General features: G+C 39.6%; 9 protein-coding genes across 17 annotated transcripts; 4 read left to right on the forward strand and 5 right to left on the reverse strand.

Moving 5' to 3' along the window:
• Nucleotides 1-264: 264 nt before the first annotated feature.
• LOC122660496 (lipase-like) lies at nucleotides 265-6,369 on the forward strand. Of its 3 annotated transcripts, XM_043855826.1 has the most exons (11): nucleotides 268-434; nucleotides 770-839; nucleotides 1,523-1,602; nucleotides 1,829-1,894; nucleotides 2,016-2,063; nucleotides 2,154-2,221; nucleotides 3,773-3,845; nucleotides 3,944-4,105; nucleotides 5,512-5,706; nucleotides 5,906-5,994; nucleotides 6,073-6,369. In XM_043855826.1, exons 2-11 carry the CDS (start codon nucleotides 773-775, stop codon nucleotides 6,272-6,274), a joined length of 1,050 nt encoding a protein of 349 aa, XP_043711761.1. In that variant the 5' UTR covers nucleotides 268-434; nucleotides 770-772; the 3' UTR covers nucleotides 6,275-6,369. The 3 variants fall into 3 exon arrangements, with proteins under 3 accessions (XP_043711763.1, XP_043711761.1, XP_043711762.1); XM_043855828.1 differs by lacking the exon at nucleotides 5,512-5,706 and having other exon boundaries at nucleotides 265-434; XM_043855827.1 differs by lacking the exons at nucleotides 268-434; nucleotides 770-839 and having other exon boundaries at nucleotides 1,809-1,894.
• A 14,860-nt stretch (nucleotides 6,370-21,229) lies between these two features.
• On the forward strand, nucleotides 21,230-26,122 carry LOC122657979 (E3 ubiquitin-protein ligase MIEL1-like). 2 transcript variants are annotated; one of them, XM_043852801.1, is made up of 12 exons: nucleotides 21,230-21,350; nucleotides 21,464-21,551; nucleotides 21,650-21,709; nucleotides 21,839-21,871; nucleotides 21,974-22,051; nucleotides 22,189-22,232; nucleotides 22,330-22,370; nucleotides 24,302-24,384; nucleotides 24,470-24,561; nucleotides 24,668-24,737; nucleotides 25,378-25,419; nucleotides 25,782-26,122. In XM_043852801.1, the coding sequence occupies exons 1-12, from the start codon at nucleotides 21,301-21,303 to the stop codon at nucleotides 25,902-25,904; spliced, it is 804 nt and encodes a 267-aa protein (XP_043708736.1). In that variant the 5' UTR covers nucleotides 21,230-21,300; the 3' UTR covers nucleotides 25,905-26,122. The 2 variants fall into 2 exon arrangements, with proteins under 2 accessions (XP_043708736.1, XP_043708737.1); XM_043852802.1 differs by having other exon boundaries at nucleotides 21,653-21,709.
• Nucleotides 26,123-27,176: 1,054 nt separating this feature from the next.
• LOC122657978 (probable serine/threonine-protein kinase At1g54610) lies at nucleotides 27,177-38,627 on the reverse strand. 5 transcript variants are annotated; one of them, XM_043852798.1, is made up of 8 exons: nucleotides 38,612-38,627; nucleotides 37,898-38,433; nucleotides 37,508-37,792; nucleotides 37,118-37,435; nucleotides 36,315-36,542; nucleotides 33,899-33,999; nucleotides 32,867-32,984; nucleotides 27,177-27,938 (listed from the first exon to the last, which is right to left on the reverse strand). In XM_043852798.1, exons 2-8 carry the CDS (start codon nucleotides 38,273-38,275, stop codon nucleotides 27,618-27,620), a joined length of 1,749 nt encoding a protein of 582 aa, XP_043708733.1. In that variant the 5' UTR covers nucleotides 38,276-38,433; nucleotides 38,612-38,627; the 3' UTR covers nucleotides 27,177-27,617. The 5 variants fall into 5 exon arrangements, with proteins under 5 accessions (XP_043708733.1, XP_043708732.1, XP_043708734.1 ...); XM_043852797.1 differs by lacking the exon at nucleotides 38,612-38,627 and having other exon boundaries at nucleotides 27,177-27,564; nucleotides 27,596-27,938; nucleotides 37,898-38,572; XM_043852799.1 differs by lacking the exon at nucleotides 38,612-38,627 and having other exon boundaries at nucleotides 27,177-27,557; nucleotides 27,588-27,938; nucleotides 37,898-38,572.
• Nucleotides 38,628-44,073: 5,446 nt separating this feature from the next.
• On the reverse strand, nucleotides 44,074-56,851 carry LOC122658874 (double-stranded RNA-binding protein 2-like). Of its 2 annotated transcripts, XM_043854015.1 has the most exons (5): nucleotides 56,652-56,851; nucleotides 55,526-55,773; nucleotides 45,951-46,170; nucleotides 44,257-45,558; nucleotides 44,074-44,098 (listed from the first exon to the last, which is right to left on the reverse strand). In XM_043854015.1, the coding sequence occupies exons 2-5, from the start codon at nucleotides 55,769-55,771 to the stop codon at nucleotides 44,091-44,093; spliced, it is 1,776 nt and encodes a 591-aa protein (XP_043709950.1). In that variant the 5' UTR covers nucleotides 55,772-55,773; nucleotides 56,652-56,851; the 3' UTR covers nucleotides 44,074-44,090. The 2 variants fall into 2 exon arrangements, with proteins under 2 accessions (XP_043709950.1, XP_043709949.1); XM_043854014.1 differs by lacking the exon at nucleotides 44,074-44,098 and having other exon boundaries at nucleotides 44,145-45,558; nucleotides 56,652-56,850.
• Nucleotides 56,852-63,492: 6,641 nt separating this feature from the next.
• On the forward strand, nucleotides 63,493-81,484 carry LOC122659526 (serine/threonine-protein phosphatase 4 regulatory subunit 2-like). The gene is made up of 8 exons (XM_043854631.1): nucleotides 63,493-63,644; nucleotides 64,128-64,247; nucleotides 66,463-66,540; nucleotides 78,099-78,147; nucleotides 78,284-78,380; nucleotides 79,513-79,565; nucleotides 79,878-79,940; nucleotides 81,152-81,484. Exons 1-8 carry the CDS (start codon nucleotides 63,493-63,495, stop codon nucleotides 81,482-81,484), a joined length of 945 nt encoding a protein of 314 aa, XP_043710566.1.
• Nucleotides 81,485-83,003: 1,519 nt separating this feature from the next.
• Nucleotides 83,004-85,616, reverse strand: LOC122657479 (rRNA-processing protein FYV7). Its single transcript, XM_043852190.1, has 3 exons — nucleotides 85,399-85,616; nucleotides 83,711-83,823; nucleotides 83,004-83,379 (listed from the first exon to the last, which is right to left on the reverse strand). The coding sequence occupies exons 1-3, from the start codon at nucleotides 85,583-85,585 to the stop codon at nucleotides 83,095-83,097; spliced, it is 585 nt and encodes a 194-aa protein (XP_043708125.1). The 5' UTR covers nucleotides 85,586-85,616; the 3' UTR covers nucleotides 83,004-83,094.
• Nucleotides 85,617-87,632: 2,016 nt separating this feature from the next.
• On the reverse strand, nucleotides 87,633-89,043 carry LOC122659527 (bidirectional sugar transporter SWEET14-like). The gene is made up of 6 exons (XM_043854632.1): nucleotides 88,891-89,043; nucleotides 88,758-88,794; nucleotides 88,449-88,659; nucleotides 88,170-88,331; nucleotides 87,956-88,075; nucleotides 87,633-87,848 (listed from the first exon to the last, which is right to left on the reverse strand). The coding sequence occupies exons 1-6, from the start codon at nucleotides 88,940-88,942 to the stop codon at nucleotides 87,633-87,635; spliced, it is 798 nt and encodes a 265-aa protein (XP_043710567.1). The 5' UTR covers nucleotides 88,943-89,043.
• Nucleotides 89,044-104,263: 15,220 nt separating this feature from the next.
• On the reverse strand, nucleotides 104,264-107,196 carry LOC122657474 (pentatricopeptide repeat-containing protein At3g24000, mitochondrial-like). The gene has a single exon (XM_043852184.1). The coding sequence runs from the start codon at nucleotides 107,062-107,064 to the stop codon at nucleotides 104,560-104,562; it is 2,505 nt and encodes an 834-aa protein (XP_043708119.1). The 5' UTR covers nucleotides 107,065-107,196; the 3' UTR covers nucleotides 104,264-104,559.
• Nucleotides 107,197-114,521: 7,325 nt separating this feature from the next.
• LOC122659967 (FT-interacting protein 1-like) lies at nucleotides 114,522-118,212 on the forward strand. Its single transcript, XM_043855133.1, is given in 3 exon segments — nucleotides 114,522-115,365; nucleotides 115,368-115,674; nucleotides 115,676-118,212. Coding segments are annotated over 3 exon segments (3,123 nt in total). The 5' UTR covers nucleotides 114,522-114,953; the 3' UTR covers nucleotides 118,080-118,212.
• Nucleotides 118,213-122,184: the final 3,972 nt, after the last annotated feature.

The raw sequence follows: 122,184 nt of genomic DNA on the forward strand, positions 1-122,184 counted from the left end.
CTCGGTCGGAGTTGGTTCCTTTTTTCCAACATAATTGAGGGCCTAAACAGCTAAACTTTCCCGGGAATTTAACAGGAAGGGTCAAAGTCAAAACAAAAGGTACGGGGTAATTTCGTCAACTAAAAAGTATCAAAACGAGAATATTTGGTTTGGAGTGTATGGTGATTCCGGTCAGAAACTCGCTTTCGTCTCTTTCTCTTCTTCTTCAAGTTTATCCTTCAACTCCACCTCTTTCCTTCCGTCTGAAGAACAATTAGAAGGAAAAAAAAAGGGGGAAGGAAGAATTTTCGTTCTTTCTTCTGCATGTTATAAGGAGTAAGGAGGAAATTTAGAAACCAGCGAAAGTGTTTTTGAGGGCGGTGACATTGTATGCTCGCTGGGATTTTACTGGGGAGTTTGAGATTTCGAACTGTTGCGGTATAGTTTGACGCCCAGTTTGTTTCTTCTGCAACTCTTATCACTTCTACCCTTTTCCCCTATTTTGTTATCACCAATTAGATGTTTTCGAACTGTGTGGCAGAAATTTTGAGTGATGTTTCAGTAAATTTATAGTTGAGATTTAATGGGTCACCAAATTTCATTTGAAAATCACTCCATCCGCCAGCCTCATTTTTTATTTGGGGTGGGCGTTGGGGGGGGGGGGGAATTTTGATGTTGGGATTCTGAAGCTATTGAATAATAGAAGAACTTAAGAAGGAAGGAACTGGAGATGGGTTCAGACTTGATCTTATTTTTTATGAGTGGTTCATTATTATGCAACTTTTTGCAGGTCATGAGTCGATTCCAGTGGTTAAAGGTGGCAATTTTATTCTCTTTACTTGCAGTTTCTGGAGGGAGAGGTAATACCTTGTCTTGTTTTTATTAAGATTTTTTTAATTTCACAATAGAATTCGTTTAATGTGTTGTAATTGGGGGGTGGAGGGGGTGTGGGTGTGCTGATTTGCAGTCTTGCTTCTCTTTGTTAAACTGAGAATGCTATTTTTGAAATAATTGTTAAACAGCTTCTTCAAAAGTATCTTTTACTGAATTTTGTTAGAGTTTTCTTTTTGAATAAGATATTTCTTATGAAGAGTTGTTTTATATTTTTACATAGACAGTAATTGGACTTGCACACTTTTCAATTTTCAGTAGGTCTTGTAGTCTTTTTAATTCTTTGTCTCTGCATATAATGTCTTCAAGTGTGCTTTAATCATGCCTAAGTTTCAACTTTAGGACATAATGGATTCTAGCATCTGATTTGCAAAGATGTATCTTTTTATTAGCAATATGGGATGTGCACCCCTTTTATTGATTGGAATGTTCCATTTGTAGATGGTTAGTCCAGCCTGTGAATTTGTACTTGACTTTGTCCAAGCTGTTAGGCCTTCCAGTGTTTGTGCATTTGACAGAATTCCTACATTCTAAGTTTTGCCATGTTGAAAACCTCTTACTGACAAGTGAAGCCATGAAAAGTATTATATTGGACATTGCTGTCTTGTTTGATATTCTTGGATATCTCCTAATTATATTTTGATCGTTATAGAACTTCAAGCCAAGCACAAGGACCATGCGTCTGTCTACAATCACACTCTTGCCAAGATATTAGTGGAGTATGCTTCTGCGGTAAGCTTTTGAGAGGCACTCGAAACTAGTAGTTGTATTTAGTTCTTCCTCTTTTGATTAAAATAGGTCACTATCCTTTGTTGAGCTGCATTTGTTTATTGATGAATTGTAATGCCATTTTTTATTTTATTAGCCCACTTAGTTGGTTCTAGATATCGCACTCTTAAGCCATTCAGGACATTCTCTAACCTGTAGGTAGTGAACAGATTCATGCTTTGTTTTGTAGGTGTACATGTCGGACTTGACTGAACTTTTTACATGGACATGCTCAAGGTGTAATGATATGACAAAGGTACTTAGATATATGCTCTTGGGAGCTTACTTTTGATTTCTTGATTAGACTGTTGAGGGAGTTTGGTGGTACATTCCTCAATGTTTGGGCAAAGTTTAAGTCTACTTTTGTGTGGAAGCAGGGATTTGAAATTATAGAGCTGATTGTTGACGTCCAACACTGCTTACAGGTGCATTCATTATGCCATAGTATTATCTTATTAGGTGGCTTTTCTTCTGCTCTCTCTAAGTTCTGATATCAAGTTAAACCTTTTACACAGGCATTTGTTGGGGTGGCACGGGATCTTAAAGCTATTGTAATTGCATTTAGGGGCACACAGGAACACAGGTATTTTTGGTGTCTAGCTGTCTTATTTTTGTTAATTTTGACTGAGGACTTCTCCTTGAACATTATCAATGAATTTAGTAGATGCCTATATAATTAGGTGGCATTGCTGCTATAAAAACTATGTAATGTATTGACTATTATTGGCTTGTCCCTTCTCTCATCTGAAAGGAGGTTGAGCATTTGGAAAGGTGGTTTGGCATCATATTATGGTGCCTCCACCTCTAGTTATTTTCTTTGCCTTGGTTGGATCTGTTTGGGCATGTCCATAGCTAATGACATAAGGGTAAAAGACAATGCAAATTAACTGATTGTTTTGGCCCCATGTCCAGGTTGCATTAGGAAAACATGCAGATCAATATTGAGTTGAGGCACATATGTAATGTGTTTTTTTTTTTTTTTTTTTTTGGGGGGGGGGGGGATAAGAGTCTCTTGTAGTCATATTTTCTTTGCTTAGTTAGGTGTAGTTATCAAAGACAAAGATTTCATTTGGGGAGGCAGGTTGAGAGAGATCTGTACATTTGCTTCTATATCTATATTTATTAATGGACAATTATATTGATACCCTGGGTATATTTTTGAAAGAATAGCCAGTTTGCAAGGAAAAGGAATGGAAAATAGATATATTTGTAAAGATTTTTTGCCCAACCTTGCAATAGCCAATGACTTCATTTTAACCTTTATCTCTTCACATATGACAAGTTCTATTTTTCCTGTGAAAGATGTTCAACGTGTGGGGTATAAACCTGTGAATTTGTTTGTAACATAAGTCATAACCAATGAAACATGCATTATTGTAATTGGATCTGTTGAATCTTGTCAAGAGAGTGGGATGTTTTATTTGTACATACATGCATTTATATTTATAGACATTTACATTACTAGGAAGAGTATGGTTTAATGAAAGAATAAATACAAGCAGAAACAAATCGGTTAGCAAGGTATAGTTGTAAAGAATCTTTTGTATGAGATTACAACAATCAATGGTTAACATTAGGCTTGATCACTTCCCACAAGATATTTCACCATCTGGCACATTTTAATGTTTTAACCAATGAAATGTCTATTAAAATAGTCAGAGGAGGAGGACTTCATAGAAATGGAGTCCCTATTTCAAATTTCCAGAACTTTAGGCCTGCCATATTGTTCGGAACTTAAAACTCATTCAAATTCATTTGTTATTATTACTTTATTAGTTGTCAGAGAGGTGGTGAGAAAAGAAATTCATGGGTTAGGGTTTAAAACAAGTAGGGCTTGGAACGAAGTTGAACGGTGAAAGTGAAACAGGATCCATGTAGCCAACCCCATTTAGTTGGGAAAGACTTAGTTGAGTTGAGTTGTTGATACAGGCAAATAATAACTAGTGCACACTAACTGCTATACACTAGGTAGAAATTTGGGGGAAGAGGGGATAGGGTTGGTTGATATTCTAAAAACTGTTTAGGGTGTTGGAAGTAGTTCAGTTGATTTTGTTATGAAACTCATCTTTTCCAATGCCTGCTTATTTTGTTCTTTTTTCCAAAGTAAAGAATTTTCTGTACTACATTTCTGCAGCATACAGAATTGGATTGAGGACCTATTCTGGAAGCAGCTTGATCTAAACTACCCAGACTTGCCTGGTGCAATGGTTTGTGGTGTAACGAGAGTTTTGGATTAAATCTATTAAAGATAAGTTCTTGTGAGGGAGTGAAGCACTTAATTTCATGCTCTAATTGTTGGATTCAGGTGCACCATGGATTTTATTCTGCATATCATAACACAACTATGCGCCCAGGGGTTCTTGACGCTGTTAAAAGGGCAAAGCAGTTGTATGGGGACATTGGAATCATGGTGACAGGGCATTCAATGGGAGGAGCTATGGCTTCCTTCTGCGCACTTGATCTTGCAGTAAGTATAGTTTAACTTTTATTTAGTGCCCAAAAAATTCATTTAGAAATATTCTTTCATTCTTTATGGCTTTCTTTCATCATAATGTGCCAACTTCGAATCTCTTTTGCAATTTCTTTGTTTCTGTTTTTAATCACAAAATCCCACATATATACTCTTATAATGTATAAGCCGTGTAAGATGCCCATTAAGGAAACATCATAATCTGGAAGGAGAGATAAAGTTGCCACATTAGTAAAATAGTTTTAGGAGATACGGTTTGTAAGGGAGATTAAAAGGAATTACATACATTGAGTGAGAACTAGAGTCAGTGAAGGGTGTGGTGAGCAATTCCACATGCCAAGGAAAGGAGGAAAAGAAAAACTATTGGAAGCAGTAGAGAGGGTTCAGATAAATTTGATTCTTTCGGTATAGTTTGATACAATTTAAGGAAAGATAATCTTGGAGAGAAAAGAGATTTAAAGAGGATAAGGAAATAGAGAAGGATAATATGTAGTGTGTGACGCTGCTCACACGTGTAGAGGTTAAAAATAAAAAACAAAACCATTAGTCTCTCGGATTCCCACATCTTCATTCTTTGTTAACCTGTTTTATATATTAGATGATATTTAAGACAGGGGAAAGAAAATCTAAAGTGAGAGATACTCTGTGTGCACCTGCGAGAAGGAGAGAGTCTAACACATGCAAACTAAAAAATTAATGGCAAATAGAGGATAGAAATATGGTTGTGCCCGATTAACATGTACACATGGAGATGTTGGTCACATATTCTCGAATTCATTGTATGTTTATTGCTGAATGCGCTGGAAGCCTCCCCCCCCAAAGCAAACATCCACATCAGCTAATGCAGCTAATGAATTCTAATTGTAACCCTCCCTAATGATCACTTTGTGTGTTGCATGAGTTTGACTGTCGCATACTGTTCAATGCTGAATTGATTTTTGTGCTTTTGCTTTTATTTTTTCATCTTTTCTGAGGTATGACTAGTTGTGAGTCTTTTGAGAATCTTCAATCTCAAATCTGTAGGACTTCCATTTTGTGGTAATGAAAGCAATACAAGAGTGCATGAAGTGTTCCATGTGTTAGTAGATCAAATTGTGGTGGGAGTGTTGCATTAATTTGGGAAACCTTATTTGCCCATTTCTTTCTTAATTTCTAATTTGTGAACGCAAATTAAATTCACTGGCTGTTGCATGTTGAGTTTCAAATTTTCCTAGAAAAGTTTACTCCTTGACTAGTTAAACCTCCCTTTGGTTGGAATCATTTCATCCCTCCTTTTGGGGGCTTATTTTTTGATGAACCTTTTTTTCTTTGACGTTCATCATGATGCATTTCTGTACTCCTGATTCAAGTATTATGTTGAATGATTTTTTTTCTTTTCTATTTTCCTTTTAACTGCTTGCCAGGTTAATCATGGAGCCCACATTGTTCAATTTATGACATTTGGACAGCCCCGTGTTGGCAATGCAGTGTTTGCATCCTACTTTAGCAAACATGTACAGAATACAATTCGCGTCACACATGAGCATGATGTTATCCCACATTTGCCTCCATACTATTCTTATTTCCCACAGAAGACATACAAACACTTCCCTACAGAGGTACAGTCTACAACTACAAATTATGTCTATATTTTGGAGGCTGCAATCACCTTCTGCTGATGAAACTAGAATGAACCATTTAGACCTATCAGTATAGTTATTTCTGTGGGATTTATTTCTATTGTCAAATCTGGAACTTGAATTCCTTCTTGAAACTTATAAACATGTTTTCAATGTCCGAAATTTCCTCCAATTATAGGTGTGGCTCTACAACGTTGGATTTGGAAGTCTAGTTTACAAGGTGGAGAAGGTCTGTGATGGTTCTGGAGAAGATCCGACTTGTAGCAGGTATCATTCCTTTCCAATATACTTAATGTTTATTAGAAAAAACTCGTGTTCATCTCTGAACTTTTTGGTCTTGTGCAGATCTGTAACAGGCAACAGCATCTCAGACCACACGATGTACTTTGGTATTGAATTAGAGGCTGAGACGTGGGGTTCATGCAAAATTATTACGGAGCCTCATATGTTGAGCTATGCTAAAACGGATCCGAATGGGAACATAGTATTGTCGAGGGATCCTACCACGTCAATTTTAAAACTGAATACACAAACAGCTGTTTTCTAAATTGGCAACAGGAGGGTGAATTGCCTTAGATAATGGCTGAGACCTTTCAGGCTTGGATTTCATCATGGGTTGAGAGGAGATCCTTGTCGACGGGGTCCCTGTATATATGTGTTAAATTATGTACATCTTCATCATTAGTTAACTAATACAGGCTTATGGAGCTTTAATGGGATGATGGTCTAATTGTGGACTTCAGTTATTTGTCTCAGTGAAGCTTCAATTTAATTTTCCAGATTGTTAACATTTATTTTGTTACTTTTGTAATTTATTTATTTACTGTGTATATATTGATATCTGTAAATCAGTTTCGGATGTTAGAATGTTGAGTGTATGAGATGATTGTGGTTTTTAAGATTTAAGTTTTCCTTCATTCATGGTAAAGAGATTTTCTCTTCACCTTTGGTGATGTGATGCTGTGATTGGACTTTGGGTTCATCATGAAAGTATATGAGGTCAAAAATACCCTTCCTTTCGTCCAATCTGAGTGTCAGATTCCATGATTGAAAGAGATTCTCTCTTCACCATAGGTGAGGAGAAACTATAAAACACTTAATTTGAAATACAGAGGATATCAAGTGAGAACCACCAATTCACCAAATATTCTCCAAAGAAATAAGGGAAAATGGGAAAGAGAAAAAAAAAAAAAAAAAAAAAGGAAATAGTTTAGGCAACAAGAAAATGAAAATGGAAATAGTGGAATACTACAAATATTCACAGAGAAATCTACAAGTAATTGACACTATGTAGTCATTTTCTTCTTTTCCAAATGTTGCATTTAAAATGAACAAACTATAAGAAAGAGATATCAGTTTCTAAGCTTCTACTTCTACCATATGTGTATAGGTAAATCTGAAAATAATCATCAATATTGGAACCGTAGCTTGCTTCATTGCATCCCAATTATCCCTTCAATTCATCTTTGGTGTATCACTTGAATGCTCCTGCCACCCACAAATGAAACCCCCCACCCTCCCTACCACCCAAAGAAATAAAGACAAATTCAAATTCACCTTAAGTTAATAAAGAACAAACCAATCAGGATTAATCAATCCCTTAAAAGATATTTTTTTTAAGAGAAAAGTATGATTAAGAAATAATATTAGGAAAGTACCTTAACTACATCAAGAACCTTTCCTCCCATTCTCAATAGTGGACACGACTAGTTTTTCTTCAATTTTTGTCATTCGTTTTTGCTTTCCTGTAAATAGAGATAAATTTAGGGTCTTAGATGCAAAGATGTTTAATAAGAGAGAGAGAGAGAGGGGGGGGGGGGCATGACTTTAACCAGGTTGGGAAGGGCCATGCAAACCCTGAACCCATCGAGGGTTTGGGAGGGCTATAATATACGCAGCTTTACCCCCACTTCGTGAAGAGGCTGTTTTTTATGGATAATGGCAAAAGGACTTTTGCATGGTCAAGGAGGAAGACTTCTTGTATGGCCCCATCTACGGCCACGGTATCATTTGAACAATATTATAGTAATGGGACAATCTCAACAGTTAGATAGAACTTACATAGTTTGAATAAACTAAATATTTTAAATTTCAGAGCCTAATCCAATCAAGTATGTTCATGCTTCCCTACATTTTCAGGTTCTTCTTAGTATATGTCTTAATTTACGCCAATTGTTTATTAAAAAAAAATTTAACGCCAATTTGGTGGTCTTATTTTTAAAGCATTATTTTACCACATGGCCAGGTTTGCTTGGTTTGAAATTTGACATGTGAGTAGGGGATTTTAGGGTTTATTTGTCCAAACAATTGAGATCTCATTTCAACTGTCATGTGGCAGATACTTAGTTATGCAGGAAGCCTTTTTTAGGTGACTAGTAAGATCCAACAAATCCATATAAAAATACGGGAAGCAGTTTTCTGTCTGGAAGTGTGGCCTACGCCAGCACTCCCATTTGTCTATCTCTCTCCTCCTTAAAACAAGGGGGCAAAATTGTCTTTTCATATGGGGAGGAGAGAGATAGACTTATGGGAGTGCTGGCATAGGCCACACTCCCGGGCAGAGTTCTTTTTCCCCCAAACACCTAGTTCAAAAGCGAATTGGCATATAAATTTTGGAGAATTTTTTGATGCCCTATAGGTCCTATGTCTTTCCATAGAAATTAGTACTTTCATGTACTACTATTAAAAGAGCACCTAGGAGTGTCAATATTGGTGGGTTTTAGATTGCTCTAACTATAACTCTTAGCACATATTGGTCGACCAATAAGTTAATATTAGGTGGAAATGTAGCAACTTTACTGTTGCATTCGCCCACCCTTTTTGATTAAATATATAATTAATGGGGAAAAATGTTGCCTGGTCGCGAGGCTCACGTGGCTCTTGTGCCTAGACATAGAAGCGTATGAAAGTATCGTGTTGCCCCTATGAAAAAGTGGAAATCCAGCCCAAGGCGATGCTTGCATGCATGTTTCCATTGGCCGGCGCGCGTATGCAGGCTCTGAGGTCTAGGCAACGATCTCTTTCCCTTAATAAATAAAGGAAGAAAAAACACTACCTGGGCGTATTAGGGGTGTTGCTGTTGCACCCAGATATATAGGCACGTGAAATGACCACTGCATCTCATGGAAAAATGGAATTTTCCAAGGGCACGACGGTTATTTCAAGCGCTTGTGTCTGGGCTAGGGGTAGTTGTTATGTGCCTAATGGGACCCACTCTAGTGTATGGGAACTACATTGGGCCAACCTAGTATGGGATATGTTAAAGGACTTGATTTAACGCGTTCCATCAGCTTCGGAGCTTTTAGCGTATTGGTCAAGTACCTAACATTTGGTATCAGAGCTGGGCACCACGTCACGGGTTCAAGTCACGAAAAAGGCTACCTAGGAGAGGACTACCTGGAATAGAGTGAAAGTCGTCAAGAAAGGGCTACCTACAAGCTCTAGAGGTCTAGGCAACGATCTCTTTTCCTTAATAAGGAAGAAAGAACACTACCTGGGCGTATTAGGGGTGCTGCCGTTGCACCCAGACAGATAGGCACGTGAAATGACCGTCGCATCCCATGAAAAAATAGAATTTCCCAAGTCCACGATGGTCATTTAACGTGCCTGTGTCTGGGCTAGGGGTAGTTATTATGTGCCTAATGGGACCCACTCTAGTGTATGAGCACTAGATTGGGCTAGTCTAGTATGGGATAGGTTAAAGGACTTGATTTAATGCGTTCCATCAGCTTCAGAGCTTTTAGCGTATTGGTCAAGTACCTAACATTTGGTATCAGAGCTGGGCACCACGTCACGAGTTCGAGTCACGGAATGGGCTACCTAGGAGAGGACTACCTGGAGTAGAGTGAAAGCCGTCAAGAAATGGCTACCTGCAGGCTCTAGAGGTCTAGGCAACGATCTTTTTCCCTTAATAAGTAAAGGAAGAAAGAACACTACCTAAGCGTATTAGGGGTGCTGTTGTTGCACCTAGACAGATAGGCACATGAAATGACCGCCGCATCCCATGAAAAAATAGAATTTCCCAAGGGTACGATGGTCATTTCACGGGCATGTGTTTGAGCTAGGGGTAGTTGTTATGTGCCTAATGGGACCCACTCTAGTGTATGGGCACTAGATTGGGCCAGCCTAGTATGGGTTAGGTTAAAGGACTTGATTTAATGCGTTCCATCAGCTTCGAAACTTTTTGGTGTATTGGTCAAGTACCTAACGTTTGATATCAAAGATGGGCACCACGTCACGGGTTCGAGTCACAGAAAGGACTACCTAGGAGAGGACTACCTGGAGTAGAGTGAAAGTCGTCAAGAAAGGGGTACCTGCCGCCATGCAAAAACCCTGCAGCAGAGTGGAGCCCCTTGGAAAGGGCTACCTACTGCCAGAGTGAAAGCCGTCGAGGACGATGGCTGCGAAAACGTGGTGGTCTGTTATGTGTCTAATGGGACCCACTCTAGTGTATGAGCACTAGATTGGGCTAGCCTAGTATGGGATAGGTTAAAGGACTTGATTTAACGCGTTCCATTAGCTTCAGAGCTTTTGACGTATTGGTCAAGTACCTAACAGTAGTACTACACTACAAGTACCCAAGTAGCGTTCTCTTTCCCATGAGTAAATAAAAAGTATTTATTTTGGGTAAATTACACATCACCCCCTGATTTTCAAACGAAACTCAGATCACCCCTTGATTTTTGAAAAAACTCAAATCACCCCCTCTATAGTAACGGTGTTAGTCTGCTGTTAGTTACTAGTGTGAAAGGACTATTTTACCCTTGTACTAAAACATTGGAATTAAATTTATAATACTACCCTTTAAAATCTATGTTTGGATGTCAAGGGTAGTTTAGAGATTTAAATTTATTTAACTGACTGACATCATCACTTAACAGCATAAATCTAACAGTAGGGACTAATTTGTCATATTGGGGTCTAAATCAGAGGGTGATTTGAGTATTTTCAAAAATCAGGAGGTAATCTGAGTTTCGTTTGAAAACCAAGGGGTGACGTGTAATTTACCCATTTATTTTTTGATCATTTTTATCGAGTTTATTGGGTTTTGCAATTTGATTGATTTCGGTCTATCTTATGAATCCAATGGTGGCAGAATAAAACAGATCAACATTTAAGATTTGGGGGTGGGAACCTTGCCAGGCTGCATGGCCCAATACGCATAGGAGCATTCAATAAGGTTGGGATTTTTCATTTAATGAAGGATGAAACGATCAATTCACCCTTCCTTTGGATGCCCCGCCGGCGCAATCTCACTGGCCCAGCCTAGAATCGTTATCGTCTACGGTTCCTTGACTGGTGCGATTCCTTAGTGTCTCTCACAAGAGGGGGGTGGGACCCACCCGAGGCACCTGACCCAACACTCTGCCAGGGTGGGGTCCACCCTCCTCTTGTGAGAGGCACTAGGGAACCGCACCGGTCAGAAACCGCATAGGAAAAAAATTCGCCCAGCCTGGCAGCTTTCTTTCCCTAAAGCTTTTTTTCTAAAACCAAAAAGCCCGGGTTTATCATTGCCTAATGGTCCATCAGGTCGGGTAGATTGATATGAAGATGACAAAAAGCAAAGTTTCTTTACGTACCTTCTTCGTCTTCGTCGTTAGCATCATCGAAGAAATCATCGTTGTCGGGTTCGGATTCGGAATCGGGTTCGTGACGTGGGGTGCAATAACCGGACCCTGTCTCTGCCGCTGCCTCCACAATGGCTTTGATCGCATCTTCGTCTTTCCTTGACGAGAAATACCTGTCCGGCGAATCTCCACATACCAAATTCTCATCCAACTCCTCAACCGCCATTCCCTCTTTATCTTCCTTCTTCTTATTCACTTCTGTATTTACGATAATGTCCTTCACATCCGCCGCCGCAGAAGTAGCCACCACCACCACCACCTCGCTATCGGACTCCTTATTGCTGCTAGCCTCACCGTCGGCCTCAGGGATTGTCTCTAGATCTTTGTGATTCTTCATGTTGAAATTGGGCTTTCTCCGGTGAGTCACGGTGGTATTGCCGGTGGCGACGGCGTCATGTTTCGATTCACCGCAGCCCATTGAATGGAATGTGAGGGATAATAGATGGAACTTGGAAGGAATGGAGGAGAGGAGGGGTAGGGTTTCTCTTCTCTCTCTTTCTCTCTCTCTCAAAAAAAACAGAAAGAGCAAATCTACCTTCTGTTCTTGGGAGGTTGAGGAGAGTCTTGGGCCTTAGGCAATCAATTAGCCAGCTCAGAGTGATTCATGCAAGCGGGGAGCGTTTTTAGAGTGGTAACTCCATTCTCTACGGTGTCTCTCACATATACAAGCCTTCCTACGCCAGCTAATAAAAAGGCAGGGATACGAATGATATTCAATATATTGAGGGTCTGGGTCCCAGATAAACAAATCTGGAGTTCTGGATTACTAGAATTAAACTAAAGGGGCGCTGTTTTCTGTACCGCAGCGTAGCCTGCGCCGGACACATGGGGGTGGGCACAATGACCACCCTGCCCCCCCTGCATAGGCTGTCCATGTGCCTGATCGCAGGCTGCACTGCGGCACAGAGAGCATTCTCCCTAAACTAAATTACTAAATTATATATGAAGATCGGGGGATTTGGATCCTCTACTGCCTAGCTGCCCGGCAGGACCGTGCTGCCCAGACATGGTGTTGTGCGCAATGTCTGCCTTACCCCTGCCCAAACGCCTTGCCCGAGTGGGGGTAAGGTGGTCTTTGCACACAGCACCGTGTCTGGGCAGCACGGTCCTACTGGGCAGCTCGATAGTAGAGGATCCAAATCCAAGATCGGGTCTGGCATGCACGTAGTAGTTGCGAGGGGAACTTTTTGGCTGCGACCCTGCTACCTGGGTTTGTAGTCAAAGAAAAGAAATAATTCACTTCTTTTTTGGGTTCATAAATACCTTTCTAGGTTCTTATTTTTTCCCAAATATCCTTCTAGATTCTGTTTCTTTGGTTGTGAACTGGGTTGCAGGGACATTCCTACAACCCAGGTAGTAACAAAATTTTGTCCGTTGCAAGGAGATAGATTGATATATTGCTTAGATAGATGATGGGGGTACAGTAGGATACGGCCGCAGAGGAGGCGGAACCACGTTTTGAAAGGATAAAACTATGGGGGTGTCAAATGGGATAATTCTGGGTAATTAGAACGGTTCTCAAAATTAGGATCCCATCCCGTTTAATCTTGGGAAGATCTTAAACAATCAAATATGTGCAAAATTCCTAACTATACTAAAAAATTTCCCAAGCAAATAAATAATTAAATATATTAAACATAAAATAATTAAACATCAATTCTTAAGAATACAACCACTCAACTAAGCCCAAAATAATTGTAAGCTTTTGGATCTTTTGTAATTATAATATAACTCTTAAGTATTAACTAATCTTAAATAAGTAGCTTATGCATTTTAAACAAGTCCTAGTGGTTTCGGTTCTAGTCGATTCCTCATTAGGCTTTTCAATTCTGGACCTGTTGGAAACCTATCCCAGAACCATCCCATCCCATTTAATAATCGGTCCCAAAATTAGTTCCCAAAGCCATACCATTTAGTAATGGGACGGATCGGTGTCGATTTTGGGTTTTAGCAAGGACGATTATGGTTTCGAACCCAACTAAACACCCTTATATAAAACACAAATGAATGTCAACCCGTCTAGCCAAATTGGTTCACATTAATTTGAGGTCATGCACCGTTACCAACTGTTTAGGTAATCAGGCCTCGTACCCTAGGGTATGGACAAACTTCTACTCAGTCAATCGATCACCAATCCATAATCGGACTCATGGTAATCGGGGCTTTAAACGGGTTACTTGGTTATTCGATCTATAATTAGACTATAAAGGGGCCTTAATTAGGCTATAACCAGGTTATAATCAAGCTAAATAGTCTTAAATGGACTAATCGAGCTGTAAATGTTTGGTTAACTGTCGGTTAATGGTGTTGGTCGGTCTTAGTCAGACGCCCGTCAGACTACAATCAAATACCATTACCAACCCTTTCCATAATCGGGCTAGGCTCGGCATCGGGCAGTTTACTAACCTATCAATCCAGGCTCGAACTTTAACCGATCAAGCATATCAGTGCAGGCTAGCAATTGACCCCCTACTGCAAGCCACCTAAGCAAAGAGGTTGTTAGCTATTGGATGGGACTTTGGGAGAGGCTCCCAAGGGGGACATTTTAAAATCGTATAGACTAAGAAGTAGATACTTTTGTTGGAAATATTTAAAAAATGAGATTTTTTAATTGACGCCTCTTAGGGTGTCAAATAAATTTATTTTTTGGTAAATAGAAATTCATTCAGATAAGAGGCGTGAGATACACAAGGTTTGAATACGAAGTACCCAAAACCAAGGAACGAAGTATGAGCATGCTGTCTTACATACCATTGACAGGGTCTTCTAGGTTAGGGCGTGGGCAAAACCATTAGAATCCCTAAAAATAAAGTTGTAGACACAACTTACAAGACCAAAGGCTACATAAAATATATCCTTAGGAGAATTAAAAAACTACTGGTGGAGGGGGCATGCTATATAATGCCCCATGCTTGTCCATTCCGGTTTGGACGTTGGAAGCAGGGCCTATTTTCGCTCCATACTCTGTGCCTGCCTTCCATAGTGCCAACTGTCTCATCAATGGTTTCAAAACTCCAAAAAGGTTGTCTTCTCCAGCAATGGCTATCACAACGATGCTATTCAACACCGGCGTGAACAACTTGTACAGCGCTAGTACAAAAGAAGCTCTGGTCTTGTTTTACCATTCATGCTCCGGCAGTGAAGGCATGAGATGCTTGGTAAAAGGAAAAGTCCATAGGCCCAAAAAGAGGGGAAGAGTTTATTAGAGGAAACCCAAAGTGATTGTCGCTTCTCACCATGTTAGAGATAGGAGAGTCAAACCTCTAGCGCTACTACTGCAGCACTAGAGCTGATGACTCTGAAACTTGTTGTAGTGAGGAATGGTCATAGGGGCAGACTAGTCTATGGTCGAAGGTGGCTTCAAATCTGGTGTAGATTTTGGCAACAAAGGAGCACTAGCAAGTCTTAGCTGTGCAAGAGTAGCAATAGTGCAATGCACAGGAGGTAGGGGTGCAGTGGTGATGCAAGCCCAGCCTGCATCTTGTAGACCTCAGCCCAACTCCACCGTGTGGGTTGACATCAACTCATTCAAGGTCATAAAGCCTAAAATTATTTCAAGGTTCAGCACCAACTCTTGGTCCAAAATGAACCAAAGACCAAGGCCAAAAAAGTGATCACTCAAAGTTGACCAATGAATAATCCAAAATTATGACTTTGCACATGTCTCCACTTTAAGTGAAATTTGGGATTATTTTCATTAGAAATTTGAAAAAAATTAAAACATAAAAGTTATATATCTTTGAGTCGTAGTTCAAATGGCTTTGAAATGAGCTCAATATGATTTAAAATGAATGAGTTATTGTCATTTTACTGATAGGGTGTGAATCTGTCCTGTTTAACCTTTTTGTAATTATTTGTTCTATCACTCTCCCGATCCGTTGTTCAAATAGCGTAGGTGAGGCTTTATCATTTGGTATCAGAGTCTAGGAGGAAAGGATCACTCATCAAGGCTCCCAAGTGTAGAGATAGCCTTTTAGCCCAATTGGAAGACATGCGCATTCAACAACAACTCGCTAATTCGTCTCTTCAAGTGCAGCTTCAACATCAAATCGTTGATTTAATTCGTAAGATAAATAGAGTGCAAATAGTGTCACTCAACCCATTCCCAATTCGCATTTCACATTGTCCATAGATTAAGTTTGCATACAATAAATTTTTTTTATTCAAATCATTATTGATTAATGATGCGGTCTATCCCTAGTTTTCAAGAGAGACCTCTTCTGTATCTTCCAAGGAAGATGAATACTTTAAATCCCAACAAACCACCATTTTTTGATAACTATCAAGATGACAACTTTAAAGAGTGCAATTTGTTTGAGGCGTTTGAATCAGACATTGATTCGAAAGCACCACAAGAATGCGATTAATTGGAGGAAGTTGAATCAGATTCACCTTCGACACCCTTCCTTTGTGCTTTCAATAGTTTTGTAGGTTTCTAAGATGAGAGGAAGCCCACTTTATATGATGTTGGATTTATCGTCAAAGAATGCTTGACTGAGGAAAGATTAGAAGTATTAGATCTGTTTTTCCATTTGACCACTCCACCTTCTTTGTCACCCGGATATGTTCTTCAGTTCATGGCCAATATTTCTAATATTATCTCCAAGCTCTCCATCACCACTGAATTTTTTATGTCACACCTTACGTGGCATGTTTTGCTTTTCTTCCTATGTTAGAGCATTAAACATGTTGTACACAAGATGTTCTTAGTAAATATCCATTTGATCCCGGTAGAGCTCAAGTATTTTGGGTGGAACAAGAATTCGATGATGAATTCTTTTGAAGAAGAAAAGAATGATGGAGGCCACACCCGCACCCATGTGGCTGACCCTAATCAGTGCTTCACTCAAATGGACCATAGTGTAGACACCTCATTTTGTCTTTTCCCTTTGGAGGTTTCTCGTGAGGATAATGAGCACCCTCCAAGGTGTAGAACCATTGTATTTGTGGATTTAACAACAGTGTGCACTGTCCGAATCCGTTTATCGATCATCGATTCTCCTTGTCGAAGCCTAAATCAGAGCCTCTGAACCCTCCAAGATCCCCTGGAAAGGCTAGCCTTGTCCCAGACCCCTTGGAACCAGTCTGGCCTAGCACAGAACCTGGTCCAAGTAGCCCAAATCATCCTTGTTGACACCGAAGTTCAGGTCGACACTCAGAGACCTTGAGTCGGCATCGACCTAACCTTCCATCGACATCGAGCCCTCTCCACTCACTATCGAGCAGAGCATTCCTATTGTCTAACTTACCTCAACATTCAAAACATTCACACTGACACCTAAAAACACCGTCCTCGATGTCAAGAATTGTTCAACGATAGCCACTCGATGTCGACCTAATCCCTCCTCGATGTTGACTCGACCCCAGTTCAATGTCGACCCTGTGCAATTTCGAGAATCCCAAACTTGCCATGTTTAGCTCTGATTTCACTTCCTTTTGAGACCAAGTCTAATTTTGACAACTTGGATGCGTATTTTAGCCTCCTTAGGCCCCCCTAGAAACTCATCTTTTGACAATTAATCACATGCCCACATCCCCATTGACCATTAACTTGACCAAACACCCACCGTCGATGCAAAGACAACTCTTTTCGATGATCCGGATCAAACCCAACATCTTTACACGAATTTGGGATTGCACACACCCCTCTACATCTATAAATACATCCCCTTTCATGTTGAGGGGGATCTCTTGCAAGACCTTTGATCTTTGGAATTCTAAAACCCTTGTAGAACTCTCTCTAAGTCCTCCATTGGCAAGTTCTACTCATATTGAGTGATCCTCGAGTACGAACGACAAAGTGCTATCCGAATGAGTGATAAAGAAGCCTGGCAAGCGGCGATATTGTCTCTATAAACTACTCCCCTGAGTCACAAAAGGGAAACCTCCAACACTCTTTGAGTTTAACTAGGTAAATTCTCTCTTTCTCGCTATTAATCCGTTGTTTTATCGTTTTCTTCTTCATACTTATTTTGCATCTCTTAGGAAGCGTATGATCCCATCTCCTTAGTTGGTGATCATACAAGATCTTCTCAAACATGATCCTCATCCCCTGTAGTTTAAGACTCCCCTATTTCTGTTTACCATTTATGCTTAATGATTTTTCAATGTGATTGAGTTTTTTTTTTTTTATATATGTACTTTCTCATACATCTTTTAGCCTAGATCTCATGTCTCCATTTTTCTTTTAACTAGTGTTTCAAGGTTGTCTAATACATCTTTCTTACGTCGTATTTCATGCATTGTGTTACACCCTCACAACATCTTTTTCATGTTTTAACTCTTCGCTTACATGCACCCAGATAAGGTTTTTCTCGTCATTTCTTTGAATTTTCGTCATGCTTTGTATCCTTATTTCATCCTTTTTTGTTCTTAAACATGTTATTTCTTTATTTTTGTCTCTTTCGTTATTCGTTTTTACTTTCATGTATACTAATCTTTACCGTGCAGCCAAACCTCTAGGTGTGTCTCATAACCTTCCTTTGCACTAAGGGTGTAAAATCCTAACCCGAACCGTTAAGATCGATCGAAACGAACCGAAAAACCTGAGGCCGAACCAAACCAAACCGATCCTTATTGGATTGGTTTTGGACTGGGGTATGACGGGACCGGATGAAAATCGGACCGATCGATAACAAACCGAAAATCGAACCAAATGGAACCGATAAAAAAATACTGAGTATAAGGTTATGAATAATTGAATTGATTTCAATATTAGTAAGGAAATTTATGGTTGTAAGGGAAATTGTTACAAAACAATGAGTATGAGGTTATGAAAATAGGAAAATTGATTTGTAATAATGCTTGTTCCATTGATCTCCTTTTTAAGTGTGGGGCTAATGAAATATTTTATGTAGTTGAAAAGAGAAAGAGGAGAAAATAGGCACAAACCGAACTCAACTTGTTTAAAAAACACCTGGTATCGAACCGAATCCAAACCACTATAAACCCGTTATCATAAACTGAAACTAACATGAAACCAAACCGCACCGACACTGAAACCGAGCCGAAATCGAAAAGTCCTTATTGGTTCGGTTTCAGTTTTCCCTAAAAGCCATATCGAAATTGAAAAAACTGGACCGAATCGGCCGATTGACACTCCTACTTTGTACATTACCCTTTATTTCTACTCCTTGTACCGTACATTCCCTCCCAAAAACATGTTATAACCCTACCTAGCCAAGTAATAGAAAGATCGACAAGTCCGGAAGGACTGGGATGCCTAATACCTTCTCCAGATCATAACTTGACCCGTACCCAGACCAACAAACCATTTGTCTCCAGAAGGGTATAATCATGAGAGTCATACATTTCAAAATCAATTGAAAAGTAGTCAATGGCTACGTAAATTGTTCAAATAATTGAAGGCAAAAGTTTCCCTGATAGATAGGCTAAATAAAAATGTATTTATCTCAAAGATGACCTGGATAAACCATATGTGAAATTTTAGACTAAAGTTTAACATTTAACTACATGTATTGACATGCATTCTTATGTATATCCATGGTGCCTATTGCCCTAGTGGTAATTCTATCACCATCGAATCTCTTCTAAATTTTCAATGATTTGTTTTACCATTATTTTAACTAGAACTTGATAGAATGAGCAGGGGCTGGGGTTTACTTACCCACAAAATTTAACTTTATTCGATCGATCACATGGCAAAAGTAGGCTCTCAACCAAGGTTTTGACTACGTGTCAATTAGAAAATTGTTTCCCATAAACAAACATGGAGATTAAAAGAAAGAGTTCTCCACAATGCCATTGTGGGGAAACAATCAGCACCGCCATACCAATGGCAGTGTGAAGAATAATGTCATCTATATGGGACCAAGATGGGTGGATGAGAGAGAGTAAGTGTGGGCCTAGGGCTCATTATGTGAAAGAACATATAATGGAATCTACACTTTGGCATCCATATAATTCCCTCACCCTTTTATTCCACAACAACTCAGCCTTATCCAAACTTAATAGAATCAGCTACATGCATAATTACCTTCCAATCAGCTTTATTCGAGATCATACTTGATACAAGAGCTTAAGCTAGACATTTTTTTTCTCACTTCTCTTGGGGCCAGTTTGGACCTGCCCCTAACTCTTCTAATTTCTTCAATCTGAATCAAATCCTTCCTCCGTAATAGAACATTCAAAAACTTCCTTTGAATTCTACCCAAAAAAAAAAAAAATTTCCTTTGAACATGGTTATGCCACTTCAAACGATTTTTTCAAAACTATTTCCAAATCAGCTCTAATACGATCATGCTTTACTTAATCCTTCCCAATCCTGATTACTTTCACCCCCATTAAATTACGACAAACGGATAGGACCCAAAGGAAAAGAATTGTGCAGATTTATTCCTGGGCAATTTTTCTCATGTCTCACTTATCTTCATTAAAACCCATCCCTATGGAGGATTCGATTTTCCATCCTCTTAGGGCGCATTTGGTAATGATCTCGGGAGCTGTTTTTCAAGCTCGGGAGTGTCTTGGGACCAGAAAAATGGAATCTAATGTTTGGCAAAACTGATTCTGATTTTCACTCCCAAGAACGAACCGGGTACCAAAACTGGTCTGGAGATTGGTTTGGAGAAACATGGTTACCCATGTTTCTCACTCCCAAGATCAATTTTAGGGTAACTTGGTAGGTGAAATCCCGATAAAATCTTAAAATCTTTAGGCTTCTCCACGATAAAAAAAACTAAGGCCGCTGGACATCTTGACGGCAAGACGCAAGACTCAAGAGCATCTCAGGTATTCTTCTTCTTCGGTCTTCTTCTTCTTCTTCTTCGTTCTTCTTCTTCTTCTTCTTCTGCTTCTGCTTCTTCTTCTTCTTCTTCTTCTGCTTCTTCTTCTTCTGCTTCTGCTTCTTCTTCTTCTTCTTCTGTAAATTCGTTTTTTTTCCCTTCATTCTTGTTTTAAAATTTGTATTTGTATGCTTCTTTTTTTCTTCTTTAAATTTGTATTTGTATGCTTCATCTTATGTAGTTTTAGAAAATCTGCAGTTTCCATTAGAGGATGTTCTGTGAGAGAGAGAGAGAGATGGAAGCTATACACTATTTCTTTTGTTGGGTACGGTAACCGTCTCTGTGTTCATAGGATAAAAAAAATCAGAATCTTTTATGTGGTAGCTATTGCGTATTCTCAGCTGGATTTGATTAGTGCTCGTTTTTTGGAGAGGTAAATTTCCTGGTTACAAAAAGATTTCTCTAATTCCCTGGTCACGTGTGTGTAAACCAAAAAGCTTCAGTGGTTTGGGTTTACAAGAGCTTTGTGCACAATAAATCTGTTCTTGGAAGACTTGGCTTGAGTTGTGTAGCGTCTAATATGGAAAACTAAAGTGCATCCAAAATTTAGGATTTTTAACTGTTGAATGGTGGAATTACTACTAGGGGGAATCTTACTCGGCTTCTTTATGTTGGGGATACTCATGTATTTTGTTCAAAAGAAAAAGAGACTGGTTGACATTTATTTTTATCATGTCCTTTCTCTAAAGGTTACAGGCAGCAGGGGTATTAGGATTAAGATCAGAATAATGGCAATAGTTTTAAATTTCTATCCCAGACCATGTTTTACCAAACACCATTTGGTTCAGGAATGATTTCGAGAACAGTTTCAGAACAGGTTTACCAAACGCCTAACAGTAGGACAAAAATGATCTTTCGAAAAAAAACAGAAAAGATCATTTTATCGAAGAACACCGTTCTCAGAACGGAATCGTTACCAAACGCGCCCTTATTGGTGGGAAACGAAGCTATCCCTCTCCCAATTAATAACTACCGTATAAATAAGGGTTCTGTTCAACAGATCTTCTCTCCGTTTTTGGGTTGTAGCGACATGTGACGTTCCGTTATTCATCTTTCCAAATCAGGCAATTTTGGCTTCCCTCCTTCCTCCGCTCCCCCCCCCCCCCCCCAAGTTGTCTGTAACTCTTCGTTCCCTTTCAACAATGGAAGGCATTGCCAATGAACGTCTCGATTTCGGAAAGATGGAATATGGGTTCTTCTCTCTCTCTCTCTCTCTCTCTCTCTCTCTCTCTCTCTCTCTAATATTTTCTTGATTCATTTTCTCTGTTTTATTGATGTTGTTGGTATGGTGTTTGGTTCATTCAGATGCAAGCATTATCGGAGGAGATGCAAGATTCGAGCTCCCTGCTGCAACGAGATCTTCCCTTGCCGTCACTGCCACAACGAGGCTATGGTAAGAAACTCTCTAATTACTTTTGTTGTTACCTTATTTAATTTAATTTGTTTTTGGGTTCTTCAAATTCATTAAGTACGTTCTCTCTTTGATTGCACCAGAGCACTCTCAGAAACCCCCTTGATCGCCATGAACTTGTCAGGCAACATGTTCAGAAAGTAATTTAAATCCTCCGATTCCCATTTTTATTCAAATAATACCCCTACGTCTTTGTTTCCTTTGTATGTTTCATTCATGTTTAATTTTAGCTTTAGCTGATGAAGAACGGTGTATAATTTCTTTTTTAGGTTGTTTGTGCAGTTTGTGACACTGAGCAGAAGGTGAGTTGTGCTGGTGCATTTGGGTTTATATTTCATTACCCTGTTTCTGTTCTATTTTTCTCTGACATTAATAGTTGGATTCTGGATATGCTCACGTCTCAGATTGCTCGGGTTTGTTCTAACTGCGGTGTCAATATGGGTGAATACTTCTGTGAAGTCTGCAAATTCTACGATGATGATGTGAGATAGATAGTTCCGTTTTCCTGCTTTCTGAATTTTTTTTAATTGTCTTAGCTCGCTGTTACTTGACCAGGGTTTCAGAACCCTTTGTATTTATATTTTCGGATCTGATCATAACTATTTCCTTTTTGTTGCAGACTAGCAAAAAACAGTTTCATTGCAATGATTGTGGAATTTGCAGGTGAACAAGAAGTCCACCCTTTGGTTTTAAAGTTTTTTATTTGTGTTTTCCTGTGGTCAAGCTGGATACCGATATGTGTCTTTGATGGCTTGATCAGAATTGGTGGCCGCGATAATTTCTTTCACTGCAAGAAGTGTGGTATGCATTATTCGCTCCCCTATCGTTATTTTTTTTCAAGCTTTCTTTGTTACTGTAAATGGAAAGTTAGCATGCTAGAAGGTTTTCATGGATTTTTCCTCAACTCAATCACATTCTATTGAGAAAAAGCAATCTTTAGAGACAAAACAAAGCAACAGTTTCTCATTCTTTAAATTTTCTAAATATTTCAGTGTGTTCTATCAACACTTACTCCTTGAATTGTATTGTTGGACTCAAGAATCAAGACTGCTGAAAGCCAATGAGGCTGTGTTTGGTTGACAGTTCAAGCTTCCTAGAGCTTAGGATGATTGATTAACAAATACTAGCAGATTGAGCTCTTTTGTCTGTTTTCCTGCTGTGCTTTACAAAATGGAGATTACATTTATTGTCTTTCATGGAATTGCAACTAAGTCCTGATGTAGATCGAAGCATGAAGAAGACCAAAGAAAGAAGAAAAGAAAAAAGTTACTGTTCACGTAAACATTACAGTGTGCGACACTGTTCACATGAATAGCGATTTGGGGGCTGATATGGACTGGTGGCTTAGAAGAGTTGATTATTGTTTAGTTTCCTATTTGAGTTGTAATCCTAATTAGGAATCCTAGTTAGACTGTTAGAGTCTAGTTTCTATTTTATAGGTTTGATTAATTAGTTTCTTACTTAGATTAGGATTGGGTTGTTTTATTATAAATACATTTATGTGTCTGAACAGAAAATAGACAGAGATTGAAGAGAAAAGAGCTATTGATGAAGCTGTGAGATGTGGCAATAGTGAGATACCATGAGTGAGAAGCCCTGGGTGAGAGGATGATGGGCTGAGATAGCCGATCCTAACCACCCACCCCCCCTTCTGTATCCCTTTCTTCTTCTTTCCTTATCTTTTATGTTCTCCTTCATATGTAAACAGAAAATTAGCAATAAAAAAAGAGTTTCAGATATTTAATTTTATCCCTTTCATTGTATTTATCCTGCTGCAACCGACCTCCTGCTAGTTTCCCTAGTTCGAGGTCGATTTTGCATCAAGTCCAGATCTATTAGTGTGCTTCCAAACTTTGTTTACGTGTTTAGAATAGATAGAAGTGTCAACCACACGTACCAATTTCATCTTTTTTCTAGATTTAAGACCCAAAATAGCCCAGTCTTCTCCTTCCAATTGAACTAAAAGCTTGCAAAATTACGTTTTCTATGGGCACACATACATTCTTGTGAAGTCAAAAAGTTCATAACATACAATACTCTGTTGTTAGTAGTCAATAGCTGGGTTCAGTCTTTTCTTGGAAAATTAAAGCCATGATTTCCTCATACTGTAAAATACAAGCTGATCCTAAACTGATTTAACAATTTTAATAGCCAATTTTTCCCCTTTATTGATAAATAAAGCATGAGAGTCAAAACCAAAAAAACTGAATTAGGTATTTAACTTAGATCTATGGTCTAGTAGCCTGTCAGGCATGATATACTGACTAGGTTTGGCCAGTTACTTATATTCACTAACTAAATGAAGCAAAAGTTAGTCCACTGGCTAGTGACAACAATCCGAGACTCTCCATGCTCAAGTATATATCAAGCTAGCCCAGCCACTGTTGATCATTGTCAGTACTCCTGGAGACTATTCAGAGATTGAGGGCCAAAATCCAACATTTTCAATTGATGCAGCAGGATGTATCATTTTAATTTTCGTTTAGGATGGAGGAATATTGGGTTTCATTTGATGCGTTCTATTTTTTTTTTAATGTACTGTGGCGTTTGAGGATCTTCCTCGCACCATACCAAACCATTTTAATCAGCTTTTCCTGACCTCGTAACATAATGGTGCTTTGACAAAATTGTATAGAATGCAATAGTGTGTTCGTTGCACTGTACAGTGCACATGTGCTGCTTATTTTTGCATAAACTCAAAAGTAAACTGTTAACATATTTTAAGAGTACAGGTTCTTGCTATGCGGTTAGCCTACGTGATAATCACCTGTGTGTGGAGAACTCCATGGGACATCACTGTCCCATCTGTTATGAGGTTTCACTCCTACCTATTCCTTTTTTTTCTTTGTTACAAATTTTCAAGGGATTTATACTTATAGCTTTAGTGCATTATGTGGCAGTATCTTTTTGACTCACTGAAAGAAACAACAGTTATGAAGTGTGGCCACACGATGCACATGGAATGTTATCGTGAGATGATAAAGCATAATCAGTAAGTTCCAGCAATACCTTGAATTAGTTTCATTTTCGGCCTGTTTAATGGCAACATGATGACTTGTACATTTAGACCCTAAGTAGCTTTGTGATTTGTCAACCAGATATTGTTGTCCCATATGCTCAAAGTCGGTCGTTGACATGTCTAGAGCCTGGAGGAAAATTGATGAAGAGGTATGGGGTTCTTGATTATGTTTGGCCTTTGTAAAAATATTGGAAGGGTAAACATATTTTGTGTATCGATATATGGTCGACAGAGATCATTGATAATCTTCTCCAGACTCAATAATCTTAATTTTAAACTTGTGGTCAGTTAGAACTTGTTTATCAATATATAGTTTTGGCTGTTGCATAGCATTTTAAGAATCAACAGTGATATACTATTGTGTATAACGTCCATGCTGTACTCAGGAAGCAGCTGGGTTGCTTTAACCATCTTAGATTCTTAATAGGCAATGTTGCTGCTTCTGGTAGGTTAACGGGTTGGTTTGTTTTTAGTTTCTTCTTTTGGTGCAGTGTTTGCTAGTTGGGAATTCACTGTAGCCTAGATGTGCTACAGTGGCTAGTGTTTTGAAATCTTTTTTTGGCTTGTGGGGGAGGGGGAGGGGTTTTGGAGTTTAGAACCTTTTAAGCATTTTGTCTGGATCAGGGTTGCTTTATACTTCTCTTTTGGTTTAGTAGATTAATGTCCTTATCTTTATGCTCGTTATCTTTCCAAAATCAACTAACAGTTTCTGTTATAGGGCATTTAATGTTGGATTTGTTTGTCCAATTTATGTGTATATTAACTCTTGTAAAATTGACACCTTTTCAGGTTGAGGCAACCATCATGCCTGAAGATTACCGTTACAAAAAGGTGTTTACTTCATGCTATACTTTTCTCATTTAAACTTGGATGTCAGTTTAGAATACCTCAATACCCTGTGTTCTGTTATAGACATTTGATTCATCAATTCAGAGATGCACTAACACCAATAAAAAGATGGTGTTATAGTAAATGGTGATGCACCAAAGGCATCATCCTTTCTTACAGAAATTTAAAAAATCAGAATCGGATCAATCGAATTGGTCGATTCGGATCAGAGTTGGCACTCACCAATTTGGACGCTTCCCGTCGATTCTGACACTGGATGATTCGATTAGCGATTCCGAGGTTTGAAACTCTGCTTTCTGAGCATTTCAGGTAATAATGCTTTGAGAAGTGATTTTCTGTTGCAGGTGTGGATCCTCTGTAATGATTGCAATAACACTGCTGAAGTCTTCTTTCACATAATTGGGCATAAATGTAGTCACTGCAATTCCTACAATACCCGCAACATTTCCCCTCCGGTTCTCCCTTGACGAGCAGATTATTTGCATTGGAAGATTCAGTTTATTCTTTGAGGGATACATTCTTCATTTGCTAGCCAAAGGTCAAGTCACCTGTTGATAATCTGTTGTAGGCTTCATCCAAACATAAATCAAAATGGTCTTGTTGGTATTTGGCTAGTTTATGTTATTACCTTGTTTTGATAGATTGTGTATTACCATACCTATACCATTTCTTGGCAATCATCTTCGAAGAACTGTAACTAGTTATATCTTCATTGATCATTATTGATTTCACTCAGAAAAGTTTCAAGACTCCTCAATTCTTGTTTGATGTTTATCCAGGTTTTTCTTATGAGACACAAAATTTAATACACCACATGAGGGTTTAAAAAAAATTTGGGTGGGGTTGCAAGAGGAAAGACCTTACAAGTCATACGAGGGGTTTTTTTTTTTTTTTTTTTTTTTTTTTTTTTTAAATATATACTTTTAAACGTGTGGTGTATGGGCCTAGAAATTTGAATTAGCTTCTTATTCAAAGAGGGATATAAGCATTGTTGATTAGCCCTTTGGGTTCCAATTTATTCCATTGTCCAAATTCTCTCTTGACCATGTTTGGATGCACAACCACCATGACCCAACAGGGAGATCCTTGGTCGTTCGGTTGAATGTGGTGAAGATGATTATTATATAAAGCTAAAGCTCCACTAAGGCCCAGATTCTCACTCCTATTTTTCCACATTTCTTCTTTTTGGTTGTCCAGGCAATTTGCCATCTACAGGAACAGAAATAAACTCTCCAAACTTCTTTGGGCATTTGCTGTTTCTTCTGTTACATTATCCAAACTACTTTGGGTTTTACAGTTACTTCTGTTACTCTATCCAAACTGGTTTGGGCTTTTGCTGTTGTCTTTTTCTTCCAGTTTGTCCATAAACTCGGAACACAAATAAATATTCATAATGCTTTTTGGGGTTTTGCGGTTACTTCTGGATAAGGATCATTTTCACTATCATCTCCGAATGGAAACCAATCAAATTTGATGCCCATCCCTTGCAATAACAAGCAGTGCCCCACAAAACATAGATGATGACAGAAATCCCTAGATAACACAATCCTTTCCCCCAAAAAAAATCTGACAATCACAGACCTGCTTTACAATGCATGCACCATTCCCATGCGCTGAGTAATCCTCTTCAAGTCGATCCCATTAGGAGACATTATTTAATACCAATGCAATGCACTGACAGCATCAATAAAATTTCAAGGGAAAAACAAAGATATCAGTAACATCTTTAGGCAACGTCAGAAAGGAAATAGATTACAAGAATTTGTTTTGATGACATATTTATTGGATTTTCACTAACCTAACCAGTAGGTCCAGTACTCGGTTTTTAACACAAGGTATGAATTAATAAAAAAAAATATACATAATTAAGGAAGCTTATCCTCTGACCTGTAGTAAAGCCAGCCGTTTCTCTATCTCTCTCCGCCGGGTCTTTCTCCCCTTCCCCACCCAAAAAATTAGAGAAAAAAAATGGGAAAGAGGAACAAAAATGTAAGATCCTTTACCTCCCCCATCGACCTTAATATCCAGTTTTGTGGCCGGTTTATGATCTGTATCAGAATGTATAAGCATCCTTTCGAGCTATACCAGAACTCAAATGAATCAAGTCTCACGCACATGGACAATCAGACAAATCTTTATGCAATGCTTGGACAGTCAGGCAAATCTTTATGCAATGCTTTCTACGCTTTGACACGAACACCACCACGCTTGTCTTTGTGTGCTTTTGATGGGTGAATTGATGCACGGGCATCAGTAGCACCGTGCTTTTTACGCCTTGGAGCACCAACAGCAGCAGGATCCACCAACGGACCAGACCAAGTCTGGATCGGCCCTTTCGAATATGATAGTGCCGTGGAACTGAATGGAACATCAGGGGGATCGAAGGAAGAATCAATGTGATGTGAAGTACCCAAAGGAAAGCCAAGTGCTCCATCCTGGTGGGGTGGAGGAAACTTCTCACTCTTGCTCTTAGCATTTGCATGTGAAATGAGACGCCGCCTCTGTTTGGAATTAAACACAGTAATCAAATTTAAACAATAAAGTAGCTGCATTGGATCTAATGATGACAGCATGTGAAAATAAAATCACAGAAAAACAACAATCACAAAACACAACCAAACAATACTGAAAATAAAGCTGCATAAGCATCAAAAGAGGCTTGACAGATAATCCTAATTGCATAGAGGGCATAAGCAAAACTTAGTCATCAGAGAGAAAAATTATCACACTGAACTTGTAACAGTAAAATGTGTGTGAGATACAAAATGGACACTTCTCAAATTAGGGGTGTCAAAACCAGACCTGCATCAATAAACCGAATTAGACCGACCGATAAAGAAACTTAACCAACCGTTTAATAAATTATCCGGTCTCAGTTCCAGATAAAAAATCCATCAGTCACCCGACTAATTACAGACCGAGACCGAAAACCTACTTACAATGGCCGAAACCGAACAGTAATATAAACATATAAATAGTTATTATATAATTGTAATTATTTATTATTACTAAGATTGTCCAAAGTCTCTTCACAATTCTTCCTTGACATTTCCCTATTATGTTGTCAACCAAACTTTATCATTAACAAGCAACATATATAACTGGAGCTTGAAGTGGAGTAAAACACAACTGTAGGGCTCCCTCATCCCTGTAAGTTACAGAGGGACATTTGGCTTCTAGGCTCCAGATGAGGAGCCTTTTAGGGTTGGTATCTATGTCATCAGAGTAGATTTTATAATATGTCATCCTTGATTATGTATACAAGACAGCATTCTTTTGAGCGATGTAGTTTTCTCCCCCACCCCCCTCTCCAGATTTGGGATTATTTCTTTCTCAAGTTGATATTCTCTTTTTTTTTTAAATATTAAAAAGGGAATACCCAGTGCACAAGGCTCCTGCCACTGCGGGGTCTTGGGAGGGTCATAATGTACACAGCCTTACCCCTGCTTTCGCAGAGACTGTTTCCAGACTCAAACCCGTGACCACTTGGTCACATTGGAACAACCTCTACCCTTGCACCAAAACCACCCCCCCCCCACCAAAAAAAACACTATTTACAAAAAAAAATTACAAGGGTTTAATTAGTTTTTGAATAATGAACAGACTAGGCATGCAAGCTGGGTGGGGCTAGCCTGAACCCAACCAGGCTTGGCCTGATTTTTAGCCAGACTCAGTGGGCCTTTCCAGCCTGCAGGATGAACTAAGGGTCAAGGCTTCCTGCTTATCTGGCCCAAACTTGATTCTATTTTTCTTTCTTTTTTCATACACCAAATATCATTTATTGGATACATTACAACTTAATAAAACAGAAGGTGATTCAGTAAAAGATATAAAAGATTACATGCTGAAAATTTGTAATTCAGGCTCCGCTTGACTGAATCCACCTGATTTTTTAAACAATGGTTTTGGTGGTGGGAATCGCATAAGAAAGGGGGGGGGGGAGAGAGAGAGAGAGAGAAGACTAGAAGAGTGCACACGCACAGCCACACTGGCTTCAAACCATAACTCAACTATTCCATTCAATTCAATCTGTTCTCACATTGGTTACAATGCAACTATTTAAAGGGGAAAAATAAAGACAAAAACCAAAGACTCAACAACTCCTACTCCTAGTTGGACTCTAAAACTGAAACTGAAATAATTTGCTATCTATCTCCTACGTACCCTACCCAAATGAAAAGATTTCATAATACTTTCCCAAACAAAATAAACTTCCTAAAATCCTACTAAACCAAGACTCAAACTGGACCCAGTTCATCTCCATCTGGATACCCAACTAGGTTTGAGTCGATCCAAGGTAGTGTACCTGCATCAATTCTCCCGGTGTTGAGAAAAACTCACCCTCGAATTTTGTAAAATGAGAGAATCAGCACCACTCGACAACATCCACAGACATCGGCTTTGATGGGACGATGATCCAATGAATATCATGATCAACCATCACGATCGTCAAATGGTCGTTAGCAAAAGACGTATCTACAATAGAAATCTGATCGTGGGGTTTCACAACTGAAATCGGACAATTCTTCAATTGCAACCCAGATCGGACCGTGGACTCCAATTTGATTGTCACTTTTGTTGTCCACATTTTCTTCCACATTTGATCCGCCTTCTAACGATTGTATCATGCTTGACATCTTATCATAGAAGTTGTTGTTAATATTGGCAAGCTCCCGAAAACCTGTTGTCAAATTAGAAAGTTCTATTTGCAATTTACGGAAACCATGGCTAATCGAAAGGAGCAATTCAGATCGATCAACCTCCATGATGTAGTGGGTTTATGATATTAATGGCAGAATTGTAATTTGTTGGACTGCAAACTGAAGAAAAGAAAAGAAGTGTGGAGTAACGTATGGATGGGACTGGGGAGGAGGGAAACTTGGAAGAAAATAAAATAAGAATAGAAGGGCGGGGGCAATTCTGGGAAGAGGAAAAAACAAAGAATAAGAAGTAACTAAGGAATAAGTGGGAGAGGGGGGGTTAATTCTGGAAATAGAGATAATAGACCCTAAATAAGAGAGAATATTTACAAGGGGGTATAACGGAAAGAAGAAGAAAAAAAGCTATGTTAATGATGAAAGACTTATCGTGTTTCACGGGGAGGAGTTGAAGTCGAGTTGGAGTCTTCTTTTACCAGCTCATAGTCAGCAGAGAAAGGAGTTCGACTTCCATTTGGATGCTGGTCTTTGATTTCGACTGGGGTTGAGATCGAACCAGCAATGCACATCTGTCTCTCGTTCTTTCTTCTTCTCTTCTTCTTCTTTTTTTTTTTTTTTTTTTTCTTTTTTTTTTCTTTTTTTTTTTTTTTTGGTTCTCTGATTCTTGTTCTTCCTCCCTTTTTTTCACTGGGTTGAACCCTAGAAGGGGCGATCGAAGTTTCAAAGGGAAAAAAGGGGCGGTGGGAGCTGTCGCTGGGAATAGACAGTGGTTTTTTTTTTGGTTCGCTGTTACAGGCTTTACAGCGATGGGTAATGAAAGGAGAACAGGTACTGTTGGAGTCGGGAGGGAAGATTGGGGAGATGGTGCTGCGGTGGTTTTTTTTTTTTTTTCTAGCTGCTAGTATATACAGCAGAACGGTAATGGGAAAAAAAGGGAGATAAAAATTATCAAAAATGAAGTAAAGTTTATTCATAGAAGACTACGAGGGACATAAGAAAAGAGAGAAATGAAACTCAGATTGGAAGCGACGCCATAGAGTGATGCAGAGCTGAAGCACTACATCCGCAAGAAGAAGAAGAACAAGAAGCTGCTGCCCAAGTAGAAGTATTAATAGTAGTAGTGGTGGTTCTATACTTAAATTTAACCGGCCCAACCTGGTTGAACCTATAGTTCTGAGTGACTTGAATCACCCCCTTTTATATTATGTAATTTTCATTTTTTTTGGGGTCCACACCACACTCCCACGATTTAGAGAGGAGTGTGGATTAGTTTTAGTCGGCTAGGGGTATTTTAGACTCCTAGGCTGAGTAGGTGTAAGGATATAAGCCATTATTTAAATCAATAGAATCGTGGAGCTCATTACTTTCCACTTTTGTAATTAAATTGCTTGTGCAAGCTGCTGCTTCTCTTCCACTGTGAAGATTGCTTTGTGTCTGATCAAAGCAGGTAGGATTGGTGTGTGATCCAATCAACACCTTGCAGTGTGAAGCCCAGGTGATTCGTATAAGCTCTCCTTCAAGTTTTCCTTTCCAAGCTGCAATTTTTATTCAAGTTTCTGCTGCAGCCAGTTGATCTCTGCCACTGTAAGTAAGTGTGGCAGCATCCCCATCCCCTTACTTCTTCTCATCCTCTACAACCCAACCCTAACCTTCCCCTTTTAGTCTTTACTATTTTCCACATTCTAAATTCTGCCCAGACCTAACCCTCCATCAGAATTACATCAAATTCAAACCACAGCATCTCCAGCATACCCCCTCCACTCGATCCAGACCTCTGCCCCCTATCATCCATCCAAACCCTAGATCCTCCATTACCACATTAAACCCCAAAACCCTAATCTTACAGTCCAGCACCTTCCAGCCATCATCAGATCCTCGAACCCTGGCCGAGTGACCCTCTCTACACTTGGAGAACTCGACCTGAAGCCCTTGCCCAAATTCCCCCTCTACACCCTAGATCCCCTCACTTTACACTTCTCAAAAACCCGAAACCCGAATCCCTAACCGACTGCCATTTAAGTTTTCACACTTCCACTTATCAAACCATCACTGGACCTTCACTGATAAACTCCCCTACACGGCTACACCTTCCTAGCATAACCAACACCTCAAACCCTAACCTTAATTTTGACCTAAACCCTTATTCTGCCCCAATCAGACTGCATGTTCATAGCAGATCCTGTAGTACTGGTTCCTAGTTGGTCTCCTATCCACCTAGGACTACAATATAGAGGAAGTGTACGCATCTGCAGAAGGAACTAATTGGAAGAGCTCAAAACTACAATTGCATAATCTCGTCTTGAAGTACTATCAAACATTCAAACCAGGCAAAAAAAAGCAATTTTCCTTCACAAAGAACTCCAACTGGACCTGTTATAGGCAAAATTGAAAAATCACAACAGGAAAGCAACCACCATAATGTACAATTGGACCATCTATGGATGAAAATGAGCAGCAGGAACAAAATAATGAATAAAAGGGATGCCATATGCTATTACATACAAATCAGCATACAGCCATTCATGTATCGACCTAATAGAGAACCACAACTACTAAACATCTGCTTATAGTAATGTAAATCTCATCCAGATGTTCTTATCCCCAATGAAAATTAATAATTAAAACCATCTTCCATGCATTCTTTTTTCCAAAAAAAGAAAATTATAAAGCCTACAGTATGTTGTTCTTCAGCAAAATTTCAGAGATGTTTACCACACCATAACATAAAGATAAAAGAAAATGACAGTTGAAAGAAGCAGCAAATGACATACATCAAGATTGGCTTGAAGCTCAGCATTGGCTTCCGGAGCAGGATATGCTCTTACAGCTCTATCACGTGCACGAGTTTTCTTCACACCATCACCATTGGCTCTGCCAGCAGCTCTCAGCCTAAACAATCACGAATCAGGTCACTCTTCATTAAAAACAAACACATGTAGTGTACATATCGATTCATGCAATCTTAAGAAAGCCTGGAGAATGCAACCCCCAAAGAGAAGCCCTCATTATAGATCCCAAATTGACCATCAGAAATGCATGCCATGCTGCCCCTTAAAGCTCTATAACTCCATATGTAATGATAGACTCCTGTATCCGTGTCATATTTTGCTTATTTGAATAGTGTTTCTATCTCAAAAATGGAACGCAATGGCTAATCCAAGGGGGGGGGGGGGGGGATAGAATCCTTTCATGAGGTACAACTAGTCATTTCTATTTCTATTTCTATTCGTGGTGATTTCTAAACATCAAATTTCATCTTTCACATATAGAACAGAATTAATATACAATAACAAAGAGTATTCACACGAATCACACCCATGAAGTAATTCAACTAGGAAGATATTATATACGCAAAAAGGTTTTTTTTCCCCCCATTCAGCTTCAAGGTACCACTAAGAGGACAAGGGAATGCCAGAAGGCAATGTCATCCTAGAAAAAATACAGAATAAGGAAATCTAAAAGGATTAGATGACTAAGACTGTAATAAAAGAAATAGCCATACATAGAGTAAAATGGTGGATCCAAAATTTTGAAGCTACCCCAAAATAGTGGGGATGAGGGTTTCATGATCCACAGATAGGGACTGACATCAGTGCAGGAAAAGCTAACTGGAATCAAATCTCACAATTCAATAATTGTATCACTCACAGAGATCACAAATGAATTAGAAAGCAATTTGTCGGTTCCAAGGGAAAGCTTCACCCAAAAAATATCATTATATATCAAGAAACAAAATTAACTTTTGAGTTGCATATTAAAAGTTTAGTGTATATGTTGCATGCAGAATTTTGAGGACCACTTACCTTCTTGCTTCTTCATCCCGTAGTTTAGCATCCATCTCCTTGCTTGGAGGATATTTTGGAAGGCTTGAAGGCTCACATGCATAAGGTTTGGTTGTGAAGAACTGCAAAACAAAAACCACGTGGTTCACTGAAGGGATGATATTCTATAGAAAACATAGTATAAAGGGATTTTAAATTCACTCCAACAGGATTTCAAGCATAAATTTCTGGCGACGTAAAGATGGAATTCAACCAGATCAGTGGTTACTATTTTGTGCTGTTTCTGATAAATAGTAACAACCAGATCAGTTGTTACTATTTTATCCAAAAGATTCACACCAGATACTATCAACCCACAAAGAAAAACATCACATGTTAAAACATTTAGTACCGTCACTTGCTTTCTCCTTTCATATTAATGAACAATACAGTGCTATTTTTCCAACATATCTAGTTGTTAGAGACAGCTAACCTATGTTCTAATCCATTTTATAGGCATCAATTTTTTTTTAAGAAAAGCTAGAGAACAGCATACAAATTAATAGGTCTCAGTTCAGTTTTAAAGGATGAAATGACAAGGAATATTCCGATTAAAGTCGTGCATGAATGGATCCCCATTCCTAGTGGATGTGATCAAATTAACTCCGATGGCTACTTGGGTAATGCTGGTCCCAGAGACATAGGTGGGGTTATATATATATATATATCTATGGTGACTCTGTTAGAGCGAAATTACTTTCGCTTTGCACTGCTCTAAAGCTGGTAAGAGAAAATCACAATTACATCATGGCATAAGTGATTCAGCAATTGTGATTGGCTGGTTCCAACAAGATGGTGTATACCACGGAAATTTTTTTCTTTTATCCCCCCCAATGGGTAAATGTATGAAAATAGATAGCGACTCAACCCGGGTGCCATGATGATTTCTCACATTGCACATTAGATTTATCATTTGGTCTCCCCCATTTCAGTTTTATTTGATTGGAAGCTAAGATTAGCTAATTCCGTTGCCGCTGATCTTGATAGGCAAGGTGTCGTTAGGCCAAGATCTGTCGTGGGGGTCGATATTCCTCTGACATTTGTGTTAATATAGCTCTCTTAGTCTCTTTTATGGTTTGAGCTAAGAGGATTCTGATCCCTTTATTGTTGTAGAGTATTCTACCAACATACACACCAGAGTGGGTGATCCAAGACCTCCCATTGCAGGATCAAGAGAGACTACCTGGTACCTCAAATTCAAAACCAAGGAGAATCCAGTGCAAAAGCATCAAATATGGCATCCAAGAGATACAAATATGATAGCTTCCACAACCTTCATTAGTAGCTTGCCTGCCCTACCCCAAGCATCCAAAAATTTATCCCAAAAAAGTAAGATATTCTTAATTGAGCTATGGAGTACAGACAGCACAAGTAAGCCATAAGAGAAGGGGAAGGGAAGAAGAAGAAATCGCATGCTCTGATTGAAAAAAGATATAGCTTCTTGTAAGATACCATGTTCCTCCCCACCACAAGTCCAAGGTATTTGCCAGAGACACATGGTACATTTCCAGTGACAATACTTACCACCCCTGTGAGCAATCACTTGGATAAAAAGAAGGGGAGGGGAAGATGAAGAAATCACATGCACTGCTTGAAAAAAGACATAGCTTCTTGTAAGATACCATGTTCCTCCCCACCACAAGTCCCAGGTGAAGAAATCACCTGTGAGCAATCACTTGGATAAAAAGAAGTATTTCTTCATTTCCAGTGACAATATTTACCACCCCTGTGAACAATCACTTGGATAAAAAGAACGGGAGGGGAAGATGAAGAAATCACATGCACTGCTTGAAAAAAGACATAGCTTCTTGTAAGATACCATGTTTCTCCCCACCACAAGTCCCATGTACTTGCCAGAGACACATGGTACATTTCCAGTGACAATACTACATTACTACCCCCCCTCCCACGGTGAGCAATCACTTCGATAAAAAGAAAAAAACCCTTACAATACAGAGGCTCAAACACAGTCCACTGCACACAGATGATAAGCACATGGATGTATGCACTAATCACTATGCACTTCAGTAACAAGGGAACAAATGCTTCCAGACCATCCTTATCTGTATGATCAAACAAGTTTTTTGCTTGGTATCCAAAAGAAGAAAGGGGGGAAAAGTCTGTAGCATTCACATCATACTAAACTAGACAAATACAAATGCACTCAAGGAATTTTGGAAAACTACAAATGTTCGTTTTTGACTTTCCGATAACTAAAAGACTAATCAAGCAAAACATGCAAATAAACCAAATATATGGGGTTGACCGCCTAGCTTACAGAAAGGGAGACAATATATAACAATTATACATAGTAGATGCTGCATTGCATCACAATTATTGAAAAATAAAACAAAGGAGTAAATATCTGAAAGACAAATGGAACAAAATGAGAACTTACCTCACTATTCAATGCATCCGTAGCAGTCAAACGTTCAACCGGATCAATAGCAAGAAGAGTTTCAATTAATGGCAGCGAAGATGGTGGAAAATCCTTAAAAGTCTCTGCTATGCATCTCTTGTATGGTTGTTGGGGCTTAAATATGGTTGCATGGGGCAACTTTGACTTTTTCCAATACTCCTCAGATGGAGAGCCACATAGCTTGAAAATTTTGTGCAGTTGCTCGACCTAAATATCAGAAGAGAATAAGGTCAGTGGCAATTGAGATATTTTAATAGGATACTACACTTACATACTTAGATTAAGGAAAGAAGCCCATTCACCACAAACTATACAAAAACCCAGTACTGGATGTTAACAGCATTGGGACATCACATTTAAGTCAGTGCAAATGCAGCAGATTGAACATTTCCTAGCAAATATATAAGCATGTGTCATTAAAGATTCCCTGCCAAGGTATAAGAGTACATCTCAAGATACACATGTACACATTTAGTCTCAGTGTCTCACTATATCCAAAAAACGAATACACTAGGTCTTATCATATTATATCCATTTGAAACAGGAATACATTACTCGGCATCTTGACTGATTAACTTGTTTTTACTCATCGACCAAAAAATTTGTTTTGCTTAAAGTTCGGAGTAAAAGTATATGGTACCCTTCAGATGAAACATCTAATACTTCCCAATGAAATTTGAAAGGAACTTCTTTTTTTTTGGGGGAAGGGGGGGGGGGGGGGGGAGGACAAAACTATAAAAACAAACTCAGACAGTTCAAGGCGGTGCAAACACCAAAATTACCTCTGTACGCCCTGGCATTATGGGCTTCCCTGCCAAGAGCTCAGCTAGGATGCAGCCTGCACTCCAGAGATCTATACCTACACCATAATCAGTAGCCCCTAGAAGAAGTTCAGGCGGCCGATACCAAAGCGTGACAACCCGACTAGTCATTGGTTGCTTGCGGTTGGGATCAAAGAACGATGCCAACCCAAAATCAGCAATTTTAAGTGTTCCTTCATTGTCAATAAGGAGATTAGACCCTTTAATGTCACGGTGTAATACACCACCATTGTGACAGTGCTCAAGTCCTGACAGTAGCTGGTGCATATAACATTTCACCTGCCATTCAGGAAAACACAAAGTAAGAAGCAGAGGTTACTTAAAGTATATCGAAACAAAACCAAAGCTAACCTGAGATTCTGTAAACTTGATTCCTGGGCTTGCAGCGAGTCCAGCCAAATCATGCTCCATGTATTCAAATACAAGGTACAAACTACATGACATTCTTGATGTCACCAAACCCTCCAACTTCACAACATTAGGATGATCAAGTCGCCGTAGGATTAGAATTTCTCTAGCCATAAACTTCACACTTTCAGGCTCCAAATTGTCGAACCGGACCTTCTTCAGGGCAACAATTTTCCCGGTCAAAGTATCTCTAGCTTTGTATACATTGCTGTAAGTTCCTTGCCCAATCTAAGAAATATGAGAGTCAGAGCATCATCATCATAAACTAAACTAGATGCTTTTATATCTTTCTTTTCTCTTTTGGGGAAAGGGTGGGGAGAGCAACTGATTTACCTTATCGAGCTTTTCGAAGGTGTCAGCCCGACGAGGAGTCCAACCATTGATCGCCTCACCAGCAACAGCAGAGAGCCAAGAAGGCCACCCAGCAGCGACCTGCTCCCCATGTACATTCTTTGGTGGGTTACTCAGTCTCGGATTCTGCTTCGACCTTCTCCTCTCCCCACGTGATCGTTGACTCCCATCCTGATTCTCCTCTTTCTGATTCTCCCCATTCTGAACCTCAGTGGTCTCGATCGTTGACACTGAGACCTGCAATTTCCTCCCAGATGGAACAGACAAGGTCCTTTCCTTCTCCCTATCAACCTCCTTCTCTTTCTCCCTCACATCCGAACCTACCACGGACGAAACCTCTCTTCCAAGCACACACCCCATCTCTCCTATAACAAAGCCTCATCTCTCAACATATTCTACTCTCGTACTCTCCGTCTAATCCCTCCCGATCATCCGAGAATTCAACAACTAAACCAGCCACCTCCTCATCCAACTCACAACCCTATAGATCTGCTCCGATCATCCAAATCATATAGTATCTAAAAAAGAAAAAGGCGCGAAACATAAACCCTAATTCAGTAACCCAAACTTTTCTCCGACAAATCAAAATTTGTAATCATTTGAAATTGCCACAATTAATGACAGTCAACAACCAACTAAACTCAAAAAAAGAAGAATAAAAGGAAAAGAAAAAAGCAAAACAGTAAAAAAACTTACTTTTCTTGGTGATCCAACTTTAATAGTTGCAGACTAGAGTGAAATAGAGAATGAGAGAAAGAGATAGAGAAAGCTTCGCTTCGCTTCGTTTCGTTCGATCTCACTCTCACCAGATGATATTCATCTCTAAAACTCTGTAGTTGTTGAGAAAGAACTCTTCTAAACTGTCTTTCTCTCTCTTCCCTGGAGAGATCTCCGCTTTTCTGACTCTCCGACAAACGAAAAAACGACGTAAAAGCTTACTGAACCCAACCACTCCTTTATATCTAGTGGCCTGAAATTCCGATCTTCTCCATCCCAAAGTCCTTATAAAGTCAAAAGCAAAGCAAACACACTCGAATTAAACCATGCCATGTCATCCAATACTTTGGTCAATAATTACGGAAATGCCACAACAGAAATTAGCCACGTGGCAAAAAGAAAAATGAAAAGCATTGGAGCTAATCACCTTGAAAAGGACCAAGTGGGGCAGAACTGAGGTGATGTGGATTGTGGAGAACAATTGTTTTTTTTTAATAATGGGCTTTGAATAGCGGCCCAATTGGAGTTGTGGAGTGAGTTTCTAAAGGTAAAAGCCCAATAGATAACAATGCATTTAAAAGCATAAACAAATACATGGGACTGGCTAACAAGTCACTAAGGTCTAAGGGCAAGTTTAGATGCTGATGTCTCAACTACTTCATTTAAAATTGAATTTTATTAATTTGTTAACTGTTTTTTTCAGGGGAAAAATTCTCTACCCCTTTCAGTTTTTTCTTATTGGTTTCTTTCTCCCATGTGGGCTCTATATGGATGATATTATTCTTTCGTGCTACTAGTGTGGCGTGAGAGATTCTTTCCACATTAACATCGTGAGAAACCTTATCTTCTTTTTTAAGATTTTTACTAGTTCATTATTCAATGCAGGGGTGTTAATCGATCGGTTTGAGCAGATTTCAGTTTGGTTTCACCAGTTTCGATATGGTTTCTCTAATCGGTGTGTTATTTGGTTTCACCAGATTTCGATTTGATTTCCTTTTTTTTGTTGTATGACTTTTGAACGGGTATCAGTTAGAGTTCGGTTTTGGTCCGGTTTTCTGAGGTCAGTTTGATGTCTTATCGATTTTTGTGCAATCCGGTTTGAGTTTCGATCATTTTGGTTCAACCGATTTGGTTGATTCAGACTATGGTTTGACACCTCTAGACTTCACTGCTTTCACGCACGAGACTATAAAATGGAAACATATCAATGTGAAAATGAGATAATAGTTTATGCCCTTGATTTTGGGAGCCTTTATAAATTGTTTTGGCTTTTTAAATATAAAACACTATTCATAAAAAAATAGTTTATGCCCTTTTATTTTTTCTTATTAAAAGGGAAAAAATTATGTTTTGGTCCCATCATATCACAAGTTTTGTGTTACGGTTGGACCATTGTCATAACATTGTAGTATGGTTGGACCACTTATTTGGAGATGTGTCTGGACAGTACTGGTGGAAGTAGATCATGAGTTAAGACCTAATCTTATATGGATCCCAAGTTCATAAACTTCTTAGGTCAAAAGTCAACCTGATTGTGTGATCACATACTGTTCCCTATCTTAAAAAATTTGTGGATTTGTTGTGGAAACATCCATAAGGTCTAATATATTAATTTCATATTTAATAAAGCACATATACCTGAGCAATATCATTATTGTATTTCCAAACACATGATATGAGTATTACCTAGGGGTGCAAGTTTGGCCCTGTCGGCTCGAACCTACCCTGGCCCGCCCAGAGCTCAAACAGGGTCTGGGTTGAGATATTTGGTCCTGAGGGCGGGTTAGGACTGAAAATTTTTGGCCCTGAGTCAGGGTCAGGTCAAGTCAGGGTTGAGACCTCGGGCTAAGTTTGGCCCGGTCAGGCCTGATCCAACCCTGTTTTAAGTTAATACTATAAAATATATATTGATATATATATATATATATATATATATATATATATATATATATATATATATAGTCACCCACATTTTGTTATATAATATATTATATATGACGACAATAAGTGATATAATACATTTTATTACAATATTATTTTACGAAAAATTGATAATTTTCTCCCCGGCCCATTCTAGCCCATGCATTTCCTTCCCCCTTCCCATGATCAGGGCCAATCAGGGTCAGCCCAGCCCGACCCTGAGGGCGGGTCAAGGTTGGATTTTTCTGGTCCTAAGTAAGGATTGAGTCGGGCCTGAGCCCAGCTAAGGGGATTTAGGGTTGGGCTAGGGTTCTATAAAGCCCAGCCCAGCCCAACCGACCCTGTTGCAGCCCTAGTATTACCTAGTAGGTTTTTTTTTTTTTTTAGTGAAAATAAAAAGAAAAGAAAAATTAACTAAGAAAAGAGATAATATCGTTTACAGTATTAGAAGTTGAAAGACCTGTCTTGATCCCACATGCCCTTTGAGCTAGCAAATTAAACAAATGACAAAACCAACTATCCCCATCATTACAAAACGTAACAGTTTGAGTATAAAGTTCAAATTGAGAAAAGTGATATATAGAGTTTCAAGGCCATGAAGATATGAAAGACACCTTCATCACTTCCTGCAATTCCTGAGAAACAACCCAAACTTGAGTATTAGTCTATCCTAGACTATGTACAATTTTTACACCCTTTAGGAGGGCTTGAGCTTCAGCCTCAATGAAATTGTTTACCAAAATATTGTCCAACTCAACCAAAACAAAAAGACTTTGAAACAAAATACCAAATGCCCAGCCAAATTTGTTTAGAGAACTGTTAGTATATCCTGCACAAATTAAGATAGGATCAATTAGGTAAGGAATATCAAAAGATAAGAGATGGAAACAGTACCACAATGTTTGGTTAAGTAATTCAATCACTCATCCTTGAATGGGGATAAGTTCAAATCAACAATCCATTGATTGCCATTGTCTAAAATCTGCTTCGGATTCAGGACGATATCCGAGAGAACGACTTGGTGCTTATGCTTCCAAATGAATTAGAAAGTGATTGCAATCACACTAAAAACCCATTTGCGAGTAATCTTGTTTGAAGATAAGGATTCCAAGAGACCTAATAGAAGAGGCTTGATTGAGGAGTAGTTGAGTCTTTCAAAATGTAATCCTAAAGGACCTACAGCCCAGATCCTTTTGGTAAAGTCACATGTGAAAAGAATATGCCAAATAGATTCCTAGTGTGTGCCACAAAAAGGACAACACATATTAGGTTAATCCATTTACTCAGGATTTCTCTAAAAGGATAAAAAAAACCTCCATATTTTAAAAAATCTTGAATTTGGAGTGAATATCCAATTTTCAGAAGAAATTCCACCAATGAGATGTCGGGGTGAGGTTGTGTAATCCAATGATAAGGGGGGATTATTTTTATCTTGAAGAGGTACCTAGCAGCCAGTTTGGTAGTAAACTACCCAGCACCAGATAAATAACACACCATTGATCAAGGCCCTGAGAAAGGGGAATATTGATGATATCGCTAACTAATGGTAGAAGAAATAAGGTGTAAAGAAGACTCACGTTCCAAGAAGAAGAATCGAGTGAAGGCGGTAACTGTTACGATCATAGGCTGATGTTTTATGGTATTTTGGTAGTTTGTTAGGGTAGATGGGTAATTTGCTAGAAATAGGCTTTATATAATCTAAGGGATCGGTTGTAAAGGGCATCAAGAATTAATCAAAACTCTTTTCTCATCCCTGTTCTAGGAGGCCGCTGACCTCGAAGCAGCATTTCCCTTTCCTTTCTCCTTCCTCTACTTAATTTCTTACCTTCCCCTGCAACTAGTTTGTATCAGTAACCTTAATCATGGGGTTAACAGTAGTAGTATGGGAGGCTGTGAGAGAAGACAATAAGCTTTTACCTACTAGTTAATAAATAGCAAATGTGCCTTCAAATCCATCGAGAGAACCGAGTGAAGAAGTCCTTAAGTGCATACTTCCTTGCTCATCTCCTTTGCAAAACAGAGAGGTACTTTCCCACCTTCCAGCTATGGGATCTAAGGTTTATTATTATCAGAGAGAAATATGATTGCGTGTGAAAGCTAACATGATTGGGGTAAACGTTAAGGGAGAAGGTTATCTAAAGCAAGCAGAGGGTATGCTAGCGAATAGCGCCCTCTCTCTCTCTCTCCTCACATTAAATGATTTCTGTATCCTCATTATTACACAAATCCGTTCCATCGCCCCTTATTGATGCACGCCCCCCCCCCCCCCCCTTATTGATGCAGTCCCGTATGCCACTTGCTCAGAGAACCCTCTCCTATACATTACATATGAATTCTGAATGATCTTGTCACCAGTTCTAGGTTAAAAAAACATTAGGCAGAGAGTTTTCTGAGCTAGAGGCACTTAAGGGGCAATTTACAATTTATCAATAGGGGACAAGAGGAGAGAGAGAGTGAGGAGGTGTTGGCATGGGCCCACAGGCAGCTTAGAGATACTTTTCTCAAAAATAATATAGTTAAGAGATCATTATTTGGTCACGTGGCTCTGCACTAGTGAGGGGTCAATAAGAACACACACAGAGACATCAACATGGATGTGATTTTTTTATTTTGCAAGAGCAATGCAGTAATTTAATGCACTCCTGCGTCGTCTGGGTGCAAAAGCAAAGCAACCAGGCAGTGTTCTTTTTTCCAAATTATATTTATATGGGCTAAAAAGATACTTAACCAAATACAATTAATTAGAAGCTGAGGAATTAAACAGTTGTAGAGGCACGGAATCTTCTACAAATTTGCAAATGTTGATATAAATTAGGTTAGAGATCTCAAGAAAATTCAAGAATATGGGATTATCTCTGGTTCATGATTTCTATTCACTATAAGGTTCATCCGGGTGAGAGATAGAGCTTCAAGAAATAGTGAATGGCTTTATCAAAACACAAATGTATAATTCCCCAAGAATTGCAATTGCGCTTATATTCATATATTCATTACTGTAGGAATTGGGTTCAAGCTTTCCCCAGCCCATTTTCATCAATTTTGAATTATGGCGATAACGGTTTATCATAGCAGATCCAATTCTTCTATTCCATCTTGTCAAATTTGACACTAGAAGAGGCCACAAGAACCATCCTTTCTGAAAGACGAAGAGACTGAAATGATCAAATCACAATGCTCTTTGTTGCAGCTGCACAGACCTTTTTATGGACCAGTAACAGCAGCAACGCAGAGTGCATCTGAATGCCCCCATAATCTACCAGAAGTTCTGGTGTGGCCATAGAGGTTCTCCAGATGAAATAGAGCTTGCATTAAATATTCTGAAGAATGCAACAAAAGAACCATATATTCCTCAATATTGATGAAACTGTTGAACCCATCCATGGCCTTTAGGTATAGGACCACCCATATCGGCCAGGCACAGAACATGGTGGGGCAAAGCCCATGGCTGCACAATGAATGGGGCCACTTGGATCCCCAATGTGCCATTGGGCACAAGATGCCAGATTCAACAGGGGGTTAGTCCAGCATTGGTCCAGGCTTAATGCTCTATGGACACATTTGAGGAACAAATTTTTAGTCACAAAGCTAGAAGTTTGAGAGAAATAAAAGATGCATTCTATAAATATGGGATCATCAGGAAGCATCCAATAGATAACAGTAACTGAGAAAAAATTATATATGCTGTGCTCATATTCGAAGCTTACCCAGCTCTAAATTCGCTGCCTTCACATCTTCTGGCTCCTTAGTTCTCTCACTAGCTGATAACAATCCATCCTGCTTAGTTTCTGGGATTTTCCTTGCCGGTGGTGATGCACAGACCGGGACAACTGATCTGATTTGAACTGCTGGAGCCATCATATTAGCAGGCATTCCTCCAATCATCATTCCTCCAGGCCAAGGTCTAGATGCACATGTAGGAGCTGCAGTCCTGAATGCAGCTGGAGCAGGCACCCGAGGATTTGAGTTTTCCAGTCTGGGGCTCACTGAAGATGCAGGCCCAACAGTTCTGATCATAACAGGAGCTGCAGTTGCAGGTAGTCTAAAACCTTGAGCCATCACTGGAGAAACTCCTCTGGGGGGATGATGTGGCCTGGGACTGGAGTGAGATGAATCAAGACCGTGCAATTGACGCAACCGGAAGTCAGCATGACCAGGGTTTGTCGGTCTGGACCCATTTCCAGCATCCGAGGTCCCCCGAGAGGTCCATTCAAAATGATCACTTTGGCCTCCTTCCAGTTGTACAGTGTGCCTAATGCTGGGATCGGACTCAACATTCTTTTGTTTATCCACCTCCTGTGTTGTCTCTTGGACTAATGGTTCTGCACGACCGCCACCAGAAACAGGAGAATTTGCAGCTTCAAATGGAGAAATTCCAGAGGCATTTGACCGTATATTCACTTTCCGGCCATCACCATCTGCATCACCATGAAGCCATTCCTCACCCATTTGTGTTCTCTCTTCCTGAATCTCTTGTATGGTTACCTGGGACCTTCTCCCAACAGGAACTGGCACCAAAGGGTTTGAAAAGTATAAAGATGGACCTGAGGTAGGCATTGCAACTCCTGGCACAGCCTGGATAGGTTGTTCTTGCTCCCTTAATGGAACATAGTGCCCATGTTCTGGCCGGAATATAGACTGAATAAATGGAATAACATGAGGACCAGGCGGAGGAGTTGGTGCTACTGGATGAGTCAACAGGTGGCTCTGCTGCTGGGATGCCTGTTCCTGCTGCCACATTTGGTACATCGCCATTTCAGGAAAGAAATTAGAATAATTCCAACTTTGGTACTGCATTGGGTACAATGATATGCTTGTGCTACCAGGCTTTGTGGGCCTACGAGCAGGAGCTGATCTCCGACGCCCACGTTGCCGATCATTTTGAGTTGATTTATTTGCTTCCGCTGGACGCAAGCTAGCAAGGGTGCGAGCCACGACAACCTGTTCCTGCTCCTCATTCCCTTCAGACTCCAACCCAGGAGAGGGCGAAGAAGAGCCAAGATGGGACACTGCATGAGTACCAATGAGAAAGATAGTTAGCAACCATATCAGGCTAATATATCCCTTTATTCACAGTTTAATTAGTTATCCAAATTGAACAAGTATACACAATCAGTTGAAAGGGCATGGTATTGATTCAACGAACGTGATGATCGATGCTTTGGATCACGGCGAGCAAATTCATAAAAGAAGCAGCATATGGCATATCAGAAGAAGGGTATACAAGGTGCAAGAAGCCTGCCCCCCCCCCCCCCCCGGCAGAAAAAAAAGATATCCATGGACCCACAGGAAGGGATATGTGCACCAACTGTATTTGCACAGTACATAACTGAATCTTAATAATTCCCTCATACAAGAATAGGAGACTCTAGAAAAGATCAAAGGAAAAAGAAAGACATACTTTGTTTCAGGGAAGACCAAGCAGCCATGGCAGCATTCTTCTGTGCTTGCTTCTTGGTCTTAGCTGGCTCTCCAGTAAAGCTCATTCCTGCAAGCTCAACTGTGCATGAAAATACAGGAACATGACCTGGTCCAGATCGAACAGTCGTATATACAGGAAGGTTTAACCCAGCTCTGTGGGCCGTCTCTTGAAGCAGATTCTTGTAAACTCCAGTTTCATCCTGTGCAGCAGAAATATACCAAAGGAAAGAACATGAATTATCAGTTACATTCTCCCAGAGGAAGGTACAAATAAAAACTGAAAAATAAATCCGTAAATTTTATATATAATTGTTGAGATGTTGGAAGTTATAGAGGTATAGTCTCATGTCAGTTAAGTTCGGTCCTTGGTGCCTTCATATACTTGAGGAGCAATATCCACGTAATGCCTTAAAGTTTTGGGTTGGACCCTCCAACAATAATAATGACGTTTCACACAAGTACTTCATAGAGAGCCAAGGCAATAATCATTTCCAATGATTGTTCAAACTTGCAAAGTATTAATCGAAAATAAGATCTGCATTCACTTCAATGTAATAATAATGCCTCAAATGAGGTACATAGGATTCTTGAGGAGTGTAGCCTTGATCTTCTAATACATACAGGCATTACAAGTTTAAAACTACTCTTGAACAATATGGATCATCACCTAGATGAAATCGAACCTGATCTTAAGTGCAAATCAAGCACACAAATAACAGAATGACACACAAACATAATCTACCACATTTTTCCCATATCCCCGGTGGTTCAAGCAGAAATCTGATTGTACTGAAACTAGGGTAAAGTGAACAGTTTAATAGGTAGAATTGGTCTGTGAATTATGATCCAGATCTGATGGCTGGATCTCAAAGTATGGAGAAATTCTACTCCTACTAGAAAACTAGAAAACTAGAAAACATGCCAGAATTGCAGAACTGATTCAGGTATTCCAGCAGAAATCAATAAAGGCTTGATGATTCAGGGGGGGAAAAAACTGCATTCCATTTCAGAACAGAAAATCAGAATCTGAAAATTTGCAGAAAATTAATATTACTAGGAAACCAGAAATCACATGGGATTTTGAGTTCTAAAACAGAAACTGAACTAGAAAACTAGAAAGACAATTGAAATCAGGCTATGGACTATGGTAGAATCTTATTCAGTAAACCAGATCAGCAATAAAAATATCAGTCAAAGAAAACCTGAATTAAAATAAGATTGCAAATAGGATATGGCCACAGGATATGGAAGTTGGAAGTTTTGACCTAAAATTGATAAGAGTAATACAAGGAGGATAGAAAGAACCAGATTAGGAATCCACCCAATCTTCAGGCTTGGAATTCTTCAAGTACACCCAGAATCCACTAGGTAACTACTGAATCCACAACAGCTTGTTTCAGAAAAACTGAAGCTTATTAACTCATACATTCGTGTATGAGCCTATGAGGCCATAGGCCATGACATTTATCTATAGAATTCATAGACTGTCTCTAACAGTTCTAAACTGACATGGAATTCAAACTACTACTTGCAATAGTTAAAAACAGACTAGTATTTGACGCTAATCAAACTGTGACTCAAAAGAAAAAAAAACATAGACTATGAATATAATCTGGATTCTGGACTCAAATTCCGAATAATTGTAGGACTTTACTTGTAGAATCCTTATCCAACCTGAACGAGGACAAATAATCAAAGTCAAAACAAGAAAAGAAATTGAAACAGAACTCCAAATCAGATGAGGCGAGTAAGATTCAGACTAGGTATAAGATTCCCAAACAGAATTGGATTCTTAGAGAGAATAAGAATAGGACTCCTAGAAAAACTAGGATTCTGGCCTTGCCTTCTTCCTTCTCTGGGACTGTAGCTTGTATGGTGGAGGGCCGGTTAGGAGAAGAGAGGAAGCTGGGAAAAATCAGAGTTGCAGAGGGAGAGAGGAGATATCGTGTAACAAGAAGAAAAAGGGGGGGGGGGGGGGGAAGAGTGCACACACAGCCACACTGGCTTCAAACCATAACTCAACTATTCCATTCTATCAATCTGTCTCCAACGATAGGGAATTACATCATATATAAAGAGCAATAAAAGACTCCGAATTACTTCCTACAACTTAAATGATCTAAAATAGAAACTCAATAAAACTCAAATTGAAAATTTCCCTACAAGTCTAATAGCTACCCCAAAATAAAAGATTACATATCTTTCCCAAATAAAATAAATTCTAAATATCCTACTTAACAAGAACATGGTTGGGACACTGTTCATCTTGGTTTGGATACCCAACTGGGTTTGGATCGGTCCAGGGTAGTGTATATGCATCATTGTACCTAGCTGCTGCATCAGGTTCTTTAGGTCATCCCTGGGTGACCAGATGCTCATATTCACCAACATGTGGCAAAAGGAAAATCCATTAGGTTTCCACCCAGTTAAGTGTCTGCATCTTTATCAAATAGAACCTGTGACTTGCTATACTATGTCCAAATAAGGCTCTTTGGCTGCTTCTAAAGGCCTGGTGTTTAGTCTTATTGTCCTCCTATCAAGAAGAGGGGAAGATCCTACTTGACCTCATGAAATAAGTCAGCAGCAAAATATCAACTTTAGGGGGTCAGTGAAAAGAAAGTTGCCATAAAGTGCAAAGAGTAAGGCATGCATAGTTCACTTCTAAAAGTACGGAAAGGATTTGAAATTGACAAACCAGCTAGAAAAGAAGTGTAACATAAAATTTCCACCAAATGCCTAAAGTACAGTTAGAGGCCCAAAAAATACAATATCTACTTAAAAGTGTCAAAATCAAGGAAGACAGGTGAGCAAATGCTCCCCACCAACCCCAAGCTACAGGACAATGTACAAATCCCTCTAGTACTTTTGCAGACATGGGCAGGTTTTTCCACCTCATTATTCCAATTTCCAATATATAAATTTTGTAGACTACTTCTAGCAATGTAAAACTCGTTATCTCTAAAAGGAAGTCAGTTTCCACAATACTGAGGATACAACAACAACAAAACTCAGCCTTATCCCAACTAAATGGGGTCGGTTAAATGGATCCTTTCAAAAACAAAATAAGAGGAATGAAGAAATTCGATAAGAAAAGTAAGTAATGGAAAATGAAAAATGAAAGTAAGAGAAAAGAGGATAGCCCAGGAAAACAGGAAAATTTCCATATGGTGTCAATAACGTAGATCCTTGCCCTCCAAAAGGCTTTATCTGATATCATACTTGGCACAAGACCCAAACTAAGGATGTCATTCTTCACAACCTCACCTATGGTCATTTTAGGCCTGCTCCTAGCTCTTTTAGCTCCTTCAATCAGCATCAAATCACTTCTCCGTACTGGGGCGTCCCCAGGCCTCCGTTGCACATGGCCAAACCGCCTTCGCGGAGCTTGTTGTTGATCGGGGCAACTCCCACATCAGCCCTAATACGTTTGTTCCTCACTTTATCCTTCATAGTTTTGCCGCACATCCATCTTAACATCCTCACCTCTGCAACACATAGTGATGCATGGAGAAATTGGCTCACAAGGTTCTTTTCCAAAACCTAGGCCAAATGCTGGTCCAAAGGCCAGCACCAGCCCAAGCCGCAGGCAGGTCCTTGTTGTCCCAACCTGGCCCTGCTGAGTTTATTTTATATAGTTCTTTTTGGGTCCACCTAGGTCCATTATTTTGGAACAGTTGTTGGAGAAAACTTTTGGTATTCGTAGTGTCTTTTAGAATTCCAAGAGTTCTTTTTGGGTCCATTATTTTGGAACTGCTGTTGGAGAAGACTTTTGGTATTCTTAGTGTCTTTTAGAATTCCAAGAATTAGTTAATTTTCTTGGTTTATGTTTCTTATGTACTGGGGGTGGGGTTCAATATTTTGGGTTTAGTTTTCTATGTCTTGGGGGCAGATTTCTATGTCTAGGATTTGTTATCTATGTATGGGGAATTCCTAAGAGTCTCCTTATTGCTATTGTATTGTACTCAAGATTTCTGTCTCTATATATATAATGCAAGTTGTGACTGCTCTCAAAGGCAACCCAGAATTTTGAAAACAAAAATCCTCTTGTGAGAAACAAGAGCTGTGTCCCACCAGTCTACCAGCCGTAGGAGTCCCACCTGGGTTGTTGAGTCTCACAGCTCTTGTTTCTCACAAGGGTTCTCACAAGAGGATTTTTGTTTTCAAAATTCTGGGTTACCTTTGAGAGCAGCTAGGACTTGCGTTATCTATAAGGGTTCTCACAAGAGGATTTTTGTTTTCAAAATTCTGGGTTGCCTTTGAGAGCAGCCACGACTTGCATTATATATATAGAGACAAAAATCTTGAGTACAATACAATAGCAATAAAGAGACTCTTAGGAATTCCAAAACCCCTTTGGAATTCCCCATACATAGATAACAAATCTTAGACATAGAAATCTGCCCCCAAGACATAGAAAACTAAACCCAAAACATTGAACCCCACCCCCAGTACATAAGAAACATAAACCAAGAAAATTAACTAACTCTTGGAATTCTAAAAGACACTAAGAATACCAAAAGTCTTCTCCAACAGCTGCTCCAAAATAATGGACCCAAGTGGACCCAAAAAGAGCTGTATAAAATAAGCTCAGCAGGGCCAGGTTGGGACAGCAAGGACTTGCCTGCGGCTTGGACTGGTGCTAGCCTTTGGACTAGCATTTGGCCCAGGTTCTCAAAAAGAACCTTGTGAGCCAATTTCTCCCTGCATCACATAGCTTCAATATATGACACTTCTTAACTGCCCAACATTCTGCCCCATACATCACAGTAGGTCGGACAACAGTCCTATAGAACTTTTCTTTAAGCTTTAAAGGAACACGTCGGTCACACAGTACTCCAGTCGCACTTCTCTACTTCATCCATCCTACTTTAATTCTTTGCGAAACATCATCTATGACACCTTCTTTGTATATGATAGACTCCAGATATCTGAAATAGTCACTTGGCGGTGTCTCTCTCTCCTCAATTTTCACCATATCTTCATCCATCATAGTGTGACTAAAGTTGCACATTATATACTTTGTTTTTGATCTATTAATCTTAAAGCCCCTTGTTTCCAAGGTCGATCTCCATAACTCTAACTTAGCGTTAATCTCTGCTTTTGTCTCATCCACCAAAACGATAACATCGACGAAGCGCATACACCATGATACTTCATCTTGGACGTTCTTGGTTAATTCATCCATGATAAGCACAAACATATAAGGGCTTAGGGCTGATCCTTGATGTAACCCAACCGTTATTGGGAATTCCTTGCCCTGTGGCCTCCCACAGATCTCATATTAGTCATCACACCCTCATACATATCTTTAATTAACTCTATATACTTATTGGACACTCCTCTCTTCGCAAGAACATGTCGGATTAAATCTCTAGGGACTCTGTCATAGGCTTTCTCCAGGTTAATAAAGACCATATGGAGATCCTTCTTGCTAGCTCTACATCTTTCCATGAGCCTCCTCAATAGGTAGATAGCTTCTGTCATGGACCTACCTGACATAAAACCAAATTGATTCTTCGAGATATGAGTCTCTCTTTTCAAACGGGCTTTAATAACCTTCTCACAAAGTTTCATAGTATGACTCATCAGTTTTATGCTTCTATAATTATTCCACAATATTGAGGATGGGGGGGAAAAGGGTAGGAGCATAGAAATAGGTGCATAAGTGTGCATCTCATAGAAGCATGTTACTTTTCCTCACCTGAGAGAAATAAAACTTATTGCTCCACTTCTTTCCAAGTAAAATTTGCAGGTCAAACCAATACAAAAGGTTAGGATTTTACTTGAAATTTTTCGTTTCACACATCTTTCAAACAGAGCCTACAAGGGAAAGAAAGGCAAGAATGCAGAAATTGGTCAATTGATGAATGACAACTAACAGAAGCATTTGGAAAATAAGCATCTCTAAGTTGAACAAATAGCCCAAATATTACCAAAAGATAAATGGGGAACTTATTCAAACTATCAATGCTATAACTTAGTAGTCGCACTGACAAAAATTTCAAATTTTATGTCACATCATTTCGCCACTAACAAAGGAGTAACAATGAACATGGACAAGGAAACTGCTGGAGATGAAAGTGTGAAAATATCTAGGCCTACGATGGCAAGTACCTATCATCCATGTGTAAAAATTGTGTGGCCCAACACAAATTATTTTGTTATTTTTGCATATTATTGGACATTTCTACATTTTCATTTTGTGGCATATGACATGTATATTTTGTGGCTTGTAAAATTGATTAAATGGTACCATGGTTTTTGGTCTACTAGGTTAGTGGACCGGGTTTGTGGATGATCATCTCGATGAGCCACTTTGTAGTCCTCGACTTGACCGCACCTATCATGATGTATTATGTGCTTACGTGTGCATTGTTGGACTGTGATATGTTTGAGGGGTACAAGTCAAAATTGCTCAGATTATGGGAGACATGAGAACTAGTCTCTTGATGGTCAGTACAAATAAGGTCTTTGAGTCCATCCATGAAAAGACCTCGTGTACGTTGAGTGTTGATCTTAGTGACTAATGCTCCATTGCCAGTGACTTAAAGTGTACGCATACCTATAAATTGCCAGTTTAAAAGGTTTTTGTTAGCAAAACCGAGAATGAGAGTATTAGAGAATGGCTAGAATAATTTCATTGTTAGGTAAGCCCTCTATTATAAATAGAGGGAAAATTACAAAGGGGACAGAAATACCCCTAACTAGCTGACTCTATAAGAGCAGCAGTCTATACCTAATGAATAACAATTAAACTACCCCAAAAGATCAGAATACCCCCACGATATTCTGGATTACATATTCCAATAGATTTATTATCAAATGGTTTTGTGAAAAATGTTTTTATTTATTAATATAAAAAAATATTATATATTTCCTCTCTTTGCAAAACCGATTTTGATTTGTTTTACAGTAAGGGCAGTTTTGTATATTTGGTCCCTATTTGTTTTGGGTGAATAAATAATTTAATTCATTACCAAAGGAAAAGAAAGGTGGGGGAGAGACAGAGCGTACAAGGGCACAAGGCCACACACAAATTACAAGGCCCACCTGGGAGGAGGCTAAACCTGTAAAACCCAAAGCCCAATGGGCAATACCCAGAAAGGAAGCCCAATAAACAGAAAGAGAAGGGCAACCAAGTCATTTCCAGGTAGGGAACCACAAACCCTAAACTAACTTTCTCATCTCATCTTTGACCAGCCGCCGAGGCAAAAATGGAGCATCACCAGAGCCAAACAGCCAGCCGCTGGCCAAGCAGAGAACCACGGCCAAGCTTGAAGTAGGCCGAGCGTAGGTGACAACCACGTCGAAGAGGCACCAGCCTTGCAGAGGGCAACGGCAAAGTGGCTGCCGGCCAAGCATAGGCTGCAGATGGCAGACTATACAGCTGGAAGAAGCACGGTGGCGTTAGCCGAGCGAGCCAAGCAGATCAAACAGAAGACTAACCGAGAAGAGCTTACGGTCAAGCAACAGCAGTCCAAGGGCTGGCGACGAACAGCGACTGAGAGCTCCAGCGATGAAGAACGTCTGGCGAGAGAGAGAAAGCAAGCAGGGCTATCGGCGAAGAGACAAGTCATCAGACCAAGCGAAGAAAGCAACCAACAAGGGAGGGGACCCAGCAAAGAGTAGTTGACAGAGACGAAAGCCCACGAAGCATCGCGACCAGGAGAGACCCCAACGAGCCTGAAGACAGACCTAGTGGGAGGGCGACTCGCAGGTCGACAACCCAGGCAAGACAGACGTCAACGATACAACAACCCAGGCAGGCTGTCGACAAGCAGGACTGCAAACAAGCAAGGGTGGTGATTGCTAGCACTTCGCAACCAAGCACAAAACCCCAAAGAAGAAGGGAAGAAAGGAAAGGAGAGGAGTTGAAGAAGGGGAAAGGAGGAAAGAAAGGAAGGGCGAAAGGGGGGGAGGGAAAAGAGAGAAGGAGAAGGGGGGAAGAAGGGGAAGGAGCAGCCTGGCCGTGAGGCCGAGCTGCTCCTCAACGGCGTCGCAGGGTTTTCTCTTCTATCGTTAGATTTTCAGTGTCATTCCTAAACTTCAACCTTCTTCGACATCTCTTCTGTCGTTTGATCCCTATTTTTTGTTTGGGGGAACTTTTGGTAATTATCAAGGTAAGCCCAAGAGGCATTCCGGATATGGATATTAGGTGGCTAGCATGTAGCATCTCACCTTATGATTGGACTTTATGGTTGGTCATCTCCACCCTAGAGATATAAATATCTCAAGGTCACAAAGGCAAGGGGATCTTTGGCAGCGCAAAATACCGGGTTGTGGCATACCTGTCCACCTGGGGTGAGCACCCTAATTGCTTATGAGATCCTTGGAAATTCCAGTGGCTTCATCAAATTGTGATCAAATACAACCTTCTTCTACAACATACTAAAAGAGATTTACAATCCTCTTCTTCAACTCATTCAACAAAGTAATATAGATTTATATCTCCAAAAAGGTATGTCTTTTTCATTTCATTTTTATTGAACAATCTATAGATAGACAAATCTGAATTAGGACTTTGCATTTCATGAGTTGGAATTATATGGTTCGTTGTTTGAGATTCTTCTAGGACTCAATTTCTAATACCATGAAGATAGACCTGGACATGATGAAACAAGGATGACAAGGGCTAACTACTCCATTTGGACTTTCAATCTTTTAATAAAATCAGTTTTTCTTAATTCATTCTACGATGTGTTACCACCTCTGTATTGCACTAACAGATTGACCATAATCCTCAATATCAATTGCCATCTGAACAGTAATAGTTCAAATTCAACATTCTGCACTACAATACTGATCTGGAGTTTCTTCCATATGGTATAGACAGACCTCACCCTTTCAATCCCTCGAAGTCCCATCTGTCTTGTTTCAATTTCACAGGTTACAACGACGCACCAGCTAGAGATGAAAGATTCAGCTGAACACTGTTTGTAATGTATTAGCATGCTTCTAAGATTCACAATGTTGTTGTTAAAATGTGAGCCATGTTGGAACTCGCAGTATTGAGTAAAGACACAAAACACATTCATCCGAGAGTAGTACAATTTAAAATAAGAGGAAAATTTTCTCCAACTACATTACATCACATGGAGAACACTGTAAACATCCCTTAATACTTGAAGAGGATGGGGAGCTTTATAAAGAATCTTGGTTGAGGGCCTAAATCAGCCCCCTGATTCTGTTTCTCCAAATAAAAGTTTCAGGTTGGAGCGACTCTCCACTTTCCCTGTACTATGTTTTTCAATTTGAAATATCACTAGCAGATCTAGAACATGCAGCAGAACCAAAATGCTGCATATTTTTCATTATAACTTAATGGTCAAGTGTACCTAGTAGCTACCCTTGTCGGTGCAAGAATTAAACTCAAGACTGTTTATCCCAGTTGATCTTTGACTAATAGTAATGCATGGAATGCACAGTAACAAAAATAAATAAATAAATAAAATATCAGAAAGGACCAGAAATATAAGCAGCAGAAGAGGCAAGCAGAAATAAAATGTCAATACAATGACAGAAGATGAAAAGAAAGAGCATCAGTCAGACACCTACCAAAACTCTTGCAGCTAGAGATCTAGAGGGGCCCCTCTTCGAAAGCGTGTTCAGTGCCACCTCGGCTGCAGCATGCTCTGCTTGCCTCAGGGTGGTGCAGAAGGTTGGACTTTCAAAGGTCTCCCCGTTGAAGTTAACAGTGGCTTTGAACCGAGGTGCATGATCAGGTCCTTCACGAATACAAGCATAAGATGGCAGGTTGAAACAGCTTCTTTGAGCTAATTCTTGCAACTGGTTTTTATACATGCCTGGACATTATAACAAATATATAAAATGAGCAAAATACAAAACAGATAAAAGGGAAGGAGGGGAGGGGGGGGGGGGGGGAGGGAGTGAGTGAGGAAAGAAGAAGAGGATAAAAACCCCACATAATTAGAACAAATGACTCATTCCCCATCTCCGGAATTCAGTTTTAGCTCATACTACTTCCAGTAAAAGAGATAACACCAATGACTTCAACCGACCCTTGTCCCCAGTCGAAGTAATAACCTTCGTTGCCTCAAAACCGTTCTGAAAGTTATTGTTCATTACACACACACAAAATCCTGGAGACAGATACTAAGATAAGAATTAACAAAAGTTTAAATTAAAAAAACCCATTAACCTCCTTTGGTTGGGTAAAACCTACAAAATCTCAATTCTGACACAAGCTCATCGACATGGAAGTGAACTAGAAAGGCTCAAAGCTCGTCAACATAGCAATATCAACCATTTAGGGCTCATGAAGCCCATAGCTTCCAAAAATACCCAGTGATAAGAAACCAACCAAAAGGCATTCCATAAAGGCAGATGAGATGAAAAAATTGCCAAAAATTATCTGATCCGCGTAATTCACTTCTATAGAACATCACGTCGCATTTACGAATTCCCCCATGAATTCTAATCAGCATTCTTGAAGGCAAAAACAAAGCATTTACGACACAAAAATTACCTCTATCAGATCAACCGAAAAACTCAATCAGAACAGAAACCCATCTGAAACTAACCTAAGAACCTATAAGGTACCCCGTAAAAGTAAACAAGCCCATACTACAAGACTACGAGTGACACCAGAAGAAAACCAAAACCCATTTCATTTGGTCTATCAAACTCAGCATAGAAGGTGTGAACTTGATAGATAACTGACCTCAGGCCCTCCAAGTGCCGAATTGACGACCTGCAAGCCGTTCAAATGATCGGATGATCGTCGGAGACTGACATGAGAATCGCCGGAAAACAAGTTGAAGAGGGAGTAGAGATGGATCCCTAAAAGAGCATAGGTGCTTAGAAGATCTGAACAACAAACTGAATTTTCACACTATTTTATGAGATATCTATCCTTCCATTCTCTCTCTCTCTCCTTTTTTTCTGCTATTGCTCACTCCTTTTTTTTTTTTTCTTTTTTTTTCGGTAGAATTGCTGACTCCTTTCACTACTACGATAAAGGAGCTACTTTTTCATCAGTCATTACTACGAATTAAGTCTGGAGGTTTTGCTAATGTACACCGACCTCACTAAATTCCCTCTGAGAGTTTTACCTAAATGCCCCCCATGTGTCTATCTCTCTCCTCCTTAAACAAAGGGATAGAGTTATCTTCTAATATAGAGAGAAGAGAGATAGACTCGTGGGAATCCTTATCCCCTCCAATTAACTGCCCCATACAATTCCTCCAATTCCTCACATGAGGGCGAAAATGATCACCCTACCCCTTACCCCTGACCCAAAAATACTACCCAAGGTGGGGTCCACTCCCCCCTATTAGAGGAATTGGAGGAATTGAAGGTGCCCGCGAATTGGAGGTGATAATATTCGACTCGTGGGAGTGCTGGCATAGCGGATAGTGTTCTTTTTCTTCTTCTTTTTATTATTCAATTTTACTTTTTTTTTTTAAATAAAGACAGAAACCAATCCTATAACATCTTGCCTGGATATCAAGATCATGAGTTGGAGAAATCAAAAGTTTGTCCCGTTTAATTACATTTACATAAGAAAAGTCTACCAAAAAGAGCTTAAATGTCCCACAAAATAGTAATAGATCCCAAGGCTATTGTTGAGAGTCTTGTTCAAGCCACTACACCAAATCACTACAGTCAGTCCAATTCGCAAGCCCTTGCGGGTACCTCCAATTCCTCTAATAGGGGGGAGTGGACCCCATCTTGGGTAGTGTTTTTTGGCAGGGGTAGGTGTTACGAAAACAACGCCCAGAATGGCAATTTGCAAAAGAAAAACGAAAATAGAAAAGAACACACAACGCACAACATAGAGATTTTACATGGTTCACCTCCAATCTGGAAGCTACATCCACGACTGAGCAGTAAAACGGATTTCACTATGTTTCTAAAGTATTACAAAACCCTCATCTTTCTCTCTCAAAGAGATAAGAACAATAAATAAGAAAAGCCCTAACCCATAAAGTACAAAAATACCCTTAACCTAAAAATACCCAAAAACTTGGGCCGGACCAAAACATAACACATGGCTCAAAAGGTACTCGTTTTGAAGATCTTGACGAGCCCAACACCACTCCATGCCTAGCCCCGCCAGTTTTCGGTATTTCGAGATCGTTTCAAGGCCGAAACAGCCCTCCGAAGATATTAGCCGCACTTTCTAGACCAAATCAGGCTTCACCAACAACAGTAGGGTGGTCATTTCTATCCCCATGTGAGGAATTGGAGGAATTGAAGGAGGCAACGAATTGGAGGGGATAACATTTCACACCCTTGATCTGTAATTTCCTATTCTTTGTAGTCCTTGGAAGATGCCCTCTGCTTATGTTTCTTGTGTTGTCCCTACATAACCGAAATCTGATAAAACCAATACAAAGTTTTGATTATGAAAAGTAATAGCACAACCTGCCTCATGAGAATCCTCTTTAAAACTGTCATCTCATATTATTAAGAGAGCATTAGGAGGGGTTAGTGATTTTAGGTGTTCAAATGAAATGTGAGGTTGGGGAAGTGAAGATGGTAAAAGATGTAAATCAGACACCCATTTGTTTATATCCTGAAGTAGAATTGTAGGATTTGGTTTGGAATTATTAAAAGCAATTGAGTTCCACATGATCCATATGAAATAGTAAGAGATTGAGAAAAAGGCTAAAAATGGCTTTTTATTAACTAAGAGTAGGGAGGATTGTAAACAAAGGTAGGATGTGGGATAAACGGTTCCAAATCCATGAGCCTCTCTTTGTTTTGAAATTATATTTGAGCGGACAAGTGTGAGGGACGTATTTAGACTTAAGAATCTTAGCCCAAAGAGAGAAAGGGTTGGATGAGGAGACACCATCCAAGTCTAAGGAGAAAGAGATTGAATATGATCATAATTTAGGCGAAAGTTTAGACCCCCGAAATTCTTTGGTTTACACATAGCATTCCAAGATATGAGGGAAAGGTTTCTACTATTGGGAGGGACATCACGCCAAAAATTAGCATTGATGGAATCAAGGCGATGCCAAAACATATTTGGGGAACAAAAAACATGACATTTGGTATGTAGGCATAGATCCAATGACAAATTGTACTTTAAGTCATAGAGTTGTCCAATTGAATCAAAAGGGGGAGAGTATTTTATCCGGGAGCATGGCCCAAGGGTCAATGGGAGCACGTACAGTTTATCTTCAACCACAATCAAGGTTTAAGAAATCTGTGAATTATGGTGAATATTCACTGCACCATCCTAGGGTTCACAAACTCTTATAGAGTTGTAGTATTTTCCCAAAACACCCTCGTGATGACCTCTCACACCCATCCCACACCCATGACAAATGGATTCCCATTCACCATGGATTGAGGGAAACTGAGTCCTAATTGTAACTATGGATTGGTTTTTGCTCTTAAGCACCTATATCTGAAGACATGAACATTTAACTCCAACTCATAGCCCACACATTGATAGTTCAATTTGGACCTACTTCAAGTGATTGATTAAAATCTCTGCCATGAAATGTGGACCTTTATCTAACTCTAATTTGAATAATGGTGATGATGATTACACAAAACCTAAAAAATATAGTGTTTCTCTAAAGGAGGTAAGGTTTTTAAGATAGAGATTACAAGTGCAAATGGGCTGAGTTGGAAAATGAGCATGAGAGCCTGTTGTGGTTGGGCTTTACTTGTTTGGGCTATAATGTTTCAAGTCAAGCTTGACATATGAGAACAAAGGACTTACATTTTGCCCTAAATTTTCAAAGGACCATTTATGGGACATAAATACCTTGATAGTGCCAATTGAACTACCATACTTTAGCACAAGCAAGCTATTGACTCATGTACCCATCAATACATATGAGAAAGAAAAACAAAGCAACACACACAATAATTATTTGACCAAAACAACTTAAACCCTAAACTATGATTAGAGTTAAAAATACATTTAATTAATCTATATTATATATTTGTAATTTATCTAATCCTTATATGCACGAGTTTTCTTTATTTTTGTCAATAAATTTTTTCTTATTAAAAAAGAAAAGGAAAAAAGTTTCCCACGACGCTGGTGTACTATTATTGTCCTCTCACATGGTTTTTTTTATTTATTGTATTAAAAAGAGGAATTTTTTCATACGATGCTAGTGTATCATCTCCCTCTTACATTGAATTCTCAATAGTCAGTATCATCCCTGGTGTGGTGTGGAGAGATTTTCTCCACATTGGCATCGTGGGAAACCCTCTCCCTAAAAAAATAAGAGTATTTTCCTTGGAAACAATTTTTTTTTGGATAGAAGCCATAGCAACATTGACAACTAAAATGATGATTGCCCACTATACACGAGATGTGGAATAAAAATTAAAAATTTAATGGCCAATAACATAAACTTATGGTATAGTGAAATTCAATTATATGATCCAAAATTCTTGTAAAAATATTTCTGTACAAAAAATTTTGAATTTTTTAAGAGTAGACTAGATATATTGTCAAACAAAAAAAATAAAAAATAAAATATTGTGACTAATAATACAATGTTTTCGTGTACAAATATCAACTACACTAGTGCATTTTGGGCTTGTTTTTTTTGAGGGGGAGGGGGAGGGACCAGATCGGGCTCCTCTACAGCATAGGGGTGTGCCGAACATCTTTAGGCGCACTACCAGAGATCACCAAGTAGAAGAGCTCCCATTTGGATGGCGCGGATTGAGTTAGGACAGCTGAGCATGGTGCACATTCGATCAACAGTAGCATGACTCACAAGACTTGGAAGTTGTGCCAGCTCGATCCGCATTGTCCAAATGGGAGCTCGTCCACATGGTGAGCTTTGGTGGTGCACCAGAAGATGTCTGATGCACCCTTGTGCTGTAGAGGCACTCGTTCTGAGCGGGACCCCCCGTCCCTTCAACTGAACCCATTAAAGGTTATCCATACAAAATGAGAACACATAGAACAAATTACATCAATTTATAATCAATCTATTTATCGGGAAAGGAAAAATCTGTTTAATCTATGAGGTGGCATAAACTAAAGCTGAGTATTTTTGGTATATTATTGCTTGAAAAGTTAAGCCATTTTCCCCATAAAACCGTAGATGAAGTTTGCACAAAAAACACATTTAACCCGGCAAATTTAGCAATGCATAAGCTCTAATAAACAATAGGGAAAAATGTTCTCTGGAAAAATCAGGAGAGTTTTCTTTTTATGAGGACAATTGTGGGGTAAAAGTGTGGAGCGTAAAAGCCCCCCCTACCAGGAGGGTCTTGGGTTCAAGTCATCTGGTTCTCATTTCCCCCCCCCACCCCAATCCTATAAAATAAAATAAACAATAGGGAAAAAGGTTCTCTAAACCAACGGGGTAGGATTTGGATCCTCTTGCGTCCACTCAACCCCAGGTCGCAAAGGATCCAAATCCAACGGGGTAAGGTACACTAGTAACTTTGTGTCTACGTCTTTCTTAATTCCTCACATGAAATGATCTCATTGTTCTCCATTGTATGACGTCGTTTTGTCCCATCTCATTGGTTTGCTCAAGAATCCTCTCCCTAAACAATATATCAAGAGAACTAAATCAATACATCACAAAATAATAACTAATTATTGGGCAACCTAGGCCTAAGGCTCAATCATGCTTTGCTAGAAAATTTCACAAACCTACTCATCTCGGATAAAAATCATCTCCAATTCTTAGATCGAACAGTGCAGTGCAGTGTTGGTCTAGGAGAATGAAATGTGGCATTTTTTGATCGTGCGGCTCAAGTTAAAACGACCCATTAATTTCAAATGGTACCCATATTACATCCGAATCTTCTCAGATGACCTGTCCGTGGCAAATTCGCCCTTTGTTTTTTTTTTCTTCATTTGTTCTGTTTTCCTTTATTCGGGTCTGTAATGTAACTTCCCCATACCCCTAGCTAATTCGGTTCATCTCTACTTTGCTCTCTACGTCATCGATCTGCATCGTGAGCTCTCGTTGGTAATAAAAAATGAATCCAGATCAACTACCCACATGGGGACGGGTGGGGACAGATTTGACCCCTCCATTGGGCATGGATCCCGCATCCTAGAGGTGGGTCCCACACCCACATGGAGGGGTCAGATCTGTCCCCACCCGTCCCCATGTTCCCTTCCCCCTTTTTTTTTTTTTTGCTTTGTTCTTCGCATTGTACATTTGTACTCGTTTGATCAACCTTCGCCAAAAATCCGTCCTTCTGAAGTGACCATCCCTGGTTCTTTTCTTCCCGTGGAATCTGCCTACCTTTGCCTAAAAACCCAAATGCAGGGAGAAAAATAGGGAAAAATGGAGAAGAGATGGTTTGCAAGTTAGGGGTTAGATGAGAAATGGGAATAGGCATGGTGATGGTTTCGGTTATATGGGGTTTTAGAAGAAAGTAGAAGAACAAGGGAAGGAGATGAGGGTGAGACAGCCACGGAGGTTTCCTAGATAGAGTGTTCGTCATCATCGTTTTGGGATTCAAATTGAACAGGTCGACCTCAGATCCGGATGTAATATGAGTTTCACTTGCACTTGATGGATCTCTTTAACATCAACCGCATGATAAAAATGCCACGTGTCACTTTCTAAAAAACCGTACTTCACAGCACTGCTCAATCTAAGAATTGGAGAGTACTTTTGAGTTGAGCTTGCCTCCACGGAGACGTGCGCCCAGGGTGCTGCCAAGGGATATCCAGCGGCTGAGTTGTGCTGCACACATCTCGGTGCATGTCTAGGGATGTGTGCAACACAACCCAACGGCTAGCAGCGCCCTGACAATTCCCTACTCCCTGAAGACGATCCTGATCCAAGTATTTTCATCCGCTCATTTGAGGCCCAAAAGAATAGTTACAGTCGAACCGAGATTCTCTGCACTATCGGTGAGGTGATGATGCACATCGGACGGCACAGCAAAGACCAAGTGGCGCTGCAGAGGATTTTAATAAGTTACGGACCCCGACTACCGTGAACTGTAATACCAAGCGCCACTCTCTCTCTCTCTCTCTCTCTCCACATTTATATATGCATTATCGGCGTACCTGAATTACATTCATCTGCTGAAGCAGTCGAGGTGGAAGAGATTTTAGTGCACCGTGCTTCATATATAGGTATAGGGCTCCTTGCTCCGCAGATACAATCTCAGATTTCAAGAAACTTGTCTAGCATTTGCTTCTCTGGTATAGCGAAATTGATTTCGTTAATATAGCTTATTTTTGTTTTCTTAAGATTAGGCTATCCACGGGTAAATAAAGAGCTTTAGATTTGTGGTTGGGTTCTGTGTATTTAAGAAGACTATGAACTTGCAAAGTTTTTTCTCTTCTTTTCCTTCTCATTAGATGATTTGGGCGTCAGAAGGTTTAGCTTATTATGTTGCATGTAATGGTGTGTTTTGGGTAATATGGATTTGGTTTAAGTTTATGGTCAAGATTCCTTCTTTTAGGCTCGTAACCCTGGTTTCTACTGAATTTGTATCTGTGCTACGTACGTGTTTGTTCTGGTTGAGCTGGTGTGCTCCTTTGTGGGCTTAAGAAGACAAACTGACTTTAATTTAAGTACACTAATGCAACTATGGCAAATATTGCTAGATTCACCACCGTGCTCATACCCAAAAAATTTCTGGAAACATTGTTTCTGGAATTTCTGTCAGTTCGAGAAATTCTTGTTGAAATCCATTTTGTGTGTGCCCTGTACGTTACACCTATAAACTATAAGCACCAAGAGTAAGTGGGATTGGTTTTTTCTGAATGATATGGGTCTCATCACTTCCAATCATAGTTAACAAATGGGTCATTTATCACTGCATTCAGGATACGCTTCTGTGTGTTCACTTCCAGAAACACCCTAGAAATAGTGAATTTTCAGGATCCATACTTAAAGTGTTGATGGACTACACATTTTCAGAGTGCTGGGTAGCAACCTGACATTCCTAATATGATTCCCAAGGAAAATAAAATAGAGTATAGAGTGCTTTACATGTTCAATTGAAAACGATGATATTGAGGTATTGGTTGTTGACATTCCTAATATGATTCCCAAGGAAAATAAAATAAAATATAGAGTGCTTTACATGTTCAATTGAAAACGATGATATTGCGGTATCGGTTGTTGAACTATTTTCATCATGCCATATCTTATAATACTTTTTTAAAAAAAAAAGAAAATGTCGAATATATAATTATCGTATATCTGATCCTCTCATGCAGGTGGCAGGGTGGAGGTTCAATGAAAATGACTGCAACAGAAAATTCTCAGTCTTCATCATTTTCTTCTAATGCCCTGAATTATCAATTTAAAGATCCTGATAAACATCTCTCAAGTCACGGGTATGTACTATTTCTTGCTTGATGCTCATTTCTTCTTTAATACTGTCTTATGATGTAACGTTATTATGTTAAACCTCGCAAATTTTATTGCATTCAATAACCTGGATTCTTTACAAGGTTATCATCTATTCATTTGCATTCCTTTCTCTATTTCCCTCTCACTGAACTGCAAGGTTCTCTAAATCTCAGTTTCGATCAGCCAAAAACCGAGATATGGTCGAAACTAGTCGAAACCTAGTTGAAGGTAGGTACTTTTTCCCAGACAACTTGAGACTGTGGTTTTGAGGCCCAGAAAGGGTTTTTAGGTCTGATTTTTGGCATAAAACTATTTTTGACATTCTAAACACAATGCACGAACTATTTTCACAAAAATAAAAAAAAAAAAAATAAAAAAAAAAAAAAATAAAAAAAAAATAAAAAAAATTCAAAATGGTATTTGTGGTTATTGACCCAAGTTTACTAGTGTACGCTACAGTGTAACATTAGCCATATTATAAATACCAAGTTCTTTAAGTCTTAAAGTACTTGAAAACAAAATAATTCATCTTAACCAAATAAAACATAAATTATACAACACTCACCGAGACTACGTACCACTAAAGATGTTGGAGCCGTTCCTCTGAATGCACCACATATGTATCCCATGACATGTTTTGGGCCCAATTGTTCTGATAGTCTATAACTGCCCATTGATAAGCCCCATCATCAACTTGTATGAGATATCCCAATTTCGGGAAGGGCTCACTGAGACTGTAAGAAGGTGGAGTTGGCACACATGGCTGGGATAGATACCCGAAGATACTGTTTGAGATTGAAGGTTCAAACACCACCCTAGGATGCTTGATACAGCTCTTAGATGCAAGATCCGTCGAAGTTACGCGAAGAAATGCGAGGATTTGGGCCAAAATCAGCCTCCCCTAGTCGAAACCTGCGAAACCTGGGAGTTCTCTACTGAAATCTTGCGAAATGGGAAAGTTTCGATCACAACTTAGTATTATAAGAGGCTGGTTCAACCAAGTTTTGAGTGAAACTACTGTTTCAGTCGAAACATGCTTGAAACCAGTCGGTACCGATCGAAACCAGGTATTTTTTAGAGTACATTGTTTACTCGTCTCGGAAGTCTGCGAAACCGAGACCTAGAGATTTGTTTCCATGCTGAACTGTCCTCCCATCAAGGCTATACATCTTTGATTTTGAGATGAAAATTTATTTTTCTGTGCTTTTGGGGTGCACATGATCACCAGTGACACTTGCTGTTTTGCATACTCTTAACTCTATTTTCTCCAATTTGGAAATCTTCGGCAGTTTTCAATTCATCCTTCAGCTGGCAGTGTATAAATTATATTAATCATTTATATAACTGGACAGGCATGTTTTCTTGAGTTAAGAAGATGACACTCATTTATGGACTTCGAGCTGTCAGTTCAGTTGAGTGAATCTAAGAGATCATTCCTGAAAGTATATTCATCTTTTGCTTTTGTGTTATGGTTACCGTCCTATAACCCTCAGTTGTTTTTTTTTTAATATATATATATATCTATATACTTTTAAAAACAATTTACTGACAAATATTTCATTAGAAAGAAGGGGAAAATAATAGAGAACCAAATTGACAAACACTCTAAGAACAACACAACAACAGTCACCTGCCAACTGATCATGGCTACTACATTGGAATTGTAAATGTGGAAGTGTAAAAGTAGAATTTGATCTGTCATCATTTGAATCCCAAGTGTTAATTGGGAAGGATTTTGCTTGATCTGGGTCTCCGTATCCACATGAATGAGATGTTCATGGAGGGTGCTTGGGACTGAGCCTCTACGATGAGATGGGACAATTTCCAAGGTCCACTGGATCCTGACTACTGCCTGCCATGGAAATAGTTGAATTTCCCATGATTTCCAAACTTGTAAGGCCACTAGAATAGGCAAGCCTGAGGGTAAAGTGGTTGTGATATTTGGTCTGAATGTATTTTCTGCTGTAGTAGGATGAAGCTGAGAGTTAATTTAGGCACCATAACTCTCTGTGGACGCCTACAAAATCCTGGATGGACCAAAGTTCCCTATAAAGCACCCATTGGAGTTAAGTTCCAGAATGTGGAAGATCAGTCATTATGCTGCACTTAAATGCTTAACTGTTCAAGATTGTTTTTTTCTGCAAGTTACTTACTTTTATTCACTATGTTATTAATGTTTTATTGCCTTTGGCATAAAAGGGATGAGGCAAAAAATAGGGAGACCACTGATGAAGTTAGAGAGATACTGGAAGTCATTGCAACCACTGGAAAGTTTTGGTATGTTTCCTTTCCTTATGCTATTGAGATCTTGTGTTTGCAGGCTTCTCTGAACCTCTTGAACTGTTGAAAAGGTCCTACATGGTCTAGGCAGTTATGCCCCTGGATGATGCTTAGTCTATATTGTTGCAGTACCATGTTTTGCTTAATCTTTGACACTCAATCAATTGACCCCATGAGTACCCCTGCCAAAAAAATTTAAAAGGTGAGACCATGTGGGAGATCCCTTTGCTCAATCATTAGTTTGATATGTTGATTTCTGCCATCTGATGGATCATAGATAGGGTGCTTTCCACCCTGCAGCCTTTGGAGTGAGTGGCTGGTGCTGGAATGGTATTTTTAATTTATAGCTAGTTTGTTACTAGACTAGCCACAAATTGGGTATTTTGGACTGGTAAGAATATGCACCCACTTTATGGTGGAGGTTCTGGGTTCATACTAACTAAATATATTGTCTTATATGGGGTTCCCATGTAACTCTGTGTGTGTGTGTGGGTCATGCGTGATGCAGTTGCATTAGGTGTTAATCCCGTATGGAGTCCTATATCCAAGCTTGGGAGGCTCATAAGGTGCTGTTGGCAGTTCAATTGGCTGAAATTGACCTTTGGGTAGCTATATTATAGGTTGGGTCTTTTATTTTTTTTGGGTTTCATTGTAATGGGCCTATTTATAAGCCCATATGTGGGGATAAAGTTAAACACAGGAGTAGTAGTTAAACTAAATATTTGGGTTAATTTAGAATACTTAATAGCTAGATAGAGTTCTGTTTGGAGTTTATTTACTTTATTGAGTGTGTTAGAGTGATTAGGAGTCCTTTTATGAATCAAATTAGGAATTTTAGAAGGTCTTCATATATATAACATACATCCCATCAATTACAGTTGATTTGAATAAAGAATATGAAAATTTTCTTTTTGAGAGAGTTTTGTTGCGCTATTGCAACCATCAGTTTTCCGGGTTCGAAACATGGAAACAGCCTCTCCGCGAAGCGGGGGTAAGGCTGTTTACATTTGCCCCTCCTAGACCCTGCAGTAGTTGGAGCCTTGTCCACTGGATGCTTTTTTTTTTAAATTAGTTTTGGTGTTGTTGAGTAGTGCATACAGCCTGATTTCTTCTCTTCTCTTCTCTCTCTTCTTCCTCCCAAGAAGATCGATCTCATCTCGTTTCCCTACCCTTCCATTTATCTGATTTCTTCCCTTAACAACATAGTTGCTTCCTTTATCTCAGATCTAATCACATATTTGGTCATTAGGCATGCTTGCATCTAGATCCATAATCTGGATTTTCATATTGCGTGAATGTGGCTAAAAATGGTGTGGGGGAGGGGAATTAATTACATGTAGGAACATACAGCTGATGTGGACAGGGAAATTGGACACTGCCCTCTCTACCACACAGCTGAAGACGATAACAAAAATGACCATTACATTTTGAAGGATGGGTGCATACAGTTAAACACTCATGTGGTCAGACTATTGCCTTTCATACTAGGGGGTGGTCTAGATTGGGTTCATAATCTGTCCATGTCCTGAAATAGGAATGGGCCACTTACCCAAAGGGATATACATCATCTCCCTGATGGTGGCACATGCATGTGTCAAATGTTTGCAAAGTCAAATTGGATTTGAATATCATGAGGAGTGGCATTCAATCAAAAGTTTCAAAGACTCATGATTTCATTACAGAAAGTTTGTTATAGATTTCACGAAACGTTTTCTTATGATATTAGTAAAATTATGGATAATGTTAAATGAACCTTGAGCAGTAGAGGATGTAGAAGTCACATTATAAAATACTATTGTCTATGTAGCGTAACAAATTATACTGAATTACTAATAGATGATCTCATCCTTCAAGTTTTAAAAACTTCAGTAAATGAGGTAATACATTGTAGTTTCAAAATTTTAAGAAGTTGAAGTGGCGTCTCTATTAGGAAGCTAAGTTTATGTCTAATAAGAGATGGATTGTTGAGATAATAATGTAGTGATAATAAATTAGTTCTCGACAAGGTGTCAAATCTCAATACATGTTGATTGCATCGGTCTGATACATTTTGAGATTGGCCACGTTGATACGAAACAAAACCGATTCATAAAATTTATATACAAAATTTATCGAACCTGTTGACAATATAGTGCTGGGATGGTTTGTTATTATACTTTTCCAGTCAGGGGGTTATTTGTAATTCTTTATAAGTTCTGTCTTTGGTTGCCATTAGGGTTATTATCCTTGCTTGTAATTATGCAAAGTTTATATTATAAATAAACATGCTTATGGATGGCCTTTTCTTCTATGTTGCACTGATCATTACATGTTCCTATTTTGTCACATGGTATCTAAGCGGGTTTGATCAATGGGTTACAATCTTTTTTTCTCTCCACTGTTGAGAGTCCCTTTTAGGATTCTTCGTTGTGGTGTGCACCTAGTGCTGTATTGTTCTTATTCTATCCATGATGTAATTCCTTGTTGAATCAATATAAAAACAGGGTTTAATGATTATGATGTCTCCTACTACAAAAGTAATGCTGTTTTTGGTGCTATGCTATTGCCTTTGATGTCCTATTGCACTGTCTAGTGATCTGAAAGGGTTTCTGCTGATTCTCTGCAAATCTGGGATTTTCTGTAATCGGTTTACTGCAGCTGAGTGAGTTGTGTATGTGTCGCTGCTCTCTCCTGTCTCCTTTCATTCTTTTCCTTCGTTGGTCTTCTTCTATTTTATGTCCTGACGTAGTTGATCTGTTCTGACATTAGCACTGGTACAACAAGTGAGAATTAGATCTCTCTCGTCCTGTTTCCTATTTTCCTGAATCCTTCACCTAGGGGCGACTTTAGTCCTATAGTCTCATCTCTTCCAGATCACCCAGCTGTGAGCTATTAACCTGAGGCCAAGTCTGAAACTGTTCTTACCACTGGAATTTATTTCCAAGATTTTTTTCCCTGTACATTTAGATTGTTGTTCATGAATTCGATGGTTGGAATCCAGAAGGTTATGGACTGGTCGCATAAACCTGGAATTTCGATTCAAACTCCTATTAGAAGAGTTCTCTAAATCGCAAGTCCTATTTTCTGCAGAATCGTGAGGTTGAAGACAATCTCTATCTGCCCCTCCCCCCCCTCCCAAAAAAAAAAAAAAAAAAAGGGCCCTCCCCCTTCATCTCTTATTCATATTCTACCCTTAATTTTATTTTAATTGCCAACTCCACCCTTATTCTTTAATAAGTAATACCCTTCATATCCTTTCCTATTCACTACCCTAAACAACTGTTTGAAGATTCTCTTTATTACCAAATTGCCACTCCCTTTTGTAAACATTGAAGTAATTACAGATTTCCCATTATTTTGTTCCTCTTGGCTTGATTGGGTAGGCCCATAGATGATCCAAATCAGGGTTTTCGAACCCTGAATTATATCCCTTGGCCTTCATGCGATGTCTGCAGAAACTCGCCAGATGTCACCCTGGGCTATTTGGGAGTTTCAAGTTCTTGTTTCTGCTACTATGATATTGTTTCTATACTATTGCGATGTGTTTGGCTTGCTGTTTGCTATAGTTTCTTAGAGATTGCTGTCTATGATCTACTTTGATACGATCCGTGCTGCTATTGATGCTATTGCGATTGCTGCTCTGGTTGATCTGCCCTATTTCTTCATCTTGTGAGTATTTTGCTGTTGTTATTATTGAAGATTATTTTGTTCAGAGTTGTTTCAATCTGAAATATCTGGTCTCTTATTTGTTGCATCTGTTCTTGGTTATGTGGTTTATTTGTTGCTGATGCTAGTTGTTATTGCAATATAATGTTGGGTTATTCTTTGTTGTCTTCCCTGCATTATTTGTTCACATGTAGTGCTACATGTGAGGGGGAGTGTTGAGGATTTAGTGAGGATTCAGTTTTTTGAAGATATATTGAGATATATCGTGAAGATTATTTGCCTGGCCCAAGATATTGGGTTGTAAAGATTATTTTCGCATTGTCAAGATTATTTGCCCTGCCTTGCTCTGTCTGCTTATGCAGATTGACAGTCTGTCTTCCTCGTGAAGGTCATTAGCCTATGTCTCATTCGTGGAGATTATTGCCTGTGTCTTCCTCTTGAAGATTATTTTATTGTGTCTGTATTGGAGATTATTGGTCTGCAACAATGATTTATTCATCTTCCCCTGCTGCTATTTTTTTAGCTTTTGCTACTATTGTTGCTGTTGATGCTATATTCTGGCCTGCGGCTGGTATTTTCTGCCACTCATATGGTTATCTGGATTTCTTCGTCATGAAGGTTTTTCTTTACTACTGTGCTGATGGTTGATGTGCTTATGTTGGTGTTGCAATAGGAAGGAGTATTTCCTTTGGTTCAGTTGTTGTTGACTACTGGCTTCTATAGTTATATCTGTTCAAGTTGGGTTCTGCTGGTTATATCGATCCTTCTTGTTTCAAGCTAGAGCCTAGGATACATGTGCTCCAAGCTCGAGGGGGGTGTTGAGAATATATTGTTGGGCTATTTTGTTATTATATTTTTCCAGTCAGGGGGTTATTTGTAATTCTTCACAAGTGCCTTCCTTAGTTGCCATTAGGGGTTATCATCCTTATTTTAATTATGCAAAGTTTATATTATAAATAAACATGCTGCCCTAATGGTTAGACTAATCTAGTCTAGCCGTTCGGAAGACGTTCTTTTCTTCCTCGTGTTCCCTCCTTCCTTTCTTCTATGCTAGACTGATCATTACATGTTCCTATTTTATCATAGGCTGCCAAAACCAGTTTTTGGAAGAAAAATTCTTCCTACTCGTATTTTTTGGCAAAATCCTACATGGATCCTATTTACATTAAAAAACAACCTAGGAGTGTTTAACAAGAAAAATTGCATTAAAGCTTATCAAAATGGAGATCGAATATCAAAGTGGGGGTTGAACGGTTGAAGTATATTAAAATCTATTTTTTGGCTTGAATCTTGGTCTTTCTTTCTTGTTGCTAAGTAATTTTTAATAGTTACATACCACTCCATGCTTGTTTAATATGTTAGTAGTAGAGTATTAGTATGGTTAATGTGTATATACTTCATGTATGTTATTTAATACTTAGTAGTATGTTTATACTTACAAATTGCTTGTTTGGTTTGGACCTTTAGGGGTTATTTTAGGCAAGTATCCTAATATGCAAACAGATTTTTCTTTTTCAATTTTTTTTGCTTAATTGCTTTTTATTACTTATTAGTTGGTTTGATATTGCACTTGCCAATGGAGATTTGAATCACATAGAATGCTGTGAAGGCCGAGATAACCTGACATTGGTTGGATATCATTATTTATTGATGGTGCATAATACTTAAAACCACTAGTTTTGCATGTGTCATTAGCATATCCATGTGTATCAAAATCCATTTTGAGTGTATCTAGCATCTCTCCTATATGTCTCTGAGACGTCTGTGCAAAACAAAATTTCGATACAGATACTGATAGTTGACACCCAACTTGTCATACCAAAAAAGGATAACTATGAATTGACTTGCCAATGGAGATTCGAATCACAGAGATGTTGCGAAGAAAGAGATAACCTTTCATTGATTGGATATCACTATTTATTACTTATTTATGGTGCACAATGCTTAAAATCACTACTTTTGCATGTGTCATTAGCATATCCATGTGTATCAAAGCGCATCTTGAGGGTATCTAGCATCTCTCCTATATGTCTTTGAGAAGTCTCTTAAAAGTTAAAACCAGCTTTTGGATATACTGCTTGATATTGCTATTTGACACCCAACTTGTCATACCGAAGAAGGATAACTATGAACTGGCTTCCATAAATGATATAAGCTGATGTTGTTAGTGTTAGAGTTTATATGTTGTAAGGGTATTTTAGGGACTAGTTAGTTTACTAGTTGCCTTATGTTGTAATTCTCCTTTTTCCCTTTTGCCTCCCTAGGGAGGAGTATGTAATTTGTTCTATTCTCATTAGTGAAGTAATATAGGTGTGTGAGAGACATTCTCTCTAACACACAACTTTCCCACCGAATTCTCTTTCTCTCCATTTCTTCATCTTCTTCTTCTCTTCTTCTTCTATTTTCTTCTTCTTTCTTACCTTACATCCATTACCTAAATCTCAACTTGGTATTAGAGCACATTCCGTTTTTGGTTTGAGAGTCGTCCTCCAAGCTCTCTACCTCCTTTCCCTCTCTTTGGAACCCTAGGTTACAAAGGGGTTCCAAGGAAGAGGCTGATATGTGAAAACTTTGAAGACATTATGCCATATCTCTTGATGAAGCCTATGGAAGCACTAAGATAGGTCTTCATGTGAAGACTTGGCTGTTTGAAGCCCAAATCAATGAAAGATAACCCAGAATACTGTTCCGTGAACAATAATCCGAGAAATTACTGTTCCTTTTTCTGAAACAGCCCTTGTTCTCCCTCATCTTGGCTTTGTTGAAGCTTGGACCTGGCCCATTGGAGTCGCCCTAGGGTCCCCTTTCAAGCCCCCAAAACATTGGTTGCAAAGGAGGAAAGCCCAAAGTCCGCAACTCACTTTTTATGCTGCGCACAGAACTCGCTCTCGGGAAGTTTTTCTTGTTTCTCCTTCATCCAAGGTCAGTTGGAGATGAAATCAGGTCCTGTGGAGTCGCCTTGGAGTCTACTTTCAAGCCTATATAGGCTCAGCTGGTGATATCTAGCCCTCTTTCTCTGCTACTCCAAACTGTGATGCTCTATAATGCTGCCAGTTGTTGAAATAATGACTGTTTTGTGATATACTACTGTATTGAACCTTTTGATGGGTTTTACTTACTGAGTTATATTGTTTCAAGATTATGGTTTGTTTTATAATGGATAGAAGGTGCTATTGGTGAAGAAGGGAGCTACCAACCTAGATGGTATATGATACTTTCAGCTACTTGGTGTTGGTGAGGTGTGTTGTTTGAGTCTCTCGTGTTGTTGCATGATGCCATTACACTTTGAAGCATATGGTGGAATTGGATATTGTTGAAGTATTAGCTTGGTTTGCTACCTGGACTGCAATTACCAGTATTTGAAAATTTCTTTTTAGGTTGAGAATATACTCCCCATTGGATTTGAGTATCATTTCCTTTTCTTTGGTCATTCCTACATTTTGTCAATTCTTGGTGGAAAAGGCCAGGGCCTAACCTAAGAAAATGACAGAGATAGGTTCCACTGTGACCACTGTGGGAAGTTTGGACATACGCGAGTGAGATGTTGGACACTTCATGGTTATCTCCCTGGTATACCAGGCAGCAGAAGAGGGGGAGCCAGAGCATGCACCTTGTTGACTGAGGATACACCTATGCGACCTCCATATGGACTATAGACAGACACTGGTGTACTGCCAGCTTCCACTTTACAAGCCTCTACATTTGGCTCTTCTACTACCTCTATGTGGGTTATTGACTCTGGAGCCACTGATCATATGACCGGCATCTCTCAGTGTTATGACTCTTACTCTACCTATTATGGTCAGGAAAAGGTTAGAGTTGCTGATGGTTCCTATTCTTCCATTTCTGGTAAAGGTAGTGTCTGTGTTACTTTATCTCTCTCTCTTGACTCTGTTCTACATGTTCCTCAATTTCATACTAATCTCCTATCTGTGAGCCATCTAACCAAATCCTTGAATTGCTCTGTTATTTTCTTTCCATCTCATTGTGTTTTTCAGGATTTGGTAACAAAGAGGGTAATTGGCAGAGGCCGTGAGGAAAAGGGGCTCTACCTTCTTAATACAGGTCCATCTTCTTTTACGACTGCTCAGTCATATGTATGTGGGCGTAATGAGAATAGTAATGTTGACTCTGTTATGTTGTGGCATTAGCGTTTGGGTCACCCTTCTTTTGGTATTATGAGGGCAAAATTACCCCACCTGTTTTCTTCTATTCCTTCTTCCCATGTGTTTAAGTGTGAACCCTATTTATTTGCCAAACATTGTCGTTCTCCTTATCCTTATCATGGTCATAGATCTGATGTTCCTTTCCATATTGTGCACTCTGATGTTTGGGGACCATCTCCCACTACTTCTCTATCTGGCTACCGTTATTTTGTTTCCTTTGTTGACGACTATTCCAGGTCCACTTGGACCTACTTGATGAAACAAAAAAGTGATGTTTATGATGCTTTTAAAAATTTTTATCAGCTCATTTGTACCCAGTTTCATACTCGCATTCAAATTGTTCGCTCTGATAAAGGGGGGGAGTATATGTATGGGGGGCTTCAACAGTTTTTTACTGATCATGGCATCATCCATCAAGTTGCCTGTGTTGACACCCCTCAACAGAATGGGGTGGCAGAAAGGAAAAATCGTCATCTGTTGGAAATCACTAGGAGTCTCTTGTTTGGCATGCATGTTCCTAAGACTTTTTGGTCAGCAGCCCTTCTTACTGCTGCCTTTTTAATCAATCGCATGCCCTCTAAACTTCTTGGCTCCAAATCCCTTATAGACTTGTTGTCTCCTCAGACTTCTGCTTTCTCTCTTCCTCCTAAGGTGTTTGGATGTGTCTGCTATGTCCATGTCAATAAATGTGCTCGGACCAAGCTTGACCCCAAAGCACTCAAATGTATTTTTCTTGGATACTCCTCCTCTACCAAGGGGTATAAGTGCTACCATCCTTCTTCCAGAAGGACATTTCTCTCCAAAGATGTTACCTTCTTTGAATCTATTCCTTTCTTTACTTCTTCTCATCATCCTCTTCAGGGGGAGAATAGTGGAAATGAAGAGGTTGCTTATCCCTTTCTATCCACCTTTGCCTACTTCTCCGTTTCTGTTTGATATTGGGAAACACAAAGAAGGGGTTGTTGTTGTTGATACTAATACTCATTCAGGTAATGATGCTAGCAATGAAACAGAAGGGGCTGTTGTTGTTGAAAATGGTTTTGGTAATCAGAAAGATTACCACATTACATACAAAAGAGGTGAAGGGTTGCATAATACAGGACAGAAGACCTGCCAAGAGCCCTCTTTGGATCCTCATCCTGAGCTCCACTGACCTCATTCAGGTGATATCCCTTCTCCTCCCTTTGATTTAGACCTTCCGATTGCTGTTAGAAAAGGAAAGAGAGCTTGTACTAACCCTATTTCCCAGTTTGTTTCTTATGATGCTCTCTCTCTCACAAGTCTTGCTTTCACTGTTGCTCTTTCTTCTGATTCCATTCCCAGGAATCTCACTGAAGCTATGTCTGACCCAAAGTGGAAGCAAGCCATGTCTGAGGAAATGATGGCTCTTGAGAAGAATGATACTTGGAAATTAGTAGATCTTCCCAGGGGAAGAGTCTCAATCGGATGCATGTGGGTTTATACAATCAAGTATAGGTCTGATGGTGCAGTTGAGAGGTACAAAGCAAGATTGGTAGCCAAAGGTTATAGTCAAGTATATGGGATTGATTATCAGGAGACATTTGCTTCTGTAGCTAAACACAATTCTATTCGGGTTCTTTTATCATTGGCAGCCAATAGGGATTGGCCCCTATTCCAGTTGGATGTGAAGAATGCGTTCCTCCATGGTGACTTAGAGGAAGAAGTATACATGCAGCCTCCTCCTGGCTTCAAGTTCCCTTTAGCTGAAGGCAAGGTGTGTCTCCTCAAGAAGGCTTTATATGGTCTCAAACAATCTCCAAAAGTATGGTTTGAGAGGTTCAGGCAGACTATTCTGAAGAATGGATACTCTCAAAGTCAAGCTGACCATACCTTATTTACTCGGAGTAGTAATGGTACCATTACAGCCCTTATAGTCTATGTTGATGACATTATTGTGATTGGTAATGACAGTGTTGAGTTAGCTAGACTGAAGTCCTACTTGGCTCAACAGTTTGAGATTAAAGATTTGGGTCCCTTGAGGTATTTTTTGGGAATTGAAGTGTCACGGTCCAAGAAAGGCATCAACATATGTCAAAGGAAGTTTGTTCTTGACTTGTTAAACCAGCAAGCTCTCCTATTGAGCAAAATCACAAACTAGGAGAAGATTGTGGTCCCCCTCTTGTTGCTGCAGGGAAGTATCAGAGATTAGTGGGGAAACTCATCTACCTATCTATGACTCGCCCAGATATTTCTTATGCAGTGGGAGTTGTGAGTCAGTTTATACATGCCCCCAAGAATGGGCACTTGGATGCTGTATACCGTATACTTAGATGCTTGAAGTCCTCCCCAGGTAATGGACTATTGTATGCCAGGCATGATCACCTGAGGATAGAGGGCTTTACAGATGCTGATTGGGTTGGATCCATCTCAGACAGAAGATCTACTTCTGGTTATTGCACATTTGTTGGTGGTAATTTGGTTACATGGAGAAGCAAGAAACAACCTGTTGTGGCTAGATCCAGTGCAGAGGCAGAATTTAGGGCAAGGACACATGGAGTTTGTGAACTTATATGGTTGAAGCGATTAGTTCAAGAGTTAGGGTTTGCTGCAAATGATCCTATGTGGCTCTATTGTGACAACAAGGCAGTTATAAGCATTGCTCACAATCCGGTACAACACGATAGAACTAAGCACATCGAAGTGGACCGGCATTTCATCAAGGAGAAAATAGACTCTGGCTGTATTTGCACTCCTTTTGTGAAGACAGGTGATCAATTGGCGGACATCTTTACCAAAGGACTTTTTTCTCTCCAGTTTGGTACCCTATTATGCAAGCTGGGAATGCATGATATTTATTCTCCAGCTTGAGGGGGAGTGTTAGAGTTTATATATTGTAAGGGTATTTTAGGGACTAGTTAGTTTACTAGTTGCCTTATGTTGTAATTCTCCTTTTTCCCTTTTGCCTCTCTAGGGAAGAGTATGTAATTTGTTCTATTCTCATTAGTGAAGTAATATAGGTGTGTGAGAGACATTCTCTCTAACACACAACTTTCCCACCGAATTCTCTTTCTCTCCAGTTCTTCATCTTCTCTTCTTCTTCTATTTTCTTCTTCTTTCTTACCTTACATCCATTACCTAAATCTCAACTGTTAGATTGATCCACTTTGGTCAATTACCAAACTGTTTCCATTGGGTATCCTTTGGTTTGTCAACCACCTGTTGGGTTTTAAAAAGTATTGTTATATTTTTCTCCTTCACTCTAACTAGATTATGGAATGTAAAATGCATTCCCTTTATTGGTTTATAGTAATTTCAACATTCTTCTATCCTTCGATGCAACATGTTGACTGGTCATATATTTGTTAGTTCTTTCAAATAACAATTATCATGGTTTTAAAACTCATTATTGATTGTCCACACTGCCAGATGGGATTGGTATCGGACAAGGACGATCTGAACTAGGACAGTGCAGGATTGTTGATCCTTATTTTTTCCTATTTGGATGGGTGGGTCCTTGGTCTAGACTGTCCAGTTCAGGAAGATCTTGATCGGTATTACTCACTACAATACTGAATTCTGGATCCTTGGCTGTTAAAGCACTATCTTTGACTCTATTATTCATGTAGTTTGTAGGTAACATCCAATTCCTCACTATATCTGCATTTCTCCTTCTAAGTTCAAAGCTAGATGCTTTCCTGTCCAAGTTTAGAAAATTTTATGTTAGAAGTACTTGTGTCAGAAAATTTGATGTTAGAAGTACTTATGTTGCTTATTGCACCTTAGGCATGACTGGTACTCATTGAAGAGTGTGCTATCTTTTCAGCTGAAGCAGGTATGGGCAGGTCTGCCAGCCTGTTAGTTTCCAGCTTCCACTGATGAACTTGGATGTTCTTTTATTGTTGAATTGTATTTTAAGTCTTTAGTCAGAATGGATTGTCTTAATTCTTTGTTTCATTGACTATGCGAAGGTCTTATCTGAGTATCCAGAAGCAAAGATGGCCAATGATCAACAGAGTTCCTTGTTGGGAGAAACACATGCAGAGTTGGTAAAAAGGTTGGATGGAGGTATTTTTCGAAATTTCATCTTTTACCATTTCTGGTAATGCGTTTGATTTACTTTATTTTATTGCATTCTGGAATATAAATATAATGGTAAAAAGGGTAATTCATAGTGGGAGAGCCTTGCGCAATGGTTAAGTTGCGCTATTGCAACCATCAGGTTGCGGGTTCGAAACATGGAAACAGCCTCTCCGCAAAACTGCAAAGCGGGGGTAAGGCTGTGTTCATTTCCCCTCCCAGACCCTGCAGTGGCGGGAGCCTCATGCACTGGGATGCTCTTTCTTTCTGGTAAAGAAGGTAATTTATCTATAGCAATGCTGTTGTTATTGGGTGATTTAAGATATTATAGATCCTTTTGACCCAGTAGTTGTTTGTTTACAAATACATTACTTATGCTATTACTTTCTTTTTGTGATATCCCAGTCCCTTCTGAACTTTTCTTTAGCTCGTCATGGCATTTCTCGTGGATCTTAGTTTTGACTTGCACTCAAATCTATGCAGGATCAGGGGATAAGTAGTTCTTATTGCTTTTGAAAGATGTTCATTTTGCAACAAATAATTTAATTTAAGTAAACTCGGTTTATGATCAATCCACTGTCTGCATGTACTTTCTTTTTTACTAATAAGCTTCATATGAATCTCTGCTTTTCCATGGCATAAATTGATATTCTTAGAATATGTGGTGATAGGAATAAGTCTTTTTTCCTTTTTGTGTGCGAATCAAATAAAAGTATGTGCTGTGTGTGTGTGTGTGTGCATGCTTTGCATGGATAGAGAATCTGATTTGAGAAGCTTAGAGAGCAGAGATTCAGAGGTTCACTCAAGAATGATATTTAATGGAAAACATTAAATAATCTTTATTGTGCCTCTTTCAAACTTTTGTTTGAAGAATATGAAGTTCATTGTACACTATGTTTATTTATGCCCAACAAATAAGAACAAGAAGAAAATGAAGCATAGAAATGTTCCCCAAGAATCTGTCAAGTTTCAGAATCCAAGTATCCAACATGTCTGACATGGACATGTCATCAACCTAGGAGAGTCCATGTAACAGTAACACTAAAGAGTGTGTGTGTGCGCTCTTATTCTTCTTTTGTTTCGCAATGAATGATTGCATTATTTTTTTCCTGTTTTGCAGCTCTCCATAGGTTTATAGAAGGTCCTCCATTCACCCTTCAGAGGCTCTGTGAGGTAATGTATGCTTCATGCATTAAAAAGAAAGAAATGGCTGTAAATTCTTGTTTGCTGTTGGAAATGAAGTGATTGGCTTCATGTCATGAGTATAATTTGCGAGTAATGGTACTCAAAAGTGGGAAATAACATTTCTGAGTAATTTCACATGAAATTATAGGATTTGATGCTAGTGTTTTGTATATTACTATATTAGGGTGGCTTTATGGGTGCATTTCTGTGAAGTATTTATTACTTTGGTCTGTACAATTACCATGTATATTAACTGATATTTGATTTTTTCGTTTTTCTTTTTACCTGGGCATTGAGCAGATTCTCCTTGCTGCATGGAGCATATATCCGAACCTGTCAAAGCTTGCTCTTGCTTTAGAAAAGGTTAGTTGCATGATTACTATAAATTGATTTGGTTAAGAGCCCTTGGACCTTATCTTTTGTCTAATGATTATTTTCACAACTCTATTGCACTCAGATATTCTTTTCTATGGCATTAAATGATATGATGGTTAATTAGTTTGTTACTGCAATAGTTTCTAGACAATAACATGGTGATATAAATTAGGTTTGGCAACCAATTAGTTCCTAACCCATCCCCACCGGGTGCTAAAAGTGAACAGAAAAAGAATAACAGAACGATTTATTCAGGATCGTATTCCTTTTCATTACTTGAAAAACTGTAGCCTTCTTTTTCTTCTATTTCTTTCTCAGGAGAAGTTTCCTCGGAGAGTTAATATGAATCTCTCTTTCTATTGAATATGATTCTAGCTTCTCAATAGTTCACAATGCTAAGTAGAACATTTCCTTTATGCCGTACAAATGACTTAGTGTAGCTCACTATAAAAGATTATCCAGATTTATTGAATCTTTTCTGTATTTCTAGTTCAATATCCGCAAAACATGTCATTTCAGAAGTTCTTCCCATTGTTGAATTAATCCCTTAGAATAATAGTTCAGCATCAGGGGCCTGCTTTACTGGGATAATCATGTGCCAGCTACGTTGAGAGTCCTGACATGAACTTTCAATTGATTTGAAGAAAGGATGAGAATCGTCATCATTTGAAAGGGGTCACTGTTGTGGAATGACAAAATAATCCAGGGTAGGTGTCAATTTTTAATTCCTTGCTGAGGGTTAGTGCTAAAATATTGATTTAATGTATTCACATTTCCGTGCCTTCAACAAAAGCAACTTGTCATGACACCTGCAGGAAATACTGTAAATACAAATTAAAAATTGAGGCTTTTCCATTTACACACAAGAATTTGGCATCCTGGAGGCTGAGGATTTCCTGGGCAAGTGAGCCAGGGTTGGATGCACTTAGCTGTATGTTATGCTCCTCAGGTGCACACACCTTGAGAAACCATGCTGGGAATGTGTGGTGTAGATTCTTGTGGTGCATGGACCTTCCCTTGGTAGGTCTCAGCATGCAGTGCAAGTACATTTCCTTTGTCATAGACTGTTTAATTCACGTTATTTCAGCCTCTATGCCTAAAATGATTCTCTTGTTGTGAATGTTCATGTTAGCCCCTGTTCTCTCTTTTACTTGCGTGGTTTTGTTAATCTAATTTACTAATGTTGTCCCCACTTGTAGAATTTGTCGGTGACCTCAACTCTATCCAGGGCCACTGATCCATGCCCATCGATGAAACAAATGCTGAGTGAACCTGCCAATGGGAATCAAGATCCCCAAGGTCTCTCCAATCCGATCCAAAATGGGGTTGAAGGTATGGCAGGTGATGGGGATGAAGAAATGGTAGAGGCAGAGGCAGGGGAGGTTGAGGAAGGTAACAAGGACATTAATATGGAGACCACCAGCAAAATAACTGATGGAACACAAGAAACAAGATCTGATGGAAGCACCAATTTTGAGCTTTCTACTGACTCCTCTCCTTCAATTGAACAGCGTAACTCTGTTGGCTCATAGACATACAGCTTTACTTGTCTGGCAATGAACTAGCCAGGTCTATATTTCTTTGATTCGGGCTATTTTAGCCATGTGTGCTCTGCTACAATAGTAATCTGACAAAAGATATTTGTTCCAAAGAAGGGAAAAACTTGATCATTGGTTCCTCTTTTTTTTTCATCCGAAACATTAAACCAGTATTGAGATACGCTTCAACTGGTGGGAGAGTTCTTATTTTTTTATTCCCCTCTTCTTCGTATCATCTATGCCAAGGGTCTCTGTTGAAAGGATGGCACACTGATCCGGTATTTGCAAAGATTTGGAGCTGCTCTGTTTGTACATTCCATGTTTCTATGACCTTTGCCTTAATCAGCAGTGCATGGAAAAGGTTAGTGAAAGTTGCTAAATAAGATTCAGGAGGGGTGAACCCCCTACCAGCATTGGAGGAGTTTGTGGGTATATCTTTGGAAGGAAGATGTTTTTTTTATCTAAGCCTATCGGCTGTAACGGAACTCCCTGATCTTATCGTTCTCTACGGTCCTATAAAAGAGCTGCCTCCAGCCTTTTTCTTCCTCTGATATACCCTTTTTGCATGTCCTTGGGTGATGAAGACATGTGGGTGCACTATTACGGGGTGGAGATTGTAATTTTTCATGAATTTCCTATTTATCACTGATGTAACTTTGCTTCTTTCTTTTTCTCAGAATCGATGAATGAAACAATATTTCAATTCCAATTTCTGGTTTTTTTTTCTTCCCCCCCACCCCCCAAAAAATTTCCTTGCCACAATGGTTCAGTTTCTATTATTATCAATTATACAAGTTAGATCCCAGATGTAGAAATAGAAGTAGGTAGAGCCCCTCTTCTTCATCAAAAGCAATGTGATTGTCGCGGGGGAAGAGGAGAGATGGTGAGAGGAGGTTGATCAGGTAGGGGACATCAAAAAATTTAACCGGGCGTAAGACATGTTTCTCTTAGTATATGATCTGAAAGGGGTGCATATGAATTAGATTGACAGGAGGTTTTATACTGTTCCGGTAACCTTTCAGGTGAATGACCGATATGACAATTTGGTGCATGCAGCAAACGTACTACTATCTCATCTTTTAGATTATGTTTTGACATTACTGGGTTCAATTTAGTTTATTACGTTGGAGGATTTTGATAATACAATAAACAGCCATATCTGTGTGATTTACTAATCGGCCCTTCTTCAAAATTGCTACCAAAATCTCTAGTAGTTCAGCAAGTGTTAGCTCTACAGGTCATGGATAACAATGTAGAATTGGCCATGGGTTGTTGGGTTATCACTTACCTCCCTCTATCAGGTACTTGGAAACCCCACAATTTAAGCGAGTTGAAGATTAATAACAGATATCAACTCAGGGGGTCCAATCCTCCCTTTTGAATACAAAATACAGCAGGAAACATCATGAAGCTTAAAACTGATGAACACACACACACAAACAACAAAAAAACAAACAAACACGAAAGCCAAGTATACTCTCTACCTTACAATAAAAAAATGGCAATCTAGGGATCAGAAAATACTACAAAATTGGGATTTTCTAGTGACTATCCAGCAAAGTATGGACTAGAAATGACTACAGTAATAGGCAGCAGATTGTCATCTAATCTGTAGAATCTTGAATACTCTGTAGGAGATTCTCAATCCTGTATTTCATAACAGGCTGACCTGATCGTGTCTTCTTAAACATCTTCTCTCTCACTACCTTCCTTCGAGCTTCAGCTTGTTCTCTCGCTTCCTTCTTTGCTTGGATGATTGCCTCTCTCTCCATCTTTGCTTTCTCATCCTCTTCACGCTTCTTTTCATACAATTCTCCCAAACTATGTGTGCTCTTCTTCTTCTTGTTCTTTTCATTTGTCTTTATATCATCTCCATCTTTTCTGTTATCCTGTAATAACACCCGAAAACTGTTTGTGGTTACACATCATGTTACAAGAAAAAATCTATTGACAATAATCTTACATATTACACTAAGCTGATAGGCAGTAACCACATCAAGTAAAATCATAATCATGATGGTTTATATAAGATCTCCAGTGTTGATAAGACCCACAAAAGTGTTCCATTTGCCTGGATAATGGCGATTTACTCCATCTTAATGCTTTCCAGCCGACTTAGGTGTTGAAAACAAGAAGTCCAATTCCCTTGATTTAATGGACCCAGCAAGAACAATAATCAAAGAGTCTGCTTGAAAGCTAAAAGAAACTTCAAGTACAAACCTCTGGTGATTCTTTGGTTGCAAAAAAATTGTTCCCTGTTTCATTTTGTTGCCTCAACAATTTCTTGTACTTGCTCACTTGTTTGGCATTTTTATAAACCTCCCTTTGCTTCTCTGAAACATTAAAATTAAGTTCATTAGCCATGAAGATAGAAACGATAGGAATGGGGGAAGGAAGAGAAAACTACCTAAAAGATGAAGCAGCATTGTAGCTTCGAGCCCTAACAATCAATTAAAACATAAGTTTATTGAATTAAGTAAGGTCGATGACTTGCTCATGAGAGAATGAATCATGAAATAACAACGGTGAGAGAGCAGATCACATCTCTCACACCCACCAAAGACCCAAGGTTTATATCCAATAGCCTGCTTATTCTGTTATTCACACTTTTTCAGGGTTGTTCTTAATTTTCTTCTCTAAAACCACAGGATGTGGAAGCTATGGTATACAAATATGCTCACTCTAGTTTTTGGCCACACCCTGGACAAGAGACTGCCTTCTTGTTAAATACTCTTTCTAGATCAGGTAGTAAAACACATTTACAATTTATGAGTTTCTGACATTATAAAAACTCTTTTTGGATTCTTCATCGTTTTGGTTACTTCTTGATGCAATGACAGTATAAATGGGAGAAAAACGTGCTCCTCATCCAATTCGGTTGTACTAATTGAATACTACAGAACACAAGCAGCCAAGATACAGAAAATGGAGTAAGCAAATTACATGGGGAAGGAAGCAGGCAGAGTGGACAAAAAAGGTAGTTGGTTTCCACTGCAATGCACAGAAAAGCCCAAAAAGTTGTACCTCAGCTAAGTTGTGCATCGCATGATCTGCAGACCCGGGGACTAGGAAGGTTAGGATTCATGCCAGGATCACTAAGTATTTATCAGTAACCTATCTCCTGATTGCTTGTCTTAGGTATTATGTTCCACTTACTTGGTAAGATTACAAGGTTTCCAGTCATCAAAACTTTTCCTTGATTCAGAAAGTTCCCAGACAGGGGCACCCACAACCCCCTTTTCTCTCCAGGTTATAGATAGTGTCAAGCCAAGGGATTCCCCCCCTGCCATCTGTTACTCATGGAACTTAACCCTCCATGGCTTTTTAATTCCTCAAAAGCTAGTTAGGCCGATCCAAGAACCTTGCAATGGTGAGCGTAATTCAACTTGTTCAAGGTTCAGATTGATCCATGTGGAAAGCCAAGAGCGAATAGCCCAAATTGGAAACTTAAATTCATCTGAATCATTTGTAATTTACGGGTCATGAAATGGACTGGTTAGCCACCACGCCTCTGTTTCCTTCAATCCCAACTATCAGTTCTAAGCATCAAACCTACACTTCAGTGGCTAAACCTGAGATTTGAGTTGGACCCACAAAACAAAACCACAAAATTCTTGCATTCATGTTGCTTTCCTACCCTCCCTCCCAACCAATTTTTTTTTTTTTTTTTTGGTTGCAGTTGCCACTGATTTTCTACTCACGTAATTGGAACTCCACAAAATTATCGATCGGACGACAAAGGAAATGACAAGCAAACAAACCAATGGATAAGAAGAATGAAAAGGTAAGATTAAAAAACATTGAAAACCCTTGGGGGTGGGGGGTGAATGAAAACCCTAAAATTTAATAACAAGTAGATGTTAAAATTGAAGTAGGTCAAGTCTGTTAATGAAGAATAGAAGGCTTACTAATGAGGGAAGGATTGTAGTTTCTGCTCTTAGACTTGGCATTGGCGAAAGTTTCAAGCGGCAGACCTCCCCCTCCCAATCTCTTCTTCTTCGTAATATTATTCGTATTCTTCTTGAATGTGAATGATGATTTGGAGCCCTTCTCTCCATTCCCTTTGATGTGATTTTCGTCTCTTCGCTCTTTCATCTTTGTAGAGAAGAGAAACTTTGTAGAAGAACAGCTTGACCCAGAGAAAAGAGATAACTAAACTAACTTCCTAAAGTTCAGAAAAAGCTCTCTGATCCTCTACTGAAAGTCCTGCCTGAAATTAGTTTTTAGGGTCTTATGTCGGTCTGGGTTGGACGATCCGAAACGAAACATCAAAATCGGTTTTTATTTTTAGGTTAAAAATAGACAAGAGTTCGGGATTGTAGCACCTGCGCCCAAAAGTCTCTTGCGAAATGACCGCCCTACCCTAATGACATGCAGAAATCTCACCCCTATTAATGCTTCCATGTGCCCTCCATTGGCCCCCATGCTGGTGTAGGAGCCATACTTCCAGACAGAAAACTCTCTCCCTTATTTTTAGGGATAAAGAATGCCACCTGGTTGCACAACGAATGCCGCCCATGTGCCCAGACACAAGAGCGTGTGAAATGACCACTGTACCCCTAGTCATTTCTATCTTTTCAGGGGGTGTGAGGGTCATTTCGCTAGTGCCGTTCTTTCTCCCGTTTGTGAACAGCCTTTCTGAGCTGCCAACATGGGCTATCTGTCTCATCTCACTTCTCTCCTTCCTTCCCCTTCCCGTATAGACGAATCATTGAAGCACGCTTCGATTGATGTGCTACCTATATGGTTATACCGCTAGCTCAGAGAATCTCTCCTTTTTAATTTTTGGGTAAGGGTTTACGCATGCCCACTTGAGTAGATAAAATCTCCCATACCACATCAATCATGTTGTCAACATGGGTTATTTGCCTCCTCCCACCACCTCTCTCTTTCCTTCCCCTATCGATGAATCATCGAAGCATGCTTGGATTAATATGCTACCTATATGTTTAACCGTTAGCTCAAAGAATTTCTCTTTTTTTATTTTTGGTTAAGAGTTATCCATGCTATTGGTGTGGGCGGAATCTCCCATATGTCACACCAATCATAAAATGGAAAATGGTTTCGTCAATAAAGAGTACATATGGTTAGAGTGGAGAAAAAAAGTTATCAGTATGGATCCACATGGTTAGAATATGAGACGATTTGGATAATAAACTTGAGGATTGCCAAGTGAATAGTTAGCTATGCAACCTTTTGCAGTGGGTACTTTATTATAAATTCAAGAGAAAATGATACTGTTATCATGCATTTGCTTTGCTAGCACTCTCTCCTTGACATATGAGGCCCCTTATGTGTGAATCGTGTAGTGCCCCCCCTCCTATATTCTTATTGGCTTAGCGTGGAAGATTCCATCTCACAACAGCAATGTATCGATCCTTTGTCGTAAATTTAAATAAGTTTCCCTAGACTGCATGGGTCACAGTTAACTGACCATGTGGAAGCGTATTATTGGTGCCATACAAAGTGGTGTGGGTTAGCCATGTGTCAAATTTTAGACTCAATTCAATTATCTATCCTCTTACTTGTTATCTTCTCATGTATTTCTATGGTTTTAGAAATTTTATTTGTCACTAGTCCAAAGGGAAGGTCTGAGACTTGACATGTTAGTGAAGATCTTGAGTCTACCTGTCAGACAAAAGTTCACCTATATTTAACTACCATTTCAAGTTAATGTCTAGATATGGCTGAGTTTATCAAGTTAACGTGAAATGGATTTGTGGAGTCAAAAAGACTCAAAAAACCAAGCCAAATTACAGCAAGTTTTAAAGGAAATCCAAACTCCAAAGAGAAACCCAGTTGATCCCTGAGTTTTCATGTTATTGACTGCTTGATTTCTTACTTAATTTCCTTCTTCTTAACAACTACTTGTCTAATTTGCAGAAGAGATCAAGAGTGATCCATAGCAATGGCAATTCCACATATAACATCTTAATTTTTGAAGCTAAAACCATGGTTCACAAGTACATTTCTGATATATAGCTATTCTCTTCCATGTGGAATGTAAAATCAGTTGTTGCAGGAAAGAATAAGTAATGGTGAAGATGTATAGTATGTTTGACGAGTATATGTCAAGAACAGAAACAGCAAAACTCTCCCCCTGAAGTCCTCCATCAGAACTCCATCTCAAGTACCTCAACAATCATCTCTTGTTCATAGACTCTCTCTCAGTGGATTTTTCTTGAATGCCCTGTTCTGTGTCAATCTCTATTGGTTTACCTTGATCCTCACTTGGGTAAGTGTTGGGATCCAATTCTTGCAACTTCAGCTCCAATACAAGGCCTTTCTTCGTATCCTTGTAGATCATGTAAAGGATCATTTGAACAATTCCAAATGTGAATCCCAATACGTTTGGTAACTAGTCATCAAACAGGCACCATTAGCAACTCTGCACAATGATTCAGAGATGATTTTGAGCATTGATTTAAGAACAGAGCTGAATAGTGAAACTTAAGCAAGGCTTACTGCTATGTAGAAATCTTTCACCAATAGGCCATAGAAGAACCACATGACTGCACATAGAGTGAGGAAGAAAGACAATGAGAATGGCATGAACTCGACGCTCTTTGTTCTTATGACTAGCCTCTGCAATTAAATGTGTAAAAAGAAGTATCATTAATGGACATAATACTATTTTCTTGATTCAAGTACTGTACTGAGTTATGGGTTTAAGCATTACCATGACACTAAGAGGAGCAGCGAAAACGCTGACACTGAATCCAGCACAGATCCACCCGACAATGGCAATCCTTAGTGATCCATGAGCAAATATAATCGTGAAAGTTAAGATCGATCCAAACATTCCGACGTTGAACAATAGGAGCAACTTTACAGTGAAGATCTGGCAAGGCAAGGTACAAGTGAAGATGTCAAAGAAACACCATTAATGGAGGATCTGGGTAGGATAAATCAAGTGGGTTTTGAAGGTCTATAACTATAAGGATATAAAATTACAAACCTTAGCCTCTTTGGTTGCATATATCAGGTATATTACTATGTAAATGGCTTCTGTTGTGCATCCTATGCTGTTGATGGTGATGAGCATGTACTCATTAGGCTTGAGGAAGGCATAATACAACCATAACATTGCACTAAAGTGTGCTACCACATAAGGTATTGATTGAAAGGCTTCTGTTGATTTCTTCTTATAAACACGATAAAAGGTTGGCCTAAAATGGAAGAGAAAAAACAGAAAAAAATTAGCAAAAAATTTCAAAAAATCTTTAATCACTGATTAAATTAGTTAATATAATATCATGAAGCTTACAATGGGGCCAGATACACCATGAATGACACAATATTACCTAGAGAAGTTTGAAACAAAAAGCAAGGGATTAGTATTAAGAGGAAATAAATCAAGAAAGAGTTTAGTGGGAGAGATGGAAATGAATGTGTGATACCTAGAAGGCCAAAAGCAAAAGCTAATGGGTGATGGCCAGTTATGATTGCCATTCTTGGGTTGAAGCTCTTTGGCACAGCAACAAGCTTGTGATAGCCTTCCACACTGACTGCATTGATATAACTACAAAAAAGTAGAGATGATGATGAAATAGTTTTCTTTTGAAGCTTTATTCAATCAAACTCTATATGGCTTTTGCTTTTAGCTGAAGAAGACAAACAGCTCTGTTCGTTGGTGTCCTAATTGCGACCTTAAAATGTGTGTGGAGTGCTGTATGAAGCCCATAACTTGTTGGGCTGGGCTAAGTCATAAATTGGCTCTTGACAAATCAGGTGAAAGCACTATAAGAATGGAGCCCATTCAAGTGTTTGATGGACAATGGTTTTCAAAGCAAAACTTAATTAAAATGGAGTTGGAATGCGTCTATCATTTCTAATTAGTACCAATAAACCCATGATTTGATAGGATGAGAGCACTAATCAAGTAAAAATTTGCTTCAGTGATGACCGGAAAAAAAAATGCGGCAAATATACATAGCTAGATAGTTCATGCTAAGCAAAACAAAAATGTAGCGTTACATGCTTATGTTAATTACTAGGAGGTAATTAGTAGGTTAGTGCATGATGAATAAGATCTATTAAGTACTAAATGGTGAGTCTCACCCATGTACAAACAAGGGTGGATGACATTTTATCAGAAGTTTGTTAGAAAAGAATAGTAAATGACTATAGACAGCCCATTATGTTTTTAGGTGCCAAGTACAACGCAACATTATTATAGGGAAAATTATGAAATTGAAAGGCATTTTGTGGCTCTCATATCAGATTAAACCATCATTAATCACATTGGGATAAGGTTTAGTGAATTGAAATGCTGGTTGTTCATCAGTCTTGTACCAAAACATAGATTATTAAGACTGTATATAGTTAGGGAGATTAACCAAATCCGATTCCTCTACTTCCGCCTGCCTGGTACTGCCGTGCGCCCCAACACACAATCAAGGCGGAAAGTACCACCTTACCCCCACTCGGGCAGGGGTAAGGCAGTACATTCTGCCTTGCTTGTGTGTGGGGCGCACACGGAGGTAGGGGCAGGCGGAAGTAGAGGAGTCGAATTGAGATTAACCAGCCAGAGCTCTTCTAAAGTCCCAAAAGAATTAGTTGTTACTATATCTGGTAATTGACAAGCCAGAGTAAATTTCTGTGCTAGGCAGGAGAGGATTGGGCATGGAAAAGACAACTGGTCCTCCTTTTTTATTGTAATTTTTGTAAAGCATTCACTCCCCGAATTTGGAGCCATTAGCTTCTCTCCATCTTGTATTTTTGGCAAGTATTTTGATGCAAGACATGATGAAATGATGGGCAGATTGATGTCCACATGGCAAAATAGATGTTTTGTGACATTTGGAAATATAACAGATCATTGTGATAATAATAATATAAGGGCATGAGATTGTTGTCTGGTTGTGTAGTCCCTGCACAATCGTAGGGACCATGACAGCACATAGGGGCATTAACATGGATGGTTTTATTTATTTCACCGGGGGTTCAGACGATAAATTTGCACTCTCCCGTGTCTATGCACAGGAACTATGTGACTTGGTATCGTTCTTTTTCCCTAATAATAATAATTCGCTTAATTATAATTAACCGCAACGAGGCTTAAAGCTTATATTGTTGAAGCCACTTTGGACTCAAAGCTGGGCCTCATTTTTAATATCATCAATATTAACAGGGAGCTCAGCCCAGGTCCCTGCCATTCAGTCATTGTCAGGCCCTTGGAGCCACCGAGCCACGGGAGCCACCAAGCCGAGCAGCCAAGCCAAGGGTGATGTGAAGAGAGAGAGAGAAATGGTTAAGAGCCCTTATGTTTAAAACGGTTTCCACTAGTACAAACGTAAAGGCACCAGCCCACACGCCTTGCGTTGATGCCTTTTTAGCTAAGCTATATGCACTTAATACACAGCGTTCTTTAGTTTTCTTCTGATATATATAAGTAAGGAGAAAGTTGTGTGTGTGGGAGGGTGGCCTACACCAGCACTCCCATGAGTCTATCTCTCTCCTCCCCATATGAAAAGATACCTCTGCCCCCTTGTTTTGAGGAGAAGAGAGATAGACACATGGGAGTGCTGGCAAAGGCCACACTCTGGGATTTGTCATCCCTACTGCATCTGGAAGAAGATATTTCATCCCATTCTTCTCCTTTTCTCTCTTATTAACTATAGCTTTGATCTACCTTTCATTGATGAGCTATTTATGGCTCTGGTTGATCTCTTTCCTGTTGTTTTCTAAACCTCATATTGCTTTATTTTTGTTGATTCCTCTCAGCAGCTTCTCCTTACCAGTGACGAGTAGTGGACAGTAGGTGAATGAACTTGAGATTTTCCAACTTGTCCTGATTCCCAAATGGAGATCCAATTCACTTGAATCTTAAAGAGTTTTGGAACCATTGGATACAAGGTCTGCATGGTGTGTTCTGCAAGAAGACAAGTCAGAGGTAGGGGCATCAGTTCAGAAATCGTATGAATTGTAACCAATATTTGAGTTTCTACTGCTAAATACCAAAGGTTGGCATATATCCTAGTTATCCTTTACCGGCTTCATGAAGCTTTGCAATTTGGGTGATCCCATGTACTATTTATGTCCACCGCAGGTTGCAGTTCTTCCAATTCCAATGCAAAACCATAATGAAACCAGCAAAGAGCATAACAAAACTTAACACCAACCAAACTTCGCCTTCTTGGCCAATGCAAATGTGCCTCCCTTCCCATTGTCTCTCACCTTATATGAGTCATTTGGGTTTCCAACGGAGTCTCCAGTCTTGGCATCACAGCACTCTTCACCTTTTAAATGCAAGTTGAAGTTCTACTCCGTAATGTTGATGCTGCTAATCGAGCCATTCCTGCTTTAAGAAACAAAGCAATAGGATAATCCTGTAACCTACAGTTGCAGTAAATTCTATCTTATAACAGGCGTAAACATGCATTGAACCTGCACAACTTTAAAAGTATCTCAAAAACAAAAAAAACAAAAAAAAAAAAATTGTTGTATGGGCAGCACCAATGGAGCACAGCATTAAATATTTCAAGTGATGCAAATACAGGCCTGCAAGTCAGATTGAATACAAAGAGGGCACAAGAAGTTGATTTACCTCCTTATAGGTGGTCAGGCTATTTGTCCCTTTGGTCTTATACATGGGTTGGGCTAATTATATAATGGGTTATTACTGTAATGGGCCGACTTAAAAGACCAACACTGTGTACCTAATGGGTATATGAATTTTTATAATTTTCTTTTACTCAACTAGTCTTCAAGTGCTTAAGCACAAAAAAAAGAAAGAAAGAGGGCACTAGTCTTTAAGTGCTCTAGTCTTATTAGGAATCAGTCCCAAAGTTTAAGTCTGTTGTCATCAATGAGTTCTCATTTAGAAAGGTTTCATACTAGCCTTGGTAATTCTATCTTATGAATAGACCTTTGGTCTTCTAATGGGGATTTCTAACCACCAAAGTGTTAGGGCTTAGAAAACCTTTAAAAAATAAAATTACAGATTAAAGGAACAAACCAGATTTGAGAGATTTTTAATAACTGAGGTAAAACAAGTCAGAACTAGCTGCACTCCTGGTCGAGTGTACAGTCCTAGAGGTATAACAGCAAAACAGATTTTAGATTCAGAAAATTAAATTTCATAAATCCATGTAACTGTAGGACTCTAGAGCTCGATAGAGAATTGGAGAAAACAGAAACTATTTTATAGATCTTTATCGAAACAGAAGTCTAAACATTAAACAGAAACCAAAACCAGCAATTGAAGAGCAGAAACAGTTTCTGAAATTCCTGATTTAAAGAATCCTAGTTGCAGTAGGATTTGAAGTATTGATTGAAAAAACTATATTTTGATATCAGGATTGCGACTAAAACTTAATGATGAACTGATGTGTAGCAGAATAGTAATCAAACAAAACAGAATCAGAAATATCAGCCGCAGGTTAGAAGGTTTCAGAAACAATTGAGCTGAAAGCTTCATCTTCATTCATAAATTCATGAGCAGGCTGAAGCCCTCTCTGGCCTCATGCTTTATTAAGCCTATTCAAGTTTTACCATAAACACTTACTAATATTTCTCTTGAAGCCTGATCTACAATGCTGCCATCTCTCCTTTTGTGGGTTTCCTTAAACAATTCCACCCTGGAAGATTCTGCACCGTCAGGTTTTTTCTTCTGTTGAACAAGCAAATATGAGAGTTAGATAAAATAATTTCACATGCATATATGATATTACCAACTGTTCGTGAGTTGTGCGTAAGAAACTTACCAACTGCTCTGCTACCTGTGCAAAGCTCTTCCGGCCCGCTGTATGGGACATGTTTTGTTTTGCTCTCCTACTTTTATTTTTTCTAGATTTTTCCTATCATACATAAAACCCATAATTAAAATAGGTATCCTAGGAAATTAAGTAAAAGGAAACTTGTCACTTCATTGTTGCAAAAAATCATATTACTTGCCACTCCTCATATGCCCACCTTCTTATAAGGTACTCCCACTGACTAGCTGGAATGTCTATAGGATATGTAAGGCGAGTGGGATCATATAAATTAGGATATTTATTCCGTCTCTCTCTCCTCAGTTCGAGCTTGTAATCCTGCCACATGTGCGCCAATGTCATAAAACAATATGTTGGCCCCCATCATTTATATTAAATTTTTCCTATTAAACAAGTTGAATTAGTAGAAGATTAAACCCAACAACGAACACCCAACTGAGGTTTGGAAGATTGTAGGACTCTATGGGCTATCTTGGCTAACCAAGTTGTTTAACAAGATTATGACCACTAGGAAAATGCTAGATGAAAGGAGGAGAAGCTTTGTGGCTCCAATCTACAAAAACTGTTAGCAAGACTGAAATTAAGAGAATGGCTTGAGTGAATTGATCTTCACACTCAGCTCCTTCATTTATAACATTCACTTATAAGGCAGAATTACAATATTGTCCCTGTATAGCCAACTATGCTTATAACAGGGAATAAATAAAGAAAAAAACCAAAATACCTTTATCGGGTTACATAACTCAACACTCCCCCTCAAATTAGTGCATAGATATCGCACATGCCCAACTTGACTAGACTAGGATGAAATAATTTTCCACTTAACCCTTTAGTGAATACATCTACAAGTTGATCATCAGATTTCACAAAAGGTATACAAATCTGCCCACTTTCTAACTTCTCCTAGATGAAGTGTCTGTCAATCTCCACATGCTTGGTACAATCATATTGCACTGGATTGTGAGCAATGTTGATCGTTGTTTTGTTGTCACAGTACAACATCATTGGACGATGAACAGAACCACCAATATCCTAGAGTAAGCTCTGAAGCCACAATAGCTCACATATGCCCTAGGCTATGGCACGGAATTCTGCTTCAGCTCTGGACCTAGCCACCACAGTTTGCTTTTTACTTCACCATGTGACAAGGTTACCTCCTACAAAGGTACAATAGCATGAAGTAGATTTCCTGTTAGGGTTACCACCCCAATCAGCATCTGTGTAAGCCTCAATGCGAAGATGATCATGTGGAGATAGGAGAATCCCTTTCCCTGGAGCTGACTTCAAGTAGTGGAAAATACAAAGAACAACAACCATATGGGTGGAGTAGGAATCATGCATGAACTGACTGACCAAGCTAACTGCAAATGCAATGTCTGGTCTAGTGTGGGAGAGATAGATTAGTTTTCCCACCAACCGTTGATAGCGCCCCTTATCAAGAGGATCACCATCCTTTTCTTGTAGACGAGTAGTAGCCTCCAAAGGGGTGTCACATGGGTGACATCCTAACAACCCAATCTCTAAGAGTAATTCCAGAACATATTTCCTTTGGGAGAGAAAGATGCCTTTGGGAGAACGAGCAACTTCAATCCCAAGGAAGTACCTAAGCTGTCCTAGATCTTTTATTTCAAATTCTTGTCCCAAGAAAGCCTTTAGGTGAGAAAATTCATCTGCATCATTGCCAGTCACCATTATATCATCGACATATACGATAAGAAGAGTGACCTTATCTCCATTTCGCTTGATGAACAAGGTGTGATCAGCATTGCTCTGTTTGTATCCTACAGAGATCATTGCTTTATGGAACCTGCCAAACCAAGCCCGAGGAAATTGTTTCAGCCCAAATTTTCCCATGAGTCTTGTCACAAGAGAAACCTAGAGGAACCTCCATATAAACTTCCTCCTCCAGCTCTCCATGAAGGAATGCATTTTTCACATCCAATTGTTGCAAATCCCACCCAAGATTGACAACATATGATAGCAAAACCCGAATAGTGTTCAATTTTGCCACTGGGGCAAATGTCTCCTGATAATCAATCCCATAGGTCTGAGTAAAGCCCTTGGCCACCAGCCTGGCCTTATATCTATCCACTGTTCCATAGCATGTTAGCAAGACATAAATTAAGAGAATGGCTTAAGTGAATTGATCTTCACACTCAGCCCCTTCATTTATAACATTCACTTATAAGGCAGAATTACAATACTATCCCTGTATAGCCAACTATGCTTATAACAGGGAATAAATAAAGAAAAAAACACAAAATACCCTTATCGGGTTACATAACTCAACAAAAACAAAGGAGATATTCAGAATTATAATAACTACAGGGGCATAAAGTTAATGACCATACGATGAAACTATGGGAGAGTGTCATTTACGCTCACTTAAGAAAGGAGAATACTATATCGGAAAACCAATTCGGATTTATGCCAGGAACATCATCAATGGAGGCAATTTTCTTATTAAGGAGACTAATGGAAAGATACAGAGAAGGCAAGAAAGATTGTCATATGGTCTTTATAGGTCTGGAAAAACCCTACGACAGAGTTCTTAGAGAGCTAATCTGGAATATATTAGAGAAGAGAAGAGTGTCATGTAAGTACGTAAACATAATTAAAGATATGTATGCTGATGTGGCGACTAGCGTTAGAAAACCGGGGGCAAAGTAGTGAATTCCCAATCTCAAGTGGGTTACACCAAGGATCAGCCTTGAGCCCCTATTTGTTTGCACTTATCATGGATGACTTAACCAGGAGCATACAAGGAGAGGTCCCATGGTGTATGATCTTTGCAGATTGTTATAATATCAGAAAATAATTAACCAGACCAGAGGAAGAAGAAGAAGACAGAAGAAGAGAAGACAGGAAGGAAACCATGCAAACCCCAATAGGGAAAAGGGCTTGCGGTAGAACTGAATGTTCTATCGCAGGTCATTGACTAAATTTATTATGTTTAAAAACAATAATACTGATCGAACAAAATTGCCCCTACATAAACCGTAATAGTAAAAGACAGGAATAAATAAGAGGGAAAGACACATTTGACCCTATAAACACTTATTTTAATACTCCCCTACTCCCCTCCAAGCTGGAGCATATATATCGCCCATGCTCAGCTTGCTACAACAAGACCGAAAAGCAGGGGCAAATAGGGACTTTGTGAACACATCAGCAACTTGATCAGACGAGGTAACAAAGGGTGTCTCAACCAACTTCTTCAAGACGGCGCTGCGAACAAAGTGACAATCCACTTCTATATGCTTAGTCCTCTCATGAAAGACCGGATTACTAGCAATATAGATGACTGCCTGGTTGTCACAAAACATCTTCATAGGGGTTGAGACTGAAAACCCCATCTCAAGTAGGAGAGACCTAATCCACATCAACTCTGCAGTGGTATAGGCCATAGCTCTATACTCTGCTTCAACACTAGATCTGGCAACTGTGGTCTGTTTCTTGCTTCGCCACGTCACTAGATTTCCTCCAACAAATGTACAATACCCTGTAGTAGATCGACAGTCACTAGCAGAACCTGCCCAATCTGCATCTGAGTAGGCAACAAGTTCCCTATTTTTATTTGGGCAATAAATCAGCCCCTTCCCTGGGGCTCCCTTCAAATACCAAAGAACCCGAATGGCAGCATCCCAATGAAACTTACAAGGGGATTGCATGAACTGGCTGAGAACCCCAACAGCATAAGATATGTCTGGGCGAGTGACAGTCAAGTACAACAACTTTCCAACGAAGCTTCTATAGGAGTGGACGTCCTTAAGACCTTCACCATCATTAGAGCCCAACTTGTGATTAGGATCCATAGGAATATCAACTGGTTTTGCAGCAAGAATACCAGTTTCAGTCAAGAGGTCCAACACATACTTCCTTTGGGATAGGCTGATTCCTTTTTTACTTTTGATAACCTCAATCCTAAGGAAGTAGTGAAGCTGGCCCAAATCTTTAGTCTGAAAATTCTGATGCAAATAATTTTTCACCTCCTTGATCCCACTCTCATCATTTCCTGACACAATAATGTCATTAACATAAACAACAATGACGACCAATTTCTCTCCTTGCCGACGAGCAAATACAGAATGGTCTGAGAAGCACTGAGAAAAACCAAAACCAGTCACAATGGAACTAAACTTCTCGAACCATGCTCGGGGAGACTGTTTCAGCCCATAAATGGCCTTGTGTAGTCTACACACACGCCCACTATTCTCCCCCTGAGCAACATACCTGGGCGGTTGCTCCATATGGACCTCTTTGAGTAAGTCACCATAAAGAAAAACATTTTTAATGTCCAACTGGTACAAGGACCAATCAAAATTTACAGACATAGAAATAATGAGGTGAACAGAGTTCAGCCTAGCCACAGGAGAGAAAGTCTTAAAGTAGTCAACACCATAGGTCTAGGTATATCCCTTAGCAACTAGACGGGCTTTTAGCCGCTCAACAGAACCATCAGAATGATACTTAATAGTGTACACCCACCGACACCTGACTAGGTCTTTACCAGGAGGTAAATCCACCAACTCCCATGTATGACGAGTCAATAAGACATCCATTTCCACATCCATGGCTTGCTTCCAAGCAGGGATAGCAAGAGCTTCAGTGTGGGTACGAGGAATGGTATAAGTAGACAAGGAAGTAGCAAGACTAAGATGGTAGGATGGAAGATGAGATATAGAAACAAATTGCTCAATGGGATAGGCAACTATAGATTTTTGAGTACATGTGCGTTTACCTTTCCGAGTAGCAATAGGTAAGTCATCAGGATCTGGATCAGCTGGTAAGTCAAGAAGAGCAGGTAAATCTGGATCTCCACCAAAGGTTGAGGATGGTATAGGAAGCGATGTAGATGGATCAGTATTATCTGGATGGAGCTGCCCAATGTGCCTCTTGCACCGATACACCTATAGTGGAGAAGTGGATATGGGAAAAACAGCAGGGATAGGAGGAGGATCAGACACAGTTAACGGATCACTAGGCACAGTACGGTGATCAGAAAAATAAGATGTACCTTCAAAGAAGGTTACACATGCACTAACAAACTGCCTGCGAGTCAGAGGGTCATAACACCTATATCCCTTTTGAGTCCTAGAGTAACCCAAAAATATGCATTTGGTGGACCGAGGGTCCAATTTATCACCAGGAAGATGAAGGTTATGAACAAAGCAAGCACACCCAAAAACTCGAGGAAGCAAGGTGAAAATCGAAACACCAGGGAATAAAATTGAAAACGGAGATTTATCAACAAGGACAGACGAAGTCATCAGGTTAATCAAGAAGCAAGCAGTAAGAACTGCATCGCCCCAAAAATGTTTGGGCACATGCATATGCAACATGAGAGCCCAGGCAACCTCAAGTAAATGCCTATTTTTTCGTTCCGCTACCCCATTTTGTTGAGGAGTGTAGAACAACTAGTTTGATGAATCATTTCGTTAGCGACACAAAAGGAAGATATCTCGTTTTGTACAAATTCCAACGCATTATCAGACCGAATTTTTTTTTTATTTTTTTTGGTAACTAATAGAAGTATTAAATTGAGTCTTTATTTCATTGCAAAAACTTTGAAACACATGTAAAAATTCAGACCGATCCTTCAAAAGATACATGGTTCGGGAATGGTCATCCACAAAAGTGATAAAATACCGAAAACCATGTCTATTACTTGCACGACAAGGACCCCACACATCACTATGCACTAAAGAAAATAAGGACGTACTACGAAGCATAGAACGAGAGGGATAAGTAGCACGGTGATGCTTACCCAACTCGCAGCCCTCACACTCTAACTTATCTAAAGATTTAAACTGCGAAAATAAAACCTTTAATCTAGACAACGATAAATGTCCTAGCCTACAATGCCACTGAAAAGGAGACTCTCCACCAACAGCAGTAGTAGCAATCGAGGCAGATGGAGAAACACCATGTAGATAATATAGTCCATTCTTCTCACACCCTCCACCAATCTTCTTCCTCGTGTGAAGATCCTGAAAAATACAATGAGAAGGAAAGAAAGTTACTGAGCAGTTCAAATTTTTAGTAAGTTGACTAACTGAAAGGAGACTTAATGGAAATTGAGGAACATGTAAGACAGAGGAAAGGGGCAGGGTAGAATTAAGACAGACAGTGCCATGCCCAGTAACAGGTGTGGAGGAACCATTGGCCACAATAACCGATGGAGTGTGAGAATCAGATGAAATAGAACTAAAAATGGAAGACTTAACAGTCATGTGAGCGGAAGCCCCCAAATCTATGATCCAAGGTGTGGAAGCAGTAGAAAAGAAGGCAGCTGGTGTACCTACATGGGCTAATGTGCAGCGGAGGAAGATGACCCATAAGTGGAAGTGGATGACTCGAGACTCTTGATACGGCGCATCAATTGTTGCATCTCATCACGAAGGTTAGTGGATGAATCTCGCCCGGCTGAACCACGGCCTCCAGTAGTAGTAAAAGCAGAATTTTCCTTAGGAGTAGTGTCAGGGTTGGAACTAGGGGAAACAATGCGCTGCAGCTTGGAGTAGGTATCATTCAATGTAGGGATAGATTCACTAGCAAGTAGATGTCCTGTCACATTCTTCAAATTAAGATTTAAACCAGCCAAGAACTTGGATACAAAAAACTCATTTCTCTGGGCTTTCAATTTCTCAACATTAGTAGTAAGCGGCTGGAACACATTTAATTCTTCCATCATACCCTTAAAAGCACTATAATACTCCTGAAGAGATTTATCGGATTGTTGAAATTGAAATAACTTCTCATAGAGGTCAAAGATACGTGTCATGCTCTGCTCATGAGAGTATGTCTCCTTGAGGTCATCCCAAACTCCCTTGGCAGTGGTATGGAACATGACATTGGCAACAATATCCGACTCCATACTGTTCCATAACCAAATCAGAATAATAGCATTCTCCTTCCTCCAGGGATTACAGGTGGAGGATTAGAAGTAATATAGCTAAGTTTGTCCTTAGCTATGTTGTAGACACGGACAGTTTGTGCCCAAAGTAAATAGTTAGAATTACCCTTCAATTTGATGGAGGTGATCTGAACATTGAAATTATCATGGGGAGTCTTTGAATCAGCCATAGTGAACCACACTCTTCAAGAATCGATCAGGGAAACAAGTGGAGTCAAGGGACAGCAATCGACACTGAAGAGAAAATTAGAATAGCAGCAATAAACCAGCCTTCAAGGAATAAAAAATAAGGGCAGTCTTCAGCAGAGTAGCCAGGCAACAAGCAGCAACCAACTAGCAACTCACAACCAGAAGAAGCCAACCAACCAAAAAAAAAAATGAATGTCAAGGTTTTGGAGGAGAAAATTCAGTAGCAATCAACCATCAAAAATATAGCAGAACCACAGAACTTCATGACAAAACACAGAGCTTCAACAACACTCTTCCCATGTGTGATCGAGAACTGTCAGGGTTTTCTCTGGAGATCGATCCTTGCAACAATAATTGTGGTTGATGTAGACATTCAAGCAACAACAAGTAATAGGTAGATATAATTAAAATCACTCCATTAAATATTGATAGGAGTGTATTTAAGGCATAATAGAAGCAGCTATGGGTGGCTGCACACCACAAGAGGAAAACGACAAGGAGGGATCAGAAGAAAATCGAAAAGAAACTCCAATCTGATTAAGGAAGCTCTGATACCATTTTATAATATCAGAAAATAATTAACCAGACTAGAGGAAGAAGAAGAAGACAGAAGAAGAGAAGAGAGGAAGGAAACCACGCAAACCCCAATAGGGAAAAGGGCCTGCGGTAGAACTGAATGTTCTGTCGCAGATTCGCAGGTCATTGACTAAATTTATTATGTTTAAAAACAATAATACTGATGGGACCAAATTGCCCCTACATAAACCGTAATAGTAAAAGACAGGAATAAATAAGAGGGAAAGACACATCTGACCCTATAAACACTTATTTTAACACAGATGATACTGTCTTAGTAGATGAGGCAAAAGCAGGGATTAACACCAAAGTGGAGCTATGGAGATCAACCTTGGAATCAAAAGGTCTGAAGATAAGTAGAACTAAGACCGAATACATGATGTGTAACTTTAGTAGCTCGGGAACAGATAAGGAAGTGGTGAATATTGAGGAGAGCGAGATCCCGCAAAGTGACCACTTTAGATATCTGGGATCAATCGTAAATAAGAAAGGAGACACAGATGACGACGTTGCCCAAGGATTAAAATAGGGTGGATGAAGTGGAGAAGTGCGACCGGAATACTGTGTGTTTAACGTTTCCCTTTAAAACTTAAAGGAAAATTTTATAGGACTGTCATTAGACCAGCTATGATGTACGGGTCGGAATGTTGGGCCATGAAGAAGTGCCACATCAATAAACTTGGTGTAGCAGAGATGAGGATGTTGAGATGGATGAGTGGGAAAACTAGGAAGGATAAACTAAGGAATGATCACATTAGAGCTGGCTTGGGAGTAGCTCCAATCCATGATAAACTTAGAGAGAATCGTTTGAGATGGTATGGCCATGTCCAACGGAGGCCTTCTGGTGCTCCAGTCCGGAGGAGCGACATGATCTTGATTGAGGGAACCAAAAGAACTAGAGGCAGGCGGTGAAGAAAGACATGCTTAGCTTAGGCCTTGCCCCGAGTATGACCTCAAACAGAGCTGATTGGAGATCAAAGATCCATGCGGTCAACCCTATTTAGTTGGTCTTTGTTATGTATTGCCATTGTTTGTATTCCCCCCCTCTTCGAGACTAAGCGCAAAATGTTGGGCAGTTAAGAAGCGGTACATAGTTAAGAAGGGTCGATGTCTTAGAGATTTGTGTTGATGTTGTTTGCCCCTCCCCTCCTTTTTTACTTCTTTTCACCTTTTTCTCTTATAGGATCCATGTAGCCCACCCCATTAAGTTGCTATAAGGCTTGGATGCTGTTGTAAACACAACAACAAATACACATATGAATGAAATTAAGTCCTTTATGATTGCTGAAATCAATCCACTCTTCAATACTGGGAAGAACCATACATCTGTTAGTGAATGCCATGGAATGAATGTTTATTTTAACTATTTGATTCTAGATATGGGGTGGGAAAAGAGACTGGAAAAGGCTTATATCAGATTGTACTCCATGATTGCTGAATTGAATGGAATAAGTACTGGTTTTTTGAAGTGGAGTGGCTCTTCCCACACTTGTACAGCAGAACAGCATCCATGTGTCCATATTCTCAATATGTTAACCCAATTGCAGGGACAGTACTGCAACAGATTTAAATATGAATCCCTATGGACTCCCAGATGTGTGTAAACCATGCAATTCACAAAGACAAAATACATAGCTCAGAATAATGTTTAAATACCATGCACTCCTGCTATGGCCCATGTTTAGAAGCATATAAAATACATAAAAACATAAGAACATTTCATGCCATGCACTTCCTTAGAAACACGAAGTGACAACATCATGACCAAGAACATTGCATGCCATGCTCTTCATTGGAAAGCCCAATGTAAGGTTAAAATTTCTATGAAATAAGCATGAAAATATCCTCTTTCAAGAGGACAAGTTGGTTCTTCCCAGTATTGGCTTCGCAATGGGCAGGTCATATCCTTTACTCACCACAAAAAAAAGGCGTACCTAGTGCACGAGGCTCCCGCCACTGTGGGATCTGGGGAGGATCATAATGTACGCAGCCTTACCCCTGCTTTCGCAAAGAGGCTGTTTCCAGACTCGAACCCGTGACCATTTGTTCACAATGGAGCAACCTTACCATTGCACCAAGACCCACCCTCTATTCTTTATTCACCATAAAACTAATAAATTCTAATGGGAGCATGGTACAAGAACTCACGAGATCTCGCTAATAACTCGCCATTTCAAAATAGCAAGACGAGATGAAGGTCTAAATGGAAAGTTATAATGTCTCAGCCGAGATCTTGGTGGTTTTGGTCATCTCGGTTGGAAATCTTGGTATATAGATACCTATTTATGCCAGAAACCAGGACATACACTTATTTATGCCTAATATCATTTAAGTAAATGTTTTTTTTATAACATTTACTTAAGATATTATTCATAAATAAGCAAATACCCCCTATTTGAATAAAAATAGTTAAAAAATCAAATTTCAAAAGGATAAAAAGTCAACCCCTCAGTTCAAGAACAAAAGCTGGATTTTCTACGGTTGGTGCAATTTTCAACTTTCTAATGCTGGGGTTTTTCTCAAATCTAAAAATCCCACAAATTTTATTATGGTAAAACATTGCGAAAAACCAAAAGTGCGGTAAAATATTCATTTGTTTTGATGTCCAAAAAAATATTTTCATTCAGAGCAATTTTGACAACATTCGCGCACACCAAATTAAGTTTTACCGGTACATAACTCCTTCAATATAAATCAGATTCTTTCATAGACTAATAAATACATAGCAATCGATTTAGAGGGTTTTAAAATTCAAAACCTTGTACAGAGAAGACAATTTAAATCGTATAACTTACAACATAACATAAAAGTTAAGTTGCTGAGTTTTATATTTCATATGACATAAAATTATTTTGAAAGTAAAGAACCAATACTAGGATGATTATTTATAATTATGATAATAATAGAAAGAAGAGCTTTTGCCTTTGAAGAAGAAGAAAGAAGCCCAATGAAAGAGGAATCCTAGTGATAGAAGGCTGGTACCTGTTATGCAATGCAGCTCATATCAGTTGCATTTCTCACACTGAAATACTGGTTCTGCTCATGATGTCAACAGTGGTTCCACTCAATTGTCCAGTGTCCAGGAATCAGCCTGAATTCAGGGCAAAACTTCCACATGAGTCTCGGAAATGATATGGAACCAAATTATCTTGCATCAGATATTTTCACTCTAACATCTCACCCACCTCCATTACTGGTTAAACTTTAGCTCTGGGCAAGGATGGGTGCTTCATAATGCTGAAACAAATTCGTATAGAATTTTGAGATGAAAAGGATAAATGTCTACACTGCGTAGCAAATGCAATACATACATCATGGTCCTCCATGACATGAAAATTGAAGTAATAGTATACATGCATATAGATTCACACATAATAAAACACAAGTATATCCGATTGCCACATTTTTGGCATTACTATCCTAAAAGCAGATATGCAAAACTAATCCTCATTGAAAAGATAAAATTGCAGCTATAATCTAATACCGTAGGTCAGTGGGATGACTATTCTCATATCATTGCTTTATACAGAAAGAATAATTGCATAATAAATTCTCCATATACGAGGCTTCAGTTACCTGTTTATAGAGATAACTCCAGCTCAATGTTATCATCCAGACAAAATGGAAAAAAACTGAGCAATTAGTGGTTAATCTCTTTTAGTGAATCCACATCACCAGTAATCACCACAAGAGCAGTGCCCATCTATGAAATGATGGAAACGGTTAGCATCTCTGACAATGATCTCCCTCCTAACAATCTTCGAAATATACTTTGTCACAGTATGACAGTCATTACAGACACGAAGATTCTTCGTGATCCTTATCAAGCTCCCGGATGGGGTATTTATAAGTGCAAATGCAATTGCTAATCTCTCACTATGGCCCCACAGAAGCTTCACCTTCAGCTGCTTGTCGATGTCAAGAATAACACAACTAGTGTCTGGCATGTAACCTAAAGCCTCTATCTGTATCCTCAAATTCTCCAACATGTGAGAAATTTCTACCCAATATGGATGTGAATCATCCCTAGCAAAAAATGCATGGACCCGATTTCCTATTTCGGTCAAGCAGTATCCAGGAGTTTTCCTAAGCCCTTTCTTCCTCATAAGATCTCTTACATAATCTACTTCACTCCACCTCCCTCCTTCAGCATATATATTTGATAACACAATGTAAATTCCAGGGTTCATAGTATCTAAACTAAGCAATTTATCTGCAGTTCGGATACCCATATCAATGTTCTTATGAGTTCGGCATCCACTAAGCAAAGACTGAAGAACAAGGTTGCCCGGTTCAAATGGCATTTGTTTGATCAAGGCTTCAGCTTCTTCAAGACGGCCTGCTCTACTGAGAAGATCAACCAAGCAAGCGTAGTGCTTTTCTCTCGGCGAAATGCCATGGTCTGTGGACATGCTCTGGAACAAATGCATCCCCTCTCTGACCATTCCTGAGTGGCTACAAGCAGACAGAACAGAAATGAAGGTAGTTTCGTTTGGTTGGACTTCCTTCTCTTTCATCTGATTAAAGACTCTAACAGCTTGGTATCCATTTCCATGTATGCCATAACCAGTTATCATAGAATTCCACAGAACAACATCGTTGGGTATGCAGCCGTTGTTGAATAATCGCTCTGCAGAGTTTATAGTTCCACACTTGGCGTACATATCAATGAGGGCTGTCATGTTAACTACATCAAACACAATTCCATGCCGTAGCAAATGGGCGTGAACACTCTTTCCTTTCTTCAAAGATCCCAGATGCGCACAAGCATGGATCAAACCAACGAGAGTGAAAGAATTTGCAGCAACTCCCTCCTCTTGCATCTGGCTAAATAATTTCAATGCATCCTCTGCATGGCCATTTTGTGCCAGTCCTACCAACAATGCTGTCCATGAGATCACATTCCTCTCCTTCATCCCATTAAAAACAGAAGTTGCTAGATTTAAAGCACCACATTTAGCATACAGATCAACAACTGCAGTCGACACAATGAGATTCGATTGAAAGCCTCTTCTAAAAGCACAACCATGAAGGATTTTCCCACCTTCCAAACAACCTATCTGAGCACAGATCTGAAAGAGGCTAAGAATTGTAGCTGAGTCAAATACAATGTCGTCCGATGTGAATAGACGGAAGAGCTCAAATGATTCAAAGATTAATCTATTCTGCACATATCCTGAAAGCATGGCATTCCATGAAACCAAAGTCCTTGATGGCATCCTATCAAACACCTGCCTAGCACTTTTAGTGTCACCAATTTTACCATACATATCAACCAAAGAAGTAAGAACCAAAACATCACCATTCAATCCCAATCCAATCACAAATGCATGAATGCATTTCCCAAGTGCTGAATTTTTTATACCTCCACACACCTGGATCAAGTTTGAAACAGTTACTGCAGTTGGTATAATCCCAGCAACCCACATCTTGAAAAACAATTCAAAAGCCTTATCTAGGCAACCCGACTGCACATAACCTCCAATCATTGAATTCCAACAAACAACATCTTTATGAGGCATTTCATTGAACACCCTTCGAGCTTCCTCAATTTTGCCTGATTTCACCAAGAAGCCTATCGCTGAACTCCCAAAGAAACGATTATTTACCAGACCATTATTCACGGCGTCTCCCATTATTATATTACCCATTTCAAAATCTGACAAGCATGTGCAAGCCTTGAGTGCCAAAGTAGAGGTGCAACCATTGGTTTTTAAATCGCGGGATTTTATCATCTGATACAACTCAAGGGTCTCCATGAAACGCTCATTTTTAAGATACCCACCCATCATGGCATTACATAGGAAGACCGTCGGGTTACATATTTGATCGAAGACTTTGCGGGCATCGCTCAAAGTGCCCAAATTGGAATACGTATTAACAAGTCTGGTGGCGACAAATTCATCTGAGGAAAGAGAGTTGATAATGATCTGGGCATGGAGCTCTTTAACAGATAAAAGACTTATGGAGGATTCACGCAAGCGGGATAGCAATAGTTGCATGATGGGTATCGATTGATTGAGTCTAAACTTGAACTTGAACAGGGTATCTTCATCTTCATTTGCAGATGCGAAGATGGTGGAGAAGGGCGAAGAGGAGGGGGGTTTATTCCGTATCTTCTTGGGTTTGGGTATTATAAATCGATAGGTACGCGGAAATGAACAAGTAGAAGGCATGAAGACGAGGTGGGAAGCAAAGAGATTTGGGCTTTAAAAGCGGAAGTCATCGACCCCATGAAAGCGCGCTATTCTCATCTGCCTCCCTCGATCCAAATGAAGAAGAAACTAATCCACCATTAACAGGCGCGAGGTAGGAATGTAGGATCGATATAATAAAAATTTGTAGGTACCACACAGAATTTGAATGGGACGCTTAAGAATCCGGTTAAATTTTTTGAAAATGCAAACAAAAAAAACAAAAGAGCAAATTACATTCGCCTCCCCTTGTGTTTGAAACATTAACAGAATACCTCCTGTTGTTTGAACAATTACGTTCGTACCCATGAACGCTAACGGTGTTAATGTGGTGTTAGTTTTGAAATGTAAAAGACATTTAATTATTTAAAATAATAAAATTTTAATACTATTTTTACCCTTACTACGTCCTCCAAATCTAAAATCGAAAAATCGATTTTCAAATAGGGTTTGCTACACACCATCTCCAACGAAGGTCCAGGTCAGGTAGATAGAATTTTCCGACGGACCTCCCATTGCCCAACAACTCTCCGGTGAAAAGGTGTACTTGGGTCAATGGCTACACTATCGAATGTTAGAGGGATGGAAACTAGGGCTCACGAATAACAAGAAGCTAGTGGCAGTCAATTTGGGGTTTAATAGGATTAAAGGGTACTTCCCGTCAATCTGGCGAGCTTTCCAGTGCTATCAGCGATTACGCATGGTACAATAGGTTCCGTGGTCCAATTCCCTGGGATTACAACAAGAAGATGAAGGACCAGAGCTTAAGAAGGCTGTTCCTGAACGATAATTTCTTGAATGCGAAGCTGCTGGTAGGGTTTTTCGCAAGTAGGTCATAAACGTCGGTGGTGGGGAGCTTCGGGGATAACTGCCTTGAAAGTTATTCTAGGTTTCAATTAATAGAAAATTAGAGAAGAGGTTAGAGAATTGAGAGATGAGAATGGGTTTTCAATTGGGTTTTTAGGAGAAGATAATCAAAGGGATGAGAGGGTTCAGTCATGGCAAAATTCTGGGTTTCAGTTGGGAGAAAATTAGAGAGGAGGTTAGAGATTTGAGAGATGGGAATGGGTTTTCAATTGGGCTTTTAAGAGAAGATAATCAAAGGGGAAGAGAAGAGAGGGTTCGGTCATGGCAAAAAGAAGATAGAAGAAGGAAAGGAGAAGTGGTTTAGATGGTTTCGGATGGGTAGAAGAAGAAGAAGAATCAGTTGGGGCTTACCGGAGAAGAAAGGAATATGCTGCGGCCATTTCTGGTTCTGCCAAGCTCAGAGGGATGTCGGGAGTTGGCATCCGCTACCTGGTTTCTTCTTCCCATTCCACTTTTTCTTCTCTATCACTTGTAGAGGCTTTACTTGAGCAGCTGATGATCGGATCCATGAAGGGTGCTTCTTTTTGAGATCGTCGGAATGGAGAGTGGAGCTCCTCCCTCGCAAATTGCCGGAGAGGACAGTGGAGGTTCGCAAAACGCGGGAGATGAAAGAGGGTTTTGTAACATAAGGGTAAAACTCCATTAAAGTTTGGGTTTTTGGGTAAAAGGGTAAAAGTATATTAGTGAAGGTTAATATGGCTATTTATGAATGTTTTGCTTTTAACTAACGGTTTCAATCTTTTTTTTGTATGAATAAATCTATTGATAAACTCGTGAATTACACGTGGTGGATGAGTTATAGTTTTCAACCAATCACGGAGTGGAGTTTGGTCAAACTGTTGTACACGGCGTTGACAAGGCCTTCCGTGTTAGGATATCAACTATTAAGTTGGTTTTGCTAGGAACAAAAGAGAATTTACAATCTAAGACACAGGTACTCAGATATTTGATGTCCTCGACGATAGACTCCACCAATAAAGGAGCCAGCTTCACATGATTTTGAAGATAGGAGATAATATTGTGATTATCCAACCCTACCATAAGTTGGTCAGCAGCAAGACCAATTCTCTCCAAAAGACCTTCCCTTGTGGCAATAGCTTCCCCTTCTTCAATGTCCATAAAGGTAAAGGAAGTAGATTTGGCAAGGCAAGGGGTCCCCAAGTGGTTTCTGATGATGATACCAATACCCCTCTTGTTACTTCGCGGGTCTAGAGACGCGTCACAATTAATTTCCAGGAAAGGAAAAGGGGGAGGAGACCATTGTGGTGTAGAAATGACTTGAGGGGGAATAGTCCCAGATTGAGGCTTGCCAATCGGGCTGCAATACTGAAGAAATTCAGAGGTACTTCAGACAGCAGCTTCAATGACATCACTTGGAGACCAGGTCGTTCTTCCAAAGGCCTGATCATTTCTAGCTTTCCACAGATACCACGCCATAAAGCTAGCTAAACACTTCCGATTGCGACCATCAGCTTTGCTGTCTTTGTAGAGAGATGCCCACTGTTGAATTCAATCTGATATCTTGAGAGTAGATCCATTATGAAATCTAACAGAAAGGGGGCAGTCGAACCAAGCTGCTTGAGAGAAAGGACAGTGAAGTATAGTGTGATCTATAGACTCAACTGTAGCTCCACATTTCAGACATTGAGGATCAATGTTGAAACTTCTCTTCACCAGACCTTCTCCTGATGTCAGGCCATCAGCAGTAGCTCTCCATAGGAAGGTTCGAATCTTGGGGGAGGGGGGGAATTACATCGCCATATTCTCTTCCACACTGCTGAACTGGTGTTCTCCCATTTACCACCTGTAGAGGAGGGGCTTTGGCTTGTCTTCAGGTCTTCAATGTTGCAAAGTAAGTGGTAAGAGGACTTGAATGAGAATTTTCCTCGTTTGCCTGCTCCCCAAACAAGCTTATCCTCTCTTGGAAAGAGTGGAATTTGGATTTCTTGAATTGTATTCGACATCTCCTTGCTAAACATGGAGTTCAGCAACTCAACATTCCATATCCTATCCTCCTAAGAGATCAAATCCGAAACCCATTGAATGGTTGGAACTGGGTCATTTGGTTTTGGAATTTTACTAGCCTGAATAGAGGGAATCCACTTGTCTCTCCAAATATCTATCTTGTGGCCTGTTCCAATCTTCCAAAGAAGACGTTCAACAATGACTTTCCTCCCCTCAATAATGCTTCTCCATCCCCATGAGAGGCAATTTCCAAGTTTTGCTTCCAAGAAGGTACACGACGGGAAGTACACATTTTTCATGAACAAACTAATTGTGGAATCTAGTTCGGCCCATAGTTTCCAGGCAGCCTTAGCTAGAAGATCCTTGTTTTGTAATGTTGGGTCTGGAAAGCCCAATCCCCCATGTTGCTTTGAGTGACAGAACTTGTTCCATGATAGCCAATGCATCTTGGTGCTGTCCTCCTTACCTCCCCAATAAAAATTGGCAGCCATCTTTCGAATCCTTGAGTGGTAAGAACTAGGGAGTTTGAAATGAGAGGCTGCATAACTTGAGGTCGCCATGGCTGATGACTTGAGGAAACTTCTCTCCCTGCATGAGAAAGGTAACTCTTAGCCCATCCATTCATTTGAGGATCCTTGAGAACCATCGCTTCAAACGGGGGGTGTATTTGGGTTGAAACATATGCTCGATTTCTTGGAGTTAATAAGCTGTCCGCTGGCTCGACAGTATGTATCAATAACATCCTTGACATTATGAAGATCATCAAGCTTAACCTCCAAGAAAATCAAGCAGTCATCCGTAAATAGTAAATGTGAGATTGGCTGACCCCTATTGTGAACTCGGATACCTTTTACTTTCCCTTCCACTGCCTTTTTCTCCAACATGGCACTTAGGGCTTGGGCACAAATCACAAACAAGGCAGGGGAGAGAGGGTCTCCCTGACGGATTCCTCTCGATGGATTGATAGAACATCTAACCACGCCATTGATAAGGAAGGAATAGCTCACCGAGGTAACACAGTACATAATGATTTACAGCCATTGAGTTGAAACCAAACCGACCAAGAAGTCTGCTAAGGAAAGGCCACTCAACTCTATCATACACTCTCTTCATGTCGAGCTTAAGGCCACTCAACGGTTTCAAATTATAAGTCAAGGTTTACTTGTAAGCCCCACAATAATCTAGGGGAGGTCCATGTAAATGTTCAAACAATGGGGGTTGTTCTGTAAATGGTTCAAACACGAGGGGAGGTGCATGTAATTGAAGTTCCCTGCATGGGACGCAAGGGCCACGCCAAACACATTGGGGGGGGGGGGGTCAAAATTACCACCTCGAATGGTAGATTTTCTGCCCCCCCCCCCCCCAATGTGCCAGCGCACTCCCATTAGCTGTCTTGCGTGCGTGGCCCTTGAGCTCCCATGCAGAGAACAGTTCCCCCAATAAATAACTATATAAATATAAATATAAATAATATATATATAAAATTTAGTAAATATTACCTAAATATGTGCAAAATGTATATATTATTCACAACCCATTCCTTCTACCCCAACAAAAAAATTCTACAACCCATTTCAATCAATTTTCAAGCTAACAACCAATTTCTATAAAATAAAAAAAAATAAAAAAAGCCCCCCACCCCTTGCTAGTTGTAGGTTTATGTTGACTTGTCTTAGCCTTCCCTTTGTAGCTTAGATTGGGATAGACCAGAAAACAAAAAAAAAAAAAAGAAGGCCATGAGAGCATAGAGGTCCAAAGGACATCTATGGAGGCAATCAAAAGCTCAAAGAGCATAGTTATTTTAGTATGGAAACTATAAAATTGAAATTTTTTCCAAGCATAGATGGTTAATACTTAATAGTGAGGTAGAAGGTTTGGACTAACTCACAATACCATTTAGATACACCTTCCTTGTCAATTCTATTTACAGAAAAGGAAAAGCAAATTCCTTGCAGGGAGAGGGTTTTCTACGCTGCCAGTATGACAATGAATCTACTCATTACACCATCCAATGGGGAAGTTTTTCCTTTACCTTTATATGACCTCATATGTCAAATTATACAAGTTTACCATGAAAATACTTAATGCTTAACCAACACTGCAGCACAAGATCAATTCTAGTATAATACGGTGGGTAGGGTTGGCAAGCTTGTGCCCCAATCATTCAGTAGTCACCCCACTCTGCCTCACCCGAGAGTACTTACCTCAATTGCCTTGTAAAATTTGGGAGTTCCATGTCTAATTGGTGGGCCAATTGGTTGTGGTTTTTAAATATCTTCAAAGAACTGGGTTTGGTATCAGTGAAGCCCATACTGTTTTTTTTGGTATCAATGAAGTCTGTACTATATCATCCCTCCAATGGTGGGCTTTTCTTGTTACAAAAAAAAATTTTAAATGGTGGGCTTTTCTTATATGGAAATAGAACTCTGTCCGGGAGTCTATCTCTCTCCTTCCCAAATGGAAAGACATCTCTACCCCACTCTTGGATAGAAAATTATTTCCCTTTTTTATAATGCAATTTTGACGGATATCAATTCACCCAAAAATGGTTTACAATTAAGGGTCCACATGATTACCAAGGAAAGAAACTGTCAGGAAAGGGAAGAGATTGTGAGTAGAGGTGTAGTACCTGCAGTGTGAACATTACTTTCCCTTTTTAAAAATTTTCCTTTGAGCAATTTTTTTACAGTGACAAATAAGAACTTCTTTATCAAGAAGGAAAAAAAAGAACCCAATTTCTCTCTAACCATGATGATGAGATAATCTCTTCATTTCACCCCATCTGATCCTTGATTAGACTGAAAAAGAATATTTTAGACTATAAATAATAAGGGTGAGAATTAATGAAGAATCCAGAGTCTAGACATAGCATCACATCACTATTGATGAAGAGAAAACCCTCCGATGAAGGAAAACTTAAAAAGGGAATGAAATGACCGCCCTGCACCCATTATGTTGGATGCCCATGCGTGCCCCTCATTGGTCCTCATGTTGATGCAGGGGCCACACGACCGGACAGCAAACCTTTCCCCAACAAATCATGTACTGGAAATCTAGAATAAAACCTAGGTCCCAGCCTAAGCTCGACTTGGATTGAAAAAATACATCAAATCCATTGGCGGGCCATTGCCCCATAGTCCTTTTTTCTTCTTCTTCTTCTTCTTCTTTTATTTTTGGTAGTCCTTGTCCCCCTTTATGAGAATCTTGGCTTTGTTCTCTTATCAAAAAAGTGAGGAAAAGGGGGAAATGAAATTGGATTCGTACTCTACTCACTCATTAAACGATTAGATGTAGCTGCTTCTGCTTTCTGGTGCTTTAATGAAGATTCTCTTTTCCACCAAAGAGCAAAAGGGAGAAGTTCTTAACTTTGTTCTCCGATGTTTGTCTAAGATATCTACAGCGTGCTCAATAGTTCAAGTCCAGGAAAAATGAAGATATAATTTCACTGCTGAAGAGAGGTTGTTTTCCAACTTGAACCCGCTATCACCAGGTTGCAATGGAGCATCTTACCGTTGCGCCGAGGTCTGCCTCAGCCTACAGTGGTGGGAGCCCCGTACACTAAGTAGCCCTTAGAACTCCTTTGCAATGATCCCTTCTCATAGGTTGATTGCTACCATCCTATATCCATCATGGATTACTAGCTAAAAACAAGTAATTAAGAAACTTTTGAATCAAACTATTTGTTAACCATGATGGATGCGAAGCAGATTCCAATCCAAAGACACAAAACGATCCCTCGATGAGGCTTCTAACCTCATTGGATCACTTCCAATTTCCGTTTACTTTAAATATTGTAGTTGTATTCCCCACTTTTTTTTTTTTTTTTTGGTAAATTGTTGTATTCCCCACTTAGTATGCATGGAATAAAGCAAGCTAACAATGACTTTATAGCTCGCCATCCAAAGAACAAGAATGTTGGACCTGCTTAAAAGGAACCATTCTGACCTCCATTTTTCTTCTCAAAAAAAAAAAATAAATATATATATATATATATATATATATATATATATGCATCAATAAAAAATTATGCCCAGTATCCCTCATATGCCAAATGTCAAAAAGCCACCTCCCCCCACACCTTCCCAGTTTTAAACCCACCATCTACAGATAGAATATGCCTGCTGCAAATGCCAAGATAGAATAAACTGTGAGATTGCCACTTGATAGTTTCAGTGATTTCAAGAGTTCAGAGGCAGCCACCAATATTACAAAAGGGTTTGTGTGGAATTTTATCATTGGATGCAGAAAGGTGGGTTAACAGAAAATAGTTAAAGTAAACCAAAGAAGAAGAGAGAAAGAGAATAAAGCAAGCAAAAGCATCTTTGGCAAGCTCACAACCGCTTGAGCTTTTGGTTTGGCTTTCACTTTTCTGCCACCCTTCACTCTGCTTTACTCTTTGTTTTTCATTCTTTTTCCACTTGCTTTCCTCCACATTGGTTTTGCTGCCCAAAGAAGAAAGGGAACATAGAGGATCAAAGTCGAGCATTCTTACACAGAACAAAGGGCATTGTGAATAGTCCAGTTTACGTGTGAAAGTATAACAAAAACAAAGTATGGTGCCACTGAAATCTATAGACTCTTAGCTAAACTATATGCATTGTCTCGGTCCATCATAAACCCAAAAAAGACCCATTCTGTTTTCTTACCCTTTATCACCTATATGTAAATGGGAAATCTGGGGACCAACTCATTTGTTTTGTTTATACTTAGAAAAATGAGTCTGGCCCCCTTGAAGCTTTTAAACAATATCTCATATATGCCTCTTTCCCTTTCTTCTTCCAGCCCCTCCTTTGGGTGACTGGTGGTGTTCAGTGATAGCTTTCTACCAAAGCATTCTTTTTTCCTGTACAACCAAACCAAAGCCTGCCATGTGAGGAACAAAATCAGAATGATGCAAAGGACAAAGCCTTAACTATTCCTTCTTTAGCTTTTTCTTTCCTACCTGGGATACTTCTGCTTCAGAATCAAGCTTCAGGTTTCCAGTGAGGGGCTGCTTCCTTGCAGCTTCTCACAGCAGTAAACCAAGGAGAAAAGGGACTATGAAGCTGGATGTGGAGGTGGTGAGCGCGCATGATCTTATGCCCAAAGATGGTGAAGGATCCTCCAGTCCCTTTGTAGAAGTTGACTTTGACAACCAAAGAAACAAAACCCATACTGTCAACAAAAATCTCAACCCTGTCTGGAACCAAAAACTCCTCTTCAATTTGGATGACCCCAACAGCCTCCATCATCACAACATTGTGTTCTGCGTCTACAACGAGAGGAAATCATTCCCTGGTTGCAACTTCCTTGGAAAGGTATGGATTCATGAATTAAATATAGTTAGAAAAGGGGAGGAAATTTTGCAATGCTTCCAATTAGAAAGGAAGTGGTTTTTCTCATCCATCAAAGATGATATTGGCTTGAAATTTTATATTTTACCTGAATTTGAACCCAAATCTCCCCCACCATACGATCAAGTGATCAATCTTTACCATCACCACCTCCTGTTTCTGATAATCCTACAAACATTCTTACTACTACAGATAATTCAGCTGCTTCTGGTACTGTGGCCACTACTAGTAACAGTAACCCTGCAACTCTTGCTACTTCTGAAGCTGTGCCGTTGTCGATACTTCTAAGGCTACTGCAGTGACTGAACGTTCTACTACAACAGTTGCTGAAATCAACAGCTCTGCCCCCCAGCTCTGCTTCTCAAGAGCCAGAGGAGATAAAGGAGTCAATTGAAGTTAAAGTTGAGACAACTCAATACATACACAAGCATGCAGCAGGTCAACCCACAAGCCCATCCTATCAACCAAGAGGACTACAAATTAAAGGACACCAGCCCCCGCCTAGGAGAGCGATGGCCAAATGGAGGAGTACGTGGCAGTGGAGGGTGGATGATGAGTGGAGAAAAATTCACCAGCACATATGACCTTGTAGAGCAGATGTTCTATCTGTATGTTCGAGTGGTCAAAGCCAAAGATCTACCCCCCAGTGCCATCACTGGAAGCTGTGACCCATATGCAGAGGTGAAACTTGGTAACTATAAAGGGAAAACAAGGCACTTTGAGAAGAAGACCAACCCTGAGTGGAATCAGGTCTTTGCATTCTCTAAGGACCGAATTCAGTCATCAGTGCTGGAGGTGTTCGTCAAGGATAAAGAGATGGTGGCCAGAGATGACTATCTTGGCAAGGTGGTCTTTGACATGAATGAGGTACCAACTAGGGTGCCACCAGATAGTCCCTTGGCACCTCAGTGGTACAGATTGGAGGAACGACATGGAGAGGGCAAGGTCAAAGGTGAGATCATGCTAGCAGTTTGGATGGGAACACAGGCTGATGAAGCTTTCCCAGAAGCCTGGCACTCAGATGCTGCCTCTGTTCATGGAGAAGGTGTTTTCAACATCCGATCAAAGGTCTACGTCTCACCTAAATTATGGTACCTAAGGGTGAACGTGATAGAAGCCCAAGATGTACAACCAACGGACAAAACCCGTCTCCCTGAAGTTTATGTTAAGGCTCAGGTAGGCAACCAGGTTCTCAAAACCAAGATATGTCCTACTCGTACCACCAATCCCATGTGGAATGAAGATCTAGTTTTTGTAGCAGCTGAGCCTTTTGAAGAACAGTTGGTGCTCACAGTTGCAGATCGTGTGCACCCATCCAAAGATGACTCATTAGGGACGATAAGTCTGTCGCTCAACATATTTGAGAAGCGCCTGGACCACCGGCCTGTTCATTCTCGTTGGTTCAACCTTAAAAAATTTGGGTTTGGGATATTGGAAGGAGACAAGAGGAACGAGCTCAAATTTTCAAGTAGTATCCATCTAAGAGTTTGCCTTGAGGGTGGTTACCATGTGCTTGATGAATCAACGATGTATATAAGTGATCAACGCCCTACTGCAAGGCAGCTTTGGAAGCAACCAGTTGGCATATTGGAGGTAGGCATCTTAAGCGCACAAAACCTCCCCCCAATGAAGACGAAGGATGGACGGGGCAGCACAGATGCTTACTGTGTAGCAAAATATGGACAGAAGTGGGTAAGAACCAGAACAATAATTGACAGCTTTAGTCCCAAATGGAATGAGCAATATACATGGGAAGTGTATGACCCCTGCACGGTAATCACACTTGGGATTTTCGACAACTGCCACCTAGGTGGCAGTGAGAAACCAGCTAGTGGAGGAGGCCCTACAAAAGACCCAAGGATTGGGAAGGTAAGAATTCGACTATCAACTCTTGAAGCAGATCGGATTTACACACACTCTCATCCCCTCCTAGTTCTAAATACATCTGGGGTAAAGAAGATGGGGGAGCTCCAGTTAGCAGTTCGTTTCACTTGCCTATCACTAGCTAACATGATATACCTCTATGGTCATCCTCTATTGCCAAAAATGCATTACCTGCATCCTTTCACAGTGAACCAAGTAGACAGTCTTAGATACCAGGCAATGAGCATTGTAGCGGTGAGGCTTGGACGGGCAGAGCCACCACTCAGGAAAGAGGTTGTTGAGTACATGTTGGATGTGGATTCTCATATGTGGAGTATGAGAAGAAGCAAAGCAAACTTCTTTCGGATCATGTCACTACTGTCAGGTTTTATATCTGTCAGTAGATGGTTAGATGATGTTTGCCACTGGAAGAACCCAATCACAACAGTACTGGTTCATGTTCTGTTCTTAATACTGATCTGTTACCCAGAACTGATACTTCCTACAATCTTCCTCTATATGTTCCTCATTGGGATATGGAACTACAGGTTCCGCCCAAGGCACCCACCACACATGGATACTAGACTTTCATGGGCAGAAGCAGTTCACCCAGATGAGCTAGATGAGGAATTTGACACCTTCCCAACATCTAAGCCCCAAGACGTAGTCCGGCTGAGGTACGATCGGCTAAGAAGTGTAGCCGGAAGGATACAGACAGTAGTTGGAGACATGGCGACACAGGGGGAAAGATTTCAGTCCCTGCTCAGCTGGAGAGACCCTAGGGCAACCAGCCTCTTCATAGTCTTTTGTCTGTTGGCTGCTGTGGCACTTTACATTACACCATTCAGAATAGTGGCTCTTGTCACAGGCCTAGTCATGCTCCGCCACCCTAGATTCCGGAGCAAATTACCTTCTGTACCCAGCAATTTCTTCAAGAGATTGCCAGCTCGGGTAGACAGCATGCTTTGAGGAGGTACAAACAAGTCCATATCAAATTATTGATCCCATTTCTGTGATCTGTTTCATGGCTACATTGGAATCCTTTCTAGTTTCACTGTTACAAACTGTTCTTTTTCATGTAGAGTCAATGGTTTTACATTTCCTCATGGTGTCCTGTGAAGATGTGTGTACATTACTTCAAGGCAACAGCCTTTGCCCCAATGTTGAAACTTCCTAATGAAATAATCTGCTTCATTAATTTGCGCTAAAGGATATTTTGTTCCCCCCCCCCCCCCCTCCCCTTCCATTTTATCCAATTTATCACAGGAATAGACAGTCAACGTAATTAAGCTTGTAACTGAATTCCAAACCATCTTTATGAAAAGGATTTCAGCTAATAAGAAAAGAGCAGCAGGGAAAGCAAGAATCTGAAGCCCAACCATAACAACACTTTCAAAGAAGCAAACTGTCGTTCACGTGTGCATTTATACCTGCTTTTTTGCTCCTTTTCTTTCTCTTTTTCATTTTTTGGGGAGGGGGACGGGGGTGTCATCGGAGGCAAGAATTTAAAGATAACCCCTGTGGAGTGTGGAAACCCAAGTAATACATGTCAATCTTTGGAAGGAATGGCTTACCCAGATAATTTCCTGCAAAACTCTTTGTGCATCTCTTTTAGCCAAAAGAGTAGTTGCAGGCAGAGTAAAGGGTAAGGGTGAATAAAATCTACCATTTCCACCTGACACTCCCGAGAGAGACAATCAGAATCGTCCCCAGAATGATAATTACACCAAACAATTTAGCAGATGAAAGGGTAAAACATCAATAAGAACAAATGAAATCAAAAGAGAAACCCTGAAAAATTAATGGTTTGCCGAAGAACTGAAAACAGGAGAGCAGAGACCGAGAACCTGAGCATGGCGGTCTCGGATTTGCGCTTATTGACCACGGGCTTCTTGATGTCTTCAGCAGGAATAGTAGTTGGGAGCTTCACGGCGGGTTCTCAAGTGCATGGTGCATACCCAAGTTGAGTATCGGATCACGGTTGGTTACTGCCAACTCTCGGTTTCCTCTCCTTGGGACTTGGGACTTGGGACTTGGGACTTGGGAGCCATTTCATCCGAGTAAAACTTCCAAATCTCTCAGATCGGTCTCCCACTCTCCCTCCTCGGTCTTCCTCTCCATTCACCACAAAGCCCAAGAGAGAAGAGACAACCATAAGATTAAACTAGGAAACAAATGGCGTTAAAATTCCCTCGATTTCTTATTTTGCCATAAAGAAATCAGTAATCAGGGTTTTTCCCAAAAAAGAAAAAAAAATTTAATCAGGGTATCTCATTGCTCCCGTGCTGGTGTAGTAATTACATGACCATGCGGTAATCTCTTGTCTTTTTTCTTTTTTTAAGGGGCAATTACTATCATTAACGTATACTTAGCCTATATTTACTAAAACTATCCTATCTTAAATTTCTTTTCTGATACTACCTTGTTTTTTAACTTTTACATCTCTTTCTACCCTCATATTTTTAAATACCCAGATTACCCTTACTTTCACCTAGTCACCTGCTAATCTCTTTAACCTACCATTCTTCTATTTTTTTACTATTTTTTTTTATTAAAATAGTAATTAAAATAGTAAAAAATGAAAGCACCCATCCGCTTCTTCTCTCTCCCGTTTTTTACTTCTTTTTTTTTTGTTTTTCTTCAATTTTTCTATTTAATTAATTTCTTATTCAACATTTCATCTTCATCGTTCTTTTTCGAACAGATCATGGTTCTAAGTATCGGTATTGTATCGCCTGTATCGAGGGATACATATCGATTTTGCTAATCATCGATCTCGATACCGAACAAGGGGTAAAATGGTTTAAAAACTCATTTTAAGGAGATTCAGGGGTAATTTTGTCTAATACAGTCGATCTAGGCCGATATCGTATCGGTATCGTATCGGTTTTGCAGGTTACCAATATCCATCCCGATACCATGCACTAAAACCATGCAATAGATCGACTCTCTTCAAAGCACCCCACTTCTTCTCTCTCTTCCTCTATTTATTCAATTTAGCTTTCCGTGTTTTTTATTTTTTATTAACCTACAATGCGATTCTCGAGTCGTCACTCTTCTTCTCTCTCTTTATATTTGTAGAAGCAGAAGGCAAACCTCATTGATCTCTACATGACCATCTTCATCTCTCCTCAACCTCGCAGCCATGGGATAGAACGACACAAGATCAATCATTGGATTGTTTTTGCCTTCTTGTCAATAAAAAAATAATTAAATAAAAAATTGAAGAAAAAAAACCAAATGAAGTAAAAAACAGGAGAGAGAGAAGCAGGTGGGTGATTTCATTTTTTACTATTTTAATGACAGAAATAGTTAAAAATAGAAGAAGAATGTTAGGTTAAATGTATTAGTAGGTTACTATGTGAAAAGGAAGGGCAATCTGAATATTTAAAAACGTGTAGACAAAGATGTAAAAGTTAAAAAACAGGGTAGTATCAGAAAAGAAATTTAAGGTAGGGTAGTTTTAATAAATATAGGCTAAGTGTAGAGTAGTGATAGTAATTGCCCCTTTTTTAAATTGTCAGATTTATAAAAATGTTTTTGATTTTATCAAAGCTTCGGTTTCATTTTAAAGGGTCGACGATCTCTGAGGAGGAGCATGGGTCCATTGGCATAATGGGGGGCAGGATTTCCACCTTTCATGGCATGCGGGATGGTCATTTTCACTCCCTCTTAGTCCGGGTGTGGACAATACACTACCCCACAGAGAACTTTCCCCTTAATTAAATTATGGCATGAAATCAAAATATAAAAATATGTATATTATTACAGAAAGATAAGATGCAGAATATAGTTTCCCACCAATAAGGAGACGGGTGATCGAATTGTCCAATAAGGAGTTTAATGACCCTGAGATCAGCTTTATTGTGCCAATATTATCGAGACAGAAACAACCCCCCCCCTCTCTCTCTCTCTCTAACTCCACCGTATATATATGTGAATCCAGAATACATTATTAACAAAATTATTCTTTTCTCTTCATTTCTTTTCCTTGTGTTAGTTTTCCTTCCAATCTATGTTATATAAGTGGTCTCTGTATACATTATTTTAAGTTTCTTAATGTTCCACTAGTTATAGTGTAAACACCTTAGAAATTCAAAAAATGATGAAAACACCTACAGTTTTCTCCAAATAACAGAAAAAACACAATACCTAAAGGGATTTACAATGCCTACTCACCCTGCTCCGTTGTGCTTTCAAACCCTAACTCACAGCATGGAATGATTGAATCACACAACCATTTACCCTTCCAAGTTGTAGACAGCCTCCTCCTTTGCCTTCTTGTCCATTTGCTTCTCCTGCAATCCCTTGCAAAAATCACTAAATATTTTTAACATAATGGAATTGGAGGTTGAAATTCACCTCCCACCATTCCACCAAGCAACCTTCAGATTTGCTTCATACACAATGATGGCTCTCTGCTTCTTAAACCCATTACCTATGCATCAATCTCTCTGCCTCTTGAACCGATTCATCTACGCATCCCATATCACTGTCAACAGCAACAGCAAAAGCAGCAACAACCACAATTCTTCTGTTGCCGTCCCATATCGGGTTCAGTACAAGAGGAATGAGAGAAACTGGGAAGCCATTAAACCCAAGCAAGAGTAAATTCAGGGTAGAAGATTCAGATAAGAGAGGGGGGGGGGGGGGGGAGGACCTGGGCTGATGATTGGCGAAGATGCAGTCAGTAAAAAAGCCACTGCCACTAAAAGTCTTCAACCCAAAGGTTGAAGATTGAGGAGAATGCAAAGAAGGTGAAGATACAGTTATAGGAATCGAGGAAACTGTCCACCACACCACCGCCAAAGGTGATATCGTATAAGATTGATTGATTTCTCAAATCTCGTTGAGTCAATCCTGTTCTACCCTGATTGCGCAGAAGTGGCAAGACAAATAATACTCCAAGTGTACAAGTCATCCGACACTTCCTGCCCAGCCCAAATGATCAACTAAGCAGGCGTGCATCCGCACAAATTCAAAGTTGCCATTCAAAATTAAAAAATGCCAGGCCGCAGACGAGCTCGATCCTGCTCCCGCAACCCTAGTCAGCTCACAAAAGAGACAGTTTCCC

Source organism: Telopea speciosissima, chromosome 4 (genome assembly GCF_018873765.1).
Source record: "Telopea speciosissima isolate NSW1024214 ecotype Mountain lineage chromosome 4, Tspe_v1, whole genome shotgun sequence".
In the NCBI taxonomy this organism is placed as follows: Eukaryota; Viridiplantae; Streptophyta; class Magnoliopsida; order Proteales; family Proteaceae; genus Telopea; species Telopea speciosissima.

Bases quoted from the DNA above. Each gene is read 5' to 3' on its own strand.
- LOC122660496 (XM_043855826.1), top strand. From the start codon at position 773: ATGAGTCGATTCCAGTGGTTAAAGGTGGCAATTTTATTCTCTTTACTT. The intron at 840-1,522 runs GTAATACCTTGT...TGATCGTTATAG, and splicing joins TGCAGTTTCTGGAGGGAGAG to AACTTCAAGCCAAGCACAAG. The intron at 5,995-6,072 runs GTATCATTCCTT...GGTCTTGTGCAG, and splicing joins GAAGATCCGACTTGTAGCAG to ATCTGTAACAGGCAACAGCA.
- LOC122657979 (XM_043852801.1), top strand. From the start codon at position 21,301: ATGGAAGGCATTGCCAATGAACGTCTCGATTTCGGAAAGATGGAATAT. The intron at 21,552-21,649 runs GTAAGAAACTCT...CTTTGATTGCAC, and splicing joins ACTGCCACAACGAGGCTATG to CAGAGCACTCTCAGAAACCC. The intron at 24,562-24,667 runs GTAAGTTCCAGC...TTTGTCAACCAG, and splicing joins GAGATGATAAAGCATAATCA to ATATTGTTGTCCCATATGCT.
- LOC122657978 (XM_043852798.1), bottom strand. From the start codon at position 38,275: ATGGGGTGTGTGCTTGGAAGAGAGGTTTCGTCCGTGGTAGGTTCGGAT. The intron at 36,543-37,117 runs GTAATTTTGGTG...TCTGATATTTAG, and splicing joins TAATGCCAGGGCGTACAGAG to GTCGAGCAACTGCACAAAAT. The intron at 27,939-32,866 runs GTATGTCATTTG...AATTCCAAACAG, and splicing joins AGCTTCAAGCCAATCTTGAT to AGGCGGCGTCTCATTTCACA.
- LOC122658874 (XM_043854014.1), bottom strand. From the start codon at position 55,771: ATGTATAAAAACCAGTTGCAAGAATTAGCTCAAAGAAGCTGTTTCAAC. The intron at 46,171-55,525 runs GTAGGTGTCTGA...TCTGCTGCACAG, and splicing joins CTCTAGCTGCAAGAGTTTTG to GATGAAACTGGAGTTTACAA. The intron at 45,559-45,950 runs GTATGTCTTTCT...GTACTCATGCAG, and splicing joins TTGGTCTTCCCTGAAACAAA to TGTCCCATCTTGGCTCTTCT.
- LOC122659526 (XM_043854631.1), top strand. From the start codon at position 63,493: ATGGCAAATATTGCTAGATTCACCACCGTGCTCATACCCAAAAAATTT. The intron at 66,541-78,098 runs GTATGTTTCCTT...ATTGCACCTTAG, and splicing joins GCAACCACTGGAAAGTTTTG to GCATGACTGGTACTCATTGA. The intron at 79,566-79,877 runs GTAATGTATGCT...GGCATTGAGCAG, and splicing joins CCCTTCAGAGGCTCTGTGAG to ATTCTCCTTGCTGCATGGAG.
- LOC122657479 (XM_043852190.1), bottom strand. From the start codon at position 85,585: ATGAAAGAGCGAAGAGACGAAAATCACATCAAAGGGAATGGAGAGAAG. The intron at 83,824-85,398 runs GTAAGCCTTCTA...TTAATGTTTCAG, and splicing joins CTACAATCCTTCCCTCATTA to AGAAGCAAAGGGAGGTTTAT. The intron at 83,380-83,710 runs GTTTGTACTTGA...GTGTTATTACAG, and splicing joins CAACCAAAGAATCACCAGAG to GATAACAGAAAAGATGGAGA.
- LOC122659527 (XM_043854632.1), bottom strand. From the start codon at position 88,942: ATGGCAATCATAACTGGCCATCACCCATTAGCTTTTGCTTTTGGCCTT. The intron at 88,332-88,448 runs GTTTGTAATTTT...TTGCCTTGCCAG, and splicing joins ATGCAACCAAAGAGGCTAAG to ATCTTCACTGTAAAGTTGCT. The intron at 88,076-88,169 runs GTAATGCTTAAA...ATTTAATTGCAG, and splicing joins CTGCTCCTCTTAGTGTCATG to AGGCTAGTCATAAGAACAAA.
- LOC122657474 (XM_043852184.1), bottom strand. From the start codon at position 107,064: ATGCCTTCTACTTGTTCATTTCCGCGTACCTATCGATTTATAATACCC.